The 144,179-nt window shown below is 44.1% G+C and overlaps 2 protein-coding genes and 1 long non-coding RNA gene across 5 annotated transcripts in view; 1 reads left to right on the forward strand and 2 right to left on the reverse strand.

The window, feature by feature from the left end:
* Positions 1 to 7,243: 7,243 nt before the first annotated feature.
* On the reverse strand, positions 7,244 to 115,745 carry CAMK2A (calcium/calmodulin dependent protein kinase II alpha). Of its 3 annotated transcripts, XR_003705248.2 has the most exons (20): positions 115,409 to 115,745; positions 95,984 to 96,078; positions 65,355 to 65,414; positions 48,558 to 48,612; positions 46,581 to 46,646; positions 44,807 to 44,879; positions 41,862 to 41,964; positions 37,650 to 37,733; positions 35,017 to 35,111; positions 33,282 to 33,404; positions 31,894 to 31,977; positions 29,398 to 29,440; positions 24,731 to 24,771; positions 20,085 to 20,117; positions 18,982 to 19,030; positions 14,558 to 14,633; positions 12,425 to 12,519; positions 11,127 to 11,355; positions 9,679 to 9,774; positions 7,244 to 7,417 (listed from the first exon to the last, which is right to left on the reverse strand). XR_003705248.2 is itself a non-coding variant. In XM_077924613.1 (19 exons), the coding sequence occupies exons 1-19, from the start codon at positions 115,468 to 115,470 to the stop codon at positions 7,414 to 7,416; spliced, it is 1,470 nt and encodes a 489-aa protein (XP_077780739.1). In that variant the 5' UTR covers positions 115,471 to 115,744; the 3' UTR covers positions 7,244 to 7,413. The 3 variants fall into 3 exon arrangements, 1 of the variants encoding a protein (XP_077780739.1); XR_003705250.2 differs by lacking the exon at positions 20,085 to 20,117 and having other exon boundaries at positions 115,409 to 115,742; XM_077924613.1 differs by lacking the exon at positions 9,679 to 9,774 and having other exon boundaries at positions 115,409 to 115,744.
* On the forward strand, positions 18,989 to 24,772 carry LOC114591349 (uncharacterized). The gene is made up of 2 exons (XR_013391921.1): positions 18,989 to 19,161; positions 24,554 to 24,772. It is a non-coding gene; the product is annotated as an uncharacterized LOC114591349 (long non-coding RNA).
* A 25,179-nt stretch (positions 115,746 to 140,924) lies between the features above and the next one.
* ARSI (arylsulfatase family member I) overlaps positions 140,925 to 144,179 on the reverse strand; it is a 7,429-nt gene continuing 4,174 nt past the window's right edge. Inside the window, exon 2 of the mRNA XM_028718280.2 lies at positions 140,925 to 142,868. Within this exon, the coding sequence (XP_028574113.2) occupies positions 141,470 to 142,868 (1,399 nt within the window). The 3' untranslated portion in view covers positions 140,925 to 141,469. The remainder of the gene's footprint in view (positions 142,869 to 144,179) is intronic.

Here is a 144,179-nt window from a genome sequence, read left to right on the forward strand (position 1 = left end):
TTCTAAAGGCTATGGTATTGATTATGCTGGCACAGGGATGGGAAACCTGTTCCCCTCCATAGGTTGCTGCTTATGGGCTATGGTGGCTATTGCCCATTGAGACTGGTAGTGCAGAAGGCAGGGAGACCCACAGGAGGCAGAGCCAAGGATATGCCATTCTAATTTTGTCTCCATCCTCCTTTCTCAGATATGCAAGGGACAACATTGAGGCTAAGGAAGAGGCTGATGAGGCAATGTCACCCCTTGGAATGAATGTAAGTAAGAAGTCAGGTAGGGCCCCATTCACACTACTGGACCAGCCTCCATTGCTCCCTTTTCTTAAAGGATCCCTATCAGATTCCTGGGAGTAGGGATTTCAGTGTGGAATGAAGAAAGACACGGCCAGCAGGTCAGCTGATGAATATTGCATTTTAGATTTTTGTTTTAATGTTGTGGCTTTTAGATTTTGTTAGACACCCCGTGCTCTGTGTGAGAAAGGGGAGGATGTAAGACAGTAGTCGTAGCAGCAGCAGCAGAGGTGGTGTAGTATTGCTGTTATTTTTATTATTCCCTCCTCAGAAGTGAGAGAGGGCAAGCTAGATCTCTGTGTGAAAAGAAAACAAGGGTCAGAATTTTAGTGGACACCCAACTTGTGTATATTTTAAAGGCACAAGCCTCCAAGGGACCTCCTTACAATAAACCTCCAGAGGTTTCTAAACCACCACCCCTCTTTCCATCCAAGTATATCAAGAAGCATAATCACAATTGAAGGAAACATCCCAACCAGGAAAAAGCACCTGAGGAGTAGAAGACAGGCCCTAAATCACCAAAGAGGAAGAGAACTTTCAGCCCTCCTTTCTGCTCTGTCCCTGAGTGTTGCATTCCAGATATGATACCCCTTAAAGACAGAAGCATCACAATAGAAAGTAAAACAGAGTCTGGGAGTCATTTAGTGACAATCAGCATTTTCCATACTCAAGAGTTTGTAGCTATTTTATTGCACTTGAAACACCAAGAATAAAACTGACAATCCCCATCTCCCCCACCCCAAAAATATAGCATAAAATTTTAGCAGTGATCATTTTGTTCACAGCCACAGCTTCAAAAAACTGGAACAATGAATCCAACACAGTCACACCGCTTTACAGGTCTGATTCACTTACAAAATATACTGAAGGATTTTGGAATATTCCAGTCACATCAAGTTAACAAACATTAGAGGGACGCTCCCTGACTATTTTGTTTGTTTACATTACAAAGCTGCTTTTTTTTCCTTCCCTTCTTTTTTGTGATTTTTTTTTTTTTGCATTCATGTGAAATAAATATTTCCATAGAGATTTCATATATTTATATGCATATATATTTATATCTTTATATATATCTTCTTATATACATTTATACTTTCTTCTCAAACCACTTTTCCAGCTTCTCCCCTTCTCCCCACAAATGTTACAAAAGCCAAAAAATTGTGCAACAGTTAGAAAAAAAAAACAAAAAATACCAAACTTTGCCTTCTCGTGGATTTTCCCTTACCAAAAAGGGGCAGGGAGCAGGACAAAAAGTGGCTGATTTGCAGCCATGCAAGAACTAAGGAGGAGGAAGGGAAGCCATCTTAACAAAAAGGAGAACATGTGGCATAACTGAACGAGAAAAGACAACTGGTATTCTCAGTTAGGTAGGAAGCAAAGTCTGAGCATATAAAGCTTTGCTCCAGGTTCCATCTATCTGAGTATATTTGAATATATTTATTTTTTCGTTCCACCAGCACAGTGGCAGCTGTAATGTACAGTGGAAAGGGTTTCCTAGGAACCATTCTGTCACACATAGGAACCTAGGAAGCTGCCTCTTACTGAGTCAGATCCTTGCTCCATCTAACTTCACTTATACTGACTGCCAGCTGCTCTCCAGGGTTCCAGGCAGGAATCATTCCAACCCCTACCTGGAAATGCTGGGGATCAAACCTGAGAACTCCTGCAGGCAAAGCAGATGCTCTGCTACTAAGCCACGGTCCTTCCCTACTGCTAACTTCATCTCTAGCTGGAAATTAATTTCTGGGATCAGTTGTGAAGTAGGTAAGATGACTAGACTTCAACAAGGAGCAGGCTAACTTTGCAGTTGTTTTCACATCAGTGGTAGAATGCTAGGTGAGGTAGCCCAGTTTCCCCCCACCTTGTCCAATTCAACAGGCATAAACTGTCCCTGATACAGGTATATCCCGATTCATCTTGAAAGTAACGAAATATGGAGATTACTCCTGTGCAGCTGTAGAAAATGCCAATAAATGCAGCACACCTTAATCCTGGTTCTAGACTGTTATGAGGAGTCAGGTAACCTCTTGTTGCTGTTTGTTAGATTTTCTTTCAGATTAGTTTGTCCCTCCTTATCCCTCTCCTTCCTGGTTATTGTGCCTTTTATTGCTCTTCACTGCTTTCCTATACATCCATGGTTTCTTTCTGTTCAAGACCGTAGACGAGGGATATTTTTATTTTATAAAATAAGCACAAATATAGATGTGCAGCCCTTCATGCACCAATAACTGATGTGGGATGCCAAAGTGGGTGAGGGGTTGAAATACTTTTGTGGGCTTGTGTAGAAGCTGAGGTTGTGCCATGGGAAAGCCCCTCTATTGCACTTCCACAAAGAATAGCAGGAGGTGTTTGTGAGGTTTCTACGGGGAATGGGTTGAAATGCACGAAAGCTTGTAGTTGTGGTTAAAAAGATAAGGCTACGCTAATGCAAGAGGAGGTCCAGGACAATACTCTGGATAAGGGAAATAGCAAGATGTTTGAATAAACATTAGCAAAGGGCATTGTGGTGGGAAAGGTTAGCACGGGTACCAGCAAAACCCAGTGTCACATTACTGGGACAGATTGTAAGATAAAAGTGTGAGTCATTTGCAGCACTTCCTCCCCAGGACAAACTATAACAAAATAGGCCTGTCCAGGCACAACTTCAGGATTTTTAACTGGTGTTTCCTCTTGGATCCTATCACTAGGCTGTGAAAGGGAAGATGTCACTGAACATTTGACTCGGCTGATAATGACAATGATGGTGATGAATAGTCAAAGCACATTTTCCAACAGCATCCCTTCTTGTTGGACTCCATAAAGCTCATATGGAGCCATGATATTGTTTTTTGTGCTCAAATAGATGCTGCTAACAGCCTACCGCATACTAGAGAGGAAATTCCAATTACATTTGTACCTTTCACCATCTGAAATCTGCCCCACTGCCTAAAACCGAGGGGCAAACTACATATTGTCCTGCAGGGGGTTAGAATAGGTGACCCTCGAGGTCCCTTCCAACTCTCTGGTTCTCTGATTCTGTGTTACATTACACACAAATGCACGCAGTGAAGCTCTGCTAATGTTTATAATGAAAAGCAGCTTCAAGAGTCTACAGTTTTGAGTGTTGTACTAAGAGGAGGAATGGAATGCTTAACCCATGCCCTGCCAGGTGTTTTGTTGGGTTCCACCCACCAACACTACACACAAAACTGTTTCACCTTTGTGGGAATTCCAGGAGCGTTTACCCTCCTAAAGCACTTCAACCCTATTGTGGGGAGGACGGGGAGGTGGGGTGGCTTTGGGGCAGAAAGATGTAAAGCATTCCTTTCCCTTTACCATGCCTTCAAAATCCCAGCCCCTTGATGCTGCTCGTGGGTTTGCTACATGCATTTCTGTGGAACATGTACTGCCTTACTGGCATCTGTAGCCTATGGAACCAGAATTGCACTTGGAAGAGGTACCCAAGTTATGTGCTCCAGAAGTGATTAGGATTCATAAGCCAGTGGGCCTCCATGATGGTGGAGAAAATGCAAGCGTCCTTTATTGTGGAAGCCAGGAAAGGTGAACTGGTTTGTCTCTAGGTATTATGCCACTGATACGGAAGAGTTTGGGGAGGTACAGACTATGGATCAAAATCTGGGTAAATTGCTTTCACGGTCAAAACAGGGTTTCAGAAATGCCAGTGGCAATCAGGGCGAAGAATACATGAGAGGGCCTTGAAAAGAACTTCATGGTAGAAGGCCCCTCCTTAAAGTGCAGGTGCTTAATCAGATGTTTTGGGCTAAACTTTAATGGGATGGATTGGATGCCTTGTCACCTGTCAGGTTCCCCTCTTTACTGGAAGACTTGAGAGAAGTCAGGCTCTGCTAGGACAGACTCCCCCTTCTCTTTGAAATGTTGAGGTTTGTGTTTGGAAAGGATGCCAGAAATCACGAAATATAAATTCAATGCAGGAGATAGTATTAATGTTGCCCAAAGAAACACAGTCAAAGCAGCTAATGCTTGACAGAATGTGTGCTTGGGAAACAGGAAGGAAGGGCCTCCTCATTCCTGAAGTACTCATCATAATACAGTGGAAGCAAAAGCCGGGTGCAATGGGTACAGCCCAGACAAGCCAGGCTATCAAGGTTTATCAGATTCATCACCTGAGCAGAGGTTTTCACAGAGAAATGGGTCAAAAATAGTTCAGTGGTCAGGAAATTTCAGTGCTGCTCAACTCAAAAGGAGAGAACTTCGTTGAAGTCCAATGTAAAATCAAGACATGTGAACACTGGCAGCTGAAAATTAGGCCTGTAGTTATAGATATGTAAAGATGAGCTGCCATGTATGTTCTAAATGCTACTAGTAGGTGAGGATAATGAAACAAAAATGAAACAAATTGACTGAAATCCAAGTAATTTGAGTGGGGAAATGCAAACAGGTCCTCAGGTCTATGTTTTTATGGCAAGCCCCCCTGATATGAAAGCCCTTCTCACCTCAGTATAATTTTTTGTATTCAGTTGAGCATCAAAAAAACTCCAATGATTCAATCACGTTATACTTTTTCTGTTAGAAATTGGAAAATGGTACACTGACAGCCCCTTCTGAGTAAAAAGCAAACTCCTGTTTAGGCAAATCAGATCCTGTCAAACGGCCCTCCTTTCCCCTTAGTCACTTTCCCCCCTCATCTCCAATGGGAAGTTATTCTTGCACTTTGCAAAACTTGGCTTTATATTGACAGATGTCTGCCCTGCCTTACAAGATGGAAAGCTAAGCACTTCAAACCACGGAAAAGGCAAAATCACACCATTCAAAATTTACACAGAGAGTTTCCCCCACTGTTGTTGTTGTTGTTGTTGTTGTTACTGTCCCCAAACAAGCATGTTTGTTTGCTTTGAAGTACACGTAGCTGTCTATAAAGTTAAATGTCATGCAAATGAAGAAAGTGCCATTTATAAGTTCCCTTGGTAGTAGAAGTGCACGGTAGTTAATCTCACATCAAAGAGTAAAGACTTGTAAAGTTTCAAAAAAATAAAAGATAACAAGAAACGGAAAGACTGCCAAAAAATTAACAACCATCACACTTCCCATACCTGTACTAGAAGGCAAGAAGGTGATGCCAAAAATAGAAGATCTTTCAGCCCCTCCATATGCCATCAAAACAACAATGGTGTCAGGGACATTCTGGCTTGTGAAGAACCCATTCCTGCATTCCTTGAAGATGACTCCAGTGTTTTTAAAAGCAGATGCTGTCGTTTGACCCCAGTTTGGAAGTTTCCTCAGTCTCTCCATTGGGTTCCTTTCATTAGGATGTGCGATTCTGATTGCCAAACCTTTCTCATGGCATATAGAGAGTACATGACCACAAGGAGTCCTATTATGGCGTAAAGCACTCTGAGATTTGCCAGAAGCCCACATCAGAAATCCTGCCCACATGTCCAGCTTATTGTGCCCTTCTGCACTTTCAAGAACAATTTGCCACAAAGTCAACTCCAAATGTAAACAATAACATATTAAGCCCCACCCACCCCATCCCAACTTCATTAAAAACCAGCCACAAACCCAAACAATTGATATTTCTAGGTATTACATAAAGATCCATTTTAGCAAATACTCAAAATCCATTTACGAAATAGCACGGAAGGGTTTTGTTTGTTTGTTTTTCATATAAAAAGGCATGCGCTCAAAGTACAAGAGATAGCGAAAGGTTTCATTTTGTTTGTTGAAAGCATAATCAAAACGCCTCAAAGTGTCATTAGTAAAGCTTGCATTCTCTGTCTTTGCTGGAAAGTGTTGGCCTCTATTTTTATGTCAAATTGAAGGGGCAGTTCTGTTTCCATAGTGCCCGCATCTTCAATGCTGTCAAATTGCCTGAAGTGTGTATGTGGGAAATTGTGGGATTAAAAAGGTTCAGCCTCCCCTCTTCCTCTTAATGGTGAATCTAAGTCTTGAAGGGACAGAGGGAAAAAGCATGACTCAAAATCCTGCCAGAAAGGAGCAAAAGGCCAGTTCAAAGAAAACTGAATTCTAAAATGAAACATCTAGGAGAGCCTTACTAAGATGAATAAAGGAAGTTCCTGTGGTGTGCTGGATAGTGGCAGAAACTGCCTCAACTATATCACTGTATTACAAATAAGGTGAAAAATACCCTGCTGCCATGCTGAATTTCCAACCTCTCATTTCATTTATGTGCTCTTAGACACATTATAATGCCAATATAGTGTTAACAGTTTCATTTCATGCACGTTCTGAAAAGAGAAAGGAATTGTCATGAACCTCAATTGGTCCAGGCACACAAAAAGGTACGTTCTCTGGGAAGAGAAATGGATTCTGCATTTTATGCGCCATAAAGCCATATTCATCCCAGCAGAATTTTACTAGGCTTTAATGAATATAGGCTGATACTTGTAAGATTTTAACTTCACACAGAACAGAAGATGTAGATGTAGATGAGTGACAGCGGTGCAGTGTGAACTGCTCCAGATTTAGATAATGAAAGGCGGCATAGAAATATTTAAAAATAAATAAAATGATTGGTCATGATCAAGCAAGAGTCTTGCGTTGCATGTATGCTTATCGATCTGGAATTTAGGTAACGCAGGGCAGTATAAAAGTATTTTTGATTTTGGCTGAGATCATAATCGAGCAAGAACTTTGCATTGTGTGGATGGGCATCAATCTGCCATTGCAAGGAGGTGGCTTCTGATTCTGCACTGGAACATGCTCCCTTTTCTCTCAGGCCCCTTAAGACTTAGTGGAAAACAGCAAAGAGACCAAAATAAACCATGTCCTTGTGAGGAACACAGTTAATTTTAAGTACTGAACCAGGGTGGTTCCATGAGATCTGTGGGCAGTAGTGGCTGAAGGCTACCCCCCACATTGGGTTTCTCCTGTTAACCACAGAAAAGCTTTTTCATGCAATAGGGTGTCTTGCCCTGTTCTACTACAATGGCACAAAGTGGCAAAATGCAGAGCGTGTGAAACAGAAGGAGAAAAAGTCTATTAAATTCTTGGTTTATTTTGGTGAGGAGCTCTGTGTGTGAAAGGAATTCCAGCAAGAACCAAGGAGGAGAGTCAGCAGCAGCAGCCAAGTTCCCTAGGTAAAGGATAGCAGGGATCTTCCCTTTGTAGTGAGGCAGTGAGAAACCTGGCCTGAGGGGCTGATGCTTCAGCTGAAAAACACAAAAGGAAACAGCTTTTTACTCCACCAAAATGGTGACCTTCCCATCTGGTTCTCCCCCCAACCCCAGCCACCCCCACCCCAAATAATTACTCTTTTCTATTTGTGAAGCCTTGTCCTCCAGCTGGCATCCACCTCTCAAGCTTTGTGGCGGGGCAGGGGTGAAGGAGTGAAGAGCACGAGAGGACAAGAGATGTCCAGGAGAATGTAAAACATTCGGTCACACCCACACTGTACACTGAAAGCATTCTTTGGTGTCATGGCTTCGCCCCAGAGAATCCTGGGAACTGTCATTTATTAAGGGTGTTGAGAGTTGGGTAGGAGACCCCTCGCAGAGCTACAGTGACCAGGACCCTTAACTAACCACAGTTCCCAGGATCCTTTGGGGGAAGACATGCCTGCTAAAGTGGTACAGGAGTGCTTTCAATGTGTTGGGTGGATGTGACTCATGTTGAGGGGGCCCACCTTCTTTCTGCAACTATCACCACTAGACTACTTTTGAACAGCCTTGCCCTGAAAAGAGAGCAGCAGCAGGAGGAGGAGAATAAGAGAAGAGCTGCACCATCCCGGTAGCTGCTTGCACCTCAAACTACTAAGTGCCACCATCTCTCAAGCGGAGAACAGAGCATTCAGGGAACCCAAATGAAAAGAACAGGCAGGAGCATACACCTAGATTGTCAATTAGCCTCAGAGAAGCATAAGAAGCAGTATGCCTCTTTAGTGCTGCTGAGACATCACTCTTGCACAGCGAGCTGGATGGGGAATTAAAATAGCGGTTCCGTGTAGCACAGATCTTCCCCATTAGCATCCTGCAATGCCTATACACATGATGAAGGAGGAACAGGGCATGGCAGCTATTGAAAAAAATGGGGGAGGGGAATTAATTTTGTTTTAAAATATTGAGGAAAGGGTTCCTCCACCCCTTTATGAATGCACATTCACTCTAGAGCACCAGTTAACTTTTTTTCTTAAAGTCCCACATGCCAGGGAAATGACACAAGGCATCTCTGACAAGCAGGGGACAGAGGAAGGATTAGGCCTGCATTGCCTGACATACCATTTTAGGTGCTTTTAAAAAATGGTCCTTCCTTGTTATGCTGAAGTGCAAGTGCAGCAAGGCATTTTCATTAGAATTCCAAGCTCTACAGCTGAGAGAAACCAGAAAATGATGGGAGGGAATCTCCTTGCTTGCACTGAGCCCCAGAAAGGCTTGTAAAATAGTGAGAAGTCTCCCTAGCCCTCTCTGGCTTGAAACTGTAAGGAGCATCACAATGTTGTTGTGGTTCCCCACCCCAAATTTGTGCATGCATCTATTGCTCTACATGCAGCAGTGCAATAAGGAAGTGTCAAAAATATTTTTAAACCCTAAAAGTCTAACAGTGGCTGCACATGGGCAGAAGTGAAAGCCAGTTGAATCAATAGCTCTCTGCATAAACATGCTGAACAAGCTAGTGGGTTGTCGCCCCCCCCCCCCCGGTTCAACTGGAAAAATTGCCACAAATTAGATATGGGATGGGGGGATATGGCAAGGTGACACAGAAAACACCAGAATGCAACCATCTGTCAAAAATTTCATCTGGATTCTCTATGGTACCTAAATGAGGGAAGGATGGCAATTCCTCAGAAAACAGTTAGTGTGGAGGCAAACAGGAAAAGCAGCTACCACAAATAGGGTAGATGATTCTGTCAGTTTCACTTTTTCTCTGTCCCCAACCTTAATTTAAGTTAGTCACATTTGTATCAGTCTGTGATTTTTCTTTTTAAAAAGTCCTCATTAAAATTTGCTTGCATTTTAGTGCACATTTCTCCTAATATACACATTTTTGCAAGTAAATTATCTAATGCAATGCATTTTAGCATGTTGCTTTCACTAATATATATGTATTTTATGCACACTTTCCCCTAACAGTCATATTTTTGTTCACATTTTCTGAACATTTTCTGAATTTCACAAGTGGGAATTACACAGGTTTGCATGGCATTTTTCCTCCATCCCTAACTGCAAATAAATTTGTTTAATCCCCAGCGGGGTGTGTTCTTGTACATCACCTTGAACACTTTTTTATTTAAGCAGAGAGGCAATTCATAAAAGCAATGAATGAATGACTCTAACTTCAGTAGTAGTTTTCAACAGAGTGAGTAACCACTATCACGCTGGCCGCTAAGGGCTAGCCGTGGAGTCTCATCAAACCTGGACAAAAGATACTCTTCTCTGCTATCAGGGATGCCCATATGGAATCTTCTTGCACTCACATCAGAAACAGATGATCAGACACACGTGAAGTATCTGATGCTGGACTGTATCATTCCAGAGTGCAGGTGGGGGCTTGTGTGTTTGAATGTTCCCGCCTATTAAAAAACAAACAGTGTATACCCTTAACTTCATTTCTGCACCTTCACACCTTGTTATCAAGAAGTTTAGAGAGTGATAAAATAACACAGTTTTTCCCTCTTCACTTTCAACTCCACTTTATGGATAATAAAGTTATTTTCATTTCTTTTGATGATTTAAACTGGCAGTGCATTAGTTAACATGAAATACGAGGATGCATCTTTCTTCACTGAGAAAACACCTATGACAGTCATAACATCACAGTAAGAAAATGAATGGGGATGGGGAAAAGAACGTGGGAGCCCCAATTCTGAATGACATCACTAAAAGTTGAAACTTCTAAACCAATATAAACTGGGGTGGGTTGGTATTTTGCAATTAATTTGGCTTGCTCTGGCATAATAAATATCTCCTGTCACGTGACCAGATTCAAACATCATGTTCACAAATAATTTGACGTGGTAAAATTACCATGTGAAAAAGTGACCTGTGAACTGGGTCTGAGAGAGAGAGAGAATGTTAAACTTGCTCTAACTCCAAGAACCAGTCATTAGACACTTCTATTCCATGCATGTCATTGCCACCAATAAAATACCATTCTGAGTCTACCACATGGGGGGCGGAGTATTCTCCATTCTGGTAGCATGCATGTGGATCTTAGCAAATCATCAAACAATAATGTGTGACTGTAACTGGTGGGAGGTTAAACTAAATATGCATGAATTGCCTTTGAATCTCTTGTAATTTAATGCCATGAATGCACCCTTGCATAAAGGCAAATGAATAATCCCCGTCTGGGGTTCCCAATGTGGTGCCTGCAGGCACTACAGCACTCTCAGGCATCTGTCAAGGCCACCTCCAATTTTAAGTTTTGTTTTCAAAATTGTGGTTTGGGGCTTTTCATTGTTTGAGGGAGAGGCACCCTAACCCTAACCTGTTGCATTTTTAAAAAAAAATTATTTGTTGGGAGTGGTGTGTAGGTATTTGATTTTGAGAGACCGGGGGGGGGGGGGCGGTCCTGAGCACTGTCAGTTTTTCTTCTGGGAAATTTATTTTATTTTGTGGTGCCCACAACAGTTACTTAGATTTCCAAAAGCGCCCCCAGGCCCAACAAGGTGGGGGACCACTGACATAGATAAAAGTTCTTTCAGGAAGGTTTTGACCTAGCTACAAATATTGTTAAGCCATGCATATGTGTGTTACATTTGGCCTTCGCTGCTGTTCTTTCCTTCTACTGCCTTGCTTATACTCTCGCCTTTAATTTACACTTCTCTATTCCCGTTTACACTGTGGAAACGGAATATTCAGTTTTCAATGGTATGATAAGGGTGGCTTTGAGAGGGATCACCAAGGCCTGGGGATGACTTACTGTGGTAAGACAGAAGGTGCTCCAGATCTGTGGAAGTGAACAATTTGCCATTTGCCATCCCGGCGGTGCCAGATTCGGGTCTCCTCCGACTGTGCAGTGCGAGGGATCCCACTGGTGTCGACGTACTGCGTGATGCGGATGTAGGCAATGCAGGCAGATTCATCTCCCATTAAGTGGATGTGAGGGTTCAGGATGGTAGTGTGGACCGGCTTGCTGTTTCTAGACCACACTGGGGGTTGAGAGGAAAGCCAGTGAGATCAATGCTGCCTCCGTCTCCCCATAACTAGGACGGACATCTTTCTCTAATCTTTATAAAATCATTGTAGCAACAAGGAAAAAGAAGGCGTATGCACAATATTTCTAGGCTTGTTTCAGTTTATGTCCCAATCATAGGGAGATTATTCTCTTAAAAATTCATTAAATTGCATTCACTGACCAGTCCACAATCTAAAAACTAAAAACATTGTTTGGGATTTCAACATTGTCAGCAAAAGTACTGTAGCTTGCCAGGTGGAACAATCCCCCCTCCCCTCCTGTGTTGTTCTGGGGGGTTCTCCTGACCCCCACCCCAGCCATTGGGGATGGGGCACTGTGCAAGCAGAAACCCTCAAATAGGGCTGGTGCTAACAGGGTTCATTAGGTGAATCCTGCTCATCCACTCTACATTCAACCATTTATGATTTGGTTTGAAACTTTGGAAATGAGTGAGAGATTAAGAGCACAAGCCTAACCAAGTCTACTCAGAACTAAACCTTCAAATGCATACCTATGAACTTACAAAGCTGACACATACTATTGGTCCATCCAGCCCAACATGGTCTATTCAGACTGGGAATGACTTTCCAGGGCCTCAGCCAGAGGTCTTTCTTAGCCTTGATACAGATATGCTTTTTAACAGGAGGTGTTAGCAATTAAATCTGAGTTTGTGCTGTATCTCTGATATACTGTCCTGCCCTTAAATGCATGTGCTAGTTCAGCCAAGTTGTCCTTATCTTTTCAGAAAGCTCAAAAAGAGATAAGACAAATTTAAGGCATGTTAGGTCTATCTATTGCTGTGAACCAAAATGTTCAAAGGATGAAATTTCTACTCTGACAAGCAGAATCTTGGCGGGTAACAGGATAGAAGATTCCATCTATATGCCTTCAAATCTCTTAGCATACTTTATTTTAAAACAAACTGGTTGTAGTTAAGAGGCTGGTCCCTGGGCTAGAAGGCTGATGAAGTGACCCAATATTGCAAATATTTCCATTCTGATAAGAGAGTCAAAGGGCCTTTTGACAAGGCAGAGGGTGCTTACAGTTTTCAAAGTAGAATCTATGGAAATCCAGCCCTTCCACCAGGTTCCCTAGAGCTTCTGGTTCAAAAGCTGTCATCCCAGGGTCACACATTTTCCTGGAAGAGCCCATGAAAGGACCAGGGTCAGGGTGGAGAGAGAAAAGGAAGTGAAATAACCTCATTGTCTAGTCACATGTCTTCATTCCTATGGATTTAACACCAATGAAGTTAACCTGACTATGCAATACAAATACATAATTTATTTCTCATAATATATTTTAATTTATTTCTCTTAGCTCTTAAGCATACCACTGTGCTCAGTGACACACTTCAATAGCTTCTCTGCTTCTTGGCCTGTGACCTTAAAGGACATGTTCTCAGTTTTGAAGAGTGAGGGGCTGCAATAATTTCCTAATGGATTGAAGAAATTGTCATTTTGGTGGCAGGTTAAAGGAAGCATCTGTAAAATCCTCCCGCAGGATGGACAAGCTTCATGTCCTGAGTGCCCTTTATTTGCCCCAGAGCTTTCCCCGCAAAAACTCGCTCTTTAAAGCTCAATCGGAGTAAATGGCAATCCATGAAAAATCTGAATTGACATTTGCTCTGATTTTGATGTGTTGGCAGGTGGGCTCTTTCTAGGCCCAGGTAAGTGTGAATAAACTCAGAGCAGTGCTGGCTCCCAATGTCTTTCCAAGCACAATCTGCAAGGCTGGTGTTAATAGCTCTGAATGGTTATGGTGTGTTTCATATTAGAGAACACTCCCTGCTCCTGTATGAGACCACCCACCAATACATCAAAATCATCTGACAGGTCTCTGCTTTAACTTTCATCTTTGTCAGAGGCTAGAGGGAAAACAACAGTAAGTGGCGCCTTCATTATGGAACACTGTTTTCCTGAAGACTCACCACATCAGCTCATTTTTTATTTTTAGAAAGTTAGTTAAAAGACAAAAAAATCATTTTGTTCCAGTGGGATTTTGGGAGGGTCACTTTGTTGACTGTATGACCTGGCAGAGATTTTTATGTTTCATAAATCTACTAGGGAAGGTTCTCTGTCGACTCTTCCTTGCCACTGATTCGTTCTTGATTTGTTGTCTATTATCTGTAATCTAATTGCTTCATATTGTTTGTATTAATTCTTGTTTTATGCCACGCTGCCAACTGCGTGGGGGACTTTATGGAGCCATCCTTGGGCAGATTCAAAACAAATCAATAAAATATATCCAGCCTTATTGAAGTTAGCAGAACATGCATCAGTTCCAGTGTGCTGGCATCCTGCCTTAGTAAACAGATGGGTTTCAACTGAGGTTTCAAATAGTATATTTAAAAATAAATAAATAGGTGAAAGGCACTCATTTAACCCATTACCCACAATGGAAATACTATTATAAATTATGGAGGTTAACTTTGGGTTCCTCATTATCTTGTTAAGCTTTAATGAGTTAGTGCTAACTATTTTGAAGTTATGCTGAGATGAGCGTAAAGTAAGATTCATTTAGGAATATGGGAAGCTGCCTTATACTGAGTCAGCCTATTGGTTTCTCTCTCAGCTCTCCCTGGGAAGGCCAGGGATTGAGCATGGAACTTTCTGCACAAAATGCAGAAGCTCCAGCACTGACCTGTGCTCCTTCCCATAATATTACCGTGCTAACTGGTTGATTCATAAAGATAGAAAGGGGTTTTGTTTGCACGTTTGTTTTCAAACAGGCCCTTCTTGTAGACAGGAGAAAAACAAACTCAGCAGCCTCTACTCTTCATCAATAAACCCATGCTTCTTTGTTCTCTTAACCAGGAATCCAGGGCCTTTGCTTGCTCACTCAGCAGTAATAGCTGCGATTTATCCTTGGCCAGACTGCAAAATGAATCCATCCATTTTAATTTTGATGGGAGATAATAATGACAGAGTGGCTCGGTATGAACAGAAGAAACGGAAAACACAAGTTCTTGAAGTTCATTTCTAGCTGTGCTTTGAAAACCCATAAAAGAAAACCACTAATTTGCTTGCCTTCAGAGCAACCTGACATTTCAAAACTGTTTTTTCACAGTTAAGGCCATTTGAAGGATTTCCTGCTAACCCTCTTCCTCCATACTGGGCCAGCTCAGGAATATACTTCGCTCTCTTGTTAAAGTCAAGACACCCACTGGGCACACTCACGTGTAGGACTCAAAGTCCCCATTGCTTATTGCTTCAATCAGCTGCTCCGTCACCTTAATGATTTCCTGTTTTCGTACTGTTGGTTTAAAGGGGGGGGGGGAGAAGGGAGAGAAAATATTGAATGTAAATTAAGACAGTGAGAAAGGGCATTGTTAGAGCTGTGTGGATGTCACAGTGCTGTGAACCGCAGAAAGTGGTAGTGCACGTAGAACTCGACTTTCTAAAAATGCCTGCTTTCATTTTAAAAAGCACCTCAAGTTTCTAGTCCTTATTGCTGTGAAGATGTATTTGAAAATCTTTGGGGCAATGCCTTTCAAAATCTCAGCAGGCGGCCAAGAAGATCAGAGGTTGAGGATAGGGCTTCTTTGCTTCTGCCCTTCTCAGAACTACCAAAACTAGAAAACTGAATTGCTTGCATACAGAATTTAAATATTTTTATTTTTATTACATATAGACAGCCCTGAATAGTCTGGCAGAAGGGGAGGAATTTAAAGAAAGACTTACTAGATGGAGAGATTATAAAAACAGCTGGGAAAAGATACTCCTCCAGAATGAGGAAGATTTAGAAATCTTTGGTTCTGTTTCTACTTTTCAGTGGAAGGGCTGAGGGAAAGGCCAGCTCAGTATTTAGTGATTGCCTAGGCGGGGGTGAGGTCCATGCAGCCCTCCTGATGTCGCTGGACTAGAACGCCTGTCCATTTAGCCATGCAGGCTGGAGGTGGCAGATTAGTTCCCAGCCTCGGAAGAATCAACTACAGGGCAAGCCTTACCATAAACACCTCAGCTGTGGTGGTGCTTGGCAGGTGACACACAAGCAGCCTTCAGAGGCATTTACAGACATGGCTGGTGCTTTCCTGCCAGTCTGCACAGCTCTTTCAACACAGTGGTTGAAGCACAGAGAAGCAATTACACCAGGCTTAGGGAGGCAAGCTTTTGTTGCTCAGCTACATTACACCCCAGTAGGGAGAGGAACTGGCAGAGGAAACAAATGGAGCAGCAAAGAGACCCTGGCAGCGGGGGAAGGATAGTAAGAGGGGGTAGAATGAGAACAAAAGGCATCAGTGCAGACTAAGGACTGAGAAGAGGCGGAGGAGAGCGTTGTTACAAAATGGCACCTTTCTTGGCCAAAGAGCAGCTTGTTTTCACTTTTGGCCATGAGTGAGTGACTGCCACTTCATTTAAAAACAAACCTTGGCAGGGCAGGCTGCTTTCCTGGCACTCTGAGCAGCACTGTTAGAATAGCCGTGGTGGTATCTCCTTTTGCATGTGCAACTTTTTGCACCGTGGAGAGCACAGTCTTAGACTATGGCCAGGGGGTGCGACAATCACATATGCAAACACGGCTTGCCAGTTTGTGGGAGCTTCCCACACCAGTAGCAGCATCTTCACTGGAGAGATGGCTCTGGTCACACCAGCCAGGAGACCCACACAGGTGCCAAGAGGGACCTGTTTTATTCAGAGGCCTGAGACTCTTAGTGGCCTAAAGCACAGCGAGGTTGTCCCCTTCTGCTGTGTTTCAAGTTGCAGTTGCACACTGTACAAGCCAGAAAGGGCACCGGGATGCCTTCACCTGATGTGTGTTACCTGTTTGGTTTCCCTGCCAAACTCCTATGCGTTAAGTTGTCATCTGAGCATGTGCAATGGTGGTCTCAAATGTACACACCTCAACTTAACGGTGATTGTGGCTTATGTTTTCAAATCAGATGGAAGCTGTTGTGAGGGAAAACACACCCAACAGCAGGATTTCTTTAGAAACTACTGGTTGTTGTTGTTTTGTTATTATTAGTAGTAGGATTAGTATTAATTGATATCAAGCATAAAATGTGTAAATGAATGACATGTTACAAGGTGCTCCCTTCTTCGGGCTTCAAGATATGTGAGGAGGCAACTTTTTCCTTCCTTTAAATTTCCAAAGGTTCAAAACATTGGTAAATATGTGATTTTGATATCTGCATAGGGAAGCTGTTGTGGGGATGGCAGCTTGATGAGCTGAGAAATGCCAGATAGGGAAAGAATTAAGCACACAGTATCCCAAGTCACTGGCTTCTCTGCCGAAAGCCTTCCTCGCACAAAAAAAGCCTTGCTCACAAATCTTTTCTTTTAAAAAATGGTGCTGGGACTCGTTACAGGTACTTGCATCTCACGTGCTGTTAGCCCCTACACCCTTGTGAACAAATGACTTGTCATGGGAGGCTGTGTGCCCCGATTATATGGGATTATTATTCCTGAAAGGCAGGCTTGAAGTAGTGGCTGTGAGGTTTACCTGGATCCCTGTGTCAGAATCTGTGTGGGTTGCTTGCAGCAACAAAATATGAACAGCCTCTTTGTGCCTCCCCCCCCCCCCAAGGAATGAGAAAATGTGCCAAGTCAAGTTCCTCAGGTTTCTTTCACTGCCCTTCAAAAGATAGATGCTTTAAAGTTTGGAACAACAAACTTCTTTCAAAAACAAACACAGAGACCTCACCATTACCCTCCTTTTCACTTTAAAGAAGCCTTGAAGACAATACAAATTTTAGGATGATTCTTTTCTGCCCTCCTTCCTTACCTCTGCTTTTTGTTGGATCTGCAAGAGGGCTGAAATCTCTTAGAAATCCAGCAACACATTCAAGGAACTGGATCTTCCAAAAGACTGTGCCAAAGCATTCCAATGTGCTTATTAATAAGGCTAAAATATGGGTGTCCTGTGGGTAGATCTAATTCCCTATACTAAAGAGACAAAGTGGTTAATGATAAAATGCGCAGGGAAGCCTTTCCTCATCAGCAGTGTTTCTATCATTTCATATTAATTTGCCACACACACACACTCCTGCCTTTCCTGCGGGAGTTATTCCCAGAGAGACAAATTTTCAATTAACTTTAATGTCAGGCCAAAGTCCATCTCCACAGCAGATGAGTTCCCTTCATTTGGGGAGACTTTACAAATTAACACTGATTTCCCAAGCTATTATGGGAACGCTGTGGCCTTGTCAGGCAGGCAGTAAGAAAGAGGCCTCACTAAGGTTCTTCCCAAAGACTGGTTTAAAATGGTGACAGTGAAACTACTTCCATAGAGACTCGGTGGAGAAGAGGAATGAAAAAGTCAGTGTTTGCCAAGTTGTTAGAAAAATCACAACACCCTGCAAGCTGAACCGAGGGAGAGCAAGGGATTTAAGTATCTAGGGCAGCCTTTTGCAAACTCGAGTCTCCAGATATTGCTGAACTTCAACTCTCATTAGCCCCTGCATGCATAGCAAATGGCCAAAGACAATGGCAAAGGCGAGGCTGGGACTGAAAGGTGCATGACTGTTGAGTCCTTCGCATGCTGCCCTGCTAGCCCTACGCCACTTCGCGAGGCTGGAATCTGATCTGAATGATTCACCCGGCAAATCATTCAGATCTGATCCCAGCCTTGCCATGTGGTGCAGGGCTGGCAGGAGGCGTGAAGAGCCAAATGCGCAGTGCTCCCCAGAAAAATGTGCCCAGGGCATCGCCCCAGCAGCGCCCCCTCCAATGCTATGTCCCTGAGTAGGTGTGGTGCAGTGGTATGTACAAATGAGGTCTAATTGCCTTGCTAATTCACAAATGGTAGTCACAACAGCGGTATTATTCTGTAGGAGAATTTTGCGCATTGCACATAAATTGATACAGGACCACTTATCATGAAATTTGAGTCTTTTAGATGCATCACAGTAAATTTCTGCACACAGTTGATTTTTCTTTTACTTCACAAAATAAGTTTTAGATTGCAAATTCACGACAGAATAGTTTTGTGACAGCTGAACAGTTTTACTGACCAATCCTGGTCAGTGGGCTATAGAGTAAGGCTGAAGTTTTCATTCATTGAAAAATGGATGAAAAATAAAACTCTAAGCTTCAAATTTCATTTTACAGTGGTGCCCCGCAAGACGAAATTAATTCGTTCCGCAATTTTTGTCGTCTAGCGAATTTTTCGTCTTGCGAAGCACGAAATCCCATAGGAATGCATTGAAAATCAATTAATGCGTTCCTATGGTCAAAAAAAAGTCCAAACAAAGCCAAATTTGGTACAACAACAGTTTATTAACTGCTCTTTAAAGTCACACATACTGTAAAGAGCAGTTCAAAAATTGAAGGGAAAATAAATTAACTTTATAAACAAAACATGTCTTTGTTTTTAGACAAAGAAAACAAAGTCGCGAGACGTTTTCGTCTTGCGAAGCAAGCCCATAGGGGAAATTCGTCTTGCGAGGCAAATCGAAAACGGAAAAACCTTTCGTCTAGCGAGTTTTTTGTCTTGCGAGGCATTCGTCTTGCGAGGTACCACTGTAGTATTTGAACAGCTCTATCTATATAGGCTGACAGCGAGAATTGCCTAGGGGTCCATAGTCTCACAACTCATGTTTACTGGAAGTCATTGACTAAAAAGGGTTTCCTTTTACCCCTTCCGCCACAGTCTTATACTATACCTTTGGTGTCTTCATCCTCAATGGTGGTGTTTGTGCTCTCTGAAGATTCCTGGAGAAAGAACGGAGAGGACAGAAGCAAAATAAGATGCACCCAAATGGTTTTCCCCCCCAGAAAACCGGTAACCCATCACCCAGGTTCTACCTCAACAGAACCAAACACTGCAAAGGGACGAAAACCAGGTAAGCATCAGATAAAAGCACTTGTCAGTAACCACAGATTTTGCTTTGTGACTGTAATACTTGTCTTGACTTTGAAACCACAACTGAGCCGGAGGTCCGATTGTGAAGAATCTTGCAGGAGTGAATTCACTAGTATTCCACTGCACTAATATCAGGAGTGAGAGGCTTGACATCTCCTACAGCTACAGCTAGCAGGGGGCAAGAAGGGCTGTGTAGGAGTGAAAGACACCATGTTGACTACAGTTGGGAGAGGAATGTACAAATTAACAAAGAGAGGGAGCTAGGATGAGAGAGTGAGGGAGATTGTGCAGGAGTGAAAGAGACCACATTGACCGCATAGTAAAGAAAGAAATGTACACTCAAACAGAGAGGGCTGCCAAGAACCACATGGACCGCCAAAGGCTGACACACACCTCTTTCCATAAACAGCCAACTGGTACACAGATTAACACAGAGAAAGGGAACCATTTGCTTCTCATCAAGACAACTCTGGTAGCTGGACTGCAACCACCAGTTCATCCCACCAGAGACATATTGCAAACAATATTAAACAGCAGATTGACCAAGGCCGTGCCAGCCATTTGGTCTCCTGTGACCGAACAGTTCCAGCAAAGCCATATAAGATGGCCTTTCCTTCACGGCTGCTTGGACTGGTGCAGCTTGCAGATCTGCTAGAGGAGAAGTTCCATGGAGAACCTTTCGCTAGAAAATGGAATTAGGTTCTCAGTGCTCTTGGGCTTCAACTATCCTTCTGCTCCAGCCGTTCCTGTTTAGAAGGATCCCCATAGGGGAGGATGCTGCTCTGAAGGAATTACTTTCAGCCCTGCTCTCCACACCTCAGAGTGATTCCCCAAAACAGGGAGGGCTGGAACATGTTGAGAGGCCCAACATTATCAGCATTGAGGAAGACAAAGGACACTCACCATTAACTGAACGCTGGAACTGGACTTTCTTTTCTGGAAAAACAAGGAGAAGAGATAGGACAAGAAGAGACACAGAGTGAGAAAGAAGGAAGAGAGCAGAACATGGGACGCAGTGGGTCCTAGGACACCTTTTTGCGATCCTACTAGAAAGGTGAAGAGTTTGTGAATAAATCTGATGCTTAATGCCAAAGAGAAGTCAAAACTCTCACAATGCAAACCATGCCAATCTAACTTTCCAGCACAATTAACAAATCCATCAGCCTTGTCCACTATTCTATGTTTGGACCCGCAGATGTCTGCATCCCTATGAACCTTAACATCCTGACCCAGGGCAGGGCTCCACCTTAACATCTTTCCTGCCATTTTCTAATCCAATCCAACAAAAGATTTCCAAGCTGAAGAGGAATCATGTTTTGAGATCTGTAAATACTAGTCACCAAGCTAAAACTGCCACACCAACTTAACTTGTGGACACAACAATATCTGAATACAGCCCTCCGCAAATGAAATGCTATACTTTTCCAACCCTCCTTGCCACTGTGATTTTGCATCATTCTACTTGTGGCAGCAAAAAGCTGGAGACATTAAATACTGGAATTGTTCACTTTGAATCCTAAAAGAATAAAGCCAGAAGAAATCCAAATGATCCTCTACTGCACCGAATGAGGATGGGCATTTTACATCTATAGCATCTCTGAAAGCCTTCATAGACAGTTACACTACTGCTGAACAGTCTTGTTATTCACTAATCTAAATCTGCATTCTCACTGTGATCGAAATTTGTTGCTTCTCATCCTGTCTTCAGTGATCACTCTTCTAAGGTCATGTCTGCACATCATTTTGGCATGATAATTCAGGTACCAGTAAAGCACTTAAAAGTCTTCACTATCCACACTAAGATGCAAGCATCTTGCCATTTGCAATGGTTATGAGATAATATCAGTGTTTGTTTGGAGTAGCCCAGTTATAATGCTGTAAAGGTAAAGGTAAAGGTACCCCTGCCCGTACGGGCCAGTCTTGACAGACTCTGGGGTTGTGCGCCCATCTCACTCAAGAGGCCAGGGGCCAGCGCTGTCCGGAGACACTTCCGGGTCACGTGGCCAGCGTGACATCACTGCTCTGGTGAGCCAGAGCCGCACACGGAGACGCCGTTTACCTTCCCGCTAGAAAGCGGTCCCTATTTATCTACTTGCACCCAGGGGTGCTTTCAAACTGCTAGGTTGGCAGGCGCTGGGACCGAGCAACGGGAGCGCACCCCGCCGCGGGGATTCGAACCGCCGACCTTTCGATCGGCAAGCCCTAGGCGCTGAGGCTTTTACCCACAGCGCCACCCGCGTCCCTTTGCACCAAATCAGAGTGGGGGTTGTTTAGGTGGGATGTGAATACCGATATCAGAGCTAGGAGAGGCTTGCTAGGGCATGAAAAATACAAATGAAGTAGATGATGGTCAAACTTTGAGCCAAGTGACGCCCTTTTTCTAGATTTGTTCAAGTGCAGCAACAAGTATCTGGGTGAGAAGAAACAGAACAGTGTGCAGGAATGTGCTATCACATAGCTTTCACCAGGGATTTCTTTTAAAAGTGTGATAAAACCTTGAGAGAATGACTGAAACCACAGGCAAACTGCAATGTTTACATGGACTACGACTGCAGTTTTTAGGAGTGGAAAGTCTGATTCATATAATCCCAGCATTGTACCAAAGGTGGTAAATCAACACAATGCCAAATGGTGGAAGTGAGTTTATTTGCATTGCAGACATGACCTAAGAAGCTCCTTCTACACCTCAAAGTAGTACTGAACAGCTCACAGAAGAAATCCTGCAAATAATTCAAGATTTAAGACTTTTGTCTTTTGATTCTTGATGAGCTTCTCTCAACACAGCGCTTTAATGTACATCAAAAGAGAGGCACATCATGTCATATTCCTAATTATCACTCAAAAGAGTCTTGAATAAGTTCTCTATCTGCTACCCCACAAATCCATTCTTGGCTTCTTCTTGCCTTCTCCACACTACTTCTTTCTGTCCTGTAGATGAAACTTGGAAAATGGATCTAGATGAAATCCAGAAAATGCAGCATCTAAACAGGCTCACCATAGGCATAGTGTAGAAGCCTCCATCCTAACCTTCTTCACTATTATTTATTTAAAAAGGTATCAAAACTGCATATATCTGGTGAGATGAAATGCGTTCTATGAGCTACAGTAGAAAGAGCCCATTGGCACTTGGTGATTCTGACTGCTTTATTTCATCATATGATATCCTCAGCTAGCCCTCTACAGCTTCTTCTCCAAAGCCAACCAAAAGACAGACTCTACTACAACTCTTAGATTTGGTACTTAAGCTATATATGATGAAGGTAGCTAGGCTCAGATGCGTGGTGGCTCCAATGAGAACATACCAAGAACCAAGAACTGTCTAGGAAACCTTACTGGACGGTAACTGTAGAAGCAATTGACGCAACATGACGCAACACAAAAGTGGTGACCTTATTAAAGTAGGACGTACATACAATAAAAGGATGCAACACAGGGCAGTGACTTTATTAATTTAGGATGTAACAGGATGTGACATGGGGCAGTGATTGCATTAATTAACAATGTAACAGGATGTGACACAGGGCAGTGAACTTGTTGAGTATCCACTGGTTACAAGAGGGGCAAAGCCTCTTCTCTCAATAAACTATTGGTGAAAGGGGTCCGTCGTCCTTTCTACTCTCCATGGATAGCATGTTTGCAGAGGTGGCACATAAATATCTACTTTTTCACTAAAAGGTGTAGCCAAAGTAGAGGGTAATATCCTTTCTGCAATGGGGGGTGTTGCCATTACCATGTTACTTCAAACACAGTAGGTAGGTTCTTTCTGTTAGCATGAACTGGTTAAACCAGAGAGTTTCATCAGAAAGGCAAGCTAACCATGAGATCGTGAACTAGACCCCACAATTTGTGGTGCCAACAGTCATCTCCTTCTACAGAGGGGGATATCAAAACCAAACAAGGTGAGGGGGAAGGAGAATCTGCAGCCAAGCCAATTTGACAATTAAGCTAAGTGGGATTCCACTGCTGGAATTGAGGTCTGTCCATCTGGGGTATTTCTGCAAGGAAATGGGGGTGAGATGACAGTGCCAGGAGTGGCTGTTAGCATAGGAAATAGGCAGATGGGCAAGCGTAAGTGTATCTCTTGGCCAAGGAACACTGTTGTCAGAATCTTCTTCATTCTTTGAAGAAACCTTTGCCACATCCTCAGATAGCCACCGAGTCTCAATTTGGCACCGTGGAAAGAGATGCCAGGCACCTGTCCAGAATACTCCAGTTTGGTTTCCAGAAAAGAAAATCATTATAATATCAGCACAAAGCCATTCTTTCAAACGCTAGCATTCAAACTTCACAAATATTTCAGAGCTGGAATGGGTGATGTCACTGGAATGAGCAAACCTGTTCATCCATTAATCTGCATCTCTGCCAAATCAATGAACCAGGTTTCAAGGCATGACATGAGTGCTGCAAACCCAAAGGGACCAATGTAGAATCAAAAACCTGGAGGAGGCGTGTGTGTGTGTGTGTGTGCGCGCGCGCTTTGGGGAGGATTTCTTGTGTCCCTAGTTCTGTTTTCAGTTTTAACCCCTTTCTCCCCTCCTTTTGGGTTGATGACAGAAACATCTATATTTTCTCATTCCTCCCAGGTTTTCAGTTCATCAGAAGATAGTTCATCAGGCCACCGTGGGAGACTCGGACTCAAATAAAACAGCAATGACCTATCTGAAAAGAAAAGGTGGCAGCTGGGCCCCTCCCCACTGCTCAGAGGCTCAGTCTAAACTGATGTCCACAGGAGCCAATCAAAGAAAGAGTCATCCTTGCTCCCACTCCCCATCCCATCTCCCTCTCTTCCATATTAAGTGTCTTTCAGTTTGTCTTACCTGCCCCCTTTACAGTATTAAGAAATGCCCTAGAGCCAATTCAAATTGTTGGGCAGGGGGATGTGGTAAAGCTCTCTTGGCCGATCCATAACATCTCCAAATTCACTCAGGTGTTGATTTGTTTGGAAGTGCTTCCGTGTCAAGATATTCCTTCACACAGAGATAACAACAAGCCAGGAAGAAGGCCTGCCTGATTTCTGAGGCACACTGTGGCATAATTCACTCCCACACAAGGACCAGAGGAGCATCAACCTCCAGATTTCTGAATCAGTTGGACTTGTGAGTTGCTGTCCTCTTGTGGGGCTGTTTCACCATGGCCTCCAAACATTTGGATTGGCTCTATTTCCCCGAAATGACCGTAGCATAGTAACAGTAAGACGGTAGGAGAAAGGCACAAGCTTTTTTCCTCCTCTTTATGAAAAGAAAGCAGGAATGGGAAGAGATTATGAGGATATGAGTTAGCCAAGCAAATTGAACATGAGTCAAGGCATCCATTACTCTAAGCAGCAAACTTTGCTTAGGTAAAGGTATTTGTTTTTCCTTTTTTGCTTTCAGAATGTGGAAATGTATTTCATGACGAGAAGAGGATGGTGCAAGAGATCCACTAATGCAAGGCCTTAACACAAAGGGCCTGGGCCACGCAGGGACCCATGACCACACAGTCCACCAGCCCAAACATTCCTGCCTTCTTGAGTACAGGCAAGCTGGTGGCTCTATGAGCCCAGGACTTACCTTGACGCCATCGTTCTTCTTGTTGCCACCACTTTTCCCTCCTGTGGAGAAAAAGTACCACGTCAAGAGGAACAGGCACGGTATCAGGGTCAGCACACTGAGAACCAGCAACATGGGGGGAGTTGTGTGAGAGCAGCAGAACGCAGGAACCGAAGATCACAGATTCAATTCCACCGCTTCCTCTGCTGGTAGCGAACTTGCTTTGCAATGATCCAGAGTTCTGGAGGAAGTCTCTTTCAGAAAACTATGCAGCCCACCAGCTGGATTACTGGGATCCTTCCCCGTGAAAAGCCACAGCCACTTGTACTCTCGGACTCCCAAATCTTTGAAGGAACCAGCAGAATGGCCAGCGACGGAGAGAGAAGGGAGCGGACAGAGCATTCTCTGACACTTGTTTCCTTCCTGAGAGGGCTCAAGGATCCTTCAACATGGCTTACAGGGATTCAGTCCTGCCCTGTGCCATCACCCTCACCTCCTGGGCTTGCCTGCCCTGTTTCGCGGTCTCAGATATGAACGCTAATGGCTCAACTATGATAAGATCAGCGTGCAATTGCCTGCCTGCCTGCCTTTCTCACACTCTGCCTCTTTCGCTAATTTTAGACCCCCATGCTGGTGGGGTCATGTGCTACAATTATGACATCCTGACAGCTGCAGCCCACATTTTGACAATGATGAAAAGCAGACATCTTCCCCCATGCCTCCCTCCCCCATGACTATCCCAGAGCCAGCCTCGTCTCCTGGGACTGCAGCCCACTCATAATCCCTCCCTCTTCCCTCTGTTGCCTTCAAATAGATTCTGAATGCATAAAACACACAGATATGAAGCATGGCATAAGCACGCTTGGCCTGACTGCAGCTTCTGAGCAAAAGATGACCCGGATAACCCTACCGTCAGTAGCAATCACTACTCTGGTTTTGGGCGGGGGGAACACACATCTGAACATGGAGGACAGAAAACTAAATAAAGGATCAAGATTTGAATTCCCTGATTTGAATTTCAGTGGTGAACCCTTATCACTTTTAGAGCAGTCTCAGCTGATTAGCTCTCCTCCACCTCCACATTTTTTCATTTTTTAAAGACAAACTTCCTAAGAGTGTCATGGTAGACAATCAACCCTAATTTCCTAGATTTTTCTTCAGTGATTTAATTATGTCCCCATTTGACCTTGTTTACTCCATTCAATAAGCAACCAGCCTGCATTAGCTAAGCATCTTATGTTATCTTTCCCTACAGTTTAGCATTTATTTATTTAAATTCTATCCAGCCCTTTCCCCCTTCGTCCAAGTGCTCATTGTGGCTAAGTGTTTCAGCTTATAGTATGCATAGTTTGTCACATGTGTATATTGCACAGGTGTACTTCACTACAGTGCATGCTGTAGGAAGTCACAACCAATTGTGGTTTCACACTGCATGTACTCCATGTTGGAACACCAAATATTTGTTTATTATCAGCTGTGATTGTGTACATACAGATGGCACATTATTTCCTACATGAAGCAGGAATGAGGAACCTTTTTCAGCTGGAGGGCCACATTTCCCTTTTGAACAAGTTTCTGGGGCCACATGCCACACTACTTCTAATAATTTGGCCACATATTAAATGTAATCACAAACAATTGTCCCCCTACATTTTCCAAGGAGCTAGTTTTTGCCATGTTTCAATAAAAATCTCAGCAGATGGAAGTCATCCTTGGAAGTTCCTCATAAAGTGCTTCTTGGAAAAGCCTCTTCAAATTCTGCCTACCTTAAATTAAAATTAAAAAAAAAAAACAGCTTAGAAGAGGCTTTTCCTGAACTCTGGCCTTTTGAGGACACTTGTAAGCAATTCCTGTGTGCTGGAAAGGAACCTTCAACCTATCTAGTTCCTGTGTCCCAAAGAGGCAATCACAATTTTGTAATCCTTCTCCCCTAATATCCCCCCTCTCCCCATACGGTATATTTCGGGTGGAGCTGCACGTCCACACAATAGCTGCCTCTCCAGAGTACAAGATTAAATCTTGCCCCCGCCTTTTTTGGGTCATCCATAATTTAAAGCAAATGTAAAATCCTGCCAAATCAAGGTGATGTTGCAAATCTTCTGTTGTGTGAAGGGAAGAGGATTGGCAGCTGCACTGATCCACTGACGGCAGCCTTTCCAGCAATGTGTCACAAAGCGTTTTAGGAATGATTAGTTGTGCTTTGTCACTTCTTTGTGATCTTTGGGTAAACGATTAATAACTATTTACGAATGTGACGTGAGAAAAGCCACAAGTCAGTGCCTGAGTTAAGGACTGACATCAGCTTTCTGCCGTAGACAACTAAGCCACAATCCAGCACAGAGTCGGGCACACTTAAGCCTCTTGAAAGAAGTAAGTTGTTAGGTGCACTTAAGCTGCAATCCTATACACAGATATCTGGGGAGGTGGGGAGTAAGTCCTATTGAGACATGTATGGTTGTACATGTCTCAATAGGACTTACTCCCCACCTCCCCAGATATCTGTGTATAGGATTGCAGCTTAAGTGCACCTAACTGCGATCAATTGTAGTCCTGGTTGTGTATAATTACCTCCAAACTGTGAGCTTTTCACTTTGAGTAGTTATCACAGCGTGGAACCAGGGGAGGGAAGGAAAGAGGGGAAGCTTAGTGGAGGTGTGGGTGTGTGTGTGTGTGTGTGTGTGTGTGTGTGTGTGTAAAAAGCTGAACTGTAGAGTGGGAGGTCCTATGCATAAGAAGAAGTTTTCTTTCTCTTTCAAAATTACGAAGTGCTCACTTTTAAGTAGTAAACACACCTCAATACCTCCCACCCGTGGAGTGGAAGAATGCATGAATCTTATTAAGCCATATAGTAAATCCTTGTCAACTCTGTAGCATCTCTAACATACATTCTTTCCACGTTCAAACTGTGCTGCTTGGAGACCTTTGGAAATAGGCCTGGGGTGGGAAGCCTGTGATTTTCCAGATCTTGTTGGACCCCAGGTTTCATCAGCTGCAGCCAACATGGCCAATGATCGGAGGTCCAGCAACATCTGAGGGCCACAAGTTCCTGAAATAAGTAATATGTGAGCTATGTCTGGACACCAAACGTTTGAGTCATACTCCAGGAATAGGTCTACAAGACATCGAGTGCTTTCTTTCCAGGCTGCCACGACAAGGAAAGCCTTGCTGAGCTAGATGCCTAGTGAAATGAAAGGAGGCTGTGCACAGAAACAAATCTTGGACGAAGTTCCTGACATAGCAGACAGCGACAATGCATGTCGTGAATATTTAGGGAATTTAAAAATGATCGTTTATACATCAGTACTCCCCGCCACTAGCAAACTAAATTATTTTACCAAGGCACTTGATCTATGCTGCAAATCTATGCATGCTTTCTTCTAAGTGAGTAAGCACCATTAAACCCCGTTTACTTCTGAGAAGCAATGCATAGGAACACACAGATAGTTATTCTGTGCCACTTTCCCAAGCATAACCGATAACAGGGCTGGAGCCCAAACTTAGAGGCAGGCTACTGGTGCATTTATCAAGTCCATTTGTCAAGCTTCTTTTCCTAAAATGTAAAACCAATAGGATGGTGAAATCTGGGGAATGTTATAGAATAGGAACATGGTGCAAACAGACCAACCCAAATATCCAAAAGGTTTTGGTGTATTGGGGGGGGACCTTAAGTTGTGCTGGTTTATACCAGGGATGAGAAACCCTGCCTACTGCCCCCAGGGACTCATGTGGTGGTGTGGGTAAGTGGTCAGGTGCTGCATGCCAGTTGGCATGGCTGGCACAAGCAGTGAGGGCACATGTGATTGACAAGCTGCAGGTTGGCTGCCTGTGATTTACCTAGTAATAAACCCCCTGAGTATTAGCAGTGTGTCAGTATGAAAATGAGAGTACAGTATCAGTTCAACCACATCCAGTCTTTGCAATGCCCTATTCCCCTGACTGCACCGCAACCAGGAAGACCCAAACATCATATTAAAATGCAAGCTATCTCCAAAGCATGTGATCTTCATTAGTAAATCCAAAGTCAACAACCCTGGATTTTTAAGCATAAGTCAAAACATCCTTATAGGATTCCACTGCAGTCCCAGTATCTTGCTTTCCAAATTGTATCTGCTTGTACAGTGCTGAAAGTAGCAACCTGCAGGGAAGCTGCAGAAATGCTAGAATTTCAAGACAACCAATAGCCTTGTCTACTGAGTAAAATCCAGCAAATGGATTTATGCATTGAGCAAGTCTGGGACATACAAATTGACCTTCATTAATGCCAAACCAACAAGGGTCAGAATGTAAATTTAAAATGCTTCTCCGCTTTTCTTTCTTTCCTGCATTAATGTTTAGCCACAGGTAGAAATGGCAGAAGAATTCCAAAATGCTATCATAGCAGGGGTGGGGAACCTCTGACGATGCAGTTGCTGTTGGACCACAACTCCCATCATCCCTGACGATTGGCCATGCTGTTTGGGGGCTGATGGAAACTGGAGTCCTGTCCAACAACATCTTCAGGATCGGAGGTTCCCCACCCCTGCTTTAGAGCCATGCATGAAAATGCCCTGTGCCCAGTCTTTTCCAACGAGAGCCAGGGTTTAGGGAGCCTGTCACACTGGTCAGTCATATTAAGCACATATGACTAGCATCCAACATATGAAGAGGCAGCAAGTCAATACTGTCCTGGAGAGAGTTGGGTTACCTACCAGAAAAATTCCGGGTTGCTAGCATTGTAGTGAGGATTGCACCCTGAAATACACAAAAGACAAAAAGAAAACGGGGAAGCAAGAAACATCACTGTGTTCAGAATCAGACCCATCCCTTCCCCCAACCCTAGTCTCCTTCCTCTTAAAGGCATCTAGTGGAAAATGGAGCTGCTGGGGCTCCAAGAGGGATGGCTCTTTGGCATGGTTCCAGGGGTATGATGAATATACTTCGGAGGTGGTATTAATAGATATAGCTAACTGTTTGCAGAAAACAAGTCACTGGATAGTGGCTCAGGGATTTTTAACTACTCTGCAAGTTTCTCAATGATGGCAGCAGGGGTTTATTATAGCCACCTTATAGAGACTCGGTATCCTTTCTTGCAGTGTTAATGGGATTTCATCCTCGGATGAACAAGCAACCTCCATGCTCTGATGAGACCAGGACAACTGACAAGTTTCTAGCAGTCACTGATGAGGAATTCCCATTGCGTCTCGAGGGGAACTCCCCATATCTCATCTCCCCATAGAAGCTGCAGTAGCAGCTACACTCTACTAGACACATCAGCGATAGAAGCCCCCTGCCCTGCCCGAGAATAACCTGCTTTCCTATTGTTCAGAGCTGTGCCCAAGCCCCAGAATGCTACATGGTACTCCCAAACTTGATATATTGTGAAATTAAAAAATACTGGACATTTAGAGACAGATCTATATATGTGGCATGGTTTGTTTGTTTTAAAAAAGCAATTCAATTTTAGCACCTGATAATAAAATCTACCACAGCTACCACTATTTCTACTACTATTACTACACATATCTGTTCTCACATAGCATATTGTCCCATAGAAGTCAAAGAGCAGATTGGTCTCCTCACATCCATTTTATAGATGGGAAGACTATGGTACAGTACTGAAGTAACATCTTCAGAGCCATTCTCTGCAAGTTAATAAAAGAACTGGTTATAGATCCCTGCTCTCCTTTGCCAAGCATTTAACACCGACTATCTGTCAGTTACGACTGCCTGTTTTCTTACTGGAAAAGAAAACACCTCACAAAAGGAAGGGGCAGTACTGTGCATAAAACTGTTTCTACTTTGTCAAAGAAAAACAGGATGTAGACACACATATTGCCGCTGGATAAAGATGCCGAGCTGTACCCGGACATTCTCTGTCCGCTAGCACAAGAGCTCTTGTTGTACTAAGGTGCAGGTGAGTTTTAATGTTGCGAACAGTTAAATCCTGTGCAACAGCTGAGCTAGTGAAAACTTGTTGTGCAGCGGATTGTTCAACCTGTGCAACAAAGTTACAAGCAACCTGCTAATGCCTTCTCTTCCACAACAACGTTCTGCAGTTGGAAAACATTTCACCAGTGGAACAGGTGTACCACTAGGGGACTAGAAAGCACCACGTTAGATACACCCTGCGAGATGGAACTTAGCATTTACTCCCACTGGTTGCACAGGACTCAAAACTTCCATCCAAATATAACTTTCCAAGAGGGGAAGTGAAAAAGGTCAACTGGGCTATGCCTCTTTGATACTCTTGGTCTCTCTCCTCATTTTTGTGGGTGCGTGCGGACACACAGAGCATTTCTCAATTTCCCAATCAATTTCATGAGCTAGTAAGAGGACATGTATAATAGGATTACATTAACATAATTGAAGCAGTAACAGATTACTGGAGGAAAAGTAAACACAAATTATTATCTGTTTCCTTGCTCAGTAATCTTATTAGCCTCCAGCCCTGAGGCTGGAAATTTGCACAGCATTCAAAGGAAGAATAACAGCATGTGGAGATATCCAACAAGGCCTCAGAGGAAGGTGCTGATGATAGCACTGGTGGCAATAAACTTCTTAGCCGATACTGAACTTTCCCCCTGGGCATAGGGCTGGCGGACAGTGATTTGAAAATGGTGAATTTGGACACTGATCCCAATTTCATTGTCGAAGGACGTTCCATGGAAATCAATGGAAATGCCCTTAAGGAATTCAGATTCAGTGATTCCTAGGAAGCAACTTCAGTTTGTCCTAGAATCCTCTAAAAAAAGGATTTAGTCTAATCATTGTTCACTTTTCAGGAATTATTTTAGTGGACTTTATCAAAGAGCAGAGTCCTTGATATGCCAAGAAATGGTTACACTGCAGGCACTGCAGGCTCAAGTGAGCCTGAAATGGGTTGTCCCTTCTGCAGACACTAGCATCTAGTTATACAACAACAATCAATGGGGGCAGCGGGGAGCCACTGCTCTACTTTATCCTTTGTCATTTAGTGCATACGACCCAAAGACTTAATTAAGATATCTAGGAAGGCCTTTCCTTTCTCAGCACAAAGGTGGCCATTCTGAAAGCCAATTTCTTGGAAGCCTCACAGCTTTCTTGGAAAGTCAATTCTTTGGAAACCTTTATGAACATGGGAAGGCAGATGAAATGGAAAACAGTCTGGTGATGTACACCCATTTCCTAGAAGACCACCTACAAGTCAGAGAAGAGGCATGGATTACCTTTAGCTTCCTTCTGGCATTGAACTTCTTCAAGCAGTCCACAGTCTCCTGCCTGTGCATGCAAGATGCCACGGTGGAACGGTGCTGTAAGGCAAAAAGAAAGTTGCTCAGAAATGGAAGGGAATAGAAAATAGAGAGCCCCCCCCCACACACACACCCTGCCTTTTTTTTTTAAAGCAACTTGGCATCTTTTACTTGTGATATTCCTTGGTTTGCATGAACCCATGAGTCCTAATCAGAACTTGTTCCCTGCCCACTGTAACCAGGTAAGATCAGCAAAATCTTTTGGGGAGCCTGTATTTGGAGACTTCAGCCTTTGTGCAGTGGGTTAGCCTAAATAACTCTCAGCTTCTTGCACCTTTGTGCAGGATGGTTATTTCATGGCTACACATACAAGTCTGAACTCTGCACCATCTCTGTGTCTCTTGAATGTGCACTCATATATTAGGCATATGTTTGAATTCTCCAAGCAGTAGCAAATAAAACTTTAATGGTTTGTGCAAACTAGTTTTCCTGCTTATTCATTTGTTCCTTCTTTTGCTACACCAGAGATTCTGGAGATGGTCCATTAGGTTGATGGTGGCTTAGGTAACCCTCCCCAGTTTGATTCTCTTATGCACTGATGGCTCAGACTATTGTCCTTTTTGAGCACAAGGGACATTCAAAGCAAAGACCTGAATATAAATGTTCCAGCCCCTTGGGAAGGAAACCCATAGTTTACCAATCTATGTAGTTGTGGCAGCAACACTTGCTAGACAGAAGTACACAAGTAAAAAATGTTCCAGGAAATAAACTGAGGATATTGCTTTAATGATAAGCAGTGGGGTTTGGGGAAATCATCCTATATAGGCTCCCTGGTTCTGAGTGGATGAGACCTAGAGTTATTTCTTTTTATTAAAAATAAACTTGTCAAAGTCCTCTGTAACAGTTTTATTCCAAGAGCACAGCTGAGTTACAATACGGGCTGTGGAAATAGTGAAAGTGCATCTCAAACTGTTATTTCTATAGATCAGAATGACTAGGTCTGGTGGAAAACAGGAAAAGTGATTTTAAAAATTATGTGCTTTGCGCTCCTCTGAAGCTGTTTTTTCCCCCTGGGAGCCCGTCTTGATTGCTATAAATGGACTGCATGAACACAGACACTTAATAAGTGCAATAAGCAAATGGTTCAGTGTTTTTTTGGAGCCACATAACCAGTTGCCCATAATAAGCATATATCTATGGCATGTACCTCATGTGATACAATGCTTATTAATCAGCATGCAAACAAATGATTACTCTGCTGTGCGTGTGCTACATAACTGAAATGTATTTTGTCCCACTGAGACCCTCTAAAAAAACCTGCTTTTCATCCAGACAATCCTCAGGATCTGGGCAGTTGCACTTACTGATATCCATGGGTGCTTCAGAGCTTCAGCCGCTGTGATACGTTTGGATGGGTTGATCGTCAACATTTTATTGATGAGATCTTTTGCTTCAGGAGTGACAGTATCCCACTCGGGAGAAGGAAACTGTAAGAGCAAAGGGACAGCACTACTCATAACAATATGATCAGGAGCTCCCCCTCCTTTTTGCATGATGCAGTTTGGCCTATTTGCACACTCTCTTTTTCACACTATACAGTAATGCGGATTTGAGATAAGGAAGGGATAAAAGCATCCATTTTTGTAGGAAATGGTCTCTGACATGCACAGGATACTGTAAGAGTTTGTTAATATTTTTACCACTGATTTCCACCCAGCAGCTTTTCTTAAAACAAAACAAAAAAACCCGTTTCACATGGCCAACATTAAGGCTGGATGCATTTCTTGCTAATCACAGTCAATACAAGGCAGTAAACATAGCACAGAATGACCACTGGGTGGGGGCCAGGTGCTGAAAATGCTCTGCCAAACCCTGTTCTCTGCTGAATTGCCATCCAGCTGCAGGTCTGCCAGTTTGTTAACACACACACAGAAAAAATAAAAACATCCACGGAGCAGCCCTGTTGCATGGCCCATTTGGCCTTTGTGTGCACTGAGGGGAAGCCATAAGGCCTTGCCCTTGAACTGTCACAGAGTGGGGTGGAAGAGGTTGGCAGCTAGAAACTATCAGTACCTTGACCAGTATCTTTTTGGTGTGGATTTTCACAACTGAACTTTGTAAACTTTTATTTCCTACGTTCATCCACTTGGTGGGTAAAGCTGGAGGAGAGCCAGGTGCATGGCTGCAATTTGCATGTTCATTCTAGGTCGCCCCATTTGCCACCTGGCCCAGATCCACTTTCTTTGTTCCCTTAATGGCCCGTCACCCAGGCGATTGCCTCACCTGGAAGCTAGCCTGACTATTCCAAGAATTAGAAGGAGGGGGGCAGGTATTAGAAAGGGCTAGGCATACAGCCTACTCCCCCTACAAAACTCACAACACTATCAAAAGCCCTGCATGCCTTGGGATCAGGTACCTGAGGAAAACCTGTTCCTACATAAGCTTGCCTGCGCATTGAGGTCAGCAAGGGTGTTCCTGAAGTGAGGGAAGTTGCAACCAAAAAAGGGATATTTTAATTGTCACTTAGTTATGGAAATCCTTTCCCCAGAAACTCTCACCTGGCTATCTTTTCAACAACAGGAAAATACCTTTTTATTCTCCCAAGCTTTTTAAGCTTTGAGTTTTAACCATTTAAACCTCTGCTTTTATTTATTAGGGGGGCCTGTGCTTTAATTGGCCTTTTTTGATTTCTTTCTTTCTTTTACTGTTGTAAACCAGTTGCTTAAAGGGTCATATACAAACCCATGAAATAAATAGATACAAATTATTTCCTTTAAAAAAAGAAAAAGAAATATCCCCACTTAGCTCACTATATTTTTTTCCTCACAACAATCTTGTGAGGTAGGTTAGGCCAAGAGACTGAGACTGGCCCAAGTTCACTCAGGGAGCATCACAGGTGAATAGGGATTTGAGTCCAGGTCTCAGAGTCCAACCTACTAACCACTTCACCACACTGGTTCTCAAATAAGCTTTCAGACCTGGTGCTCTGTCTCTCTGTGTGTACAAAACAAAGTGGGAGTTGAGAACTATTCAAAGAAATGATGGCATGTGAGAAAGGAAGAGAAAACAATGAAGGGATTTGGGGGTGGGATCACTTACATCATAGGCTCCAGCTTTGATCTGCTGGTATAGTCGATGTTGATCCTCATCCCAGAAAGGAGGATAGCCAACCAGCAGAATATACAGAATAACTCCTGTGTGAGACAGGGACAGGCATCGTTATGTAAGCTCCAGCCACACACAGGTGGGAAAAGGGGTTAGTTCAGTGACTCAGAAGCCTGGAGCAGCAGGCCTACACTGTCTGTGAGACTCAAAACTGAAGAGGATGTGAAAAGGCTCCTTCTTGTCTAAATTGTCAATGATAAGTAGGAGCATTTTTATAGTTCAGGCTGAGTCGTCAGTTAGCATCAGAACCTGCCTGACAGGGGGCACTAACAAATGACCAACTCATTGAGCAATTGGCTATTTAATTAGCATTCACTCATTAACTTGTGAGTAGGTTAGAGTCAAAGCAAGTGTTAACACACATTTTTCAGTGTGTTTCCCCGTCACTTTCCTTACTGCAAAAAATCCTATGCTTTGAGGAAGCTGTTTCTTGTCCAGTTGTTATCTGAGGGAAGCACCCTCTGTCACAAACAAAGAAATCACTTGCCACTTAATTGTCAGATACCCTGAATCCAGTTAGTAAAAAGTATCTTGTCAAGTGTCCAGAACAGCATCCATCCTAGCTAAGTAACAACATCCAGGAACCGCAACACTGCAGTCTGCTCTGTGGGCTTGTTTAAGCCCAGTCTTTCCTCCATATCAGTTCATAGAGCTGAACTTGGGTGGGAGAAGGAAGAATTCCTATTTCTCACCTACCATTTCTACCTGTTCTCTTAAACACTATCAGGTCCCTATGTCTGATCTCAGACACCCAAAACACTGTCTGAGGTTTATTATTTTGAATAAATTTCTTTATCAACAACACACATCACAACTCCCCCTCTCTTTCTGTACGGCATATATGCTGCCCAGGAAATTTTCTTCCACTCTAATAGGTTTTTTGTATATAGGAATTGAACTTTGAACATCTGGGAATGCCTTGGCAAACTTTTGCAAGGATTGGCACCGTTATGCATGCTAGCAGCAGTAATGCAACATTCAGACACATCAGACCCTGCTCAAAGATTCTTTTGGAATGAAAATGTAACATCAGGTGTATGTTCCTCATCTGTTTCCTACAACATTCTGCAACCCAACACAGGAAAAACTGTTCCTTCCATGTGTGTGCTGTGAAAATGAGGCTGAAGGTAAAATGTTTAATTAAGTGAGTCACTGATGCATCAACATGCCAAATAGGCAACATACACATACAATCTGGCCTCATGAGAAGGCTTGTCCTTTTTTGAAAGCACTATCTGATTAAAAAAAAAAACCACTGAACTTGTGTGATGAGCAACATATTACTGTTGAGACTCATAGAAACTGCCTGAGACTCCACTTAAGACTTATTCTTCAGAAGTGGCGCTGCTGAGGGGATGACTGCATGTTAAGTCATTGCACCAGGACACAGTTTCAGTTCCTACCATTCAGAAGATCTTTGTTGTTCATTATTCACATCAATTTTTTTAAAAAACAACAACACATGCCATAGGAAGCCAGGTGTTTTGCCAGAAAGGAACACATTCCATCTGAAATAGCACCCATTCATAAAGTTTAATTCAGGCCACCTGCGTTCGCTTTCTGGTCTACTGTAACTACTTGTTTGGGTTACACAAGTGATTTAGGCTTACTATGTTTCCTTTTCTCATTGTACAATATGGATAAGAGCTCCTCCCTGAGTCCCAAAAGAATGATGAGGATAAATAGATTAATGAATGAGAGACTCCTTGATGCTATGGTGATGGGGGAATATAATGGACTCTCCAAGTTAACAAACATCCAGAAACACAATTTTTAATCTCCAAATTGCTCTTGTGGAAGTTACTCTCTGGTGAATGCTAATCCCATAAATCCATAAACTTTGTAGCATAATGCTTCCTGGCTGCTAAAAGCTCATTCAGCTAGCTAGCCATTCCTCCCATAGGTCATAGGAGTAGGGTTTTGGTTGTAAGATTTTCAGCCCATCGCTTACAAAACATTTATATGGTTTCCTCTAGTACACATGATTGTGGAGTCACAGATTCATACATGAGTTTGTCATATTGACCAGAACAACTTTGCTATTTTTACTAAGGGCTTTAAGGACAACAACCCATCAGAGTGAGTGCTGAAGTGGGGAGGGAGCCATGCCAGTGCTTTTACAACTGCATTCAAATATGCAGCATAAAATATTTCCCTTCAAAGAGCTTCCCTTATTTTATCATCACAACAATCCTGTGAGCTAGGCTATGTGGAGAGACGGTGACTGCTCTAAGGTCACACAGCACTCTAGCCATTGAACCACACTGGCTCACATGGGGGTAAAGAATTCTGGCTTTCCATTTGAGCCACGGCAGAGGATGACAATGAATGCTCACATCCTCTTTCATGATGTGCTACAAAAATTCTGTTTCCTGTAGAGTTTATCAGTCCACTGACACTAGTTCACACAGCAGCACTGACATATCTCAGAGGTAACCAAGCCCTGTGAACAAGCTAGGGACTGCACACAGTATGAAAGATGGTGAGAGAATCACAGCGGCCTCCATCTCATTCCTTAAAGTTTTATTTTGCCTGTTTAGTCACTTTCGAAACATAACCTCACTTACCACATGCCCACAAGTCCACAGCTTTGCCATAGGGGTCCTTTCGGAGCACCTCGGGCGAAAGGTAGCCTGGAGTACCTGCAAAACCTAGTAAGGCAAAGAGTTACAATATGCAGTTAGTTACACATCATGGGGTCCAGCGAAGTCTGCAGCAAAAAGCACAAGGCAGCTATCAGTCGAATGGGAAAAGAGAATTGCTCTCTAATATTCCCACCAAACCTAGTGTTTGTTCTGCACTGGATACATGCTATCCTGGAGCAGCTTTGCTGAAAATCACTCCTAACATCTGTGATTCAAGTCTTCCTGTGCTTGTAGAGCTAGTGCCACAACCTCACTGCCCATCCACAAGAGAAAAGTGTAGGTAGTCTTGTGGTAACCTGATATTGGTTTCCGGGCCCAATTCAAAGTGCTGGTTTTGACCTCTAAAGACTTAAATGGCTCAGGACTGCAATACCTCAAGGACCACCTCTTTCCATATGAACCTACTCAGACCCTGAGACCCTCTTCTCAGGCCCTTCTTCATGTGCCCCCTCCTTGAGAGGTTCGGAGGGTGGCAACACGAGAACGGGCCTTTTCTGCAGTGGCTCCCCATCTGTGGAATGCTCTCCCCAGGGAGGTTCAACTGCCGCCTTCATTATATTAGGCACCAGGCAAAAACATTCCTCTTTAACCAGGCATTTGGCTGATCCGATTTACATCCTAGGCCCTTTTAAAATGTGCTTTCTTTGGGGGGGGGGATTAGGTTGCTGTATTTATTTTCATTAGGTATTTTGTGGTTTTATATCTTGATTTTATTCTGTGAACCGCCCTGAGACCCCCGGGTATAGGGCGGTATATAAATTCAAGAAATAATAATTATAATAATAATCTTTAGAAAATAGTCCAAAGGGAAGGAGCCCCCAAACCAGCCCCATAAGAACTCAATGGCCAGCTTCACAGCTATCTCTGACACCTCCGCAATGCCTTTCACTATGTTGGATAGACCCCTGCCTGTCCAGAGGGGGCAGAGACACTCCCTCCCTCACCTAGCTCCTGGAGGTACCAAGGGAGGTGTGAACAGATGGGAGAGATCTTGCCTTCAAGGCAGAATGTTAGGTTGCTTGCTAAGGAGCCGAACCACTCACTGCACTAAGTTAAGCCTGCCCCATATAAAAATGTGTATAATAGAAGCCATACTAAAAGGTTGAGGAATGTTTGTGAGGATTAAAAAATAATAATAATCGTAAACTGATGTAGAAAAGTGGAGCATTGAATTTAACACTGTAAAATGAGAAATCAAAATGGACATGTTTTTTTCCCCCTGAGTGTCTATGCAGTCCTAGTTTGCCCCTCAGAAAATAGGCTGCTACCCCATCTAGGACAGCATTTTCTGAGCTAACAGAAAGATCTCTTCTAGCCTTGTTGCTGAGATCCATTTGGGACTTTCTGCATGCAAAGGTTTGTGCTGTGCTACTGAGTTATGCCCCCGCCCCTAACAAATTGCATCTGCCAAAATGTATTTTTGGTTTGAGAAATTATAAATGGATTCCCTTAACAGCCTATGTCTACAGCTCAAAGATACAATAGCAATGTAAGTTATGATGACCTTAGTAAGTTACATTTATAGCTGCAAGTTATCGTGAGTTCATTAAACCACATCTAGTACCCAAGTAGACTTATTAGAAAATGCAATTAAATGGCTAAACAAATTGAAGATATGCCACTAGCTCAGTAAAAGAAAGCTCAGGGGAGAAGAACTAATATAGTTTGGTTAAACATATTGGCCATCGTAACTCAGTTAAGTCAGGGGACTCTACGTAGTCAAAACCAGGGTGGGTGGCATTTTTAGAACTGAAGACTATATTGGAGCAACTGGATCTAAAAATGCTTTGTATATTTCAGCTACACAAAATCCTCACACCTTTTACACAAAAGGCAGCAAACCACAAATGGTTGGTGTGTTCCGTTTCTTTCAGTAATACATTTACTCAGCCTCTTACAAAGCATGACAGATTGCCGTTTGGGGGGTTTGCTTTCTCAGCCTTTAGTTTCCAAAAGCTTATTTATGGAACTAAGGTGGCTAGAACGTTTCTCAGTGTTTTTTTTAACCAAGCCTGCCTGTCGGTCATATAGGAGTTCCAAAGGGACCAGATATATGGAAACATGGGTCTTTTGTTTACCGCTGAATCGAAACAAACGTCAATTCATGGAAAACACAATTGGTGTCTGTTCTTCCCCACACCTTGACCTCACACACATGGCAAGGGATTCCTTAACCCAAGCCAGAAAAAAGGTGGGATTTTGAATGCCACATCACCATACTTCTCAGACCCTTCCTTCTCCTAGCCTAGCAGTTCTTAAATTCTTAGTTATGATTGGCCAAGATTATAATCAAATGCATCAACCACATCAAATGTGCTCCCACGCCTAATTAGTAATAAAATTGTACTGTAATTGATATGCCTGGATTCTTCAGTTGCAGTTAATGAAGGCTTCCTGGTCCAAGTGAACTTCATGATTACACCCATACTCAGGCACAGATAGGCTGGTGCCTGTTGCTTTCTAGCAAAACATTTTGCTCCTTTCTGGGAGCAGGTGTTCCGGGAAGATGGAGTGTGAAGTGGATCCCACAGGAGTCCCCCTCAGACATTTGTAACACTGCTGCAGGTTATCATGTTCCTATCTAATATGTATTTACACTGCATTCATTATGGTGCATTATCCCATTTAGAAGTGCAGCAATCCTGTTCTATATTTTGATTATCAAACTGAAGCTTAATAAGCTGAGATATGAAAGAGCCTCATCCACTTCCATGCAGCCCCTTCACTCCTGCTGTACAAGGAAAGAAGCCGGGAAGCTGCAGTTAACCATAGCTTCCCTTTACAACACAAAAGTCTTCTAAGCAAGCTAGTATATGAAGCCAAGGTTTAAAGGTGGCTACCAGATCAATTTGGCTTTCATGGGAACCATTAATCATAGCTTTATGCTTCTAATGCCATATTTGCACAGAATGTAAAGCCATGGTTTATTTAAACTGTGCTTTGTTTTAAAAAAACTACAAGTTAAGCACAAGTTGTCCCACAGACAAATCAAACAAACCATGACTTGCTTCTCCCAAGCTCTCACCCTGTGCCTTTGTATTTTGGTGAGTGCCCTGGGTGGGGCAGGCAAGCAAACCATGGTTAAGGAAAGGTGTTGGGTTTACACACAATGCCAAGCCATAGTTAAAGTTTTGTAAGTCAATGACAAATCATGGCTTCAGATCATGGTTTGTTGGTAGTAAACAAACCAAGGCTAAGATACTGGGCAAGGTTCACACATAATACTAAGACATAGTTTAATAAACTTTGGCTTAACATCACATGTGAACCAGGTCACAGGGAAGCAGTAGTTAACTATGGCTTCATGGCTTGTTTGCCCATTTGTGTGAAGAGAAGAACAAATGTGCAGATGTAGGAAGCTCATTTATATACTGTACTTCATTGGAAGTTTTTAAGTAGAGGTTGGGTGGCCATCTGTCATGGGTGCTTTAGCTGAGATTCCTGCATTTCAGGGGGTTGGATCCTTGGGTCCCTTCCAACTCTAAGATTCTATTATCTAATTGTGTGAATGTGGTCCATGCATTATATTTTTATTGACAAATAGGATGATACATGAACAGGCAGCTGTGCTACTTTGAACCCCTCTCTGTTCTACATATTGTACATGACTACCTACAACAGAGATTATCAAATCTCACCTAGCAGATTTACAGGATAGTGCAATTATATAGCTTTCCAGATCTTTAATGGAAAGCAACACATATCAGGTATACCTTTAATGTGATCCAAACCAGAGTGACCCATAGAAGAAAAATAACACAGACATGCTTAAGGCAAGTGTGGCTAACTTGTGGTCCTACAGACGTTGTTGTACTACAACTCCTAGCATCTGTGACCCCCCACCTCTCTGTGTAGTGATAGTTCTAAAATATTCAAAAAAAGGAGAATATGTTTTGGTTGGTGGTTATTTGGGAGTTTTTCCCTGAGGTACTAACCACTGTCATACACCTACTCTGAGCAGAATAATCACCATGTTTATGGTTTCTAAAGCTTATACAACAGATATGTACAACGTACTGGGCTTAAGGTCCGAAGATCCTTAAAATATTCACAGCAATTGAGTCCCTTGTTACATGAGCGTAACTAGATCCACAGAAGTGTTACACCCATGACACCCAACTTTCCCCCACTCACCAAACCAAGCCTGCTGCTCCCCTTCCACTTCAATGGCAAGCCCAAAGTCAGCCAGTTTTACAGCAGCTCCCTTCAGTTTGGATGCCAGCAGGAGGTTCTCCGGCTATGGGAGGAATCGGTTAGAGGATAAACATACAGAAGCACAACTCTGAAGTACCCGTCAAATCTGCTTAGCCCCCTTTTAATTTCTGGGTCTTTAAAAAAAAACACCTTATAATTTTCAATTATAAGCATGCTGGTTAGAAAGCATGGCTATGGTGCAGCCCTCCTCTCTCTGCCCCATGCTCAGCAGAAATGTGGATACTTATGTACCCCACTCCCCTCACCGCGGGAAGGTGTGGGATACACAGCGCAAGTGGCGCTGTGATCTAAACCACTGAGCCTCTTGGGCTTGCCGATCAGAAGGTCAGCAGTTCGAATCCCTGAGACAGGGTGAGCTCCCATTGCTTGGTCCCTGCTCCTGCCAACCTAGCAGTTCGAAAGAACATCAAAGTGCAAGTAGATAAATAGGTACCGCTCCGGTGGGAAGGTAAATGGCGTTTCCGTGCGCTGCTCTGGTTTGCCAGAAGCGGCTTAGTCATGCTGGCCACATGACCCAGAAGCTGTATGCCGGCTCCCTGGGCCAGTAAAGAGATGAGCGCCGCAACCCCAGAGTCGTCTGCGACTGGACCTAACGGTCAGGGGTCCCTTTACCTTTACCTTTATGTACCCCGCTCCCCTCACAATGGGAAGGCGCGGTATACAACATTATTTATTTCCCTCAAGACTGCTTCCTGAACTTCCACTTGTACGTTCAAGCACTAAACATCAAGCCCAGGGTGTTTCAGTGTGAATGAAAACAAAACTGGAATGCTCAGAGCTCTCCAAACCAAGTGAATGGGTGACCGAGCGGCAACTGCAGTGCCAAGCGAGTATAAAGTGATGCAACATAGGGCAAAAAAATCCCCCTAGAAGCCTATCGTCACCAATGGCTACTAGTTATGCTTGCTATATATGCTGCTTCCAGGATCAGAAGCAGTAGTATCTGTCTGAACCCTAATTGGTGGGGAACAACCAGAGGAGGGGCCTGTGTCCTATTTATAGGTTTAGCACTGTGGGAAACAGGATGTTGAGCTATGGATGCCTTTGGTTCATCTTATGTACCAGCTTCTGTTCTCTCCTGGCCACTTAGCGGGAGCCCTGTCACATGGCTGCGTGGGCCATTTTTCTTGGTAATGAGTGTGAGCAGGGAGTTTAGCAGCACTTCAGTAGGTGGGAGAAATATAGAGGGTGACGTGTATTCTGGAGGAGGGAGAAGAAGGAGCGAAATACCAGAAATGAAGCGTGTGTTTCTTAAAGCAACAGGCAAAAGAATCGCTTATGGTGGTGATTGCAGGTGGGGACAAGGATTTGGAAAGAAGACATTCAGGAAGGGCTGTCTCTAGGGGCAACTGCCCCAGGTACTGCATGTTGGATGCCCTGTACTTGATGGTGGCAGTCACAGTCAGCATGCTTGCTGCCTGGCCAGCCCAGCTACCTTCCACCCAGCTGGGAAGATTCTCCACCTCCTCCCTTCCTAGAGCAAGGGAGGGAGGGAGGTGGTGGAGGGGGTGGCAGAGGCAAAAGGGAGATGAAGGCAATGGGGAGAGCCAAAGGGTGTGATTTTTCCTGGGCCCCGCATCCCCTAGAATGGGTCCAACATTCACTTGTCACAAATGGGTTTTTAAAAACTTACTGGATTTTCCCTGGAAAGGATTAAACTGTGGGTGGGATTTGATGCCAACAACATGGCATGCATGCTGTGAAAATTTTGCATGCATGGTGAGCTCCCATCCCATAATAAGCCAGCCCACAGATAGAACAACTCCCTAATTAGGGAAGAGGTAGCTCATATGGCTGGCTGTTTTGGCAGACAACAGCGTACTAACAGGGCTGTCAGCTGCACCTCAAGACTTAGGATTGCCAACAGCACTGATTGAAGAAACATAGATCAGGTTTTCTTCTCTGCTGGGCTGCCTGACTCCCAGATCACAATCAGCAACCATGTTATTAGTGCATCCACTATAGAGAATTATGGTCAAGTTGCATGCTTACAATTGCAGTCGCCAGCAAGGAAGCAGCTGGCTGGCTCAGCAATCCCAAGGCAAACAGCAAAAAAAACGCCCCTTGGTTTCTTATTGAGTCCCAGGTACAAGCTACTTGCAGTTTGTTTGGTTTTTCCCAGTGAGACACAAAACAGACTGTGAATCCTCTGACTGCTGCTTATGTCCAGATGAGAAAACATCTTATTTGGAGTAGGAGGTGGAATACTAGGATGGCGATATGCCTCAGCTAGCATCTTTTGGCCAGATTCTGACCATGCCACGTGGTACTCATTTGGCTCATGAGCTACTGCAGAAATGTGGGAAACTGAATTTAAGATTGAGAAAATGAGAAACGGAGAAAACAAAAACCGACAGATCTTTCCAACCCTACCTTTGGCTTGAAGTATTCTTGGATACACTTACATTTTACAGCTGGCTTAATTAGGAAGGTAGATTTAAACCTGGAGGTGGCCACCTGTATCATTTCAGGCTGAGGGGAGGGCTCACATGATTGAATGTTCCTTCATAGTACAAAAAAAAGTCCCTCCTTGCAGAAAGCTAGGTATCAGCAAGAAGGATTTTAATCAAGCTTTCTCCCTGATATGCTAGTTTTCTATGGACGGGGATTATTTTCGGAGGAGGAACATTCAGTCCAATGCAATCAGAAGTTCGTACAGCTCCGACAGTTTACTACTGTACGTCTGTGAAAACTAGAACCTATGAAATCTACAGACTTCAACCACTTAACAATTCTATTTCTATCGAAGCTATGCTATCATCTACTTTCTATCAAAGTAAATCAACCAGGGTATGTTATGTTGGGTGTAGGAGTTGGCTGCAGAAGGGATACACTTTTAGTCTTACAGTTTATAAATATTTTACCTTTAAATCCCGGTGCACTACACCCATCTGGTGGCAATGTAAGACAGCTTCCAGGATCTGTTGAATGCAGTGACTAGAGAGAGGAAACACAGTCACATTACCTTGGAAGGGGTCAGGAGATGGCTTGAGGCAAGGTTTCCCAGCAGAGTCCTGTCTGCTCTGCTATCTTTTTGCCATTTCCTATTTTCCCATTCCCCTTTCCTGCTAGCAGCCATGAAGAATGGCTCGGTGCCTTTCTCTGCAGAGCCAGGCTTACCAACAGGACGGGAAATGAAAGAACCATTGTAATCTGATTGCCATTGAAACTCTATTACAGGAGGGCATTATTGGAGGCCTTCGGGTTCTTCCGTGAGAGGAAAAAAGAGCAAAGCTGGTTGCTTTATGAGCATGCAGTGTTGCAGAAGCTAATGAGCAAAAACCACTGGATCGGTTTCTCACAGAAATTATGGCAGTAGATGGGGTGGCAAGTTCATGATCACTTTTCTCATGTTGGTAGGTCTCACTACGACAGCTTGATGAGACACACACATCATGTTGCAGGCATGTGGAAAACAGAAAATGAAGGCCCAGGTGCCAGAACAGCTGTCTGCAAAATGAAATGGCTCTGTTTACGTTTTTGGCAGATGCTAATAAAGCAATCGTTTATAATGTTCTGGGCATACAGGAAGCTTAATAAAAGCTGTTTGCTAAGAAGCACACCAAGCTGATAGTCAAATATGCCAGGCGATTGTAAGCGTGTGTGTGGTGTTAAGGTTGCACTTCTATGCTTACTTGGTGTGACCTATTTTCAAGTAAGCATCTTTGCACGGCAATCATCATCTTACTAGTTTAATTCATTGTCCCACAAAGCCAAAGAATCACCCTCTCCACCCCAGCCCAAGAGTCACTGTCCAAATTAAAAGCTGGCAAAATTTCAATTAAGGGCATTTCAGGGCAACCTGCTTGTTGAGCATGCATCCTGATTTATTTGCAGAGCAATCACACAATGCTGGTTATTTGATGAGCATTTGTCCTGATACATTTGTGCAGAGGTTAGATGGCATTGCATCAAAGCAAGAGCCATTTTACAAAGCAAGTACACATTTTACACAAGCACTGGGAAAGGACCAGGGAAAGACAGAGGCTGCCAGTGCTGAGAAGGGAGCAGATTTGTCTGAGATCAGGGTGAAAAGGGAAGACGGAAGTGGGCACTGCAGTTGCAGTGTCTGTTTTTGTAGCTGCTCCCACCGCAGCTGCCCATATCAAGAAGGAAGGAGCAGGGCTAAGAAGGGCTGGTTAAGGAGGTTTCATGGGCCAGATGCAGTCCGTGAGCCATCAGTTCCCAGTTTCTCACCTAGATTGTGCCTATATTGTGTATGAGCAGCTGCAATGGCTCCACTCCCACCCCAAAACAAGGCACACACCAGTACTTTTTCATTTACCCTGGTCTTTGCTGGCCCTTGATGTCATCATGAATCTTACTTTTATTTGGACTACTGACTGTCTTTGGATTTTAATTTTATTGTATCCATATTGCATATATGTACACACACACACACACACACACGTGCGCGCGCGCGCACACCCCCCCCGAATATGCACTGTATTTTGTATTGTTGTTGGACACTGCCTGCTTACATGACAAGAAGCATAGTGTAGCAATACAAAAAGATTGAAGGCCAAACTAATCAGTGATAGAGATAAGCAGCAGGTTCTCAGCCTTGTTGCCTGCCAGCCTCAGAGATGCAGTGTTGTACAGTTTTTCCTAGGCACTTATTCTTTCCCCCATACCCACCTGGCATCTGCTTCACTATAGTATTCTCTAGCAACGATGTCCTCAAACAGTTCTCCGCCTGTCACCCTGTGAAGAAATTAAAGAGGAATCAGTCCCAGCTCCAGACATCCTCCTGCTGCAAGGGATGGAGGCGAAAGTCAAGGCAGTTCACATTTAAAGGGAAGAGTGTGCTAAACCCGCACTTTCCCAAGTAACACACCAAACAAAAAACAACCATCCTTTGAAATGCACACTTCTCTGAATTTTGCAATGAAGTTCTGCAGCCAAGTAATGTATACATTATTTTTTTAAAGCATATACTGGGGTAAATTAGGGACGCGGGTGGCGCTGTGGGTTAAAGCCTCAGCGCCTAGGACTTGCCGATCGAAAGGTCGGCGGTTCGAATCCCCACGGCGGGGTGAGCTCCTGTTGCTCGGTCCCAGCGCCTGCCAACCTAGCAGTTCGAAAGCACATCAAAGTGCAAGTAGATAAATAGGGACCGCTTACTAGCGGGAAGGTAAACGGCGTTCCATGTGCTGCGCTGGCTCGCCAGATGCAGCTTGTCACGCTGGCCACGTGACCCGGAAGTGTCTGCGGACAGCGCTGGCCCCCAGCCTATAGAGTGAGATGGGCGCACAACACTAGAGTCTGTCAAGACTGGCCCGTACGGGCAGGGGTACCTTTACCTTTTTACTGGGGTAAAGCACCCATATGAATGCCTGTAATAGTGGCAAGGACATACAAAATGTATTTTATTAGTGAAAACAGTTCTGAGCACACACTTCGTATGCAGAAGGTTGGAGGAAGAACTTTCTGATGGTAAGAGCTGTGGAAAAATGGTGGGAAAATGGTGGATTCTTCTTCCTTTGGGATTTTTAAGCAGAGATTGGATGGACATCTGCAATGGATGCTTTAGTTGAGATTTCTGCATTGTAGAGGGTTGGATTAGGATGACCCTCAAGGTCCCTTGCAATTCTATAATTCTATTATTCTACCATAGCTAGCAGTGCTATTCATCCTATCAGATTTTTTTGCCTCATTCCGCAAACTGTAGGACTGTAATTCTGGAGGAAATGATGAAATGGGCTATCACCATTTCCCCTTTGTCATCTTAATATCTTGCCTCATGTGGGCCATATGCTAAGCATGCAGAACAGCAATCCCCTCTCAAGTGACCTTGCCAACCTCACTACTTCCTCACCAGCCTAGAATTTCTAGTGGAGCATTCCTACTGTGATTTTGCTTGCTGGATAGGAAGGAGAAATTAAGAGCCGCCTAAGAAGGAACAGGTTGGAACGGGAGATGTATCAGCGCCGTCTTGGATGCCAGACCCCTCTGTCTCAAAGGAGTAACAAAGAAAAACTGCAGCGCCAGGCAGGATCTCTTAAAGGATTTGGAGAACAGTGCAAGAGCAGCTGGTCCTCCAGGGACTTCACATTCAATATGCTAATTGTTGCTCTAAGAAGCTTGAAGGGCTGATCTGCATAAAGAGCAGTGCTAATTCTCTTAAAGCTGGATGCTGCAAAACGCTTTGTGAAATCCAAGCCACTTAGCTGCTCTGCTTTCTAAAAGGGTTGGACACAAGCTACCCAACACTGATATCCAACTGTGATAGGGCACCAACTTAACCTGGAGACAGCTTTTAAGGAAGTTGAAGGTTGTTTGGCAGAGCCATTGTAGTCTGTGATGCACTACATACCAATTTATTTGTCTCTTGTCAAATGGGTTTTGCAGGGTTTTGACTCATTCCAAAGTATCTGTTTGCCTCGTGATGGTAGAGAGAGACAGAAAATGTGTGCATGAGGCATGTGGAAAAATGGCTCCATCACACCACGTTCACTTTTCAGTAGGTGGGTGGAGAAACTCTATGATCTAAGTCCACTTTGGACTGAGTAGCTCTCAAACTGTGTGTGTGTCCTGAGAGGTAATGCTCCCATAGTGATTCACAGAGTACTTAACATGCATATGAAGATTTATTCATGTCCCGCCATTACTTACAGGTCAAATATCAGGTAGTGGTGTGCCTCCTCTGATATGCTGTCATGAAGCCTCACTGCAGAGACGAAAATGGAACAGGTTACCAGCCAGAATAAACTTATTATATTCAGAGGTAAATCTACTGGTCTTTCACCTTGGTCCACTGAGCTGAAATACTTCCCTAGTGCAATGCAGGCTGCAAGTGTATGAAGTGGAACCACACCTCACCTCACCTATATTCATGTATGTATTTATTTTCTGACATTGATAGCCTTTCCTCCATCACTGAACCCAAGGTGAGATCCATGTGGTTCCCAGAGGGCCACCGATCGACGCACTTACCAGACCCAGGCCCACTTAGCTTTATCAAAGTAGCGGCCTCATATACCTTCAGAACATGTCCTGGGAACCTTCCCCATCTTGCCATATATTCAATGCTTCAAAATGTTGAAAAGGAGGTAAACCTTCTGCAACATACATGCATCCAGGGAGTATTTTCTGATCACTGAAGTCGACTTTACTGACCTTGGCAAACACTGCCGTTTTTCTGCCGAAGGTCTTTATGACTGCAGACCGTCAAGTAACAGAAACAATGGTTTCGATATAACACGGAAGAGGGAGAAAAGAAACAGTGGATTTCAATGGAAAGAAGGCAGACTGCAGGCCAATTCATGGGACCTATTGTGTGTGCGCCCAGGTGTGGGTTGAATGGATTTGCTTTTCAGCTGAGGATGTGCTAAAGTGCTCGTTTGTTTGCTTATAATGTGCCTAGATTACTTGTCAGCCTTACACAGTGGAGCCAAGTACATTTGTTTCTCCATTCAGCTCACTGATGGCTAACTGGATAGTTGGACACGTGATGAAATGATCGGGCAGATTTGCCAGGGACTCTGCTGCAGTTTGAATCCACCATTCCCCATATCTCATCCATGTTCAGGGAAACAACAGGTGTTTATTGTGGGATCGGTGCATCTCATGCATACAAGGTTGGTTGGGTTTTTTTACTGCATTCATATGAAATCATTGTCATCAAAATGCCAGTCTGTGTTGTTTTCTCCCTTTAATTCTGATTTACCCTTTCCATGTAAGTTAGATGCATTTTTTAGAAAAAATCTTGCCAATGCCTTATGTGTATGATATTTCAACAAGAGCTTTGTGATCTTACCACTACCACCCCACAAAAAACCCACATCATTTACCTCTAGCTGCTAGATCGTGCAGACTCACAACAGGGAATGGATGACGGCATCTCACTCCGACAATAAACTTCCCTGAGGCTTTGGGCCAGCCATTGTTAGAATGAGTCAGGCCTAGCTTGGGAATTCCAAGTTTATATTCTTTTGAGAACTGGGCTGCAATTCTATGCAGCCTAAAACACTAACATCCGACAGATTTCCATTTTAGGATTAGGGTGAAAGCTGAAATTCTTCAAAGGGGAAAAACAAATCATACGGTTGACCAAGGTGGCTCTTCCCACTATTCAGGGTTGTACAGTTAGAACCCAGCAGCTAATCACAGCCAGTAGATGCCCCAGCCCAGGTGACAGCAACCTCTCTATATCTCCCTTCCCCCAGCTCTCAATGCCTAATATCTTCTCCATATCCCCATATCCCAAAGATTGCTGCCATTTGCTTGGCTTGATAAACACAGCTTCAAAGGCAGTCTTGCTAAGACAGTACTCTGACAGGCAGGGCAGGGTTTCTCTAGCAGCTTGGCTTGGTGATGGCATTCCCTCTGACCTTTTCCCTCCTTATTGGGTGCCAAATATCAAATTATCCTGGCATCCTCCAAGGATAGCTTCCATAGCCGAGGGAACACTCCTCCTCCATCATCCACAACTCAAGGCAAAAGACCGGGAATGGAATGAGAAACATGCTGCAACAGCCTTGATGTTCTCTCTGTAAGACTTCACACATACAACTTCCAGGGAATCCATTCTATATTTTTCACAATGTGGGGGCTGTGCTTAAATTTAACAATTATATTTTTTTCTGAAGGCTTGAAAGGAATATTGCTGCACCTTTAAGGGTTGCCTAGAAGAGACAATTTCACCAGGTTTGCTTTTTCTCATCAGGGAAAATACTGTGATGAAAAAAATAGCCCTTAGAAGAAAAATTGACAAGAATTATTACAGTCGATTTCCACAGATGTAAACTTGACAGAAATGGTTATTATCCTCTGCAGTACAGAGTTTGCACTACTGCAGCCTGGTTTAGCTGCTGAAAATGTGATTAGTCAATCGTTTGGGATGTCACAATGCCATTTAGATAAATGCACATTATCAAAATATCCCTTGACCCATGCATATTTAAATATTACTATTTAATCTAATCTCAGTATGTTCTAGAATGATGGGATTTTTCTGAAAAGTGTGTGTGTGTAAATGCATATTCCCAATGGCGGGCAAAAAAATGGAGGGAGAAACGAAAGAGGGGGAAAATGGGTTTATATGTATTTATGAAAAATCTAAGCTGAGCAATTTCAGCTACTGAAATTTTAATCACAACTTCTGCATAACCTTTGGAAAATATCCAGTTATCTGATTCCTGCTATCACCAGAAAATTATTTTGTGCTAAGATACATTTCCAAATGTAAGAACAATCTAACAATCAGCTGCAAGAAGGCTGGGAAGACACCCAAAGAATCCTTAACAAGAAGAATATGAGTTGTTTCATATAATAACAGAAATGGTTATTATGAACAGTCAGAGGAAGGGATCCACATAATTGGCATGCATGTCATTCTTGATTTTGAAGGAGGTAGCCTCTCTACTTCCCATATTTCTTTAAACATTTAATATTACCCACTAGAACATAATTCCAAAAAAGGCCAGGATAAAGAGGATGCTGATGTTGCTTAATGAAAAAATATTTTTTAAAAATAAAATTTAAAAATCCACAAGTCATCTTCTTACCGCAAAATTATTCCATTTACAATATAGGGGATTGTTTTAAGGAACACTGAAATAATACATGTGAAGTGCCAGTCTAAAATGATCTATAAATGCCCCAAATACAAGTTTCTGGGAATCAGAAGTGGGGCAAGTGCCACAGGAGCCAACTCCTAGTGACCAAGGTCCCTTTGCCCCTCCTATAAAATATTTGAGGGGGCCGGGAGCTCCAAAGTTGATGGAAAGTGCCATTTAAATGGTGTGCATGTGCCACGTATTGTGAGTGATTATGTGAGGCAGGGCTGTTAGAATGTTGTTTATGCTGTACTTTTGTACTGTTTTATTGTTGTTAGCCGCCCTGAGCCCGGCTTCGGCTGGGGAGGGCGGGATATAAATAAAATTTATTATTATTATTATTATTATTATTATTATTATTATTATTATTATTATTACTGGAACCCCAAATACTTTATTCAAGTTGGCACCCTAGGTGAGTGCCATTGCACTCAAGTCCTGCATGCGGGCTTCCTATAGGTATCTGGTGAGAACAGGATGCTGGACTAGTCGGGCCACTGGCCTGATCCAGCATGGCTCTTATTTTGTCCTTATGTCTTGTGTTCTTAATAGATTACATGATGAGGAACAATGACATATGAGCAGAATGCAGGACAAAGAAGAAACAAAGTGCCAGTACCTGAAAGACAGGTAGGTAGGGCAGAGATGAGAGAAGAATAAATATCTGCCCTCTTGTTGCTCTGGCAAGGAGTCTTTCTTGTAACACTTTATGCTTCTCCTTGCAACACTTCATCTTTGCCCCCTTGCAAGTTTGACATGAAATTTATTTTTCAAAGTTATCATAAATACATCACAACCTTTGTTAAAAAGTTGCCATCTAATTTTGATTTGCCCTGAACTTGCTGTGAGATTTATTATGGCATTTTCATTCAAAATTATCACATCATTATTTCAGAGAATGATGGGTTTTGCTATGCTTGAATGAATCTTTCTTTCTTTCTTTCCACCTCTGTGTATTTGAAGATTTGAGGCATGGCCATTACTCCTATCTATTTGTTTTATTTTTCATCTTTGGCTTCTGCATTTTGCTGCTAACTTTTAGAGATATGTGCTTACCCAATTTCCCTCATTTGTGCTAAGAGTTATTACTTCCTCTTTTTTGTTGGTATTTTAATAGAAATGTTAATAAATTGATGTAATCATAATGTTTCCCCACCACACCAATCATTTGTTGTTGCTGTTTTCTAAACAAAACAAACAAACCTATATGAGGCCAAACAATGGGAACCATGCCTCATGTCCCTTCTGTCTACTTTGGTCTTCAGTCATAGTCTTCCTCTATATACCTCCACCGAAAGGTAAGTCTTGATCAGTACAGCTGAGCTAATGGGTTTAGAATTGTCCTGCTAGCACCAGTATACACTTAATTCTGGGGCACAGTGAGGCAGTTGCTTCTGGCAGTGAATGCTGAATGGCAGGGAACAGTGAAGAGGTACAGAAGAACAGGTAAGAAGACACCAGGAATCACAAGACAGAGAAACCAGTAGGAGAACACTTCAATCTCCCAGGACATTCTATACAAGATCTCAAAGTAGCTGTCATATTGCAAAAGAATTTCAGAAACAGACTGGAAAGAGAAGTTGCTGAATTACAACTGATTACCAAACTTAAAACCATGGAGAGACCTGGTCTGAATAGAGACATTGGATTCTTATCTCATTATACATGATAAAGCTATTTTTAGCCATCTCACCCCTTGCTTTTTCCTGTAAGACCAATTGCAGTCGTTAACAGGTCAACAGGTTAACCATACCTATCAGCCAATCACCCATTCCCACCACCCTCCTGAGTAATACCCCTCCCCACCCTCTCACTATATATAAGGGTCTGGTGACTTCTGTTTCAGTGTATCTGAAGAAGTGTGCATGCCATGCACACGAAAGCTCATACCAATGACAAACTTACTTAGTCTCTTAAGGTGCTACTGGAAGGAATTTTTTTATTTTGTTTCGCCTACGGCAGACCAAAATGGCTACCTACCTTTATCTAGATAAGAAGAAGGGCCCTGTTGGACCTGCCTAAAGGCCTACCCAGCCCAAAACTCTGTTCTCACATTGTGGTAAACCACTGAAAGCAGAACAACGCTCCCCAAACAGTATTTAGAGGCATACTGCCTCTGGCAGTGGTCATAGAACATAGGCATTGTTGACTAGTGGCTATTGGTAGCTTTACCCACCATGTGTTTGTCAAATCCTCTTTTTAAAGCCTCCCAAATTGGTGGTCAACACTACCTCTTGTGGGAGCAAATTCCATAGTTTATGCTCTGTGCATGTCAGGTGCCCCCTTAGGTGGCCTGCTGCTTTCAGTTGCGGTGGACCATGCTGTGCCAGTCCAGTTGACTTCTGTATGTGGAAGGGGGTGGCATCATCTTGTGCTGTGCCTCACACGGCAAAATGTATTGAACTGGCCCTAGTTACTTCCTTACTTTTGGCTCAAGGGCTGCGGAATTATATCCGTGAAATGAAGTATGCTCTGCGAGTGCTTGGCCTGGGATAAGGGTCCTTTCGGGCCCCAAGCAAAGAGGCTGAGCTGTTCCTTCATGCTAACAGCAATGTACCCTACAAGCAGCTGCTTACTCACCAGGCAATGTCAAAGTCCTCCCTCCTCCTCCATCCCAATTTGCCACAAGAATTAGAAAGGAAACAGTGGGAGGGGGGGTTGACAGAGAGAGAGAAGGGCACCAGAAGCTGTCTCTACATAGATTCAGTTTGTTATGCTCTCTTGAAGGACCAAATGGTTCCATAATTGGATTTCACACCTCAATAAATTAATGCCAGCTATTCCATTCAAGTGATGTTGGTTAAATCAGATTGGTTAATTGAACACTAAAGGAAGAGAAGGATTTCCCCCCCCCCTAAAAATGACCAAGTTGGGTGTTCTAAGCACATCAGGATGAGCTGAGACAGCATACACATATCTGTACACAAGACACGGTAAAGGTAAAGGTACACCTGACCATTAGGTCCAGTCGCAGACAACTCTGGGGTTGCGCACTCATCTTGCTCTAGAGGCCGAGGGAGCCAGCGTTTGTCCGCAGACAGCTTCTGGGTCATGTGGCCAGCATGACTAAGCCGCTTCTGGCGAACCAGAGCAGCGCACAGAAACGCCGTTTACCTTCCCACCGGAGTGGTACCTATTTATCTACTTGCACTTTGAACTGCTAGGTGGGCAGGAGCTGGGACCGAACAACAGGAGCTCACCACCGTGACACAGAGATGCCTGCTATTATACATGTATAGTTTTTCAGGTAAGGAAGTTGCAGAAGAGCTATCATGGCTTTGATTAATTGACTAGTCAGTTGCTGGTTTTAAGAGTGTGCTGTGCAGGAGGGTTTAGGGACAAAATTTACCTGGGCAGGCCCTATTCACACGTGCAGCAATTATGTGCTTGTAAATGAGGACTACATGGGCAGAGCCACCACCATTAATTATCCCCACCCACTTTACAACCTTAAGTGGCATCCTTTGTAGAAACCAGACTTTGTTCCACCAGGTGGCTTTGACTCCTGACCTCTCTCTAATTCTAGGCTATCTATTCCACCCATTCAGCCCTGCAGAACTTCTTCCCCTAAATTTATCTGTCTCTTGATAATGCCTTACCTGCTCACTCTGATGATAACCTCTCTCCTGACTGCACTTATTAAAATTCAGCCCTCCATCCAAAGACATGAATGTTCCTATATATGTGTCTATAGAAGAGGAGCAAGCAACTCTCACACTGTTACTTAATTGCCACCTAAGATCTCCTTTGGTTCACCTGGTGAAGTCTACCATCTTAGTCTTTCTCTTAATTGTATCCTCTCTAATCTCTCTGTCTGATTTCTCTCTCCAGTTTTTGAGTTGGGCTAGGAGAAAAGTGATAGCTGGGATAGAGCACCGCTGGGAAAAAGTGAGGGAGGGTTGGATCCTTTAATTAAAATGTCTCCTAAGCCAGTTTACAAAAACAATGAACCAGTTGAGCACCATAAAACATCAGGCAATGGCACAGTGTCCTCCAATAGATTTCAGAAGGCAAAGCCAAAGGCCAGCTTACAAGGTACCAGTGGCTTGTGGTGAAATTTTTCATAGAGGCTCCAGCTTGTGAGGACAATGGGGGGTGGTGTTGCAAGCATGAGCATTGCGCCTCCCTCCCTAAGCCAGGCAAATGCTTCCCAGGCTTTGGGAAGGAGGAGCCAGTTCTCTGACATGATGCTGGGGCCCTCCTGCTTCCTTCCCAAAGCTGGGTGGGTTTTGGGAGGGCTCTTGGACCCATCAGAGCATCACACCTCCTTCCCTGAGCTGGGCAGAAGCTTCCTGGGCTTTGGGAGGGAGGCACCAGGGGAACATTTAGGGCACTCGCCTAGTCCCCCTGGTCCACTGATTGCATGCCAGTGAGTCCAACCATGGTTGTTCTGAGGGGGTTCCCAGCAACAGAACGGACCTGCCTGCCTTTTGCTTTGCTCTTTGTTCCTTGTTTTGTTTTCTCATCCTGCCTGTAAATAAAATCTGTTTCTCAAGGAACAACCTGTGTGTTCTTTGCCTTGTCTGAACCCTAAAAGAACCTCTGCTCTTGGCAGAACATTCACATGCAGAAGGTTCCATTTTTGATCCCTGAAATCTCCAGGTTGGGCTGTATGCATAGGAAGCTGCCTAGTACGGAGTCAGACAATTGGTCTACCTAGCTGTCACACAGGCAGCGGCTTTCCTGTGTTTCAGGCAGGAGACCTTCCCAGCCCTCCCTGGAAATGCTGTAGTCCAGAACGGGCAGCTGAAAGATTGCATGGGCCATGGAGGCTTTGTTTCAGAAAGTGCAGACTTATGGGGATTTAATACTGCATAGCCTCTGTTAAGAGATTATTCAGACTCGTCCACCAACAGGCCCTGGGATCATGAGACTCCTTGAAGAGCTGTTCCAGTCAATAAAGAGTCGTTCTGGGGAAGAAAAACAAGGACTCTCTGCTTCTTGCTCTGCTCAGCCAGAACCTCCCACTCAATTCCATCAGGAAGGGTCCAAACTGCTCGCCTGCTTTCAGCTCTCCATCTTTCTAGAAGTCACAACATAAATGCAGTTGCATAAAAGGCATGCCTCTTTTATGAATAGCGAGCAACTGAATTATTCAATGAGCATGAAAAGGTTTGAATAGATGGATTGGAAAAGGCACACCAGACCTTCACTGTTATAATTAGAGGCAGAGCAGAATAGAACGACTCCTTAACACGCAACACCACCGAAGCATAAAGGAGACCACTTTAGAGCGATGCCTTTTGACTCTAGAACTGACCACCTGGATTAAAGCAGAGCCGCTTTAAAGTGGGGGGGGGAGAGAGAGAGATGCTAGGGGACCCATTCATCAATGACTACAGTAGATATTCAACCATAAATCCAAAACTAGGCTTAACTATAAGTGCAGGTGATGCTATACAAAATGCCTCTCTGAGCATTCAGAATCCAGCATCTGAACCAAGACTACGGTACTTTTTTTTCCCTCCCCTCAGCAACACTGTAAGGAAGATTAGCTAATTATGTGTTGAGTGAAGGAATTCAGCTGCAGGGAGGGAATAAGCCACCATGGTAAAGCTAGTTACAGACCTAGATGCAACAGGCTAGGACAGGCTTCCTCAACCTTGGCCCTCCAGATGTTTTTTGGCCTACAACTCCCATGATCCCTAGCTAGCAAGACCAGAGGTCAGAGATGATGGGAATTGTAGTCTCAAAACATCTGGAGGGCCGAGGTTGAGGAAGCCTGGGCTAGGACCTAGTCCTTCCTTCCACCCAAGACTGCTGCTTACCAACTTACAGCCTTGGGCAAGGAAGCTCTCCAGCATTCCTGTAGCAGGGAATTGTGAAAACACATAGGCTACTGGGGTAAGCTTTGCAGGACGCAAGGGATGTTGGGCCACAGTTAGGGCCCTATAAGCCAAAACACTGCCCCACACTGACCAGGATGCATGAACATTACACAAGCATAAGATAGCAAACTGATTGATAACATTAATCTATTTTGCTATTATCATTTTATGTTTACTTATTTATGTAGTTTGAAAGGGACAAATCCCTTCATAGAGTACCCCTCTTTTTGTTATGTTTCAGACAGGGTGGAGTCAAAGGAATTGCCTTCCTCACAATTTTCAATAAAGTGAAGATTCAACACAGAGGACGTCTCTCGTAAACTAGGCGTCAACCCAGCCCCAGAAGCCAGGGGTCCAGCCCTTTGCACATGGCTCTGTGCCACCACAGATATCACTCTGCTCCTCCTGGCAGCATCAATTCTCCTCTTTAATTCCAGCCTGCAGCATTTTGGTTCATTTTAGATCATCAGTAGATAATTACCCTGTTTGTGCTGCTTTCATTGGGAACTGTACTCCTGAGTTTCCAGGCAGCAGTGAACAGTGGGGGTGTGAGGGGAGGAGAGGAGAGAATGGCTTTCTGGGTATAAATAGCTACCAGATTGGTCTTGTTCAGTTATCTTGCTCTGTTAACACAATCCTGTCTGTTCCCACAGAGAAGCACTGCCACTCTATGCAGCTCACATCTGTGTCTCCAGGGAGAAGGGCAAAAAAGGAGCAGGGGGCAGAGTTGCCAGATGACCACAGGGAACCGTGGCACGGCCTGTTCTTGTGCCTTTAACAGCAGCTTTGAAAATCAGCAAGTGAAGCTTTTGCAATATGGAGATGAAATGTAGGTTGCAGCCCTTATTTCCATGGTGTGTGTGTGTGTGTGTATCTGTTAATTTCTGAAAATCAAGCTGCTGTTCAAAAGCAGCGTTACAGCAGCTCAGCTCGTTGAAAAGCTGGCAACCCTAATAGGGTATCAGATGGTCCAGTGAAAAGATTAGAGTTAATGATATACACCATACAACCCACCAAGAATCCTAAGAATTGTAGTTTACCCATTACAGAGCTACAATTCCCAGCACCCTTAACAACTATAATTCCCAGGTGTGTTTGTGGCTGTGCTTTAACTGTGTTCTAAATGTACATGCAGCCTGTGACATTTGCATAAAAATGGGAAATGCAGAAGTAGCTTTCTTCCAGCCCTGCAGAACAAGCAGCATCCCTCTTCTAACATAAAATATTAAAAGTATAGGGGACGACACAGGAGTCCTGTCACTCTCCTTTGCATCTGAGCACCCTAACAAAAGGGAAAGCTAATGCTGCGTGCAACAAAACAGACACAAAAATGAAAAACTGTGGTATTCAAAGCAGGCCCACTGAAATTAATGGGTCCATCTTTGCCACGTCCATTAACTTCTATGGGTCTACTATGAGTAAAAATGAAGAGGAATGACCTACAAAAGGGCAATTTGGTATCTAATGATATTGAACACTCACTCCAATTAATCTTGGTTTTCATTTGTAAAGGGGTGTGCAGGTGCGTGTGAAGGTTTTATGGCTGCAGAGAAAATGCACACAATAAGAGCTATGTAAAGCAACTGAATGAGTCTGCAGAGTGTCACTCTCAATTGTCTTCAGAGGCATAAACTGCCTGTTCCTCTTCAGTGTGGGATTAACTCAAATGCCAGAGATGTGAATTCAGATGTCAGCAATGTTAACTATTCCATCCCTTTGAGAAAATAGGAAAGCCATGGCTGCAGCACTCCACAATTTATTGCAAGCTCGATTACAAGCTGTGTGCAGCGATTCACACAGATGGAGTACATTTTGGAGTTGAAGAAAGGAAGGGAAAGTACCAACACTTTTTCTCCAGCCCCGTCATTGCCTACCTTAGGGTGGTTTTGTAGGGCTGGGGGGAGTTTTGATTCAGTTTGCATTTAAAGGGAAAGCAACTTAATTCACACCTTCCGAAACAATACGGGAGCTGAAACACAGCCATTCTCTGAAATTTGCACTTCTCCAAATGTTGCAGTGTCGTTCTCCAGTCAATGTTTACCCAACAATATGGACTATTTACAGAGATATTGTAAAATTAATGATTGCTAGAATGATGTTGGATTGAAATTAAGTGGTTTCTAGCTGTAATGGTATAAAAGAATATGAAAAAATGGTTTTTTATAAGTAAAAATTTAATGTTATAATAACTTAAGATTAAAGATCAGGGTAGAATAAAGAGGGAAAGAAACTGCTGAGCTAATAAATTGAATTGGAATACAAAAAAGGGAGGTATGAGGAGGTCCGGGAAACAAGTAAATGAAAAATAATGTGATGAAAAGATTGATTGTTTTTAACTATTTTTATTTAGTACTTTTTCTATTTCTATTTTGCAATGTAAAAACCCTAATAAAATTTTTATTAAAAAAAAAACAATATGCATGCTATTGAGGAAGGGAAACATGCATTAAAATTAATATATTGGTGAAAATAACGTTAAAAATGCCTCATATTAGGGGGAAACACTTGCATAAAAATGTTTTTTGTTAAGAGAAAGGATTCTAATGGGGATTTTTTATTATAAAAATCACAAATTGAAGAAATGTAGAGAACTGAATGTGAGATTGGAGAAATGAAAATCTGGGAGAACTGAAATTGACAGATCTTGGTCTATCCTTGGTTCCTATATCACAGATGTTGCAGCTGATGGTGTATACAGCACATTGGAGTGCAACTGGCATCATATCTTGGATGTATGGATATGATTCTTCTGTGTGCATTGCTTCCATGTCACCCATGTAAACCACACACAAAGACATTGGGTAGTTTGGGAGACAGAGGCAAGGTGATCAAAGACAAACAGCATCAGATGCTGAAACCAATGCATTTGGGGTGGGGTGGGGAAACCTATGGCCCTCTAGATATTGTTGGACTTACAATAGCTCCAGCCACCATGGCCAACAGGCAGGGATGATGGGAGTTGTAGTCCAGCAACATCCCCTACCCTTGCATTAGGGGTGACCCATTCCACCATTGTTTGGGGAACACCTTAGGGTTGCTTGTGATTTACACACACACACACACACACACACACACAAAAACACACAAATGTATTGTGTTATGCATGTAATGGTTTGAGTTCTAAAACTTTTGGCAAAAATACTTACCATCTGACCACAGGATAAAAGATCAGATATTGATATGTTGTTCTTTTAGAAGTTTGCATATTTTAATTGTGTGATAAGATCTATTTCGTGAATAGGGTTTCCACTTTTCTTCCTATCTCTACATCTCTGTTTTAACAGCCTTCCACTCAGAAATGTATACTGAGTTGCTGGGCAAATGAACAGCAGTATTGCTGGTAAAATAGGAGATGACCTTAAAAAACAAACCACCTGGTAGCACAATGTGTATTGAACAAACCAAAATAGCCTGGCAGAGATCTGAACTCGGTGCCAGATGGAGCCATGGCATTATTGTCAATGCTGTTTATTTTTAACTAATTTTATTGTATTGCTGAGATTTTTTAATGGTTGTTTTTAATTGCTGCTAGCTAGCCTGAGGCTTTTTATAAGCATGTGGTGACATATGCACTGAAGAAATAGACAAATTACATTTCTTTTCCATTAGAATGAGTTTTTCCACGCTGGCGTCTACATTCAATTTAAACAGCATTGGTCTTGTTAGTGGGTAACATTATGCTAATACTACTACTACTACTACTACTAATAATAATAATAATAATAATAATAATATCTTCAAAAAGAAAAGAAAATTGGGAGTAAAAGAGAAAAGAATCATTTCCTTTGTCGTTCCAGCACCTGATTCTTACCCCACATGCATCCCAAACTCCATTGTCTTCTTCTTATGTGGATTTTTATTTTTTAGCTCTAGAGAAGCCTCCCTTCAGTTGGGGCAAGGAAAAGAAAAGGAGGGGGAAAGAGGAAAGGCCTCTGTTGTCATAGTAACAGCTTGGTCCAGCTCAGTCTGTGGTTCTGCCTGATGTAAAAGAGACCTGACGCTGCTGTGCAGGCATTTGCCCAAGACAGATTGAACCTGACAGGCTCTTTATGATCTGAAACATTTATAAAGCAGGGGCCATGTGTGTGAGCATGTGTGTGTGTGTAGAGAGAGAGAGAGAAGGAAGGGTGAGATGGAAATCAGAGCAGTGGCAACAGACTACTGTTACAGACAGAAAGAGGGCAAGAGGACCAGCCAAGAATGTTCAGCACATTCCACCCAAACATATTCTGCACTCAAGCTTCTGGATGAAGGATGGATCCTGCAAACGACTGTGGTTCATAAACCAAGTACTGTGCTTTGAGGCTGTGTTAAGATTCTGTGGTTTTTATCAGCTTATTTGTAGATCTGGCAGTTTCAACTATTATTGTAAGCCACCCAGAGGACTTTTTTGTTCTTGGGTGGCCTAAAGTTGTAAGAAGTCAGTTTGTCAGTGATCTGAAAAGTAAAGATGGGAAGCCTTAATGCACACAGCACATGGGGTTGCCAACTTTTTAAAACTAGCCCTGGTTCTATGCACTTGATCTGTAGACATTAGCAAGTGCTAGTGATTCCTTGCCATGAAAGCTTCAAAAGCTTGTTGCTTATTAAATTGCTGTTAAAGGCACAAGAGGAGCCAGTCGCACAAATAAAAATGATCGAGTGGGAAATATGGGACAAGGTGATCCTGAAAATAAATTGGAGGGAATGGCTCGTTTTAGTTATATGCACTAATGCACAGATTATGGGAAACAAGCAAGGAGAATTTGAGCTCCTAATAAAGGACAGTATTACTGAAACACAGTGGGAGGTGAACCTGAAGCATTTCCTACTATAAAAAAAGTACGGTAAGTAACCCGAAAAGCTTCCCCTTTTATGTCAGACACCTGGAGGAGAAAGCATTTTTAAAAGTGGATGATTTTAGTAGCAACTGGAAGTGAATATGCATGCCTCCATTTGTGGACTACAACCAACAATCTTTTTTGTTCTCATTGGATGTTAGGATGCAGTCCAGGGTTGAAGAATCAGACTACTATGCAGTCCAAGGCATATGTCTTGGGAGACAGTCTCATTGGGAATTATTCACAAGCAGTTGCACATAGAATAAACTGCAGCTTTGTCTAAAATTCAGCAGCCATTGAAAAATATTTAAAGGTGAGACTTACAGCTTGTGCCTCACTTGCTTTCATCCCCAGACCCTAACTGACTGGGAGCAAGCCATGCTTTCAAGGACAGACCAACATCATCATCATCATTATGTGAAAGAGCCAGGTAAATCAGCATGATAAAGAGGTCCCATTCCTTCACCCCAAATCTTCATTTTGCTAATATCCATCTTATAAGTTAATTCTGGTCTATGTGTGGATTATCATCCTACAGCGCCAAAGCTTGCTGCTAAGTGTGTTTAGCTTTTATGCAGCGTACAAAAGCCCGGCAGGTTCTCTGCAGCTGATACTGCTGCTTTGACTAATAGCCATCTTATAATGGAAAGGTCTGTTAGCCAGGCCCAAATACTCCCATTAGGTAGGTAGCTAATGTCAAGTCATGAACAACTCCAGCTCTAGGAGCACAAGAACATGACAGAGCAAATCAGCATCATGGCTTTAGCTTTCTGAGGCTAATTCTCCCACCCTCTCCTCTAGCCTGCTTCTTTCATATGACACATATTCATCCAATTACTTCTCAGTGCTATGGATCAATGCATCGAGAATAACTACTACTACCCACCTTCATCACTATTCTGTTCTGTGAGTGAGATTGGTTGGTTAAAGGAGAAGCTAGCCCCTATGTGTTAGGAATCTGAACTTAATGCTTCTGAGAGTTGTCTGTTTATTTTTTAACATATATGCAATTTATTATAAAAACACAACCTGGAAAAAAATCATGCATAGAAGAAAATAAAACTCAACCAACACAGAAAAGTCATAGAAAACAAAACTGAAATCAATATTAGCCCCATTTAGGTATTATTCCAAACTGTACAGATTATTTAAAAAATATATCATTTCAGTAGCACCTTAGAGACCAACTAAGTTTGTTATTGGTATGAGCTTTCGTGTGCATGTGTGTGTGTATCAGAAGAAGTGTGCGTGCACACGAAAGCTCATACCAATAACAAACTTAGTTGGTCTCTAAGGTGCTACTGGAAGGATTTAGTTTGTTTGTTTGTTTCGACTACGGCAGACCAAAACGGCTACCTACCTGTGCAGATTATTATTACTTTGTACATTTTTACCCTCTTTTTTTGCCCAGCTATTTGATTTGATCCAATGCTAATTAAAGTCATTGGTTGGTTTTTCTTGCTTTTAGCAGCATCATAATCCAGCTCTTTGAGGTTTTCTGAGGGCAGAGGGTAGCTTAATAAATATGCAGTTTTTATTAATTAATGGCAAAGGAACTAGATTCTTTTAAAGATACAGGAAGGTATTCAGCTACAGTATTTCATGAGCATAAGGATTTCTGCTTGCACAACAGAATTTCTTCCCTTCTCCTCTCCCCATGCATTTGCCTCCCCAGATCTGCTCCAGAGGGTTAGAACATATTTAGGGGAAGCAGAGGGAAAGAACATTTCATTGCACAAGCAGGAATCCTTGCACTGGTGGAACAATCCCCTTAGCGCTACACTGAATACAACCCACACCTTCTGAGATTCTATATTTATTCAGAGCTTAAACCAGAATATCTTGTCATTAAGAAATACAATCCCCCCCCCCCACCTCCAGGTAGTGCTTTATTACTATTGGGTCTGCTATGTAGAACATGGCTGTATACATGGGATGCGCAGCTATTGAATACAGTATCTTTGGCATTGTTCGTAGCAAGCAACATTGATCCCACAAGTCCAACATATGTTTGTTTCTTTTCCCCTCCTAATTTTCAATATGACACATTTTTTTCTATGTCCCCTGTGTCTGTGGACTTCTTTGGTGTACTACTGCAGTGCTTTAGCAATCATCAAGTTATGGGAGGGGGAGAAGAGTTTAAAATCAGCATTCTTATTATTCTTTTTCTTCTACTTCTTTTAATGGTTTTGTTGATTCCCCCCCCCCCCTTGATGTCTTTGGCAACTCCCATCATTCGTAGTCCAACAACCTACGGGGACCCAAGGTTAAAGAACACGGCATAACATGAAGTAGTTGCTGCCAACATCATACTTAGGTCACCACAAGCATAACACTAAGTGGGGAAATCTGGATTGTATCCAATGCTGATCAGAGCAGACCCCTTGAAATCAATAGAAATGACAAACTTAGGTTCGTTAATTTCAGTGGTCTACTCTGATTAGAACTTAGTTGGCTACACCCCTCTGGATAGGAGCCAACTCCTAGGGGCTGTGGGGGCTTCAGCCCCGCAATAAAATATTTGAGGGGGCTGGAGCCCCCCAAAGATGATGGTCATTGCCATTCAAATGGTGTGCATGCACTGCATCACGTGATTGATTGTGTGGGGCAGGGCATACCTGGGCCACTGCAATATTTTATTCAAGTTGGTACCCCCACCCCTCTGAACTGATGTTTGAAAGAAAGTCCCATAAACAGGAAAACAGTTCATACAGGCAGGGCTAGCATCCTTGGGGATACAGGCAGGTATCCTTGATCACCTTCATAGGGCCCACTGCTGATGCTTACCACATCCCCAAGACCAAAAATCTTGGCCACTGCAAACCGTATCTAGTCGCTCTTTTACTTTACCGCAATACCCAGACCTGCCATTGATCTGGGGTTTTGTGGGACATCAAAAGGGGTTCTCGACCCAGCTGCACTGAGATGGTACTAGAAACAGGCATGTCTGTTTACAGAGGAAGGGCCCACCAAATGACACTTTGCTCAGGGACCCCTCAAACCTAGAGTGAGGCCTAGTCATCATCTTTCAGGACTGTACCACATCAGACTGAGAAGGGAGGTTCACATGATGGAATGCTGTTCCATACCAAAAAGTAAAATACAGGTGACCCTCAACTTTCATGGAACAAACGCTGGAGTTGACACATTCCCATCAGATGAATGGACTCATTATCCCAAAGAGAGGTGAGGATTCTTCCCTACCTATATTAGGATGCTTCAGGAGACGGCAGATCCGAGCCTCTCGTTCCAGCTTCTGATGATCTGTAGGGAAAGATGCCAACAAATCAGTGTGTCTGAAAGAGCAGCATGCATGCTATCCTCAGCTGATTGTAGGCTAGCCATTAGCTCTCCATATTATTCCTCTGGGATTTATAGCATGCAAATCCAAGCAGCAATAAGAACTTGGGATAATTTAACAAAAGTTATCTAAATATTCAGCTAAGGGGCACGTACCTATAGAATTGTTGAGGCAAACTTTTCCAGCCTCTGTCAGAATTGTCAACCTTTAATGTCCTTAAGAAATCTAAATCACCCACCCATCCACTTAGTGGCTATTCACCCAAAAGCCCTTCTATGACCAACTTGGAAATGATTATTTTGTATGAAAATAAAATTACTTCCTTGAACTCTAGGAAAAAATGATATAGGAATGATATCTTGGCAATATCCACAAGTACCTTGAAACTAAGCTAGAGCTGACAAGTGTTACATTCCACTGTTAAAAATTAATGCTAATTTATAATACGCTTCTGCTTGTGCCACTTCCCCAAGGGACAAGAAGTTCCAGGGACAGTGTCATAGTGCTTACTTCCTTTCAATGAGATTACACCTTTTGTAATATATGTTTATCTGCAACACACACAAAAAATGCAAGTAAGCAGTCAGGACAATGAGAATTGATAGTCATCAAAAAACAAATTATCCTCTGATTCTGCAGGTAGCTGTAACCCCTGGCACCTCACAGAATTGTACAGCTGGAGGGGGCCCACAGAGTCACCTAGTCCAACCCCCTAAAAAGCAGAAATCACAACCTCAAAGGTAAAGGGTAAACAACCTCAAAGGCACGTCTTTAAAACACAAGTCAAACCAGTACTGGCTACTTTCAACTCATTCAGGATCAAGCCACACAAAACTGTGGAGTTATTTTGCATTATAGCAGGCAGGGCTCGCATCAATAGCAACAAGATTTTTAACAAAGGAGGGTGAGTGAGTGGAAATACCCACTGCACAACTTCATTTGCAGATAGTGGGAGTGGGGAAACCTTTTCTTTTGGCATTTACATTTAAAAATAAGGGTCTCTTGGCCAAGACTGATTTTACAAATGTGAGTTCTTCCCTAGCAAGCTCACTGACTGCTGGTTGAATATAGCGTCCTGCAAACAAACAGCCTAAATGTCTAGCTCAGTTTTGTTCTGATGTAGCAGCCATGTGCCTCTCTATATCCCCACCTCCCATTTTCCTTGCTCACCTTCCTAGTACAAAGCACCACTTGTCCCCTTTCTCTCAGCCTCTTTCTTGAGATAAACACACACAATTAGGTTTGTGTTGAAGTAAGATATGAGGAATCCAGCAGTGTGAACTTTCTGCTGCCTGTTCCCCATTGTGTTGCAAATGTGCCTCGGAGCTTGGGGACAACAGTCTCACACTCCGCCAGAGGTGCCAAACATCAAAAGCTTAACAAGCTCCAGCAGACCATGAATGGCTATGTATGTGCGAGCACAGCACAGATCTCTCACTGCTGTTTTCTTTTAGCCTGCCTATCCCAACAGGCATATGGCAATAAGAAAAGCAAGCTTAATTCTTCCTTGGTGTTCTTTTGCCTCGTGGCAGCTTCTGAATTGTCAGATTCCCTCCCCACAGAGGGGCATCTAGCGTACCTGTTGTATACATTCCCCTGTACTCTGAACACACACACAGGCCTCTGGCCTCTGACAATTCATATATTTTTGTAGGACGGGCCTCTTCTGTTTTTGTTTAACCTACACTGTGCTGCTTTTGTTTGGAATTACTTCCTTTGTTTTAAATAATACATACCCTCCAACATTTCTCTGATGAAAATAAGGGTGTCCCATTCCATCATCACCCTCATTTTATTATTTACACCCCACCCATCTGACTGGGTTGCCCCAGCTACTCTGGCCTTCTTTCAACGTATATAAAAACATACTAGAAATTAAACATTTAAAAACTTCCCTATACAGAGCTGCCTTCAGATGTCTTGTAATCAGCATTCAAAACTCCCATTGTTCTAGGCGCATTTTGCTACAGGGAATTTCATAAATGCAAGCAGTTTCTGAGCTCTGGGCGCAGTACTGCACCTAAAATTTCAGATTAAAATTGCCACTGTTACTAGGAAGTAAATCCCAACCAAGTTCAATGGGCCTTCCTCCCAAGTAAAACATGCATGGATTGGGGACCTGTAAACTTTCTTTTCTTTTCAACCCAACATATTTTGTTTAGGTGTTAGTTGCCTTGTTAAATGTACTTTTAATGTATGATGTGCTTTGAATTTGAAATATATAAGCCAGTTAGTTATGATGGCTTAAGCAGCGCATGTTAAAGTGTTATCTACCTCAGACTGTCACAGTGATGCTTAAAATCAAAACAAACTTTGGAGTGGGATCACTGAACAACGCTTAAGTCTTAAGTTTGCGAACTGGACACTCAAGGTGCATGTCTCTGCCATCAGTTGTATAGGCCTTTAATATGTGTTAATTGTGGTGCCCAAAAGATATATTTATATGAAGGTAAGGGGGTGGATAGAGGGACGCGGGTGGCGCTGTGGGTTAAAGCCTCAGCAACTAGGACTTGCCGATCGAAAGGTCGGCAGTTCGAATCCCTGCAGCGGGGTGCGCTCCCGTTGCTCGGTCCCAGCGCCTGCCAACCTAGCAGTTCGAAAGCACCCCTGGGTGCAAGTAGATAAATAGGGACCGCTTACTAGCGGGAAGGTAAACGGCGTTCCGTGTGCTGCGCTGGCTCGCCAGATGCAGCTTGTCACGCTGGCCACGTGACCCGGAAGTGTCTGCGGACAGCGCTGGCCCCCCGGCCTATAGAGTGAGATGGGCGCACAACCCCAGAGTCTGGCAAGACTGGCCCGTACGGGCAGGGGTACCTTTACCTTTACCTTTAAGGGGGTGGAGGGAGAATCCAGGGCTTGTCCACAGAGTGGAAGGAAAGGAGGACCTTTTTCTGCCTCCCCAATTCCAGCCACACTCTGAAGACTGGATAAGAGATCCTCTTAAGAATATTAGAGGGGTGGGCAGGGAAAAGACTAGACCACGTGAAAAACGAGCATAAGATTTGAGCTGCAGTTCATTCATTTTCAGCTTTGTATTCTTGTTATTAAAAAAGTGCACCTAGACATTCCATTGTCGCGCCCATATCCTAGGTTTAAGGTGCCATTTAGCTCCTAGCTTTCATATCTCAGTTTCTAACGCTGCTTCTAATGGCTGTGTAGTTACTTATCTCCTTGGCTTGGGGGTCACATAACTCAATAAATCCCAACATTTCTGAAATGAAACTAGGGACATTCCTAAGAAAAAGCAGGACATTCTGGGATCAAACCAGAAACTGGGACATCTTCTGTAAATCCAGGACTGTCCCTGGAAAATAGGGACACTTGGTAGGGTCTAATCATATGGTATTGTTGGAACCTGCCCTGGGGCCTTATGGTTGAAGGGCGGGTAAGAAATCTTATACAGTGGTACCTCTAGTTATGAACTTAATTCATTCCGGAGGTCTGTTCTTAACCTGAAACTGTTCTTAACTAGAGGAGTGCTTTCGCTAATGGGGGCTCTTGCTGCCGCTGCGCCGCTGGCACACGATTTCCGTTCTCATCCTGGGGCAAAGTTCTCAACTTGAGGTAACTCTTCCAGGTTAGCAGAGTTTGTAACCTGAAGCGTTTGGAACCTGAGGCGTTTGTAACTCGAGGTACCACTGTAAATAAATCCACAAAACCGCCACACTCTTGAGTATGCAGGAATCACTGTGCTTGCACAAACACATCTGAAAGAACATGAAGTCGTAGAACTTCACCGTTTTGCCTATGCTCACCCTCGCGACACACCTCAGGAGCAAAAACATATTGGCCTCACATCAGTAGTAAAAAGGATTGTGAGCAATCACCTTTCTGGCGGGAACTTGATGTTCCACAGAATTTGCTCCTTGAGCTTTGTGGCAGTCCCAGATTTGTCTGTCATAGGGCCCTCCCTACAAGGCACCTGTGCTTTTACCTTCCTCAGGAACAGTTTCCATTTATGACTATAGAAAGTTGCTTTATACTGCAGAAAACCTAATTGTTGGTTCTCCTGGTTCTGTAGTAAACAGCAGGTTTTCCCAGAGAAAGCGGCAGGACAACAACAACAGCCTCTTGGACCTATGACTTGAAATCACTTGAAATCAAGGGGCAAATGGGAGTGTGGATGGGCCCTAAGTTTCAATAGGGGATGAGGTCTAAGGGATTGAGCCAAAGGCTTGTTCTGAATCAAGAGAGAAGAGAGGTATCACAGTTGTTCTGGAGGACATTCCCTGCATAAGGAGGAAAGAGAAGAACTGAACAAGTTTGGATGATAGGCATCCTTTAATTGTAGGTGCTGAAGCTTGAACCTTGAACTTTTATGGATGCAGATCATAAGCCCTACCACAAAGCTGTGGCTTTTACCGACAAGGCTCACCCTCTGCATTGTGAAGGCGTTGTGAAAATGAAAAACAGCAGGGTATAAAATGTGGTTCTTCACACAGAATTGACTTCGATCCTCTCCCTGGCACTGGCAATGATACTCCTAATTTGATTAAAGATTATATATCAGCCATGGGATCTCAGCACCAGCGTGAACCTTGCAATCTCAACAAAAAAAGTGTTAAAAGAGTTGCGCACAGATTCTCAGATATCTTCAACACTCTTGAGCCTTGTTAGCTGAACTAGCAATGGTTGTTTTCTAGAACATTGAAATATAGAATCGTGTATTTGTTACTCTCCATTTTACAGTGTAGTGCTTTGTGCCCATCGCTCTACATTTTATTGGCTTCTTAGTACATAGAATGAATATCCTGGGAGCAGAGTGCTCCCCTTGCTAGCATTTATGAAAGTGTTTTATTGCACCAGGCACCAACAACTGAAGCAAGTGTTTCATCATCATTATTGGAACACAGCACAGCTCAGCCATTGCATTTAGCGGCTATTGAGAATGGAGCAGACCTTTTGCACTGGCCTCCCTGGCCACAGAGGGATTCCAGGATGCTGTAGCTTCTGGTACTTTGAATGCAAGAAGGATTCCGCAGGCTAATGTCACTGAGTCTGACAGGCAGCTCTTCCTAATACAAAGCTAACATTTCCCCTAATTCGGCTCCACTGCATTTCTACTCATGCACCTGCCATGTAAAGCTTTGAATAATCCTTTTCATTCCTTGGCGTTTACATCTAGAGACTCATCATTGCGGCATTTTCTTGCTAAGCTATGCAGACATAGACACAGCTCTTAATCTTTCCCACCTAAATCACCTCCTCCTCATTGAATTCATTGTTGTCCCCGCTTACAATTCCCTCCCATTGCTTTGTCTCTGATGCTTGCAGTGAGTGCGGGTGTGTGTGTGTGCAAGAAACAAAGGAGGCAAACCAACAAAAATGAACCAACAACAACAGTTTTCTTCTTCTCATGGGCACACTACACCTCTTCTTCTAATCTGCTTTCTGGAAAAACCACACCGACTCTTAAGTTTTCAATATGTCCATACCATTGGTGCCACTAGCTGGCAAAGACTGCAGAGCCATCAATGGTCTAAGCCATTATAAGGCAGTCTTGTTCTCTGTGCTATAGTTCTGGCTGCAATTCCATCAACAGCAGCCAATTATGTGGAACAAGAGCGAGGAAACGCACACTGTAACGATGTCAAAATGTCGGGTTAACTGGACTAGACATTGCAGAGGGAAGCGGGGAGCTCCACACAGGCTTCCCATTTCCAGCAAGAGCTCCTTGTTCCTTGCAAAGGGAAATAATCTTGACTTCATTGACTTCAATGGGATTTACCGTATTTTTTCCTCTATAAGACTCACTTTTTCCCTCCTAAAAAGTAAGGGGAAGTGTGTGTGCGTCTTATGGAGCGAATGCAGGCTGCGCAGCTATCCCAGAAGCCAGAACAGCAAGAGGGATTGCTGCTTTCACTGCGCAGCGATCCCTCTTGCTGTTCTGGCTTCTGAGATTCAGAATATTTTTTTCTTGTCTTCCTCCTCCAAAAACTAGGTGCGCCTTGTGGTCTGGTGTGTCTTATAGAGCGAAAAATACGGGTAAGCAGTTGAGGTGTCGCCACCATTCTCTGCATACTTCTGTCAGAGGAGGTACCATGAGTTGAGTAAACATGCATATGACTATGCTGTATGCGTAGGATTGCAGCCTCAATCTAGAGGGGTAATAAACCTTTAATTCTAAGATAAACTGGTTGAGGAGGCGCAGTGTCTATTTCTGCATACTTAATGGTACTGATTCAGTACTGAATTTGTTCCGAAGATGCAACTGTACCAATTTGACAGGTCAAATGATATCTACCTTGGATTCCCTCCTCCCACACACATCTAATGATCTTGCTGATGCACAACTCAATGTTTTATTTGATCAGTGTGCAACAGCCCAAGGACTAAACACCTCGCCCTCCTCACCCAGCTCCCCTACTGTACTTGACCTTCGACACTCTTCACAATCCACAAACCCCGATCCTGGCTACCAAGGGCCCTGCTCTGCATTCTCCTCAAATGCTTTTTCCTGGCTGGAATGCCTAATCTTAAACTGGGATAATTCATCTGGTTTGCCTTGATGGAGGATAAAAGATGTGAGTGCTGGGTAGTGGGTGAGCGTATGTAGAAACATCTGGCTTTTAGTGTTTCAAGGCAAAAGAGTGCCACCTGTTGCTCCACCCATTTTTGCCTCTGGTCCCGCCCACCACTGGCACGAAGTCCTTGGAAGGTTGCCCCGTGATGAAATGCCATCCCTGAGACTGAAAGGACCCATGCATGTAGCACTAGGTCAACCTTGTAAATAAGTCCATTCAATCCCGCAGAAATTCCTACTAGCCTGCTTAGTGCTGTCAAAGGAACACAGAAGGGCTCCTGTACCCACTGCAATTTCTACACTGAGTGTGGAGAAGAGGGGCTTTCCCCTCCTTTGGCAACCCACTTGTTTTTTATGCAGGGCACAGAGGGGAGGCTAGGCTCTCTACTCACCCTCTGCCGACCCTCCATGCAATTCCTTGTTGCCAGCAGTGAGTGCTTAAATACAAGGTCGCATTCGATGCACATTTGTAGTACTTTTTAAAAAAAGAAATGAATAATCCCTAAGTGGTACATAAATACAAATTAAGTGTAGGTTCCTAAAATTCTCAAGTGGGTTCTGTCAGCTGCCAAGGAGGGAATCAGCTTGCTTATACCACTCACAGTGTCCTAAGGAGTACACCTCTCACCTAGCATAGGAACAAATGTTCCTCTTTTGGCTGACAAAACGTCGCAAAGAATGGTTGAGCATCACAAGAGAAAGCTTTCTTCCCTGTGACGTCTGTCCATGTATTTCCAATTGCGTCAGAGTTATTGGCGTGTGCCAACCATATCCTTCTCAAGGAATGAAGGAAAAATAGGAAACAGACTTATACTGAGTAGAAGCACTGGTTGGTCCAGCTCACAACTGTCTACACTAATAGGGGAGGCTCCTGCCATGGCTGCATACCGTCCAGCTTTTCTGGAGCCAAAACTGGGACACACACCTTCTGGGATGAGCTCTCAGGTGAGTCACATGACGTGTGCCGCAGTTTTTTCAGTGTGAGATCTCACACGGTGCCCAAAAATGAACGTTTTTGGGCGCCACACAGCCTGAAAATGTGCTTTTGGGAGGAAGTCAAGTGCTTTAAATGTTTGGTGTGGTTGTATTCAGCTTAAACTCTGCCCAAGGCCTGGTCTGAAAGCATGGTAGTTGCTAGTCCTACCTGGAAATGCCAGGAACTGGTTGTGTTCATATTTCCTGTTCAGGCATATAATGCCTGAATAGGCTTATCTTGGGGTAAACCCAATGTTGTGGACTTGGCTCAGGTTTACATGCGGTTGTTAGGTGGCTTTAGGCACCTAATAACTCTCTCAGCTACCCCACCTACAATGTGCAAATAACAATGTGATACTACCCAGGGCTGTCATAAAGGAGTTATGGGAAACCTTTGGCCCACCAATTTTGGCTGAACTATAACTCCCATCAGTCCCAGCAGGCATGACAAATAGCTATGGATGATGGGACCTGTGGTTCAGCAACCGTTGGCAGGCCAACCATTTCCCACGCCGATTATAAATGTGTGAATTGCTTTGAATCCTTTAAAATGCTTTTTATTTCTAGAGAGGGATGTTTCTTCAAGCCCCCTGACCAAGCGGCACGGCAGAACAATATGTTTTGTTCTGCTGTTGCCATGTCATTTCCAACAAGTTGGATGGCTGTTTGCTGTACAGTATTTAACTCCAGTTGCCATCCTGTGTGGGTTTGCTGCAAACTCCACTTGTTCTATTGTGAAAGAAGAAAGTATCCTCCTTCAGTTTCTGAGAGAGCCAACAGGAAATAATGATCACTGTGTGAACGGAATGTGTGTGGATGCTCAGATGTAGCAAGGAGCAGTGCAGAGCAGCAAGAGGAGCCTTTTTCCTTTTCAGAAAGGACATAGTGTGTGTTTGGTTGTACATGGTAATATTGATTCTATTCATGCTTTTAAAAAAAGCCCAAGAGGTGCTATGATATCAAACACATGACATGGCATGAATTTGCATTGGGTCCTGTAGTAGTACTGTACTGTTATGTGAAATCTGTAGTTCTTCCAGAAGGTTTGGAAATTGTCACTCACTTATCAACATCAGCAAGATTGTCTATGTTTAAATAAAAGTAATAGTAGTAGCAGTAGTAGATCCATCTTCTGTATCAGAATGTCTGAGAATTTGGGACAAAGAGTGTTTGGGTGGGTTGACAGATAATGGCATCATTTAGATAACACACCAAACCAGGGTTCGGTGTAATATGAATGAGCACAGCTCTTTGGGAAGTCCTCCTTCCTTTGCCTTCCTCCAGCAAGGAGGATTTTTAGGCCTTTTCTCTTTGTCTTATTTAACAATAGCACCCCATTTTGTGTAAGCACACATCATGGTTTAATACAAACCATGATTAGTTTCAACAAGTCAGCCTAATAATCCATGGTTAGAAATTGGCTTGTCTGGAAACTAATTTGTCTCAAATTTCAGCCTTCTGGTTTGGACAATACGGGAAGCCACCATTGACTAAAACCAAAAGCAAATGCTTCCGTTTAATAAAACCAGGAAAAAAATGTATTTTGTTTATGCTACGCATGATGGGGATAAAATCCCAGAGCCCATGCAAGTAGGAGTGATTCCGCAGACCGCAGCTCACTCCTCCGCTTTGACCCTGACTCTCCCCCTGAACAAACCCTCCTGCCTCACACTGAGGATGCTATAACTATGCATTTTGCAGAGATTCCAGAGGGTCACTCCAGCCTGGTTTGTTGGGGTTCGTAGTTAATAAGCCTGGTCATTCTCCTAGTTGGAAACCATCCTTCAAGGAATCAGTGGTCCCCAGCATCCTGCCTGAAGCAGTCACAGGCCAATAAAATTTGCTGGTGGACAAAGCACAGCAAGCTCCCTGCCTTAAGTACAAAAGCTGCAAACAGCAGGGTGTTACTGCCATTGTAGATAGCTGGGGGTGGGGGGGGGAGGTGCACCTGTTCTTTTAACTGTGACTGGCAGGTGAGATCTCACTCTCCTGTTTTGCAAAGAAGTGATCGCTAAGCATTTCATTTTACCTTCACAGCCAGGGAACAAAGAGGCAGGGAATTTTATCCTCCCACTCTGCCCTTTTATACAGAGGTATTTCCTTCCTTCCCTTAATACTGAAAGCGATGTGAGAAATGTAACCCTTCTATACAATCGCAAGCTGGAAGCTGGGGCAGGGGGGGGGGGGAATAGCCAGGAGGCTCTACAGGATATCTCTTGAAACACAGGCCTAGTTTCAACTGCAAACAGTTGATTCATGTGTGGCAGATGTCTGGCTCGAAGGGCAATCCAGCCAGATGGGTGGGGTATAAATAATAAAATGGTTATTCTTATTCTTATTCTTAATTCTTACTCAAGAGGGGGCAATGGCATTCATGAAAGGCAGAAGAATGTCTACCCTTCTGCTTAGACTGCCCTTAAACCTTAGGCTGCTAAAAGATTGTCCTAACACATGCAGGGAATCAAGAACTCTGCTTCTTCCTTTTGCACCTGCTGTTGGAGGTCTATACTCTGTTGGACTAGAGCCACTGGCAGGGAACCAGGAGCTCCCGTGTTAACATGTGAGAAGGTACCCAAGGTGGTCAGATAGATGGAGGGAAAGATGGCTCTGCAAAACTGCAGTCCTGTAAATGTCACACACTTTGGGTTCTGGCATGCATCCCCTGACAGGTTACAGCCAAGTGAAGGTAGCACTCAGCAAAGAGAAGTCCTCCCACTACTGAACCAGACATACCTTTTCTCTGACATACTGAGTAAGTTCCAAGTTCTCTGGGCTCACTTTAGAACAGGTCTATCACTAGGGGGTTTGCACTGGTAAGTGGGGCGCAGGCTTTATCTCAACGGGAACTAATGGGATTATCTCTCTTGAGTGTTTGCTATCAGAACTTTGAGAAGTGAACCCTCTCCCTGGATAAAGTGTGAGTGGATGAAGATGAGTCTAGCTGAAAAGCTGAGAGCATCTTGGATGCCTCTGTCTGAAAACCTGAAGTGAGGTAACAGATCTGCTGGTGGGAGTGCACATGCTGCTAACTTGCATTTTTGCTATACTTGTGTGGTAGTGAAATAAACAAAATGTAACATAACCACAGTAAGTGTTCACAGCTTTCTCCTCCAAAGCAAGCCAACTCTGCCTCTGGAACTTCTCACTGTTTGGGGAAGTAGAGCGTGCAGAACACAATGAACTTTTTTGGGGGGGTATTGTTATTGTTGGTTATTATGGTATGCATTTTTTGTGTTTTTATACTGTAAACCTCTTTTTGATCTTCACATGAAGGGTGGTTTAAAAATGTAATAAGTAATTGCATACATAAATAACACTATGTGTCCTGTTTCTAACCTTAAGCACCAATACCGTCCTAAGTAGACATCATTGTCTCTTGGGAACATCAGAAACAATCTGAGACAAGCTGGTGCTTAACAAATATGAATTTATTTGTTTTATTTTTTCTTTTATTGCAAAAAATCTATTTATTTGTGACAACCTATCTCAGAAACATGGACCCACACCAGAGGAGAAAAAGTCCCATTACACTAGCAGCAGTCCTTCCATGAGTGCAATTATTTAGTTGAATACCACCCCCAGTCCGCATGTATGTCTACCCAAGGTACATGTGGGAGAGAAGTATATGGAGTCTCTACATCACTGTCTGCAGAATACTTTGAGCTCATCAGCCCCATATAAGGGATCTGGAAAGAGCCAGAACCAGACAGTTATAAACCTTTCCCTTGCTTTTACCCATCTCCTGTCATATGGACTGAAATGCTAAATGAATGTCTCCTTCTTCCTCAAAGCAACCTCTCCTTCTGTTTGTGCTATTGCAATCTGTCACTATGAAATGAGAGAAAAGAAGGAGCAGCAGTTAGTGTGGAGGAGACGGCCAGAACAGATCCAGCTCTTCTTAAAACTGAAAAGGTACAAAGGGAAATTAGGAGACACTCAGTAAAATGGTTTGACCAAACTGTGGGAGGCAGTGGAAGACAGAAGTGCCTGGTGTGCTCTGGTTCATGGGGTCACGAAGAGTCGGACACGACTATACGACTAAACAACAACAAAGTAAAATGGAACACGAATTTAAGAAAGGAGGAGGTACAATAACTCTGGAGACTAAAGCTACAATCCTACGCACACTTCCCTAGGAGTAATGGGACTCAATGGGGCTTACTTCTCAGTAGGCATGTACAGACTAGCAGCTGTTCAGCACAAACCTCACATACACAAAAGTAAGTCCTACCCTGTTCAATGTGGCGTATTCCCATATAAGTGGATATAGATGCAGCCTTAGTGGTCCAACTAGAATAGATCTGGCCGTCACATTGGGCCCCAGAATCCACACCAGACTGATGCAGAATGGATTATATTTGGTGATAATAATATGTTGTTATGGGTTTGATTTGCTTACCTTTTCAGGGCCAACTCCATACATTACATCTCTAGGTATTGTAAGCAATGCCTACAAACACAATGCCACACAAGCATACTGATCAAGGACCTTCGTATGACTGCTTCTCCCTCCTAATGTTGTTGTTGTGATTATTAATTTTTGCCCTCCTCTTCACTGCTGCGCACACAAGCAGTTTACAACACATAGGTATAAAGCATGATACAAAAGCTCTCTGAAATTAAAATGGGATGGTTTTAAATGACTAGATTTGAAGCTTTCAGTAAAACCAACATCTGAGACATTTTCATTTTCTTATTTTGATTCAGAATATGTATGCAGCATCTGGGCAACATTATGAGAAAGGTTGCCTGGATAAAATTTGACCCTGAAAGCATGCTCTCAGTAGCAACCTTGGTTTACCTCTGTGTGAAACAGCCCTAAAATATATAGAAAAGCTGTTGGGTGGATACTGAAAACTATTTCCAACATGGTTGCCAGGATACAGAAATCCACGTGACCAGGTTTTCTGTAGCATCTATCTACTTGTGGAGCAAGTTTTAGCACACAACCCACTATCATGCATCTGTGCTAAGAGCTCACATGCAGAGAAATTGCAAGGGAAGAGATCTGTGGAGGAACTTTCCTTTGCATTCCTTAGCATTCATGTCTACTCAGTCTGGCATCCTCTCCAGGCATTGGTACAGGTTTCAGGGCAGCTTCATTTATACCTATTCCTATTCAGCTGGAGTTGCACCTACAGTTAAACTACAGCAACAATCAGGCATTGGCAAACTTAGTTGTGTTAAATATCCCGAAGGAAAAGGAAGAGGAAGCTGTTCGATTTTCCCCCACCATTTCCAGTGCAGAGTCCTGTCAGTGGCTATAGCACAGAAGAATTCTTCCTTCCTCATCCTCAGGAAAGAAAGGTACCCATACGCAGCACAAAAATGTGGTTTGTATTAGTCTGGAACCATTCATGCTCATCCTTAACATGCTGCTTTCAGTCTAGATTTATTGCATAGATCCTGCCATCCAGACAGGTGGGTGTGCTTACTTGGCATGTGTTTGTGATCTTGTGATCTTGATATATGCCTACCCACAATGTCACTGGGCAGGTGTGGATACACACACACACCCCATTGCTGGGACCGCCTGCATCTGTTTTCAGATGGGCAAATACAAAATCAATCCGCTATGAGCTTTTATTTTTGGAATGAATCCAGCTTGTCAAGAAGCATTTTCCAAGGGCAAAACAAAAAGTGCAACACAGCTAGGTAGGAAAACCAAGTGCTTGGTCGCTCTTCATTCCAGAATGATGCATGTATAAAGCCTGTCTTAAGTAAAAGAGATGTGGAGGGTAAGCTTCTAGGGAATATTGTTTGTAAAGTCCAGAGCCATGCTTTTGTGCAGGAGCATCCAGGGGACTTCTCACACACCTACTGTTCATGCCTCTGGGCGGGGGGAGTACTTCTAGGGAACCCATCTATTTCAGTTTCTCTCAGTTTCCCATTTCTCCAATCTTAAAATACATTTCTGCATCAGTTTTTGATTTTTTAAAAAAGCGTTACATCCCCATGAGAATTTGTCAGCATTTTTTGTTGTTGATTTCTCCTAATACACACAGTTTTGCAAGTAACTTTCAACATTTTTGTGTTATCTTCACTAATATATTCACTTTCCCCTGATAAAACACATTTTTGTAGGCATTTTTTTTGGTTGGGGAACTGCACTGCAAAATTTGGAAGAATAGCTGTGTTAAGCCCAAATACTGTACTGGGAAATAAGAACCAGATTGATTTTTTCGCCCTCGCATCCCAAAGTGCTTCCTGCATCTTTGGGGAATCATGACTTTAAGATAGATACCTCTTCCCCTATCTGTTGTGTGCTATAGTAATGCCTCCCCCCCCCTTTTTTTTTTTTACAACATAGACAAGGCACCACTTTTCTGATCTCTTCTGTTCTCTTCTCTTTTTGCAATTCCACATACAGGGTTCGGCAACCTAGCAATTATTCAATCACTCTTCTTTGCAATTGTTCCCATTTAAGTTTCTCTATTTTGACTAAAACCAGATTCTAAATGAGGCCAGAGCTTCTTTGTATAGTGGTATTTAATATATTCTTATTCCCTACTTGAATTGCCACCTTAAGAGTTATAAAATGGCTTATTTTGCTTTAGGGTCTACGTACAGCATATGGCAAGCTGAAACACCCTTCCTTACAGGTACCTGCCCACATCCACCTGCTCAGATAAACACCTGGCACAGTGCTGGCAGTAAACACACTTGCACTTGTGTATAAATACTCCTCCCAGCGTTTCTGCAATGACACACTGTGCCGCAAAGTTGTGCTCACACATATCTATGCAATAAAAAATGCACAACAACAATTTGAGCAGAATCATTCAATCCAGTTCATACATCGCTTGATTATGCAACAGAATTTCTACAGTTCTCCCACACCTGGCTCACACACTGCATCCATAATGTATGCTTTGATCATACAGGTAAGCACAGATCAAGTACTTCTTGAGGAGGTGTTGATGTGGAAAGCACCCAGTGTGATCCAAGCTGAGGCTACTCTTCTGATGCTGATGAGTGCGACGTGGAAGTGGCCTCATGGCACCAACCATGTTGCCAAGCAGGGTTAGAAACTGGGGTAGAAAAGCTAGGAGCCAAATGGCTCCTGGGACCTGGGTTCTGGGCGCCAAAACAGAATGTCTAGTCGCCACTGGCGGGCGGAGTGTCAGCAACACTTTTTATTTATTATTTTGATAAGCAATTCACATAAGAGACATATTGTTAATATCACATTTTTATCAGAAATTGTAGATACGTGTTTAATTTGATGTTTATAATAAAAAATATTTGTACCTTACTTCAGTTTCCAAAGTACTCTACTCTTTATTGTTAAACTCCTTAACATACTGTTTATCCTTAACATCTACGTCGAGGTTTCAAAGCACATACATTTCAGTAATGCTTGAGTGTCAGCCAGGCACAAAAAATGGCACCCAGACTTTTTGAAGTACTCGCAAATGGAGAATCTTTAGGTGCAAAATGCACCTGGCGCCCTGCTAATTTCGAACCATGTTGCCAAGATACTATATTAATTGGGCCTAAGACACACACACACACACACACACACACACACACACACACACACACACACACTACAGTCTTTCCTACATCCAATGTCAGTCTCTAACATCAATTGAGACCAGCTACTTGAATGAACTACCGTACTCTTCATACCACACAGGGACTGTGAGCAGGATTTGCTAGCGATGACATGTTGTAATTAACCCTAAACCCTTCAGATAAGGCAGAAAAGAAATAAAAACAAAGTAAATGATGAACCCCCTTTCTCAGAAGACTCACCAAATCCCAGCCCAAACATCTGAAATCATTGGAAGGCATGGCCACATTCACTGCAAAATATGTTTGTGTTCGCATACGCATATTCACAAGTACCTATGGATGATAGTTCCCTCTTGCTACCAGTCCCTGGACGCGTTAAGAATTTTTAAAAAAACAGATTAAAATCCATACATTAAAAAAAAACCAATCCAAACACAAACTGCAGAAGGAAATGGGAAAGGGAGTTTCTAAGTACAGCATGTCACCATGTCCTTTGGCAGGATCTGCACTGGGGGTGGGAGGCGGGAAGAGGCAGGGGGAATCCCTCTTTATTCAAACAAAAGCTGGTGTCACCGTGAAGCATGGCAGGGCAGCAGGGAACCTTCTGCTTATGAATATGTAAAGCTACTGATTTCTGGGTACTGCACATGTCGCTTGAAACAATGGTCTCCGCGTTTGATGGCAAATGAATAATGGAAATATGTGGGGGAGTTTAGTTTTTAAACTAGTCGGCTAATTGAAAAGCCTCCTTTGTTCCTTTACTCAAAACACCCTTTTGACCTGAAAGAAAGGCAAATCCTGCATTTTCCACCTCTCTCCCACTACTTTACTTATCTAAAGCAACACACCTAACCACTCGCTTTCGGCCTTCCTCTCAGCACATCTCTGTCTATGCAGCAACCTATTCACCAGGATGCCTGTTGAAGGTCCAGCACCTCAAAAATAATATTCTAGAGCTGCCCAGAAAGGTGCAAAAAAGAGCAGCCAAAATGATCAAGGAGCTGCAGCAACTCCCAGAATGGTTGCAACATTTGGGGGCTTTTCAGTTTAGGAAGAAACTTTACGAAAAAGAAACTTTATTAATTTTTAAAATAAAGACAAAATGCAAACAACATTGAATATACAGATACAAATGTGTGGGGGGGGGGAGAAGTAGAAAAGGAAAAATAATACCCTACATTAATTCATGTGATGCATCTTTTATAATCACAATCCAAGGCATCGAGAAAAAGATGTGTTGGGGTATAAAATTATGTATATTATGGAGACAGTGGACAGAGCACCTTTCCCCCCGCCCTCTTTCCTAATGCTGAAATCCAGGCTCATTCAATGAAGCTGAATGGTGGGAGAATCAGGAGAAAAGGAAGTACTGTACTTCTTGACATCAATCAGCTAGATAGTTCAGTTAGTTAGATAGTGGTGCTGATATACTAAGGTTGTAGGTTTGCTCCCCATATGAAACAGCTGCATATTCCTGCACTGCAGGGGGTTAGATTAAATCAGGGGTCTGCAACCTTTAAGACAAAAAGAGCCACTTGGACCCGTTTCCGAAGGGGAAAAAACCTGGGAGATGCAAAACCATTGCGACATTTAAAGCATGCGCGCCGCTGCCCTCCGATCTGACAGCGGGCGGGAAGGTGACGTCGGGACGGTGTGTGACTAACGCACGCACCGCCCCCATGCGACGTCACAGCCAGTACAGCGCCCGCCACAGTGGGGAGTGTCGGGGCGCACAATGTGCCTCCTCCCCTTGCTAGTATCCGCCCCGGAGCCACGGCAAAGGTGTAAAAGAGCCACATGCGGCTCCGGAGCCGCGGGTTGCAGACCCCTGGATTAAATGATCCTCAGCACATAGCTGCACATAGCTAGAATGCACTGCCACAAGACATGGTGCTAGCCACCAATTTAGGTGGCTTCAACATGAGCTTAGAAAAACTTGTGGGTGATAAGATGACCAATGGCTGCTCGTCATGATATACTAATCCCAGGATCAGAAGCAGCATGCCTTTGAACACCAGTCACTGAGGAACATGAATGGGAGAACACCATTGCATTCACGTTCTGCTTTTATGGACTTTCCATAAGCATTTGGTTAGCCATGGTGGGAAGCAGAACAGTGTACCAGATGAGTCTTCTGGTCTGATTCAGCACAAATTTTCATGCATTCATATATGCAAATGTCTTGACCAGTTGAAAGAGGATTGCTCTGAAGAACAGCAGGGTACTGTACAGGATCAGTGAGCAGAATATTCTTATTTTTGTACCCTGCCTTATGCAGGGTTCTGTGGGTGAAATAGGTGTGCCAGGCTATGCTTAAGACAGCACACGCTATGCATTATAAGGTAGAGTCCATTCCACTGCCTGTCAGATTGCAGCGAGGGAGAGGGTGCTTTGCAGTCTAATTGTGCTGTTAATGGGGCAAGTAAAAAGCAAGGATTTCTTGCTTTCAGGCTTCCCATAGGCACCTGGTTGGCCACTGTGAGAACAGGATGCTGGACTAGATGAGCCATTGGCATGAACTAGCAGGACTTTTTCTTACACTGTAATCAGCTACCTTTGAAGCTTGCAATTTACTTGGCTGACTGCTGGACCCTAATGAGAGGAAAGCTGCAGCTGGTGAACCTGGCCTGCATCCCACTCTCTCCCTGACAGCCAAAGTGCCTCTAATGATGCTGTCCCCTTACCTAGTTTCCCAGGTAGCATGCAGAGGCACAGCAATAGCGTAGTAGCGGCCTTGGAGCAGGCTATCCAGGAATATTGTCCTGCCGACTTTAAAAGGATTGCCATGCGTCAATAGCTATTTATCCAAGGTCATTTGCAAAGTACACTTAAGGCTTGATTCAGACAGTGTTTAGCAGTGTATTTTTCTGCTATGCAAATGAACCACAGCAAACTTCAGGTTCTTATTTCCCACCACCTCCCTCCCTCACACAGAGAAGGAGATTGGGAACATCCAGTTACAAGTTTAAACTAATCATAGTTCATTGAAATAGGAAACTGTAGTTTGTAAACTATGAGTAGTGAAAGCAAGTCTGTATCTGAAACCTAAACCTGTTCTGGGTCGGTCCCCCCCAAAACCCAAAGAGTATATTTAGGAGGTGCATGAGACGAGGAGATGGAGGGGGAAAGTCCAGTTGCATGAGCCAACTCTGTTCCATGCATGCAACAACTTAGTTCAATCCCAGCCCAGTTAGATCCTGGCAATTCTCACTAATCCTGAAGCAAAGTTCTTAACCCGAGGTAATATTTCTGGGTTAGCTTAGTCTGTAACCTGAAGCATATGTAACCCGAGGTACCACTGTAATTATATTTTAAACTACAGTTCCTTGAGTTTGGACATCACCGATAACTGGGGAAATATTTGTTTTCTGCAAATATAATTTCCTGCAGCAATTTTCTAATCCAGTGCATGAAACAGGAGTTGAACGGGAAGTCAAGGCTCACCATGCCTTGTTCACATAGTGAGAAACCATGGTTGCCTGTTTCATCTGAATTGCACCTAAGGCAGCAATCTGAAACAAACTTGCTTGGGGCTAAGCCCCGTTGAGCACAGCAGAATTTGCTCTTGAGTAAATGCACAGAGGACTGTAGATGTTTCTTGCTATAAGGATGTACTCCTGTGAGTCTGAGAAAAGGAAAAGGGGGGGGGATTTTAAAAATAACAGGGGATAGATTAAGGTGGAGAGGAAAGAAATAATGTAACTCAATCTGTGCTTCCTGAAAGATCTGGAGACTGCTGTGTTTCCTTCCCTTGCCTGCTGCCAACTTGCATTCACATGGAGCATCGAAGCACTCAGTCCAGGAGGGCGCACCCTTCAGAAGAATCACACCATCTGCTCTCAGTAGCAGCAAGTTATCTAAGTCCTGCGCCATAACATTTTGGAAGAAGTTGAGTTAGAAATGAAAAGGACTCGATATGCCAGAGTCTACACACAATATTTTATCAGCCAATAATACTAATAAACCTGTGAAATACAGTGGTGCCTTGCAAGACGAAAAGAATCCGTTCCGCGATTCTCTTCGTCTAGCGGTTTTTTCGTCTTGCGAAGCAACCCCAATCGCGGCTAAGCGGATTAGCGCTATTAGCGGTTTAGCGGCTATTAAAGGCTTAGCGGCTTGGCTGCTAAAAGGCTATTAGGGGCTTAGCGACTTAGAAAAAGGGGGGGAAGCGGGGGGGGAATGGCGAGACTTGCAAGACATTTTCGTCTTGCGAAGCAAGCCCATAGGGAAATTCGTCTTGCGAAGCGCATCACAAATGGAAAACCCTTTCGTCTAGCGGGTTTTCCGTCTTGCGAGGCATTCGTCTTGCGGGGCACCACTGTATGTCGGGAGTGAATGTATCTGCAGGATGTGCAATGCCCAGGTCTAAGTGGCTCCTTCAGCCTTCCAGGTCACCAGAACAACCCGGACAAGTGAATCTCTTATGAGTCTAGTGCACCTTGTGGCTGGATATGATGAATGTGATACATCATGCAGCAGACACCTGCATCTGTTTTGCATGCAGAAGGTCCCAGTTCAATCCCCGGCATCTCCAGGTACAGCAGGGAACGTTCCCACTCTGAAACCCTGCAGAGCTGCCGCCAGCCAGTGTAGACAATACTGAGTCAGATAGATCAATGGTCTGATTTTTATGTCAATGACCACATACCCCATGACAGCAGTGAATACACCAACCTCCTCTCTCCCCCTCTCTGCCACCCCTCCACCACCCACATACACTCTTTCTCCTCTTCTTCTGCCACGCCCTCATCCTTTCCAGAAATCTAAACTAATTGCCAGCAGAGGTTTCTCCCTCTTCCAGTGCTCCATCATGCCTGCATTTTTCTCACTTCATTCTCAACATAATCCTGTGTGGCAGTCGGTTTAAGTCTAAGAGTGAGCAACTGGACCAAGGTCACTCAGTGAAGTTCATGGATTTGAACACAGGTCTCTTTGGTTGCAGTCTAACATACTTGTCCACTTCACCCCACTGGTTGAAGCTACTTGGGAGGTGGGAGGACCAGGTCGGTCTCTCCAGCAGACTGCAATGAACCAAGGCTGGAAGATCTGCAATGCTGTGGTTTCTGGGGATTGTGTTACACTGGCAGGGCTGTGTGTGGGAAGCCTGCAAAGTACTGTTCTATTTTGGGGGCCTGAAAGTAGCTCCTTTATTTCATTCTTTTTTACCTTTTGGAGAGATGAATAATGGTGTCATGAAGAAACAAAGGGAAAGCTTTGCCCATTTCCAGGCTTCTTATTCACACTAATTAAGTACTAGCAGCTCTGCTGAAGGGAACGCCCCCACTTTGAATTTTCAGAAAACAAAGTCAAAATGAATCCCAAAAGAAGCAGCAGCACACAGGCACCAGCCACTCCTTCCCCATTAACGCTGCCTCTTCATGTGCAATGGGCAGAACTCAAGATGCTTCTCTTTTGACAGAGAGAAGCCCGGTCACTTTTTGGCAGCTGAGGTCTGCTATGCATGGTGCAGCTCACCTGTGGAGGTGCCCTCGCATTGGCCATCCACAAGGGTGTCACTATCATGTACTGAGTCGTGAGCTACCTTGCCACATAGATCAGGGATTTTCCCCATGCCACTACAAATAGCTCCCTGGCCCCAATAGATCTGAAATCCAGCTGCACACCAGTGTTTCACTGTGGAGCGGCATCCTCTGTAGTGAAGAAATTTAAAATTCAAAATGGCTTCCATGGGGCAGCCGTGAGATGTAAATGAGTCATCTGATAATCTCGTAAAGTGATATGTAACAGTTGACCAAAAAAATGACATCCCTATACAGTCTCTCCAAAATGATTGACATGGTGTTCATCTAGGCCTGCTCCGAGTTTGAGTGGGGCCTGGGCAAAGGACCCTCCAGTAGGTCCCCTTCTCTTAAGAGAGGCCCTGGCAGATTTCATGGCAATGATGGTTGCCAGAATCAGTGCTTCAAGCAATGTCAGCCATCTGACACCGTTTAAATTCCCCACAGTTCCCCAGAGCAACACTATGGCAGGGGCATTGTGGGAAATAAAAAATGGCAGCTAGACTCAGTTGCTGGTCTGCTTAGAGCACTCTGACAAGGGGGGCAGAATGAAAGGGAGTCTAGGAAAGGTTTCAGTGGTGGCGCCTGTCAAGCTCCAGTTTGGGCACCTAGCTATTACGTTGTATTTACTGAGAGGACAGCCTGTTGCTGTGATGGAGGAACTCCTACTCCTTCCTTTCTGAAGCTCTTTTTATTCCTAGGGCACTTTGATGACCTACCATTGGTTCCTTTTCAGATGTATCACAGGATTATAGGAAGGTGCCTTCTACGGAATCCGACCATTGGTCCATTTAGCTCAGTGTTGTCTTCACTAACTACTAGCAGCCTCTCTCCAGGGTTTCAGGCAGGAGTCTCTCTCTCAGCCCTACCTGCAGATGCCAGGGATTGAACCTGGGATATTCTGCATGCAAAGCCATCCCACTAAGCCACTGCCCTTCCCCATCTTTCCGCATCTCCCTACTTTCTCCCTTTAAAACATGTATAGAAAGGATTTATGTGCTTTCATTTTGTTGTATGTCATACCAGCGGGCCTGGTGTAAACTGCATTGCATTTCACTGTTTTAATCAAAACAGCACAAGACAATTAAAATCATTAGTTTAATTTGGAGTGGTGGTAGCCATCTCCCAGCTATTTGCTTGACTTCCCCCAACCCAGTGTAATGTATTTCTTTGGTAACGATGCTAAATCTAATTTTACTTTCAGAGTCATGGGCATGCCCTTATGCCCATGTCATGTTCCATTGATATTCATTTATGTGTGGTAACTAAGGCCACCATATTTCAAAAAGTGAACCTCTGGACACAGAAGTTGCTGGAAGTTTTTGAGCTATTTTTAAGGAAATTTGCCAAAATCTACACTTGCGTCATGACACTTACATATGGCAACCCTAGTGGTGACCCTTCTGTCGTTGCTTTAATCTAGTAGTATCTTGGTGATGATGAAATTTCTAGGCAGCCCTGAGAATGTTTCCAGGTACACCAGAAAGATCTGTTGCCCCAGGACTATAACAAGTACAGGCAGCTAGATGTTTTGGCAAATTATCCTCCCGTGCATTGCCACAGAGGAAACCAGAAGTGGGAAATGGGACAAAATCTCTGCAGAGGAACATGCCACAGATATTTTGAAGCATAAGTTCCATCACACTAGGCTGAAACATAAATATTGCAGCATTATATAAATGTCAGGTTTATATCATGACTGGCTGGCAACCATATACAGTAAATAGGATGTCAGAAAACCCCTCAGTATGTTTCTCTGATTGTTCAGGTGGGAGTTGAGGAACTTGTGAAAATTATTGGGAGGAAAATAATTGACGGTGCCTTGGGCCAGTCCTTCCATTTGCAAGAAGGAAAGTTTAAAAGCTGCATTTGAGTGACAGCTGCGCACATACAGGCTCCTCTTGTTTGCTTGCACACTTGCTGCTCCTACTCACTGCCTTATAAAGTGTATTGGCACCTCGGGTATGAAATGCATTATATAAAGCTCAATTCAGTTTCATATGCTCTACATTGAATGCCATCCAGTTATGAAACACAATGCAGTTCCTCCCAGCTTAGAGCTCCAACCAATAAATCTTCCATAGCTGGAAGGCTTTTGTCCTCTGACTCTCAAACTCCCCCCAAGTTGCATTTAGAGGCATTTCCTTTCTGACACGCAGCCTGCCTGATATTGACAGAAAACATCAAACTAAGCTGCCACAAGAAATGGGTATTGATGGAGTGCTGCTGGGATAACTCCCAAGAGAAATGACTAGCAGCTTAAGCCTGCGGCTCTCAAGTATGCAGAGGTGGAAATCATGAATCTAAACTCCTGGGAATGGCAATGAAAAAGCCAACTTACGGACTGCTATGCTGTCATTTATATAGCTCTATAGGGAGTATAGGGCATAACAGTAGTGATACACGCCACCCCAGTTTCTACGAGCAGTGCGAGATTCCTGGGGCTCCAGGCGCTTACCCAGGGTTTGTGCTTTCTTTTGAGAATAAGGCACAGCGGAGACTATGTAGCAGTCGAGATCCCGATGCAGATCTTTATTTCCCCCTTGTTCCTGATGCAGATCTTCACTCCTCTTTTTTCTCTGGAGGGGAGGGGGATGCCATTTTGTGGTTCACCTCAAGTGCCAAAATGTATTGGACCTGGCCAGATTCCGAGCACCCTTAACAGACCACAATACCCAGGATTCTTTGGATGGGATGTGTTTAAATGTACAGTCGTACCTTGGTTCTCGAAAGGAATCTGTTCCGGAAGTCCGTTCGACTTCCGAAAACGTTCAAAAACCAAGGTGCGGCTTCCAATTGGCTGCAGGAGCTTCCTGCACTGAATCAGAATCCGCGGAAGCAGCGTCGGACGTTCAGGTTTCAAAGAACGTTTGCAAACCAGAACACTCACTTCTGGGTTTGCGGTGTTTGGGAGCCAAAACGTACAAGTACCAAAGAGTTCGACAACCAAGGTACCACTGTAATTTAAATGTATTGCACGCATACAATGCAAAAGGAATTAAGCCTACAGTCCTCTCTAAACATTCCAAAAGAAGAAGAAAAGTTTCGCCAAATGCTAATAACAAGTATCGTAATATGCAGCATTTGTAAAGCACTTCCAAGTGTTGAAAGAGCACCACGTGCATTATCATGTTGTAACCTTCACGACAACAACGTAAGGTGAAGGAGTGTTATTATCCCCATATAGGTACACTGAAGCTTAGAGAGAATGCCTTGCTAAGGCCACCAAGAAACAGCTGAATGGGCAGCTTCCTGATTCATAGCACAAAAGGAATAAAAGTCACAAGACTGTTGAATGGTGAGTGGATTGAGGAGTGAAACAGCTGTTTTGCTAGCTGAGCAAGTGGAGAGTCCCTGAATTCAGTGCTGACAAATACATACTTGTGCTATTCCCTGAAAACAATCAAGTTAACGTTATAGAGTCTTCTGTTAATTTTTCTGATCCAGGTAGAGTGATATGTGTGAAGTGGAAGCCACTGGAATGCTATACTTGATTTTAAACAGAAATAGCATTGGATTCCATTTGGAGGTGGGGGGGTGCTTCGTGACCCATACCTCCATTGGCTTTGTCCTGCCCTTGTATGCTACCAAGACAAGATAGGCCCATTGTACTGGGAACCCATCAGCCTTGAACGCTTTGCGTGGAAACTGTGTATATAACCACAAATGCTTTATGCAAAATCTTTCATTTGCCTTTTCAGAAGCATGAGCTTTTGAAGTGGGACAGGGTGGATTCTGCAACATAACAGGAATGCAATAATAATACACTAGTGGGGGACATATACTGGACCAACCACACATAATTCTGCTTTATTGGTTGTTGCAATGCTTCCTCAATTTTGTCATCTAAGAGAAGCACTCTCACGCCGCTATAACACAACAAAAGCAGGACACACACCTCAAAAAACAACAACCCTGAAACATTTCTGGTATGAAAAATTACAGGATCTTAGCAGGAAGTTATGAGACATGCACTGGTTGGAAATGAAGCATTATGTCTGCCCTGAAACTTTTGCAAATGCAAACAGTGTTGAAAGTGAGATCTCGTATAAATGCCCCAATACCATCATGAGCATAAATAATCATAAATGCACAATAAAAATGACACCTGGGCATGCCGAAAGTCTCTCTGCTCAAACCCATTCACAAGGATAAAAGGGAAAACCCAGCAATATAAACCATTGGATGTTTATTTCTCTATCCTGCTTTTGATATGTGTTTGTCAAGTGTCAATCCTGGATAGACTGAGCAACCTATTGGCCTGAATGCCCAAGCCATTGAATTCGGAGATTTCTTTCTAATATTACTGTGCCTTTCATCTCCACTCAGTTTGTTGAGAAAGAGAGATTTTTTATGTTAGAAATGTAAAATATACAGCCATCCCAAGAAAACAGGTATGAGATTAGTTAGAAATGATATCACTCCATCATCCTGGTTTTTTGTTGTTGTTGTTGTTAATTCCCCCCCCCCCCCATTCATCTCTTCATATTGGCCTATGTCGCCAACTAGTCCTGTAACCAAATGCATGTACTCTGTGCTTCTGAAACTCAATCCAGAAAATCCAGAAAAAATGCATGATTTGGGGAGGATGAAAGTCATACGCAAAGTAAATTCTTAGAAATAACATCTGGAACCAACAATGGTGAGGTCCAAATCCAGAGCGTTTCCACTGAAGGCCTGGAGCTATCCCCACATTGGTGAGAAATAGTTCCACACATTTGCATGGTTCCTGATCAAAGATGGCATATTTTGATGTTGAGAACACAAATTCACATAATTATGTCAAAAACTATGTGAGAGGAAGCTCTGTGTAACAGACTGTCATGGCTTTGTTGGTACAGGTTGATGGGGTTTTAAGATCAAAAAAGGCCACTGTAGGCTTGCTAACCTTGCTTCATAACACAGACTGATAATGTTCCTTTGGTAATTATCACTTTGTCAAGCCCACTCATTTTTCCCCCTGAAGAGAGCTAGAGAGAGTAGTAAATGCAAATTAAAAGGAAAGGCAGAACAAAGGGAGAGTTTATTAGGGTTTCCATTTTCCTTACTATCCATTGATGTAAAACAAGCTTCAACAGAAGAAAAATAAAATAAAATCTATAACATACGGCTTTTTAAACCTTTGATCAAGCAATGATATTAGCACTATTCAGTGAAGTAATATTCCTCTTTTTGCCTATGCATACATTCTGCTCCTGACATGTATAGTTATTATAAGGAACACTTCACAAAATCACCTTAAGCAGGAGCAGACACCTGTAATAGGCTTATTATCCCCTGGCTTGCCTCTCATTAGTTCATTGACTGGAGATACGAGAGAAAGCTCTATAGTCTACAGCAGTTTTGCAAGTAAACAAGCAATAACTGTGGTTACCAAATGAAAACGATTCCTCAGCATTAACTCAATGCTAAACAGCCAAAGGTAGGTGCAGTACACTATGATATGAGTAGTTCTGGCATATTTTAGAATGAGACCATTTCTGTCTACCTGAACTCCAGTTTAGATTAGATGATTTGGAATGGGTTCTATAATCAGCATATGTACAAAGACACCTAAGACACGGCTAAGGACGTCCCTGGCCACCCTTGGCCTCCAGCACATGCCTAAAGGTCTCAGTGCATTAGAAGTCTCAGTTATATCATGCACCCTCAATGAATTGGAGAACTGTTGGAACAGGCACAGACCTGAAATAGTAGTGGGCGGCAACTCCTCAACTTGTTACAAGAGCATCTAATATTTCCAATAGGAGCCAGTCCGTCTGGTCTAGCTAGGGTGGCCACTTACCTATCACTAAAAAAGAGGAAATGCATCACCAAAACAGAAGAGACAGATTTGCATGAAATTTGCATGTGCTAATATATACACATTTTTCACGTAATATACCACCAGATACAGTGGTGGTGGCGGCGGCAGCAGCAGATTACCAGAGGGGCTGGGTACTGGCCACCTTCCTCCTTCCTGCACTGCTGCTCCTGACAGCCCAACTTGTCACCCTTAACGGTGGTGGCAGAAGCAGCAGAGCCCCAAGTGGGCTGAGGAGGACGAAGCTGGCCAGCAGCGGTGCCAGTTAGCCTACAGGTGTGGATCCTGGAGGCAGGGGCCCCAGGAGTGGCAGGCGAAGGAGCCTGTGGATTGGGGCGGGGGGCGGGAGCTGCTGCAGCCTGTTCTGGCTGTCCCTCCATGACTCATCTCAGCTGCCCATCCACCGCCTTTCATCATACTGTGATTCGCAGTGCCACCTTTCTGTGGCTAAGCAAACTGCAGCATGACAGCACTCTTACATTTTTATTATATAATATACAAATTTAGAAATAGGTGCTACAGTTCAAATAGAAATACAATACATCCAGTTGGGAAGACTGACCAGGTGACCTGTGTGTCTGCTAAAACTACTGTCCAGCTGCCAACTGTTGATGAACAACTTTCAGGCCCCTGCTGCTTCCCCTTCTTATGGCTCCTTATCTTTAGACTGGACTTGTCTGTACACCTTACAAACAGAGGGCTCCTTCAAATAGAGTACTGTCAGAGTGGGTGTTCAGTTAGAATACAGTCTTCTGCAAATCAGAGTGCCAAAATTGAAATTTGGGGATCTAATTCCATATGAACTTATTTGGGGCATTGGTCCATCTTGCCCAGCATATTCTCTTACAAGCAGTGGCTCCAACAGCCTCAATAAGCCGTCTTTCCCAGTCCTGCAACATGAGATCCTTCCCACCAGAGATGCAGGAAACCGAACACGGGGCTTTCTGAGCACAGAGCGTGTCCTCTAACCATTGAACTACGAGCCCCACCACCTGGGTGCAAATGGCATTTCCTTTTCCCAGTTATCCTTCAGAGTAACCTATTGTACTCCTACAGGTAAAAACTATGACAAGCATGCTTTCTTCAACTTGCACTAAGCATACAAGGCATTGTTTGCACCACTGTTAACTCAGAGTCTCAAATTATGCTTCTCTCACAGGTACAGGGCCCCCAGGTTGTCTCTGCCCTCTGAAGCAAACTCTGCAACTCTTACAGCTGACCTGCCTGCCCTCCACACCCTCTGGTGATCTCTGTCACAGAAACCCCAGAGACCCGGCCTCAGACGGTTTGTCACCCAGCTTCCTCTGACTTCCTCAGTTGCCTTTTGCAGTTCATTGCACACAATCTGGTTCCCTCTCTTTGGCTCCTCTGTCACCTAATTGGCTGGCTGCTGTCCCTGGACTACGCTCTGTGACACAGCTTAAGCCCAGGGCACTGCATCTTTGGCCGAGGAATCTCTTGCAGAAGGATGTTTAGCAATATCTCTCTCCCTGCTTTTCTTCCCCCTAAAGACTGAGGGAAATCTGCTCCATTGCTGCTGAACACTTGCCTGTGCAGAGGTTTATAACCACCACATTAATTAATCTGTTATGACCTTTTTAAAATATGAGGTTAATGCTGATTGACTGTGTCTTTTCTAGAGTCAATGCCACACCACTTTAATAGGTTTAAAAGGAAGGTGGTATTTTGAATCCCCTTGACAGCAGGCATGTTTGGGGGAATACATATTAATTAACTGACTAAATAAGTCCTTCCAGATTCCCTCTCTCTGCATGGGGAGTGCAAGGAGCCTGCAGGACGCACAGCCCGTCCCTCTTCTCCAGGTCAGCACAGAGAGGTAAATGGAGAGGCTTATGACGCTCCCTTACACTGGGCCTTGTTTGGACAAAGCCTTAATGAGCTTTGTTGTTATTTTTATATTTATTACCTACCCTTCACTAGCAGGTCCTATGGGTGGTTATAAAAATTTAAAATTCCTATATTAAAAACATCTCAGGTGTCAAAGGCAAGGGCAAAAAAGTATACACGCAACTCCCGGTTTGCATACATTCAAAGATTGCATCGCTGCAACCAGAAATAGACAGAAAAGGGGGTGTCACAGGGTTGGGGGCAGGCTTACATGCCAATGTGGGGGGGGCGGTTTCAGGAATGCAACCCCTGTGCAAAATGCTTGTTGCCTGTATATTAATGAGCTTCATGCATCCATGTCAAACTGCTTTGAGGCTCCTTTTATCTGAATGAGCAAACAAGCCACATTTAACCCTAGCTTCCAGTCAGATCTGAACCAGAAAACTATGGTTAATAGCATCCAAACAAGCCAAAATATGAAGCTGGTTTCCAGATCTTGGCTTGTTTGGAAGCCATTAACCATAATTCTAATTCAGATGTAATGGGAAACCATGGTTGAATGTGACTTCCTGGGTTCTTTGCCCACTCAGACAAAAGGAGAAACAAAGGGGCTATGCGCAGGTGCAGAGGCATAATATTTTGAGTGTGGCTGCTGAATCAGCCTATCGATCAATATTATTCTATTACTCTGACTGGCAGGGGTCTTTCTCAACATGAGTTTGAACCTCAGACCTCCTGCATGCAAAGTATGATTGACAGATACAGAAACTGTGGTGGCAACTTCCTTCAAGTCCCATTAGGAAGCATGAGGGAAAACATCATGCTATGCAAATTTATGAGTCCTGTCCTGGGGATTGAATTAGGAAGGGCATGAGGGTGAGCCACCAGCAAGCATTTAGAGCTTGACCATTCAAAGGGTGGGTTTGAAGACAGGAGCTCTGACTGGCCCTGGAGCATGGCTTTTCTACTGGGAGGCAGGCAGATCAGGACATTAACCATCACCAAGGCTGAGATGGTTGACATTCTCCAAAGCCTCTGCTTACTGACACCCATCCAAGTGGTGATTTCACCATGTAATGCTACTCTGATGCGGCTTGTCTGTATGTTTGCTGTTTTATAAGACAATGTGCTCTTCAAAAATGCCTGGAGGAAAGATGACTTGCTTCTTGTGAGTGTTTTCATACACAAAACCTAAAGCAGCTCTTAAAGCAGGCTTTATGATTATGAATGTAAAACTTATATTCACCAGAATGCCTATTTGCATTGCAAATGCTGTCCCTCTGCTCTCTCTGCCACTTAGCAACAATAGCGAGACAGAGGCTCAAAAGTGATGTGCGAAAACACTCTTGATTTTACCTAGTTTAAAAGTAATTGGAGAAACCAATAAAAGTTGGATTTTAGCTACAAGAAGCAATAAGGGCTATTGATTGTAAAATTTTAGAGTTGTTTCACCACAGTAATAGAATCAATAGTTTTGCAAAGTTCCTGTAATTCAGAAACCCTGAACTGATTGTTATAACTGAAGAAAGAATCTCTTTGGGAACTGGGTGCTGGCTGCTCTTTCTTGTGTCTGTCTCTTGTGTTGACAGCACAAAATCCCAAACCTCAAAAGCCTTAAAGGGGCAGTGTGGCCACTAGTTACTGTGCACAGGCCAAAGCTATGAGTTTAAACCTAGCCTCAGAACAAGAAACTATCTGAGCCTCAGTTCTCCATCCATAGAATGGGAAAAGCAACCACCTAGTTGTGGGAAGGCTGGAAAACCAGCCACGTAGCATTCTTTGCAGTTCAAATGTTAGATCAGGGATTGTAAGGGATAGTAACCATATATATCGCTCTAGCAGTTCAAGAAGGCCATTCCCTCTGTCCTATTCTCATTCCATTTCTCCTCTTCACTGTGTGTCAGTTTCAAGGAGGTGGGAACGTACAATATCCAAAGGTGGGGTTTTTGCTTTAAATGTTGTCCTGTGGGCTGGGCCTAAGGGACTGAAAGAAGGGTGCAAAGGGGTTGTTGGAGATGGAGCAGCAGTGTTGATGTTTAGTATGGCTTTCAGTCACATGCAGGGTTTTGCATGTGACCACTCTAGTTCTACAGCTGGGCGGGGGGGGGGGGGATTACCTTCCTAGTTGCCAGCTGATCCTACACTAAACGGATGGATGAATGGGTAAAAGTAATGGTTCTAGCATGTATGAAGATGTGTGCCTAGACTTGCTCCTTTAAACATGTGCTTGTAGCAATTGTCACCACATCAGTTCCCAAAGCATGTAAAAATATATAGGCCATTCACTGCAGCACACAGGTCTGAGGAATCCCTTTCCAACATGTAGTAAGATCAGGCAGCACCTACCACGAGCTGAGAGCTTCTTGGTGTTTATGATCTTGGCAGCATATTCTTGTCCTGACAACACCTTCACACACCTCCTGACAATTGAGAAAGCACCTCTGTGGGAGAGAAGAAGAGAAGAGAGGGAGAAACCCCCAATACATGAGATGTTTGCCGAATAAAGTCATGTACCCCACATGCCTACATGTTTAAAAGTGGGAATGTTCAAAAGAAGAGCCAGGCTGGTGGAGGCAAAAGGCCCGTGCACAGTCTAGCATCCTGTTTCCCACAGTGGCCCTCTGGAAAGCCCACAAGCAAGACAAAAAGGTAACAGATGTGTCCTCTGATCCTGGAGGTAGTATAAAGCCATCATGATCAGTAGTCATTGATGCTCCTTTTTTATTAACGGCACATCAAAACCTAGAGCAGAGGTTTTCAAGCTTTTTGGGTCCACGGCTCCCTTGACCAACTACATTCTTTCTGTGGTACCCTTGTGGGGCTCAGGAGCCCAGTTAGGTCACCCCTTGTCTGCAGAGCTGGCAGCCCCTCACTCCTTTTTGCACACCTTCCCTTGTGGGGAAGCCTCCTCTTTTCTCCCCTCTCCTTGCAGCAGCTGCTGCCCCTGGTCTCTGAGCTGCACCCCACCCTGCCCCAAAGAGAGGTGCCTCCTCCCACTACCCCACTGGGGTAGCACCCCAGTGGCCAGCCCCAGAAGCACCATTCGCCCTGGGAGCTTGTTGCCAGGGCTACTACAACAAACAGCTGTGCAAGCCTTTGGGAGGCAGAGATGTGAGAGGGCATCAGAGGAGGGAGGGGAGGGAAGAGGGACAGATGCCAAGGTTGCCTGCAGCACCCCAACCATTATTCAAGGCACCCCAGCACACTGTTCTAGAGAATGGTCAGGTGTTTAGAAGGTAAGTTGCAGCAGTTCATCCTTTCCTTATGATAACCCCTAATCTTAACCCCTACCCCCTCCAATCCCCTTCACCAAAGCACTCTTCCCTTTTCTCTGGTCCCCACTTTCTCCCTCTTTGCCACAGCTGCCAAATCTTAGCTCTGCCTCTATCTTAAACACATTGCCAACCCCAAATGAGTGCCATTTCCTATCTCTCTGACACATTCTGAATGTGACAGGGGGGGGAAAGGGAAGAACTGGCTGTTTTACATATGTATCACATTAGTTTCATGACATTCATAGAATCATAGAATTGTAGAGCCCTCTGCAACCCTCTTTTGCCCAAGGTGGGGTTCAAACCCACAACCATGAAATTAAGAGTCTTATGCTCTACCAGCTGAGCTATCCCAAGCAGATTCCTACAGCAACCCTGTAGGGTAGTTTAGGGCAAAAATGAATGGCTTGCTCAAGGCCACCCATTCAACTTCACGGCTGTGTGGGGGATTTGATTTTGGGTTCCTCACATTCTGGCTCAATACTCTAAGGCTGACGTGGAAATTGCTAACTAGCTTGAGTAGAAACACTGGGGTGAGGTGAGGGGTGGGGATTTTCCTAACAGAGAGGTTCAATGTGTATTAGATCCACTTAGGGAAACTTTCCCATTCAAATGGCATTTGAAAGAAAAATCAGCAATGTGGATGTCATAAAGGAAAAAAAAATCCCCGTTATAAAAAGTGACAAATTGTCTCCTTCATTCAAGCATTTGGCATGTTTCGCCTTCCAATTTTTCACATTGTCTTCTCCCCCCTCCCCCTGAATAGTGACTTTTTCCATTGGTGGAAAGCATTAAGCACCTTCTGTCTTATCAAATGTCTCTTGGTACAAATGGCAGTCAGTGCCTGCCAATAATAATGCATTTTAATGAAGGAAAAGATTGACACCAATGCAGTTTTTGTGCAAAAGACCCAACTTGAATCTGATGTTGCTGAAATTTTAAAAACATGACCTGGTGGCAAAGATTATAGTGACAGCAGCTACAAGGGCTAAAATATTCTCATGTTAAAGAAATAGAAACTTGCATTCTGCAGTCTATATAAATTGTGCCAGGTTAAGAAAATTTGAATAGTCTTGCTTATTTCATATAATTTGTTTTGTGCCTGTCAGTCAAGCAGGCCTGGCTGATATATTTTTCTGTCAGAGGCAAAGATGGTGGTGTCCTCCACTCCATGTATGGAATCCAATTGGGCTGACAGCTGAATCCTACTTCAGCACTGGGGATTAGGCAACATCCTCCTCTGTACCTGGGGACAGATATCTAGTTTAAGGTGTGCAAGGAAGGCTTGTCTAGGGGACTCGGGGAGTGGGGGTGGCATATTTCTGTAATTCCCAAATTTGTGGATATTGGGGGTTTGTACTACCTTCCAGCTTAAAGCACACACAAGTTCAAGCTTTGGAAATAAAACTTGTACCCCACACCATAACCCTAACCACAGGTATACAAAACTTGCTTTACTTTTTGCATCCCTTTGGGATCCTAATTGTTGTGACAACTTCAGTGCACCACAGTCTTTTATGGGACTGGTCGTTTTCATTTATTAGGCTAGTACATCCACAGTGGCTGGAGAAGGAATGCTCCATAGAGAAGCAAGAGCTCTGCTAAGAAGATGATGATTTGTGATGCCACCAGGCTTCCCACAAGTGAAACTGTATTATGAAACATGCTTCCTACAGGATGCTTCCACACCAGGCATGCAGTTCATATCCTGGTGGATTTGTAGATGCCAAGACTTCATTGACCCCTGATGGTAAACATTAAAGCAGAGGTGAAGAAGACTGAAGATGCGTGTCCTTTTCTCCTCTTCATGGGCAGCTACTTTTCAACCAGAAAGCAAAGCTTTGACTTTTTCAACCTTGACCTGACCAGTGCCATCTACCTACAGGGAGAAGTGGCCTGCTAGTTTCTAAAACAGCTTGGCTTCTGTTAATCTGAGCCTCCTCTGCAGAAATAGAAGAATCACCTTACCGAGTAGAGTTAACTACCTCTTGCTAATACTTAGTAGAGGCAAAGGAGGAAATGAGACATGCTGTGAAGGTACGCTTATATTCATTGCCTGGGAAATAAGATTTGCAGCGGGAATCTTGTCATTTCTTGGCTCTGTGGTGCTAAAATTGAATGGTAAGGTGTTTCCGGATGTGAGGTTTAAACTGGCGCTTGCATTTCCCACACAAATATCACTCCTGGAAAACCCTACAGCGACCTGTGGGTAAATTCAGGCTAACCTTCACTCTATTCCTCTTTATACTTTGCATTAACAATATTCACATGAGCACAAATGGTATGGGAGAGGCCCACAGAGACAGGTGTGAGAATGCTCTTAAGGGAAAGAAGACTTTGTGCCTAATTAGATACTTAGCCCTTCTTGTTTTTTATTATGCCTTTCACCACTTAATAATAAACAACTTGTTTCAGGCCCTAGCCACTCAGGTGGCAGATATGACATTGGGTTGGATCCTTAGTTTAATTGGATGGGGGGGGTCCCCCCCACAAGGGATCAGCATATCCCCTTAAGGAGATTCTGGGGAGATGCTTCTGTCTGGATGCCCAGACAGGGGCTGATGGGCCACAACCGCTGCCTTGCAAGCCCTCCTCCCTAAGCTGAGGTGGCTAGATGTTAGTGCTGTGAAAATGCACCCTTTGCAGAATAAACAAAAACCAAAACCACTCATGGGTCCAGCAACTCATAATGGTGTCACAGAATGAGCCTTGGTGATCCCTGGCTTAGATTAAGCAGTGATGGTACCACAAGAGTATCCTACTTGCCATTCACAATGTCTAGGGATCTGCATCCAGGGGGCAATGGAAGGTGGAAGTTGGGGGGTGTTCACAGTGCCACTTACTACACTTCCATTGCGCTCCCATGGCTGATTTTTGAAGCCACATCCACACAATCTGTATTGAACCTGTAGTTTGTTGACGAACACTGTTGTCTGATGTGTCGTCCCCCCCCCCCCATCTCAAACCAGGTTCAATCCAATTAAAAAAGTGAATGTGGAGTAAGCGGTAATGTGAAATTACCCTAACAGTTGCTGCACTGGCCCAGATGAGCGCAGGCGACAGCTTAATGAACGGCAGAGCTGGAGGGGTGGGGGAACTTAAAAGGTTTGTCTCTTACACAAACAACTCTGTGCAAATGTGGCTTGAAATGCAGTGCAGGGTGCAGGAATGACCTCACTGCGTTTCATGTGGGGGTCTCTCAAGTGGGGCCTTTATGATGCAGAGGTCTCATTCTTCACTCTGGGGGCTGGAGACAGAAATAACTAAAATGGGAGAAGGAGTAAGTCGCTTTTTTAGACATCGTACGCTGTAGGTATAAATCATGGGTCCCCTATTTGAAATACCCCAAGTGTGATGTCTGTGCGTCTTGTCTCCCTAATAGGCCCACATATCAGAGGCACCCTTCTCCCCCCACCCTTCTCCCCCCACCCTGCACCCAGTTTCCATTTAGTCGGGAAATAATCATGCTCCTTTGTATCTAGTGCTATTTCTGCCAAATCTATTCCGCCTGGAGGGGGTGGGCATAGGAATTACAAATATCAAGAGCAATCTCTCCCCACAGCAAAACATATATAGAGAAGGAAAAGAATAAACACAGGAAAGGGGGCTCCAGAGCCTCTGAGGAGAATGGAGAGTAACTGATTTTCCCGGTGGGGTGGAAGGATGAGGGCAATTTGGGCATGAATATGAATCTTTAGTCAAATAGGAAAGCGGCGGGGTGTGAGGAACAGAAGCAAAATGTTCATTGAAATTCACGTAGCAAAGCAAACCCACACACAAAGGGCCCCTGCTGGAAACCATCGTTCTGGGTCACATGGCAGTCAGGCCTGGCAGTGAGCGGGGTTTGGAAAAAGGAGACCCTTCTGGAAGAATTAAGGTAGCTGTACTAACTATACAGAGGGGACTGGGGCTGAATACTTGCCGGCTGCCTTTGCTGTAGGAGCCTGAGAATTATTCTTTGCCTGTGTATGAAGTGGACTATTAATATCTCATTCACCCAGAGGGCCAAGGGCTTAATTTGGACGAAGGGAAATAAATGTTGCATTTCTTCTCCACAGAGGGGCCCACCAATCCATTCTCGGTCCTGAAGATTTTACTTCTATGTTTCCCTTCCCTGCGCTTTTGTCTTAATCGCATCTGCTTTCCCAGCAGCAGGAGAGGGGGATGTGAGAACAATTCCCTGACAATTTCTCCACAACGGGCTCCAGTACCTGGCTAGGGTAGGAGGGCAAGTGGGCGGAAGGAAAGATGGCAATCTTTTAATACCCGCAGAGCCTTTGCAAGTATAATAAGCTGTGCATGAGACTGCAAGTTGCCTGCCTCCGTGTTCTTGTCATAGCTGCTTTGCTCCAGTGTAACGCAGCGCTAGGCTTGGCCATGTGAAATTCAGATTCAAATTCCCTCTCGGTTCTAAAGCTCATTGTGGCTGTATACACGTGATAGCCTTAAAGCACATGGGAAGCACATTATTTCCCTCAAAGAACTCTGGGTCCTGCAGTTAACCTCTCACCGAGTTGCAATTCCAAGCGACCCTTAACAAACTACAGCGGCTGCAAAGCTTTGAGCTTCTCACAAGTATACACACTCTTTCTCTTGGTATCTTCCATGTGTTATATACACAGTGACTGACCCAGAACTACTGCCCTCCACATCCTGGTGCCCTCCAGATATTTTGGACTACAATTCCCATCCCATCAGCCCCAGCCAGCCTGACCTGAATATAGCAGTTCCAAGTCTCCCCTCCCTCTTCTCTCGCTCAGAATGTTTACAACTGGGGATGCAATGATGCAAAATGATGTTATCATCATGGCACAAGTTCCCCCCACCCGCCCCACTTTACTGGGGAAGTTCGCAGAGCTCTAGAGCTATTCTACCTCCCACCTCCCCCCATCTCCCAATAGGGTATTTGGCCCAGATATCTAGAACACTGTTAACAAACAATGCAGATAGGATTTCAACAAAAGAAAGCAAATAAAGCTGCATTTACAGAACTGGGGGTGGGGTGGGAGGGGAGCCCCCAACAGCCCATCTGCCACAGGTTTCTCAAACTTGCAGAGAGTCCCCTAGATAGCTGGAGACTAGTTGCTATGGCAATGCAAATTATCACTAAGAAAGAAGCTCTGGTGGAAAAGAATAGTCTTCACCTCTGCTATACAGGATGCTTCCAGGCGGGAGTTTATTGTGGACTCGCTGTTGCTCAACCACATGACATCATTGTCATCAAAATGCCAGCCCCCCTCCCCCCTCTCTCTCTATATAAATGATCTGGATTTTCCCTTACCATGGAAAACCCGTTAAGCAAAAACAATTCATTATATATATATGTCTGCAGCCACTGCAGACTCCACCCCCACAGGTGTGAATGAAATTCAGCACGACAGGCTGAATTTTGCTCAAAAAGACACCGTTCCCTAACACAACAGGTACTGCAGTCTGGAAGGAATGTTAGAAAATGGGACAGAAGCACTAGCATTATAACCAGGAAAGCCAAGACAATATTCCCCACATCGAAATTCATCTGTAGTCTAACCACCATGTATGATTTATGCAAGCAAATCAGGATGGATTCTGAATAAACAGGTCACCCGAAGGTCTCTAGCTCACTCACACTGTGTGATCTCCCAGGCCCTGACACTGCATGCTCCTCACCATTTCCTCCCACCAAGCTCAGCAACCCATCCATGCTCAAGCCTGCAAACCCTGCCCTGCCTCTAAGCAATGGATCCTTTCCAGGTTTCTGGTATATTTTAAAACATGGGTCTGCACCATGCATTTAAAATACATTAGTGGTTCAACCCCACCCAGGGACAGCTGTGGGTGGGATTCCTGCATTGCAGGGAGTTGGACTAGATGACCCTCGAGGTCCCTCCCAACTGTACAGTTCTGTGATTCTATGATCTGATGCACATTTAAAGCACATGGCTTCCCCCAAAGAACTATAGTTCATAGACAGAGCTACAATTTCCAACATCCTTAACAAACTACAGTTCCCATGAATCTTTAGGGGGAGTCATGTGCTTTATATGTGCATTGGGTGTACTCTAAATGTATGCTGTAAATCTGTCAATAATACAAACTGTTAAGGGTGTGAATACTACTACAGTGGTACCTCGGGTTAAGTACTTAATTCATTCCGGAGGTCCGTTCTTAGCCTAAAACTGTTCTTAACCTGAAGCACCACTTTAGCTAATGGGGCCTCCTTCTGCTGCCACGCCGCCGGAGCACGATTTCTGTTCTCATCCTGAAGCAAAGTTCTTAACCCAAGGTACTATTTCTGGGTTAGCAGAGTCTGTAACCTGAAGCGTATGTAACCCGAGGTACCACTGTATATTTGAAGATTATTGAAAATTGCTGATGGGGAAACTCCCATACCCTTTAGATCTGTCACGTAGTCACACCTATGCCTACCATTATCCAATTTGTTTAGGTGGGGAGTCACACTGAAAGCTGCTCCTTACTCAAGTAGCTTGAAATCAGAGGTGGCAGGTGAAAGGTAGATGTTTGGATGAAGTGTGCACATAGCAATCTGAGCACTGCAGGTGCCTGTTAACAAAGGAACGTGCATGGGTGTATGTGAGGGAGGAGGAAGTGGCTGGCTTAGGAAGCATTCTCTGAGTATTCTGTGTATTTCAGGGGAACCAGTGTCTCATATGGATTAGACAAGACCATGATGTGCAGTACAACTGTGTAACCTTGTTCTATTAAAATTGAGACACACCCCCATGAACAGGTCAGATATAATGAAAGCGATAGGCAAGCTTCATGGAAACTGTAGTTTGTTTTTTGCATTTCCCCTTCTCTCTGGCTTAACTGATCTCATTATCACTAAGCATTCAATGCATGCTACACGTGCAGCACACACACACACACACACACACACACACACACACACACACACTGGACTTCTTGTGAGCAATATTCAGCTTGCCCTTTTTGTACTGCATGCAGGACCACCTCACAACTTCACAAGTTGCTCAGGAGCAAATGCTTGAGACATCAATGTTCTCAAGGGGCACCAACAAAGGAACCTGTGGCCCAGGCATTCTCCGTGTGCTACCTGTAAAAAGGTAAAGGTACCCCCGCCCATACGGGCCAGTCTTGACAGACTGTAGGGTTGTGCGCTCATCTCACTCTAGAGGCCGGGAGCCAGCGCTGTCCGCAGACACTTCCGGGTCACGTGGCCAGCGTGACAAAGCTGCATCTGGCGAGCCAGCGCAGCACACGGAACGCCGTTTACCTTCCCGCTGGTAAGCGGTCCCTATTTATCTACTTGCACCCGGGGGTGCTTTTGAACTGCTAGGTTGGCAGGCGCTGGGACCGAACGACGGGAGCACACCCCGCCGCGGGGATTCGAACCGCCGACCATGCGATCAGCAAGTCCTAGGCGCTGAGGTTTTACCCACAGCACCACCCGCATCCCCTGTGCTACCTGTAGGCACACATATATCCACGAAGGCCTTCTGTATTGCCTGGAGGGTCCCCTTCCCCCACTCCTTCTCCCCAATTACTTCCGAAAGACAACTAATTAGTCTTCTGTTCCACAGCCCTGCTTTACACTTCACCATCAAGCCAATGGACTAGGACCTGGGAGAGCAGTGTTTGAATCCCCACTCAGCCATGAAGCTCACTGGGGGACCTTGAGCCAGTCACCATCTCTTAAGCTAAACTACCACACAGGGTTGTTGCAAGGATGAAATGGGGAGGAGGAGAACCATGTACATCACCTTGAGATCCGTGGAAGACAAATGTGGTATGTAAATGCAATAAATAAATAAACAAAATTTTGGTTCAGTTGATCGATGTTGCACATATTACGGGTGTTTGCTTGTTAATAAAAGATCTGTTCTACATTGAATCTGGAACTTCATGCTGAAGACAACACGTAGTACAAGGAATGATATACACTGTGTGAAAGTGCTGTAGAATATTTGAGGGCTCTGCATGCTTTATCTCTCTCATGTAAGGCAGCTGAACAAAGGAGGAGGAAGATATTTGAGTATGAAGAATGGAGGAAGAGCGGAATGACATTGAGAGGAAAATGGCAGCTTTAAACTTTGTCAGAGGTTTGAGCAATTTAAAACAAGGTTTCAGTACAGCAAGAAAGGAACTGGGAAAGAGTCTACAGTATTACGTTAGCTACTTGATGTTAGTTTCTGTGTTGCATCCATTTCTGCGATTTCTTCTTGTTAAAACTTAAAAAAACCCTAAAATTCCATATCCATTCAGACCTCTCCCGCCACTTCCCATTCTCAGTGACCTTCCCTTCTAGCTCCCATGCCATGGCCACTACGGCTGGGCAATCTGCCTTCTCTTATGCTCCTCTGCCACACCCTGACTTCACGCAAATCCAGGATTTTGATGTAGCATTACAAATCCTTCAAGGGGAGCCATGTGGCGACACTCTTACATTTTTATTATATAGTAAGATTGGAACTGTCTCTCTCTTTTCTTTCAAAGGTTGTGTGCGCACATGTTCAGGAAGGAACCAGAAGGACATGTGTGCAAGAGCATATTGCGTAGAGTTCTGTGTACCGTGGCTGGGATTCACTGTGTCCATATTTCAGTTTGCATGTAGGTGGTTGAGTGGGTGATGTATCCCTGCTGGCATTCAGACACGCATAAAGTTCGACAGCAAGTAGTGCTCACATGAGGGCCCCCCCCCCCCCCGCAAATATATCCCTTCATTCAGCCTTCACTACGATCATGCACATTGTACAAAGGCGGTCTGTAGAAGAGAGCAGAGATGAAAGACCAAAGTAGATTTGCCGTTAAATACAACTTTGGTTTTGTTCTTTAAAAAAATGCATATGACATCCACTAGGGTGGCTGATAATTATTGGGATCACTGCAAGACTATGATTCTATGATAAGTGGAGAGGAGGAGTTTAACAATTTCCTCCCCAGCTGCAGCCCTGAGGAAAATCCTTTCTGAACCTGCTATTTGCATTGGGAGGAAATCCCCAGTTGGCACCAAATTTGGCTGGTCCAGAGTTATCCATAAAATCCCCTTCACTCCTATTACACCCACACTTTCCTTCCTCAATATGATTTGGTATGATTCAATGTGAACTAGTTGCCACCACTGCATATAGAGAAAGCATCTTTTCACAGCTGATGTAAATGAGCATCTTGGAAGTGCCTCTTCCCCATAAGTCCAATGGGGAAAATATGTCCATTCTCTCTCTCTCTCTCTCTCTCTCTCTCTCTCTCTCTCTCTCACACACACACACACACACACAGTAGCATCTGGTTTGCCACTGTTGGAAACTGAATGTTGAACTACATGCAGCTTTGGTTTAATTTGGCAAGCGCAGCTTTAGTCATAGTATTGAAAGATAACGGTGGTAATAATCAGCAGTGTTGATCCACTCATACGGTTACGGCTCATGGCTCTACAGGAAAACAGCTCTCTACGACTATTCAAAATAGACACACACACAAACACACACACACACACACATTCAGCCAATGCTATAAATGCCTTGCTGTTGATGGTGTCATGAATATAAGCCTGCTGTCTGAAAGCAAAAAATGCTTGAAATATATTATCTATACAAGGTCAGGATACCTGCATTTGACACTCATGGTTGAATTTCCATGTGGTGTGGGAGACCTCAGGCCTGTGGCCCTCCAAGCCTCTCTATCTGGTCCTCAGTACTCTTCCCCACACCCTCCCCAGAGTCACACACCCTCTTCTCTCCAGGGCACCAACACTGCTTTGCACCCTCCTGGACTGGAATGTGTCATTGAACTGCCTTTTGCCTGCCTGGGTGCAGAATAGAGGGTGTGTGTGATGAAACCAGCCGGCCTACTGTACAAAGATAAATTTTACTTCCTTTTTTTGTTCTGCCTAATTTTGCCTCTGGCCCTGCCCCCCCCCCCCCCCCCCCCGTATGTGGCCTTCAGGTCCAAAAGGCAATGTGGCTGTTTGGCTAAAAAAAGTTCTCTGCTCGTGAAGCAGAAGTTTCTAAGGCGTTTGGAAAGTGCTGTTTTTGTACTGGTACCTCTTTGTTCAGGATCAGCAATGCCCATGCAGCCTGCACCGCCAACTTCTCATTCCTGAAACAGGGGAGGTGAGGATGTAAGTGTACCAGCGAGGCCTGAGAGGCTCTTCGCAGCTGGGTTACACGTTTCCAGGAGATTTATTAACCAGAATGCCTACATGCTTTGAAGGATGTGCAATATATTTCCCTCTGCTACAGTGTAATTTATATTCATATTTACATCTGTGTGATATTTTTATATTGCCCATCCACCATATTCCTGGGGTGCTTTACTAAAGCAGGGGTAGCCAACTCATTGTTGGACTCCGATTCCCATCAGCCCCAGTCAAGAATGATGGGCACTGTAGTCTAACAACACCTGGGAGGAACTACCATGGCTCCCCCAGACAAAAAAGAACAAGGCAATGAAAATACTAAATAAATAAATAACAACAATGCCATGCAGGACACCTGTTGAAGAACCATACCTGAGAACTGCACCCTCTCATCATCATGGCGCAACTTGAGCAAACCCAGGGGACCAGTTACGGGTGCCTTTCTAAAGTATATAACTGAAGAACCACTGTGGTCTGGTGGTAGACTAGGGATGGATCTATACTCACTCTTTAAACATTCTTAGAACGATGTTGTTGATATCATTCTAACATAAAAGGAATCTTGATTTCTTATTTGCCTCCTTTTCTACAAAGCCTACCCACTTATTTCATGGGGAGAACTCTACAGCGCTCTCTGGTGTCACATTTTAATAATGCATTATTGACGTTTTAAAAGAACGTCATTATTATAAACCTTTAAAAACTCATTTTTAGTGTTAGATTAGTGTAGATGAGTCCTATGTCCAGTGGGGACCAGATTCAGGTTTCCACTCAGCTATGAAGCTCACTAGATGAGCTTGGGCCAGCCACTATGTCTCAGTCTGCCCAGCCTCGAAGCCTCTTGTAAATATATTATAATGCCAGGGGACAGAAGTCCACCATGTTGAGCCCCTTCGAAGACAAACAGGAAATAAATGCAAAGAACATGGACTCTGGCTACTGCAAACAATATAACTGAGCTCCCTTTGTCTGAAAAGTGGCAAAGGAGGTTTTAGTACACCCAATAAACTTACATATCAGAAGAGGGCGAGGGGGGGGGGGGAGTAGCCAACTGTCAGTGGGAGGAGAGCAGCTTCTGCCTTAATTTTAATTTCTGAGTGCATGCAGGTCCCTGCCACACAGGCAGCAGCATCCCTGAGGCAAAAAGAGCTTCCTTCCCCACAGTTCTTCACACTTGTGAGCCTGTGAGGCCACCTGCCTGCCTCCCACTCCTCCTCCAAACCATTTTCAGGGTTTATCTCCTAGAAAGAAAAGTGTGGGTTGGGAAATTTCTCTCCTTCTTATTTGTTCAGCAAATCCTTTCTTTTCCCCCTGCAGCTCTGGGAATGAAGGGCCTGATTATATATTGTCACATGATAATTCTACTCAGCCACTTCTTTTGCCTGCTCATGGCGGGGGGGGGGGGTGAACTCAAAGAACTCAGACAGAGGCGTTCTGCTCTTTTCCTTTGCCTCTCTCTGATCCCCCCCCCCAGCCCTGCCCTCTTCATTTCTATGCCCCTTCTCCATCTTCTTTGCCCCTCCCCAACCCTCTTTGGGACTGAGGATTGTTACAATTCCATGACAAACATTAGGGTGGGAAACATCTGCTTCCATCAGGTATCAGCTCGTGCATTCAGAGCGATCGATCAATGGCATTTTCCCCCAAGAGAAGCTACTTTTCTCTGCCTCACTAATGATAAGAGCTGCCTCTCCCAACCTGCTGCACTCTGAATGTTTGGGACTACAACTCCCTGGCCCAAATCATTCAAAGGTCACCAGGTCAGGGAACTACTGGGGTTTAGACCATACTATCAAATTTTCAAGTGATGCAAGAAAACTGAATTCTAGAAATTCTGCCTTCACATTCCTGGGATTGGGGGCCGGGGGGCAGTTTAACTAGACCCACTCAGTAATGCTAGCATTGAGAAGGATATTCCTGGTGTGCAGTGGCGTAGCGTGGGGGGTGCAGGGGGGGCCGGCCGCACCGGGCGCAACATCTGGGGTTAGGGCAAATCCACGGGTTAGGGGGCGCAAATCCACGGGTTAGGGGGCGCAAATTACTTGCCTTGCCCCGGGTGCTGACAACCCATGCTACGCCACTGCTGGTGTGGTGTCAGCTCTTCCCTGCATATTAATTATCACCATTCCCCATGCCCCAAAGGAAAAAGAAAGTCTTATCTTCTAGTTTTGTTCTAGGGATGGGAGCAGTGTGACCTTGCGCAATCAAAGGCTCTAGTAAGTGTCAAGATGTATAATAAAAAGTAGTGGCCATCGAAAAGATAATGCTGCCAAGCACACCAGTGGATTATTGTAACAGGAATAATTCATTCCAAGTGAATTTCTGTAAACAGGGATTCAGATTGATGTAAAAAAATAATAATAATCCTGCTGTAAAGCACCAAGCAGTTGTATAACACTTTACGCAATGAAAAACTCCTTGCTGAACAGCGCAAGTCATGGTCTCCCCCCCCCCCCCCAGTTATTTCTTAACATAGAGGATATTTGATACAAAAAGGTCATAGATGACATTACATTTTCCATAGATGACATTAAGTCAGACCTTACAACCATCCCCCCCCCACATCACAAGTGTAATTTACTGAAACTTATCATTTGAATTTTTAAAAAACTGCATTGAAGACATAGTTTGTAAAAAAAAAATTTAAACTCTATCATGCAGTTTTCAAAAACTAAGAAATAAAAAATGATATTACAAATAAAAATGTAACCTCTCCCCGGAATATTGTGTTTTAAAGAATCTAAAAGATACTAGATCGTGTGTGTGAGAGAGAGAGAACAAAACCAAATTATAAGGAGCTTTTTCAGGCTCATATTTTATATGTTCTCCGGTTCCTGTCTGAGGCTTCAGTAAATGTTCAATATTACAACGGTAAGTTCTGTTTCAGAGTTTTTCGAGAGTGCCAACAAGTGTGCCAATGGGGTGATCTAGTGCACATTGTTCACTTAGGTTTTCGAAATCTTTTGGACGACGTCCCTCTCCAAAAAGCTCCTGAGAAGGCTTAGCAGTCCTGGGACAGGAGGAGAGGCTCTCCTATGCTTCAGTAAAGAACCAGAAGCAAAAAGTAGGAATAAATGGACAGTTCCATGCTAGAGATCATTAGGAAAAGGATCAACGAATAAAAACATCAAGATTGCAATGCCTTTAAATAAACCTATGGTGTGATTGCACCTTGGAATACTGTGTACTACTGTTTCCTGCATCTCACAAAAGTGCATTGTAGAGCTGGAAAAGGCATAGGAAAGGGCATGCAAAATGATCATGAGAAAGGGTTACAACTTGGGGGGCTCTATAGATTGGGGGGAGGGCAGGAGAGTAATGGAGCAACGTGATAGTTGTGTATAAAGTATGTACAGTATAGAAAAATTATTGTTATTATTATAGAGATATTCCCCACTCCCTTTCATAATACTAGAACTTGAGGTCATGCAAATGAATCTGAATGTCGGGAGATTCAGGGCAGACAAAAGGAGCTTCTTCTTCACACAGCTCATAGCTGAACTACAAAATTCACTTGCACAATATGTGCTGATGGACACTGATTTAGATAGCTCTAAAAGTGGATCAGAGAAATGCATGGAGGAAATGGGGATCAATGGCTATTGTTGTCATGATGGCCATATACCACCTCCAGGTGCCGGTTGCCGAGGAAGAACAGCTGGGGAGCGCTATTGCTCTTAGGTTCTGCTTTTGGGTTTTCTATAGTCCTCTGGTTGGCTACTGTGGGAAAGAGGATGCTGAAGAGGCCCTTGAACATAAGGGTGCTCTTGTGTTTTTACAGTAATTTTAATATTGATTTACTGGATAAAAGGTGTGCATTTCTGCTGGTGACAACAACTGGGAGCTAATGATATGGAATTCCATGCTCTTTAATTATCCTGTGCTTTCGTACAGTGCATGTGGACCATTTGGAGCTGGGCCATATGAGCATCTAGAAGATGCATGATGCTGGTCTTAACCATATATTGATATTATTGCAAACTGGAACTACAGAGCTTGAAGGGACCGAAGGGTAGTTTCACCACTGCTGGTATAACCAAAGAGGAAGGGATACAAATCTTAAGAAGAGGTATCAACCTGTAGGAGAATTGGGCGCTGCTGGCACATTTTAGTTTGTGAGCTATCTGTGTTTACTACTCTCTTTGCACCAGCAATGATCAAGGAGGACACATGGCACAATCCCCTTGGGGGGGGGTGATGATTCAGATGTGCTGATTCAGCATTCTGAAGACTTGCAGCTCACTATGACCAAAAGCTCTGTGGCAGAACATCATATGTTCAAAGTGTCCCTTACGCCTTTCTAATCTCTCACTGAAAACACCACTGTATACAAATTACTGTTTTCCTAGGAAGTTCACTCCATTACTGATCAGCTCTTAATTTAGAACAATGTTCTGATTGGTTAACTTAAAATGACTTTCAAACCATTTAACACAGCCAGGTAAAGATAGATAGATGGTAGATAGAACGTAATGTTTCTCTACCAACAGTTCTGTTTCATATGGCACTGGAAAAGCTGCCCTCAGAAGTTGACGAAGTTATTGTGTGTCTCAATATACTGGAAGCCTCTCCAATGAGTAAGACTGAATTCAAATTTGGATGTTCCTTACCAATGAAAGCTCTACACTTTGGCTACCTTTACTTGATATCAATTCTGAAAATTGTTCTTTCCATGGCCAAACAGTAGGGTTGCTTGGTTCCAACTACTACTACTACTACTACTACCACCACCACTAATAATAATAATATTATGTTGGATTGGTGGGATTTTTCTTTTGCTTTGATTTTGGACAAAAAAAATTACTTTAACCAAGGGTGCTTCCATACAACCTGTTTACTACACATTCAGCCTGATTTGTTTACGGGGAGGTTAAATGATGTTGCATCAAAGTGTTATTCTGAACTTTCCTTAACACAAAAGGTCTGATCCTTTGGGGAAGTGGTTTTGCAGTGCAAGAGCTCCCAATCAACTCTCACTGTGGAACCTGAATTTGCCAGTGTGCAATTGAATCCCACCTGGAGACAGTGATGTTCCAAGAATGATTTTTCAGTCCAATTTAAGACAAACATAAATATCAAACGACAGTATTTTATATGCTGAATATATTTCCTTTCTCAAGTCACTTTGTTCCCCACAGGACCCTGGAAAGGTACGTAATCGGAGGTATTTCACTCCGTCTCCATCAGGGGCAGCATACTCACAAGTTCCTTTTCATTGCTTGCAGTCTGCCAAAATGTACTTTGCTTTCTCATCCTGGAGTGCCTTTGTCTTATATAACACAAATAGCAACCTCCACACACCACATCTTCCAACTAACATACACTCCATATAGCCAGTGGTGTGTTAGATCTTTCAAACAGCCATGTTTTAGGAGCGCTGTGGGGAGAATGAGAAATGCCAAGTCTACTCCCTTGGTGCTGCCATCTTTATCCTGGTGGGATTTGCAAGCCCATTATTTCTTTGCTGTGTGAATCTAGAATATAATAAGCAGGGGGATGGGGGACGTGTTCCCTAAAAGAGCTATATTACACATTTACTCAATATGAGAAGGGTGTGACATTAGGCATTTCCACAAAAACATAATGCATGTTAATAATGCTAACGACGATGTAGCCAAAATTTATTGATAGTAGCCCAGTACTCAAAATAATCTCTTGAAACCAATAATTTGCATACCAGTGGATCCTCTGTGAGTAGTTCAGTTTGAGGACTAGGACATGAGTTGCCTCAGTAAATGCATGGATAAGCTTTTAAGATGCAAATAACATTCTTTGGGGTTTGCTTGTGTTTGGAAGAAGGTGCCCGCCAAACAAGCCCCTTCATGTCTAGTAAAAACAATCTCTGACAGTGTCCCACATAAGAGTACGCTCTGAAATATCTTAAGATGAAAATATGCATAACCTCGTGCCTCAAGTTAAACAAAACCTCTCCAGCAAATCCCACTTGTCTTGGCTTTCTTCCTGAGGAAGTGGCCATCTTGCAACCGTGTTGAGTAACATGTAATGCAATATCCCGAAAACATTTTAACAACGTGGCTCACTGCCCAAAGGACTGTGGAAAACAGTGGGTGAAGTGTGCTTTGGGCAGATCCGCCAGACAGAGACATGTTCCATGCAACACTTATCCTTTCCTTCCTGCGTCACAGTCAATAACATTTCACAACCAAAGGCACATGCAGCCTTCTATGGGATACTGTGTGACACCAACAATCTCCTCCTAAGCTGTAACAGAGGAAAAATGGAAGTTCTGCCACACCCTTCTGACCATAGGAATGTTTGAGTGAAGTGCTGGTGAAGTGACAGGGAACGAGCCAGGGCGGGGGGGGGGAGTCAGTAATGGATGCTGACCATACCAAACTGTTGTGAGGTAACCAAAGATAGCCAGCTTTTTTTTTATTTTTAACCTGAATTCTCACACTGTTAGAACACTGTGCCCTCTCTTTCTGAGCCAGGTACCATCTAAACGCTGCTCCTTATAAGCTCTCCATCCAATTCAGTGGCTCTTGTGAACACTTCACAGACTCACGGCCATTAGCACCCCTCAAAATAGCGCCTGCATGAGGGCTGGGGGGTGATGTTAGAAAGCTTCCCGAAGAAACAGGTTTGAGTCTTTCCCAGGTGTCAATTAAGAAGGAATCGCACTCATCTTCTGGACTGAAATAAAGCTTTGCAGAGATCTGGCCACTGACTCATCATTCCGCCACCTATGCATGATTCAACAGCCCAAATGTTTGTGAAAATAAATGCAATGTCTGGTGAACCACATCTAAATATGTTCCCTGCACAAATGCATATGTGCACACACATCAGAGGGGTACATGTACCCTGCTAGTTTAATCGGGTTCAACTTCTGTGGAGTTGACCCTTACTGAATTTATCCCACTTTGTCCTGTTCTCCGCTTTAAATTGCATGTGCTAAACCACATGTGTTAACACATGAGTCTAATTTCCTCTACCACCCCTTCTCAAATCTTGTTTGCTGTGAAGATATCCCCCCGTGCAACTAAATGCACCCAAAATTCCAGGTACTTGCATGCAAACATTTATACGTATGCAAAGTACCACTGTGTGGACTTGGAGAAACACGAATGCCAGCAAATAGACACACCTACATATTCAAATCAGGGGCACATATTCACACTATGTTGCAAAGACAGAAAAATGCCAGCACAAACAAGAGGGTCTCCAACAAAGGATTATTTATACAGACACTTAGGATTGTCAACGTGTGTGGAGAAAAAGCACATAAACACACAAAAATCCATAAATGCTCACTATTCGAGGATCATTTATAGGCGATATCCTTCCAGTCTTGAACATCTAAATGTGCTCTTATGAACAAGTTACATATCTATAGATATAGATATACAGACACACATATACAAGGCACACTACTGACACATGAAAGATATATGCATTGCCTGATATGCATCTAAGATACTTGATCATGTAAAGTGAATTCTCCCATTCTTTAAAGTGAAGTGCATATGCAAAGTGAAACAGATATATAAATTCACACATGTGGTCATATGCACACAAACATACTCGGAACAAGAGATATGCAAGCTGACTGCAAAAAAGAGGTGCAAACCTAGCTGTCCATGCAAAGATGTGGTTTAATATGCAAAACTATACACTGTCACATCTGTTCATTACAGTCTCAAAAACCCAACTGGCATTCTCTCATTCTGTTTCTATTGCATACCTGTGAGTGTTTTTACACACAGGTTTCAGGGTTCTCTCTAAAACTGTCTCACCTGAAAAGAGGGTTAAGGGAATATAAGCAATGGGGCAACTGCAATCCAGGGCTGCTTTATAAATCACCAGTCCTTCGTTCCCTGGGAAGACAGCGACTTCCCCGGAAAGTTGTGCTTTGCGAGGCAAATCAAGCACATCAACTTCCCCAAAAAGAAAGTGGCACTTGGCGTAATTATTTTAACCTGGATCCTAGTGCCCTTGCCCTCTTCCGCTGGGTCATCTCAGAACTACAGATAGCAACACAAGTACAGTATATACACACACAGCAAGCGCGAACGATGTTAGCAAGCGATTTTAACACTTCCCACACTGATCTCATTGCTTTACAAAAGTGGAGGAATATGGAACCCTTATTTTATCAGCAGATTGAAAAAATGTTTTGCCAGCTCCAAGACTGGCTCTCCTTTCCTGGAAGCCCCCCTCCTGCCCTCTTTAAAGCCTACATTTCCCTGCTCTCCTGTGAGTTTGTTTTATTGTTCACTCCGTTGCCTTTTCTCCCCCCGCTCCCCCCGGGATGCCAGCTGTTCCCATTCTGGCTGATGCCTCCATCCCCCCCTCCGACTCCTCAGTCCAGTACTCTCATTCATTTCCAGTACAATCCCTGCCCCCAAAACACACACACTGTATCTGTCTTAAACTTACTTCCCCAGCTCTTCAAAGAGCTGGTATTCTTCCGTGAACCGGGTGCAGGTGATGGTTGCCATCCTGGATGGTGACTGCCTCCCCTGGCGTGAAGTTTTACACAAACACCTCTCCTCTCTTGAGCACGCACTTTCTCCTTTTCCTCTTCGCTCCTAGCACTCTCGCCTTCTCAGAGGTAAATAAGCGAATATGTATGATTGACAAGCCTGGAGATAATGATGAGGGCAATTTGTCTTCTCAGCCTCACAAGCCTTCGTCAGCATCCAGTTCTCCATAGCAACCACCTCTGGAACGCCCTGGTTTTGTTGCCTGGGTAACTGCTTCCCAAACACCTGCTTCGCCCGCTACTTTGCAGCTCTCTAACGCCCTGACTCTGTCACTGTGAAAACTGCATCCTTAGCCAGAAAACAGAAGATGACTTGAAGGAGAAGACCATATATATATATATATATATATATAGGCAAATTAAGTCAAGCAACTGAGAATTAACTGGGGCAAAAAGGTTACTATGGAAACTGCAGTTTCCACATTACAGGATGGTCTCTGGAAAGACAGGATGCTGTTGCCCTGGCAACTGCATCTTATTCTCCAGAAAGACAGGTATTGCTGCGTTGCCCAGGCAACTGCAATACTTTCAAGGTTTAAAGGAACATTATGCTTCCTTCAGCCACAGCTACTTTTGGGGGAGATATAAGGGGCTGCTTCTGAAGGCACTTGTGAGTCTTACTTAAGACCATTAGAATGGGGTGCCTTTAAAGGGATACACCATGGTTTTTGAATAAATAAAGTATAAAGCAGTCTGAATTTTTCCAATTCCTGTAGGGGGAGCAGCTAAAACTAATTCAGAATCTGCAAAACCTTCTGGAAAGCAGCAACAGAGCTTTATTCCCAGTAGGGTGTCTGGCCCAGATTTCATGCACTTTCTGTTTCTGCCATTGGAACTTAGGAAAAGGAAAAGGGGGGGAAAAACATTTCCTGAGGAGGGGGGGAGGAGAAAGAGAGAGAGAGAAAACAAGAACAGCATGATACAGTAGTTAGTTATATGCAGCTGCTGATGAGGAAAAGCATCCTGATGGAAGGACAGGTTGCCTAGCAGACATCAGTCCTTGTGTGGATGTGATTATGGAGTGTGGGCTGAGTTAAGGATGCCGGAAAAGTATGCCTACATTTTGAGAGCCATATCTTCTGCCAATAACCCCGAAATCCTCCCTCTCTAGCAGTTGGGAATGCAATGAGCCAGCCTTTTCGCATATTAAAAGGTCGCCCACACAGGAACAAACATATTAAATATGTTTAGGCTTTTCCACATTTTTGTAATGCTTGTGAGGACTATTTTATATTAACTATCCTGAGTTGTGTGGCAAGTGCTTGCTTATTTCTAGTTTTCATATTATTATTTTTCAGCATTTCCATCCATGAAGGTGTGTAATCAAAGGATGTGCACACATGGCATTTTATTTTAGAGTCCATGGAAACTGAGCATCCCCCCCCCAACTAGTCCACACAAAACCTAGACCTGTTGCTTGTTTTCCCCTCCTAAAAAACACTTCTTGACAAACTGGTTTCATTGCAAAAATAAAAGCTTATTGCAGATTGCTTCTGCATCACAACCCACAGCATAATTGGTAGTCTTCAGCAATGGGGAGTGTATCCTCACCTGCCCAATGATATGGTTGGCGGTCATATACCAAGATTACAAGGGGATAATTTTCAAACAGGGTTTTTTCCATAGTACCCACACCCAACTGTCTGCATAGCAGGATCTCCAGTACAGTCAATCTATACTGAAAGCAGCATGTTGAGAATGAGCATGAATGATTGCATAGCAAGAAAAATGACATTTCTGTGCTACAAATTGGTGTGTACACAGCCAAAGAGCAACCAATGTGGAATTATTTCCTTTTCCTTCAGATACTAAATTCTACTACTGGGCTTCTCATTCTTATACAATGTTGTATTTTAAAATCAAAGTGCCCCCATTTCCCAGCAAGTTATCTTATTGGCAGGCTTTGAAAGAGACAAGCATTCATCATGCTCAGTGGTAGCCATGCTCCAGCAGAGACTACAGGCATTAAATGTTCCAGATGCTGTACTGCCTACATTAGATCCATTCATTGATCCAGATCAGGATTCCAAAATGCTCTGATCTAAGCAGCATAGACTTGTCCATGCCAGGACTTGCAGAGAATTCTGGAAGGAAGAACACCAGTCTGTATAGGTATGAGCAAGCAAAGCACTGTACTAAAAAATAAACCTCTTCATTGAACAATCAAGGTTTCAGTTTGTGTTCTGATTTCTAAGAGTTCCAGGCCTCTTAACTCAACAGATGCTTGCACATTAAGAAATATTTCTTTCGTAAAACAGTGACAACAAACTCAGAGATTTATACTCAGAGCTTTGTGGTGTTCACAAGTACCGGAAATGATGGAAAGCATTGTACTGGCTGCAGAAATCAACATTCTGACCTTTAATATTGAAAGAATTTTTCTAGACCTCATGATGTCACAAGTTGAGCTTGAAAATGTGTGGGCAATGTCTGGCGTAATCTTTGAACCCATAAAGGGAACAGTAGAGGTTCTATTATTAGACAGCTTTCCTTGAATAACACCACATTACTATGACGAACAGATACATTATACCTAGTGTGAAGGAGTGCCCTTGCTAGAGGCAATGGAAGTAATCACCCTCTCCTGTTGTCGCTGTCCTGCAACTGCTATTAATGGTGCAATCCTGTACATGTGTAGTCAAAAGGATCTGTCACTGAATGCAATGGAACTTATTCCTAGGTAAGTGTGTACATGATTGCAGCCTTTGAACTTGCACTGGTAGCTATTAATAATCTTATCTTCCAACCAGATAGCTCAGGTAGAGCATGAGACTCTTAATCTCAGGGTTGTGGGTTTGACCCCACGCAAAATGATTCCTGCATTGCAGGGGGTTGAACTAGATGACCCTTGTGGCCCCTTCCAATGCCATAATTCTGTGATTCCATGAATTTGCCCAATTCTCTTTTGAAACCATGTAACCTAGCTAGTGGTCATTAATAGACCTTGCAGCAGCAAATTCCACAAAATAAGCATGTATTGTGTGAGGAAGTACTTCTTTTTGCCTGTCCTGGATCTATTGCCAATCTATTTCATTGGATGATCCTGGTTTCTAGTATCATGTTTTTCTCCACACCATACATACTTTTATAAACTTCCATCCTGTCCCATGCATGAATCATGGAAAATCAGCAAATAGATGCACATAGACATGTTTCATGCTACTTACAGAATTCACCTTTCCTTGGCACGGAATTTTGATCCAAGTTATTTCTTCAAGTGAAGACACACAGAGAGACCTAAAACTAGGGTGAAAGGCAGACAGGCCATTGCAGTTGCAGCCTGATCCAAAATGATTTCATCACTAAGGAAGCATGCCGCTCACATTCCATTCTCAAACATCTGCAGGTGTCATAGTGACCGGAGCAGTTCTGGACAATTTGTTAGCAGCCAGCATTATTCTCAGTAATGCTAAGAAGCAAACTACTGCTAGTGTGGACTTGTTGCAGAGATTCCTCTCCACCCCCACCCCCATTTTAGAGGTTTTGCACCCCATTCTGTAGGTATGGTAAAGAACTGGGGAAAGGTGCAAAACTAACCAGGCTGAAATCAAGTCCCAAGCCTCAGTGCTTTTCTGCAGCAGGGAGAAAAGGAGGTAGAGAGAGTGGACCAGAGTGGGGTGGGGTGCTAAGGTGGATGGAGAAGGATAGTCAGAAAGAATAAGATGGGGGAGAAGGCAATCCTGAATGGCTTTCCATTTAATTGCACTTTTGCCATCTTCGTGAAAACACCTGCTTTTTATTCCTCCACACAATACACTTCAACTCCATCCACCAGCAGATTTCAGTCAGATGACATGTTCCATAGAAGAATCAAGCTCCTGTCCACCAGCATGGGGGGAGAGCATTTGAATGAAAAGTGGAGAACTACGGTAATTATTCTTTTTAATTGCAAAAGAAGAAGCTGGGGGCGAGATGGGCCGGGCTGCATCAAAACTGCATATATCTAAAGCCAAAAGCAGATTCTGTTTCTCTGCATTCCTGACATTGTTACCTCAGCAGTGACTAACGAATGGTGTTTGTTTAAATGGCATAGAGTAGTGTTGAGAACAATTTGTCAGCAAATGGCAGGAGGCCCAGCTTGGAACACAGGTCTTAGAACGTCTAGGAATCTATGAATGTCAGACTTCCTGCTTTAGGTCAGAGCGATGGATCCAGGAGCCCAGCATTCTGTCTACCAACAGTGATTAGGCAGATGCCTCACAAACATGGCATGATGTCTTGGCCCCTCCTGGAAGAGTTTGTACAGATGACTGTTTTGGCCAGTGACTTTTCCCTTTCTGCTTTGCTCTCTCTCTCTAGCCCTTCTAGAAACAGTAGAAGACCCTTACAAATATAATGGCTAGTTAATTGCTTTGCTTCCAGGAGGAAAGTGCTCTAAGGAGACAACTTCCACATTGTCCAGGAAGAGAAAACACATCACCATGGCACAGGTTTGCATAAAATTTGCATGTGCTAATTTATATGAACAGATGCAGAATTAAAATAATTACTATAATTTAAATAGAAATACATCTCACTATATTGGGAAGGCTCTGTTTGCTGTCCAGCTGCTAATGATGGTCTCCACTCTTTCTTTCTTTTTACCAAGGACTTGGATAGGACAACAGAGGGTTCCTTGAAAACAGAGGACTCTACTCTGATAGCCTTTCAAATACAGGACTGTCCTCTGTCAAATAAGACACGTGGCCACCCTAATTTACATCCAACTTGTAAAAAATGAATGGGAGGCATATACTCCACTAATAATAATAATAATAATAATAATAATAATAATAATTAATTTTATTTATATCCCGCCCTCCCCAGCCAAAGCTGGGCTCAGGGCGGCTAACAACAATAAAAGTCAGGAGCACAAATCTTTCTAGGGAGGGAAACTGGTGAAACCACAAGGGGATGGAAAAGAACAGTCTTGCTCCCTCCACCCTTTTAAAGGGATGCAAGAGGCCTTGTGATCCACCCAGAAATGTATGAATCAAGAAGAACTTCTTGAAAAAAAGTCAGGCACATTGGACTGGAGAACAGTGTCTCTTCTTGCCATCAACTTATTTATTTTTATTTGTTTATAACATTGAGATCTTGCTAAATAGCCAAAAAACATGGCTCTCATGAAGACTGCAGTGCCAACAATGTAAAAATACCACATATATCCTAATTGGGTAAAAGCAGATTATAACTGCAAACAAGACAACAAATCAGTCATCAACCGCCCCACATAACAAAAATAGAGCAGCAACCACATGCAAGACCAAAGGTGTTTCTAAATAAAGATGTTTAGGGCTGCAGTCCTAAACCCTGGTCCTTCCAGCTGGAGGGAATGATTATGTAGCAGACATCCCCATCCACTGGCCTCTGCTAGAGGGAGGGAGGTCCACCAACGCAGAGACTCCTGTTTGGACTGCAGAAACCGCAACACATTGGACACGTCAACCAACATAACCGACACAGGACCCGAAAATGGGGGGCTGCAGAGGAAGAATAGGTGAAGTTACTCAATTCCTAGGACAGACCCCATTCCTTTCAACACAAGCTAGCAGGGCAGTTGAGCTGTCACTCCACTCTGGCCAGCTCTTCTTCTGCAAACCACCTTTTCTTTGTAAGAGGGCTAGAGACATGCTGTACTCTGCTTTTTAAATGAAAGCTCAGAGACTGGGAACCCTGCCTGGGGCTGCCAATGGAAGCCTTTGCATCTGAGGCTGCCGTGTTGGTGATCCATACCCACATTGCTGAGGAGAGGGTCTAAAGTAGGGTAGTGCGTGAGAACCCTGCAATATAGACTGCAGGGTTGCTCTTCAGCAGGCATAGGCAAACTCCGGCCCTCCAGATGTTTTGAGACTACAGTTTCCATCATCCCTGACCACTGGTCCTGTTAGCTAGGGATGATGGGAATTGTAGTTCCAAAACATCTGGAGGGCCTATGCCTGCTCTTCAGTCTCTTGACAGTTGTCGTGTGTGGTGGTGGTTGTTTAAGTGAAAAGCTGTAGGTGATGGATGTGAATTCGTTGACTGTGGCGTCAGTCTGGAGCAAAGAGGGCTTTCCACCAATCAGGAGGGGGAATAGGGGGACTCTTGGTGGGAGAGGAAGGTTGATTATAGTAAATCCAGAGGTAAAGTGTTAATCAGGCCTCCCACGCTCCTGCTGCTGCAATCAACTTACACACACACACACACACACACCCCAAATGCATTTTTCTAACCAGCCCATCCCCCACAACTATATGAACATCCGGAGTTAGTGAACAGTGGCTTTAATAGAGCCAGTGCGGTGTGCTTTAAAGGTATTTTATTTATTAATTTATAAAATATTTATAAGTCAATGAAAACATCAAAGCAGCTTGGAATAGTATCTATGTACAACAAAAACAAATAAAAAACTAGATTTAGAGACCACCAACGAACCATGGTGAATGTATAGCTAAAGCTGTTTCAGATAGGATCACGTGCCTTCAATCTCTTTTTCAACATTTTCACTTTCACAATTAGACAAAAAAACCCAAACCTTGGGGGAGTGAAAGCAAACCACTGCAATTCTGGTCTGCAGACACCTGCCAGAACTAGGCCAGGCTCCTCTGCTGTCCCCTTCCACCAAATTGCCGTGTGAAACTTGTAAGGCAGAGCCAGGCAAGCTGATGGATGGAGGCTAGGGAAGTGATTTTAATCATCTTGGGAGAGAGTTTGCCTCCGTCTATACTTTTCTGCTTATACCTTGCCAGATAATTGCAGCCCCTTGCAGAGACACATTATGTCTAATGCCATCAGCGCTAAATCTGAACTAAAGAAGTATGCCATTGCCAGCAGCAAGAGACTGATGGCTGAGCACCTATTGAGGTAGCACAATGGAAATCTAATTGAATCCAGGAGATTGTCCCTTATAAAATGAGGTATGCCCACATTTACACAGGCGCACACATTACAACAGGACACTGGGTCACACACCCCTGCACGCTGATCTGCAAGAGGGAGTCTCTTCCTTCCCTCTTCAAGGCCAGCTAAATATTTGCTCTATACTAATGCTTCTTTTTTTGTAGTAAGGGCATATGTACAGAGACCTTTCTGCTTTTAGAGTTACCAAGGCTGGCAATTTAAGAACTTGCTATGTATTGTAAGGGCACATAAGACTATGGACATATTAACTTTTCTAGAGATCCCTAGTCACACAATTCTCAAGGGGCCCCTGGAAGGAAGGAAAAGACTACTGCATCAGTTCAAGTCCGTGCTGTCTGCCTGGAGCTAATCTGGTTTCAGGATACTTTCAAAGGCGGGGTTAGAGCATTGCCCAAAGTGAGAAATATTTCTTTACAGCTGGGGTGGGGAATCTGTGGCCCCTCACGATGTGGTTGAACTCCAATTCCCATTAGCCCTAGCATAGACAATGGTCAGGGATGATGGGAGTTGCAGTCGGACAATATCCAGAGAACCACAGATTCCCCTTCTTTACCGTTTCCACATTTTGAACCAGTAAAAAAACAGGATGCTGAGTGACCTATGTTTGCTTTAGGAAAAAAAGAGCAGCTGTGATTATCCTCCAACCACCTGATTACACAATTGCCTCCATGTTTGTTGTTTCTTGCTTTTGCAATACCAACCCCAGGAGCCTCTAACAGACAGGCCTGATTTCATGAAACATAAATGAACACATAATTAGAAAGATGCTTTGAAGGCTGTTTTTCATTGTAAAAGGAGTAAAACTAAGTTATGTAAGCAGCTTCTTGGTATGGGGGAGGGGGTGGGATTTTCAATTCGGCACATTGCCTGCAAAAACTGGCTATGGAGAGACCGGTTGAGGTGAGCGAATGACAGCATGTCTTGTTTCTGATTGAGTGAGTGATGACATGTGTCATGAGAACGCAAGGCAGCGAGGCTCTTCCTGCAGTGCTGGGGAGGGAACGGAGAAGCATTTCTTGGAAACGGGACTGAAAATGAGAGAGCCTCAGCCATTGAGAAAAATTAGGCTAATGAAGAAGTAATGATGGGGAGAATTATTTGATTAATCACACTCAGCAGGCCCAATGAAGCACTGTGAAATGTGAGCGAGATTAGAATACAGAAGATGGGGGGGGGGGGTTGTGTTTTTTAAAAGGAGATTAAAGCTCTTTGGTTTTGCTTTAATTTGCAGAAGGTGCTGACAAGGAGGTATGGTCCAGATAGATTCTGGAATATACATAGATATATTCAGATTAAGTTAACCTGAAAGGGGTTCAGTAACAGCACGTGACATCACACTTGGGAGGTGACCATCTCCAGACAGAAGAAAAAACGCCTTTATTTAAGCTCCCAGGTGCAGGAGATTTTCAGGACCAAATTTTGAATACAAGGTATTCAACAAAAGAAAAAGAACACACAGAATTTTCTGTGTACAATCCAGGAATAGGAGTCATGCGACTATTGAGTTAAAAAAGCATTACACTTAGCCCACTTCTTCAGGTGGAAAGAAGCTCCTGGGGTGCAAGTACTAACCAAGTACACAGGTTGAGTGTGAGTAGGGGCACAGTTCAAATATTCCAGCACCCAGCCCAAGTCCACTGTTTCCACATCAGGTCTCTAGGGAGATAGTCCGCACCCCAAATCACTGTTGGTTTACAATGTCCTAAACTCAGCTCTCTGTCTGTCTGCCTCAAATTCCAAATTCCTGTCAGGCGCAGATTACATAATTCGCACCATGGGTGTGGGAAACATGCCCGTTTTCCAAAATGCTTCCCATCTTCTCCTGCCTTTTCCTAGACACATTAAAGAAAGTAATCAGCCAACTTCCTACTGAAAGGCAGTTACAGTGGTACCTCGGTTTACAAACTTAATCCATTCCGAAAGTCTGTTCTTAAACCAAAGCCATTCTTAAACCGAGGCATGCTTTCCCTAATGAGGCCTTCCGCTGCCGGTGCCCTTCCACTGTTTGGATTCCGTTCTTAGACCAAGGTAAAGTTCTCAAACCAAGACACTACTTCCAGTTTTGCAGAGTTTGTAAACCAAATCTTTCTTGAACCGGACTGTTCTTAAACTGAGGTACCACTGTACTTGATAACCTTGCTAGGCCTACTGAGGCAGTCACCAGCTGTAAGAACCTAAGAAGAGGCTGCTGGATCAGGCCAATGGCCCATCTAGTCCAGCCTCCTGTTCTCACAGTGGCCTGCCCAGTGCCTAAGGCAGGGGTCTGCAACCTTTAAGACAAAAAGAGCCACTTGGACCAGTTTCCGAAGGGGGGAAAAACTGGGAGCCGCAAAACCGGGAAGGTGACGTCAGGACGGTGCGTGACTAACGCATGCACCGCCCCCATGCGACGTCACAGCCAGTACAGTGCCCGCCACAGTGGGGAGTGTCAGGGCGCACAATGTGCCTCCTCCCCTCGCTAGTATCCGCCCCGGAGCCGCGGCAAAGGTGTAAAAGAGCCACATGCGGCTCCGGAGCCGCGGGTTGCTGACCCCTGGCCTAAGGGAAGCCAGCAAGCAGGAACCAGCACAGGAGCGCTCTCCACTCCTATGGGTTCCAGCAACTGGCATCTAGAAGCATCCTGCTTCCAACCTACCGCAGGTACGAGCAATCCACACATGGCTGTACACGCATAGCCTATCTTCAGACTTTTAGCTTGCCACTTGGAGGCTGGGAGTAGGGACAGCAGGCATGACACTAATTCTCTCTCACACACATGCGCATGCAAACACACACACACAACCCACTCGCTAAATGCCTTCGCAGGGCTAAAAATCACTCTCTCTCACTTCCTGTAAAGCTGGCTTTATGGAACCATTGCTGAGAATTCATAATGGTTTTTTGTGTTTGCCTACAAAATCCTTACGCCATCTGGATCTTACTCATTGCTGCGCTGAAAGTGAGAAGCACTATGAGAATGATGAAGCTATAGATAACCAAACTCTTTGGGGAGGTTGAAAGTGCAGCGGATGACTTGGTGGAAATTATGCCAGCCTTCGGAACCCATCGCTAGTCTCTCCACTCAACAGAGAAATATTCCATTCTGTATCTTTGTATGAGAGGAAGATGACAGGATTGTGCATTGTGTATTTCTCAGAATATTAACTTCTGGCCTGGGCTTCTTCTACTTGGAATATAAACAAACAATGAATTTTTAGTATTGGTGCTGTGGATGGGGAACAGTCTCCCAGAGGTGCTTGCCAAGCCACCTCTTAACAAAACATCTGAGGCCCTTCTTCGTGTGCCATGAGAGGTTTGGAAGGTGACAACAAGAGAACAGGCCTTTCTGCGGTGGCTCCCATTTGTGGAATGCTTTCCCCGGGGAGGTTCGGCTGGAGCCAGGCAAAACATTCCTCTGCAACCAGCCCTTGAGCTGATTAGCATCCTATACCCTTTTAAACTGCATGTCGTGGGGTTATTGTTTTTGTTCATTACTATGATATGCATTTTTGTGTTTTTATATTGTAAACCGTCCTGTGATGAAGGGTGGTATAGAAATTTAATAAATCAAGCAAATAAATAAATTAAGACCACCCTCACCTCCAGGTCATATTCTTCCATTTAATGCCCCCTTCTCACTGCCCAGACAGTTAGTTGGAGCCTGCACCGCCTGCACACAAGATCATTATGCTAATAAGAAGCCTGATCCTTCCTTCACATCACAGCCCTGCTGGTTTTTTGTTTTGTTTTATTAGCTACCAGCTTTGTTCTAGCTTGTACCTTCTGTTCTCTTCTGTCTGTCACTGCAGAGCAGATCTCCATCTATGTGTTGAGAATCACTGGTCCTCCGTGTGCCTTGCAAAGCTCATCCACAATGTACGAGGGCTTCCTTTGCTTTCTGGCTAGTCAGGTTTCCATTACCTCACATGGTGTTTTGCTGCTCACACTCTGCTCTGCCAGTTGTGCTCGAGGCAGATTTCACTGCCTTCGGTAGCGCCTGCATGCTGAGTGAGGCGTTTGAAATAGCTCCTGTGGTGTTACAGCTTATGCCCTAAAGACTTGCTGTCTTTGGTTCATGTGCCCCGGAATTTTGAGGGTTCCCCCTCCACTAGCCATTCATCCTGCTTTTTGATTTATTGCATCTTAATTAAATGTCTTGCTTAAACAGCGCACAGCATATGGCATTGCTTGCTGCTTTCCAAATACAAAATGGCCATTGCAGAAGCCGTCTCATTTGCTACACATCTTTCCAGGGTGCCAAGGAATGTATGTCTACGCTTGAAATTGCAGACATTCAGAAAGGAAACAAGGGTATTCTGGTCCCCCTTTGTGGATATATGTGTCTATGCGAGAGAGAAAGAGAAAATGTGGCACTTCAAGGGCCTCAAATGATGAATTTCAGTCTGGATTGGTTTATATGGGGAGAGGCAGTTCTTGAGGTATTGTGGTGCTGAGCTGTTTAAGGCTTTATAGGTCAAAACCAGCACTTTGAATTAGGTCCAGAAACTAATTGGCAGCTGGTACATGGGTGGCACTGTGGGTTAAACCACAGAGCCTAGGACTTGCCGATCAGAAGGTCGGTGGTTCGAATCCCCATGACGGGGTGAGCTCCCGTTGCTCAGTCCCAGCTCCTGCCAACCTAGCAGTTCAAAAGCACGTCATGTGCAAGTAGATAAATAGGTACCGCTCCGGCGGGAAGGTAAACTGCGTTTCCGTGCACTGCTCTGGTTCACCAGATGCGGCTTAGTCATGCTGGCCATATGGCCCGGAAGCTGTACCATATGGCCAATAAAGTGAGATGAGCGCCGCAACCCCAGAGTCTGCCACGACTGGACCTAATGGTCAGGGGTCCCTTTACCTTTACAGTCAGTCCAGGATTGGTGTTATATGCTAAAACTGTCTTGCCCCGGTGAGCAACATGGCTGCTGAATTTTGCACCAGCTGAAATTTCCAAACCGTCTTCAGAGGCAGCCCCACGTATAACACATTGCGGTAATCTAATGTAGAGGTTACCAGTGCTACTTTCATTGTTGGAGAAGGGCACTGACAAGCAAAGATTTTATGGCTGTGCAAAGTGAGGGCATTTTCTCAAGACTTTCAAGTCTAGCTAACAGCTAAAGATGTGCCTTTAACAGGCACAAGGGGGTTTCCAGAAATGAGCTTGGATGGCATTGGGTTGCTGGTGGCTACAGCTACTTAATGTTGGCGGCTGGTTAGAATCGGGTAACATTCCCACCATTCATAAGTCTTCAAGCACATAGCTTCCTCCCCCACCCCTACAAAAAAAAGGCCTGGGAACTGCAGCTCTGTGAGGGGAAAACTACAGTTCTCAGGATCCCTGGGGAGAAGAAAGGTGCTTTAAACGTAAGGTGTGGGTGTGACCTCAGTTTGGAATGAGGTCAGCAAATCAGAAAGAGGTTTGACACTTGTGGGCGACAGGCAAAAAGGAGACTGCAAGGAGGTTTGAAGAGTCAGCGGTTTGCAGCTGAGGCCACTTTACAGACCAGCACTCTTTGGAGAGGGCTTGCCTGCTCTCCCATCTCCCCTTGTATATCTCAAAGCATGCTCCAAAGGCCACCTTCCCTTCTCACTGACATCCTCTGTATCTGCAAGGAAACTGACCTAAGAATGTCCTCAGAGAAGTGCACCAACCAGTTCATTCTCATTTTGTTAGGAACTCTTCGAAACTCAGAGCCACAAAAGCACAAGAGAGTAAGCTGCGCCAATGCCTTTATCGATATGCATATTCTAGATACCACTGCAGTTATTCAGCGGAGAGCCAGCACCACCACTTCTACAACTTTATGCAGTCCTGTGTCTCCAGCCTGCGGAGTGTCTCAACAGAAATTATGCACATGTGCAGATCATTAAACTACTGTTTTCCTTTGGTCTCTTAGGTCTGGTATTCTTTCACGGGAAATTTATAGTTACTCCAAAGCAGCATAATCCCAGGCCATTTTACTGAAATGTTAAATCATGGTTGCACTGACAGAATTATGCATTTGTCAAGCAGCTTGTGTATGCAGACTTGCAATCAACATTGCATAAATCCTTGTTTATCTGGATAGGTTGGTCAGAGATTATTCATCTTCACTCCCCTTATTTTTCCTTTTAAACTGTTTCCCAGGACTCCTTTGCTTCTGGCTCTCTCCTGTCTGAGATGATCCTTTATCTCCTTTGGGACTCCCCAGTCCCTTCACTGCATCCTCCACATGATGGAACATGGTTGGATTTAAATCTGCAGCTCAATCCTAACTATTCCTAACATAGGATATTACTTTGTGAATTATTTAATCATATGTCTATTGCTCTGGGATATTTTTAAAGTAGAAAAGAGATTTATAAATTATATACTTATAACAGTATATAAATACATAGGCCAAAAAGTCCAGTGGAGAATTAAGTGTGCTTAATGCCTTTGAAAGTAGAGGACTTAAACAGGTTTAACCCTTTGTTGGGTTTTGGCCAGTATTAATGTTTATTTAAAAGTCAATCCAAATAAGTACGTTTAGGACAATAACTTGTGCATATTTTAATTTTTACTAACCTAGATATGTTATCAGTCAGTAAAAGTGCTTAAGATAACAGCCCAGGAGTAAGACCTTTTGAAGTCAATGGGACTTGCCTCTGAATAGACATGTATAGCATTGCACTTTAATTTTGGTCACACTCTGACCTCAGTATTTTTCATCTTGCCTTATGCATGTTGTAAACAAAAACTGCTCCCTTTCCTTTATGGGGTACTCAAGAGCCCTTATAGAGTCCTTTGTAGGTTCTCCATCGGTAGGAGAAAATAACAGAGGCCAACCAGAGAATATTGAGTAGCAAAACAGCTAGTAAACCTGATCTTAATTAAAGTTTTTGCAACAGGGTGCTCCCCACACACACAGGAGAGAGGAGGAGGACCCAGGACAAAGGTGTGAAAGCCCTTATATAGACTTTTGAGCTGCCCACCCTGGAGCCCAAGACCACCTCCCAGTACATCATACGTACATCAGAGAAGGGGAAGACTACAACAGAAATCTGAGTGTGTTGTTTTATCCTGTCTGCCAGGTTACCTGGTTGGATTACCTGGGCATCCTGACCTCTCTTTTGTTATGATAACTACTCAGTTATTGAATCCAGATTACAGGCTCACCCTATTCATATCTTAACTGTGCCCTTGAGACAGGATTTGTGAGCAAAGAGACAATGGGGAGGCTTCCCATTTCCTTCGACCTTGCAGAGAAATATTTGAGGTCAATTTGGAAGAGACAAATGGTTTCAGGACTTTTTCTGTGGGTCTCAGACATGTGGTCCATACATTTATGTATGTGCTTGGTTGGTACATTTATGAACATTTACTTTATATATATAAGACCTTAAAATTCTTATAACATGCATGTGCTACCATACCTGCTCATATGCCTGTCTGATTTGCAGCTGTATTGAAATAGGTGTTATTGTAACAATGCCTTGTGCAAATGTTCAAAACAGAGAAAACTGTGGAATTGTAGAATTGGAAGGGACCCAGCAGTCATCTAGTCCAACCCCCTGCAATGCAGGAATCACAGCTAAAGAATCCCTGACAGATGGCCATACAGTCTCTGTTTAAAAACCTACAGTGAAAGGCAGTGCACCACCTTCTGAGGGAGTCCATTAAGGACAGCGTTTTGCAGTATTTTGCCCCTTCACAGTACCTGATTAATCTGAGTAAGTGAGGTTGTAAGGCACAACTCTATTTATTCCAGATTAATCCTGTTCCAATAAATGGGGCTGTTCTGGAGTAAGTAAATTTGGATTATGGCCTGAAAATTCAGAATAGGACACCAGCCAGTCTGGAAAACCATTTGTGATACCATTTTCTTTCCCAAGGAGAACATGGTTGGTACTCCTTTGTCAAAAGATGGGGGGGGGGGTGCAATATGTTCTAACAATGAGCTGCTGTCAGTTTCAGAAATGTTTGTAATATTAGTAGCCTGGCTGGCATGAGCAGCATTTCAGGGCAGAGGAATGCAGAGTTCCTGTACTATTTGCAAGTCATTTTATACTGGGTCAGAGCACTGGTCCATCCAGCTGCCACAGAAAGGCAATGGCTCCCCAGGTTTTCAGACAGGACTTGGAACCTTTTCCAGCCCACTCTGGGCATGCCAGGGATTGAACTTGGGAACATCTCCCTGCAAAGCATGCACTCAGCCACTGAGCTGCCAGCCTTCCCAAAAGCAAGAAAAGAAACCCACTTAGTGCTGAAATGATAAGGGGGACTTTGTGGGTCTGCGGGGAGCAGGGATGATTAGGAAGTTCCTCTCAAGGAAAAGAGCACAGAAACTTTTAAACAGTTTTTGAAAGCCACTTAGTTTGAGAAAGAGTTTTGAAGGCTTGGTGGGGGTGGGGCTGCACATATGGATAAATGGCCACAGCTGGAAGGCCAACTGCAAATCTTGCGCAAACCCCAACAAGAGACATCTTTTATCCCAGATGTCACTAGGGGGCGCTGCAACCCTCATTAAAGAGAGGCCGGGATATGGAATTTGTAAATAGGAAATGTCACTCTGATGTGTATGAGGAATGAGCTGACAGTTTCTTGAAGAGAGAAGGCGGTACAGCAATGTCAAATGTGAAGAATGTGCAGAATACCTGCTGCACCTGATCAAGCCAGGAAGGACCTGCTGAATAAACGCCCAGATCTTAAGTGGCTGCTCTTCCAACTTCAAGTGATGTGATTGAGGCTTATGCTTGCTATTGCTCAGACTTGATCAGAAGCAGGACAAACTGCACCAGCCCCCAGTGTGTTTTAAGTGGATGTATATATCTGTCACTAAAGAATACTGTGTCATTCTGCTGTACATTTTATTTATACACTTTTGGCATACACCCCCACCTCACTCCCGGCAAAGTTATAGGAGTACGGAGGAGTTTGTCATGGTAGCAGAGCAAAAGTACGGCTGAGCTGTTAAGAGATGATGTATATGCAGAGAGCATAAAATGGCAGGAGCATCTAAAGGCACACATATACCAGACATAAATTAACACCTGTCGGTTGCCTTGAAACCTATTTTGCACTCTCAAAATATGGAGTTAAAATTGTGGATTTCCTTCCTCACCAACACATACATTTCAGTCCATAGGAGGAGCAGTTAGAATCTGGATGAGAACAGCCATTTGCATGGAGACAGAAAGGGTAGTGAATCTGGATTAATTCATCCAGAGTAAAAGGTTGTGCCATCCTTTGTGGTTTCAATTTAAGTACTAGCCAGCATGCGATAAGTTTCTTCCTCTTCAACTCTCTCATCCTTGGGTAATTGACATAACTGATTGTGTTATACTAACTTGAAAAAAATGAGTGAATTCCCTGTGCACTGCATCCTGCAGCTTCCTGGCTTCACACCTCCTACGTGCAGTGACATTTTTCGTAGGGGAACAGTTAGGGCTAGTTGCCTTGGGAAATTATGCTGCTAGATAGTACCCAGTGTTTTTCAAGAATAGCTGCAGGCTCCGCCCAACTGTCGGCGTACATTGGAGTTGCATTCACACCATTCAGTGCATCCGATATTTGACAGGTAAAAGTATTAGAACAGAGCTAAGCTTCATACTAATTCCTTTGTTGTGCCAGCATCTTCCATGTCTCAGAAGTAGTGTGCTCTGAATGCCAGTTGCTGAGAGTCCCAAGTGGGGAGAGTATTGATGTCCTCTGGTTAGCCACTGTGAGAAGAGGATTCTGGACTAGACAGGCCTTTGGACTAACCCAGCAGGGCTCTCCTTTTGCTCATATACCAATTTATAGCATTTGAAGTTCACCTCAAAATACAGCACAGAATTAATTGCCTGTCAGCTCTAGCAGCAAATGATCCGATTCTTTGGTGCTGAAACTGCCAGAAGGACATTCGTATCCTACTCTCCTTCCTATATATTATCAGCTCCACTGCATCTAGATTTCTTAGAAGCTTGTGGAAATAATTCCTCACCAACAGGCATGAAAGAGGGTGATATTCCCTCTCTAGCCACACAGTCAGCCTCTGGTATAAGGAGAGCTTCCTCAGAGAAGCAGAAAGAATGGAGCAGGCTTGGAAACCAAACGTTTGAAAGATGGATGAGAAAGGATCAAACGAAAATGTGGAGGAAAGAGAAAAAAGAAGTCAATCACCCATTATCTTAAGACAAAACAACAATCAGAATGTCTTGTGTTAATTTCAGGAGGGGGGTTGGAATTGCTCACACAATGCACATTTGAGACAGAAATGAAGAAGGTGTAGAGTTGTTGGAAGGCAGAGTGATGATGCTGGTGCAGAATATTCCAGAAGGCAACAGCGACAGGGACAGGCAGGGATACGGCTGCAGTGCATCTTGGGTGATGGCTCTGCAGACTCAAAAGGAGCCATTTCACTTTGAAAACCTGTATTTCCACAAAGCTCCCTTGAAGTTAATTGTTTTTCTCATTTGCTCTGCCCTTTACTGATTGACACCAGGCAGGAAAGAAATCAGCCACTTTCAGAGACAGCTCCCTTAGGCAATTTCAGACTCTCTCCAAGTATTCAAAGCCTTCCAAGCTCACAGCAGTGATAGTCAGAACAGCTTGTCCAAGATGGGCCTTAATAGGACTATCAGAGACAGTGGCTTAGCCAAGGAGAGACAGCTGCAGTAACACCCATTATCCCACTTTCAGGTTTCCGTGCCAAAATCATGTTGCCAAGACCATATTGGCTGTGAGTCTGGAAAGACCTGCTCCCTGCTTTTTTCCACCTGGCCTGGGAGGACAGTGCCCTGACTATCTCCAGCTGCAAAAGCTGCACTGCTGAACACTCTTGGGCTGAGGTATTGTTTTTTGGGAGGGGGTTGTTGGCGGGGGATTGTTTCTGTTGATTTTTTGTATCTTTATTTTATATTTTGTAGTGATTTATGTTGAAATTGTTCAGTTCGGTTTTGCATTTTTAAAATTTTTTATTGTTTATGTCTACTTTTGTAGTTACGTATTTTACTCATGCTTTAAGCCGCCTGGAGCATGGTATGAACTGTGAAAAGGCAGCATACAAATAAAATGATGTATGTATGATCAGATGCTGCTCATTGGCCAGATTCCACCATAAGATTCCTCTGTGTGGCTGGGCTGCTTGGTAAATATTAACTCTTTTAAAATATACTTCTAAGTTCCCAGAGATTTAGCAAAAAAAGACTCAAACCTTTGTTGGATGCATAAGCCATCCAGAGTGGTTGGGGAAGGCCAGCCAGATGGGCAGGGTATAAATATTATTATTATTATTATTATTATTATTATTATTATTATTATTATTATTATCTCGGCCCTGAGTTTCTGATCAGCAGGGCCAGCACAAGACATTTTGGCACCTGAGGTGAACCACAAAATGGCGCCCCTTTCCCACTAGGGAAGAAGGCATGAGTGAAGATCTACACTGGGAACAATATGACTGGATCAAGAACTCTATCAGGATCTGCTGCCCCTATGAATCCTGCCACCTGAGGCCGTCGCCTAACCTTGCCTCATGAGTGGGCTGGCACTGCTGATCAGGTGCATATGTTGGGTCAGCACCACATCATTTATACGACTTTTCAGATGAGCAGTATACAACATGCTTACTGCAGAACAGGGTAAGTTGCCACTTAGTAAATGATGGACTCTGTTCACTGCCCCCTCTGAATCTGCATCATTGATTACCAAGGGCATTTATTCAGAACAACATCAAAAGAATCCACACTTTGCTCAAATGCTCAGACTTAAAGCCACAGAGTATAAATGCTGCCAACTATCACAGCTTTCAGTGACAGATTTTAAATCCATGTTATTTCATTATTATTATTTTTAAGGAAAGGAAAGAAAAAGACCCTCACACAACTCATCCAAGAGCTGACAAGTCATAAAAGGGCTTATTTTCCCAGTGACAAAAATATCTATTTTTCAAACTTCACAGCAGGGCTTTCGCCTACACACACTACACCATGTAAAACCTGTGGGGAGAAAATGTAAAATGCATTGTGTAAATGTAAATGCAGCTCACATGGGAAACTGCTTTTAAAGCCTACCCCTGTCTGTGGTGCACATACCGACACAGAACGTGGTCTCCAGACACACAAAAAGGCATACGTGAAAAGAAGCAGAATGGAGAGGCCATGCCAGCCAAGGTCGGTTTGCCCCATAAAGTTCCAGTGACGTCTGTCAGATGACGTATGCTACTGTCTTGTAAGTGAGGCTGAGTGAGAAAGCAAGTTCTCATTGCAGTGGTCCAGGAAGTCCCAGAATGATGCAGCCAGGATTACTTAAAGCACCTGCATTCCATAGTCCACTAACCAAAGAGGTGTTCTGAGCTCAGGAGACTCCTGAGCACAATTATTATAGGTTTCCTATCCCTGGAAGCAGTGGTGGAGTTTGGGCTTTCAAATTTCAGCAGCGCCCTGTGCGACACATCAAAATTTGGCACGCTCTATTCTAAGTCACTGCTGCGGCACCCTCTTGGCTCAGCCAACCAGTCGTGCTCCCCTAAATATGCCTCTACTGGAAGCTGCAGTCAAGTAATACTTGCACCTGCTATGTTAAAAGGAACCGATCGATAGCAATCCTCAAAACAGGATAGGACATTCAGCACCAGGCTTCGAAGGGCGATCTCTCATACTATGATTGTTTTCAGTGACACGACAAGGTGAATATCAAAAGCCTGTGTTTGAAAATGCAGCATCAGAAGGAGGGGTCCGCATTGCTAGTCAGGTGCAAGGCAACTTTCTTACGCTATGAAGATTAAAGGGTTTTCTCAAGATAACAATCCACAAATATAAAAAAGGAGTTTGTTCTCTCCATAGAGAAGGTAACAGATTCAGTCCCTGAGCTATCATGTTAGGAAAGACAGCAGCCTCAAATCCACTGTAGAGCTAGTTAGACCAGTGCAGTAACCTGGTTCACACATCACATTAAGCCATTGTTTAAATAAATTTTAAGGCAATACAGCCTTAACTATGGTTTGTTTGTGAAAAGCCATGGTTTGTTGCTGGCTTGCTGCCCTTAACCATGACTTAGCGTCTTGTATGAACATAGGCACCTCTCTATCTATGGCTTAAGTCTAGATTGTTTCATCACCCAACAAGCGAGAGCGGCTGTAAAGCTGCTCTCAATGCTCAGCTCCTCTAGCGAGCACTTTTCCTAAAGCTGATGCCGCTGCTAACTCCGCAGCACACCTGCATGTGACAAATACACACACACATTTCCTCCCCCGTTTATATCTCATGCAACATCTGCTCCTGATTAGTTTTTTGAAGCTACATTTGTCTCATGCAGTTTTCAAGTAAAGTCCTGGCAAAAAAAAAGAAAGACTTACTGCGTATGTTATATTTCTATGGTTAGGGTGGGGTGGGGTTCAAAAATGTGGACGCTCAGCACTGCAGGGTTGCACAGCTGGGATGAGGCTGGGATGTTACCAGACAGACATGTGCAGCTGGAAAATGTTTGCATTTTAACACAGAGAAAGAAATATAAACACCAAGGGTTGCCCATATGGGTTGCGGAGCAAAGGCACAGAGTGCAAAGTCCTGTTTTGAAGGGGGGGGCATTAACTTTCTGCTTCAATCATGAGGCACAAAACAAAACAGCAGGTGTTGATAATGGAGAGTGGTGCAAAATAAGGTTCCGATCCTGGCAGTCATTACAACAAATGGTTTAAACTACACCAGGGGTCTGCAACCTTTAAGACAAAAAGAGCCACTTGGACCTGTTTCCGAAGAAAAAACAACAACTGGGAGCCGCAAAACCATTGCAACATTTAAAACAAATATATCTCCGGAGCCGCGATCTGACAGCGGGCGGGAAGGTGACGTCGGGACGGTGCGTGACTAATGCACGCACCGCCCCCATGCGACATCACAGCCAGTACAGCGCCCGCCAAAGTGAGGAGTGTCAGGGTGCACAATGCGCCTCCTCCCCTCTCTAGTGCCCCGGAGCCGCGGCAAAGATGTAAAAGAGCCACATGCGGCTCCGGAGCCGCGGGTTGCAGACCCCTGAACTACACACACACACACCCCAGTAATAGAGGAATAGGGAACAGATAAGCGGTGGCTCCAACATAGGTGAGGGTTACTAAACTCAAAGCATGAATTTCCCGTAACAACCAATTCTTGGTTGGGCAAAGGAAAAAGCAAAACTAAACCATGTCTTTAGAACAGAGAAGTGGAAGAGAATAGCTTTTAAAAACCACAAACTCCAAAGGGCTGTGGGTGTTTCCTTCTTGGAGGAAGGGGAGAATAGCTGACAAAGATTGCAGAGAAGATTCCCACACCCTCGCTCTCAGGGCTTACCAGCGACAAGGGAAATGGTGATGTGATGAGACAATGCCATCAGTTTGGTGCCATGAAGACTTAAGAAATGTTGAGCGGAGGAACAGCTGAAGGGAGGAAGGAGGGCCAAGGATAATGAAACAGGCGAGAGTTACTCTGAATGTCTGTAAGAACAACCAGCTGAATGTCCTTTGCTTTAAGCATGGTTTATTCAATAAAGAGTGGTTTAAAGTGGGGGTGAGGGACCTGCTTCAGCCCAAAGCCACATTTCCTCATGGGCAGGAACCACTGGCCTGTGGTGGATGAGGGCAGAAGCAGAAGTGGGTGGAGCAAGAGAGAATGGCTCTTACCTCTGTATACTGAAAGTCAGGGGTTTCCACATACAGCTATTACCACACATACACTCCCCTTCCTCCACCGTCCTAGCAAGCTATATAAGCATTTTCCCAGTTCAAGGACACAGTCCAGCCAGACAAAGGCACTTGAGGAGGGTGCAGAGCAGGGCCATTGAAGCATGTAGCCTGGGCATAAAAGGTGTGGACTGGGAAGAGGGAGAAGCCTAGGAAGAGTCCAAAGGGCCAAAAAGAGAGGTCGGGGGGGCACATTCAAGACTGAAGTGTCCCCCCACCCACCCGCGTTAAAATGATGAGCAAACTAGGCAAGTATAAAGCAGACGTCCTATGTCTTAACTGCCAGTATAAATATCAAGGAGAATTTTCCTGGAAACCAAGAGCCAAGTTGGGGGCAAGTACTGTTTGGTGAAAGGAGCTTAGCAGAGATTTAAAGTCACAAAATATGCTGCAAAGTGTGGAAATATAGGCCGCTAGACGTTTAAAGCATGTGCCCTTTCAAAACATCCCCTTAAAAAGTTTCTTTCCAAAGTTTCCCTCTTCCCCTGGCATAAGAAAATACGTTTGCTAATACTGTAATAATAAAATATGCTCTACTTACGAACTCTTCAAAGGTCAGATTCATGTGCTTCAGAAAGTTGCCCAGGCAGTAAAACTTAGCTTCATTACAAAGTGGTGAAAGTTCCTAAATTATTGGTATGGGAACCCAAGAGTGGCTTGTGAGAGTCATGTGGAGCAACCAACTCCAGCCTCCTCACACGCTGATCTTCTCAGGCTGACTGGGAAGGCCTGATTGCTTAGTTCCTTCCAAGGTGAGGGGAAGGGAACATAGCTAAGCCTGGCAAAACAGGCTTAGCTATGGTATTATGGTATTAACCCCTTCATGTATAACATGGGGCTGGTTATCCCACATTAAAAATTCTGGTATTATTTACATTGGGATGACACACAGGCCTACATGTACATTCTGAGCCAAGCCAAAATCAGGGGCAAGTGTGTCTCAGGGGGGCCATTAGCAATCCCTGGTTTACATGCAAACAGATTCTTAGGTGAAAGAGCGGAACAGTTTAACCCCCCCCCCCCCCCCGGTGGTGATTGAATTCCTTTCAGCTGCTAGTGAAGGAAGTGAGGACAGGTGACCCCACCTAGGCCCAAAGTCACCCCCCTCAATAATCACCCCAGGCCTCAAAACTGTCCAAAATTCCTTTTGTCTTCTAAAAATCCACAGCTAAAGTTTTCCTCTGCTTTTCTCACAAGATGCTGTGCATATGTTACTTTTATCAGCACGAGAAGGCTTCAAAAAGCTAATGAATAGGCTCTGTTCAAAGCAGGCCTGAGAACTGACTTTTATCTCATTCAGTTGCAACATCTTGAACACTCTGAAACCCCTTGGCTTCTCACCCCCCCTTTCCCAAAGACAGGAGCTTTCTGTTCATGCTCAGGAACCTCAACATGGGGCAGGACTCTGGAGGAGGAGGAGAAAGGGGAGGGAACTGGAAGGGGAATATATGCTCTGTGCAAAGGACTGTGAACCCGTGCTTGTTTGTGAGTTATCACACCTGCTCCTTTTACCAGTTCATGGATGGTAGAAATAAAGCTTTTTCTCCGAAACTATTCCTTGAGTGTCTGTTGACTCCCATTTTCCCTTTCCCGGGCGCAATATTTTTTCCCACCTGAGGGCAAAGCCTCATAAGGCTTTGATGCCTTCTTTGAATGGGTCAGCGTTGCTCCTTCTGAAATGTTAAGATCAAAAGAATTGTCTTGTTGGAGTAAGCAAGTTCAATCCATGGTGTCTCCAGGCAGGGCTCAGAAAGGCTGCTGCCTTGAACCCTAAGACTCTAATGCCAGTACCAAACCAGTTGGACAAATGCTATTGGAAACAGGCAGCTTCCTGTATACCTGTGCAACAGACCAGCAGCCCATCTAGTAGAGCCCGTCTCCCACAATGGTCAAAAAAGCACTGCCGCTGGAAACTTGCAAGCAGGGACGGGGGAGAAATTCAAAGCCAAATCTATCCAATTCCCACTTTCTGAAAAAATATGGGCACTGAAGCATAGCCATCCTTCAAAATTTGCACTTATCTTAATTTTGTGATGCAGCTCTCCAACCAATCCATGTATACAAAAATGTATATATCAGAGGGAAATGTGAGGAGAAATTGCTTGCAAAAATATGTTCATAAATCAAAACTTCAGACAAAACTGTATTTATTAGAAGAAATTTGCATTAAAATGCTGAAGAATTTTCATCAGGATTTTAAAAAAAACAACCACCCTGCAAATTGTATGAACTGAATTTAAGATTGGAAAGAAATGGGCAGATCATTCCAACCCTACTTGCAAGTAATACATGATGGTCATTTCCTATTTGCCTTCAACGTCTGCTTGTCTGCTTTCAAATATAGGGGAGTTTATTTTGCTATCACAGCTAACATGCTAACAAGTCCATATTTTTAAAGCAGGCTATACTAGTAGGGATGCGGGTGGCGCTGTGGGTAAAAGCCTCAGCGCCTAGGGCTTGCCGATCGAAAGGCTGGCGGTTCGAATCCCCGCGGCGGGGTGCGCTCCCGTTGTTCGGTCCCAGCGCCTGCCAACCTAGCAGTTCGAAAGCACTCTCAGGTGCAAGTAGATAAATAGGGACTGCTTACTAGCGGGAAGGTAAACGGCGTTTCCGTGTGCGGCTCTGGCTCGCCAGAGCAGCGCTGTCACGCTGGCCACGTGACCCGGAAGTGTCTCCGGACAGCGCTGGCCCCCGGCCTCTTGAGTGAGATGGGCGCACAACCCTAGAGTCTGTCAAGACTGGCCCGTACGGGCAGGGGTACCTTTACCTTTATACTAGTAGGCATCACTACATTTGTAGCAGTACCGCAAGTTCATTGTGCACTGCAAGGGCATTTTTAAGCAGGGCATTTTTGCTGCCCACGGCACCCAATTTGTGCAGACACCCCAAGCACTGACTTCAAGCAACTGCTCCCAAAGTTTAGCAGCAACAGGCTTTGTTTAATGATTTTTGAACTAATTATATTTATACATCTTGCTCATGTTAAGTTTTTTAACACGAGTGGTTTATGTAAGCAGTTTTTGCTAACGCTCTTAAGCCCTTGAACTGAAGGATGCGGGAAGAGGAAGAAAATCCTGTGGCGTGCCCAAGAGAAAGAAAACCCAGGCAGTTAAAGGAGCACCTTAAGAGCTGTGGCTTCCTCTCAATCTCTTGTACTTGGTGGCTAAATAAATAGATGTGGAAACATCTCTCTCTCCATAAACGATGAGGTAGTTGGATAAGTATGTAAATATTGCTCAGTCATTTTACATTTTTTCTGCACACCGTATGCCTGCAGTGCTCACACACCCTTTACTGATGTCCCTGCCTACGAGATGTTAGGCATTATGTATATTTCGGGTAAAATGTTCACAAGGTTTGAGCTCTGCTTTCTCTCTCTCTCTCTGATAAAAATAACTGTCCTAGGTCTTCTGTATCACCGCCCACATACACTGAAGTGATCGGGGGCGGGGGCTGCAGCCTTGAGAGAGGGGAGAACCTGCAGACGCCTTCCCAGAGCAAAAACGTTACATAAGTTAAAATTATTTATGATATTTCATGATGCATTCACAGAGCAGCTGCAGACATTTTCAAACACCTTTCAGTGATTTTGAGTACAATTGGTTTGGTCCTTGGGTAGTGGATAAGACCTTGCTCAGCGTGACTACTGCTGGATAGCGGTACTGTATCTAACTATGAGACACACACCTTCATTAATCATGATGACACTTGACAACTATGGGTTCGGAACATTCTGAAATAAGGAAGGGAAGGGAAGGGACAGTCTCCAGAACCTGCTGAGGCTAAGCAGGCTCTCAAAGATTAGAGATTACAAGTGCTGGAGGGTTTCCCAGTAAAAATATTCATTGTTGTGGACAGTATCTAGAGTGGAAGAAAAAAGGAGGTGAGGTGGGTTAGGTCAAACTTTATTAAAGGCCCTTCCAGACCGGGATTTCTTCCTGTAACATGTCATTGATGCAATAATAGTACATCAGTGGTGGGTTTATACTGGACTGTTCACGCAACATTCTGCTTTATTAGTGCTTCCCCAATGTTAGCACATTATTGCCACCTAGAGGGACACTCTTGCACTCTAGCGCAAGAAAACCAAGACCCACACAAACAAAGAAAACAGAATATTTGTGGATAGAAAGTTGCAGGGTTTCAGCAGGGAGTTATGGGACATGCGCTAATTGGAAACAAAGTAGTCCGCCCACCCCAAAACTATTGCAGGTGCAAACCGTATTGAAAGCAGGATTGCATATAACTCCCCAGATACCACCATGAATGCTCAATAAAAAGGCCACCTCGAGGGGCCCTACTTCCACTGGAAAAGAAGCGGACTAGCATCCCAACCCATTTCACACACCAAGTATGGGGGGGGATTAAACTACCCCATGGATTCTATTTGGAACTGCACCCCTTGAGGCTGCGTCTGGCACCATCCCTACTCCCTCAGATACGGTTGGACATCAGCCTGGTGTTCAGCTTCCGGAAGAAGGAGCGCAGCTTGCAGATCTTGCACTTCTTCTTCCGGTTTTTATTTTTCAGTTTTCCATGTCCTCCCTCCCACACGTCCTCCTCTTCCGTTGCCCAAGGACCCCAGGCGCCACCGTTGAAGTCCGGATGGGCACGAGGGTTTTCTGCCGGGTATCTGACCGGAATGGCCGTCTGGTTGTAGCGGACGAGTCTAATGAGGAGAGCCCTCACCACGTCGGGCCGCTGGTCCGACAGATCATAGCGCTCGTACGGGTCAGCGGTGATGTTGAAGAGCCAGACAGATTTGCGTAGGCCGTCCGTCAGGCGCTCCAGGTTCCACCAGCTCCCTGGGAAGTTGGTCAGAGTCTGTGGCGGGATCCAGTCACTGTAACCGGGGTCTCCGGTAAGAAGCTTCCAGTCTCCTACCCGCACCGAGGCCTGCACTGCCGTATTCCATATGCCAAAGCCTCTCTCCAAAGAGCCATATTTAGCATGGTTATAAAGAGGGTCGATGTTATGCAGGATTTCCGTGCGGGGAGACTCTTTGCCCTCGCTGATCGCTGGCCACACGTTATAGCCGTCCAAGCTGTCTGCCTCGGACAAGTTGCCCCCGGCCAAGGTCACCAAAGTTGGGTACCAGTCCGTGATGTGAATCAGGGCCCTGCTGGTTCTCCGCTTGCGTTTAATCAGTGGGCTGTGCACAAAGCCAATTCCACGAACTCCTCCTTCCCAGTAAGTCCCTTTGCGGCCTCGCAGAGGCCAGTTGCTTCCCCCGGAGAAGGTCTGCCCACCATTGTCAGTGGAGAACACGACCACACTGTTTTCATAGTAGCCGTACTTCTTGAGGGCCCAGGTGATGTTCTTCACCGCTTCGTCCATGCACGTGACCATGGCAGCGTATTTACGCCTCGCAACGTTGCCCATGGAGCGGTAGCGGTAGATGTACTCCTTCGGGGACTGCAGTGGTGTGTGCACAGCTTGGAAGGCTACGTAGATAAAGATGGGCTCCTTGGGGTTGTGGGTGGCCAGGATTTTGTTGACTCGCTGGGCATAGAGGAAAGTGGAATATTTGCCACTTTGTTCCCAGGCCACGTTCTCGCCATCGTGAAGGTCGTAGCCGCAAACGCCCGGCCCGTCACAGTTGTCATAGGTGTAGTAATCCACATTCCCGGTCAGCGAGCCAAGGAAAGTGTCAAAGCCCCGGCGAGTGGGCAGGCACTCTTTCCTGTAGAAGCCCAAGTGCCACTTGCCCACCATGTGCGTGGAATAGCCAGCTTCCTGCAGCTTCTGGGGAAGAGTGACCTGGTTCAAGGGCAAGCAGTTGGGTTGCCGGGGACGGATGATGGAGTGCTGAAGGCCAGTGTGGATTTGGTACCTAGGAGGAGAGGAAAGAGCATCAGAAAGGGAAATTGTTAATGGCTACAGTTCAGTCCTTGACTCATTCTGCATTTGCAGAGAGCCTGAGGGAAAAATCTGCCCTTGCAGGGCATTAGGTGCACTTGAGAATGTTTATTGAAGGTCCCATGGCTGCATATTCAGGATTCTCAAATGGGAGGCACACCTAATGTATATATATTGGGTGCAGATTCAACTAAGTAGCCCTGTCAGTGGAAGCCCGCACAAGAACTTTTGCTAGTGCCATGGGGCCAAGCTTCCCTTAGCTCAGGGTTGCGGGTGGGAGAGCCCCAGAAGAGCACACAGGTGAGGGAGAAGGCAGAAATGTTTGCACTGGCAGAGCAATTTGCTTGGTGCTACATTGAATGATGATGATGATGATATTGTAGCCCTAATCAAATTGTTATCACACCATGTTATTCACCATGCTGTCCAGGACTAGAAATGCAGATTTGAAGCACCTCAAAGGCCAATAGATTTATTATACCATGACCTTTCATAGACTGGAATCCATCTCATCAGATGCATAAGCATAGTCTCCAGTCCATTTTGCATCATTCAATAGTTAAGGTGACACAGTACCCTTTGCCTGTTTTTGCTCCAATACCAAGCTTTTTGACCAGGCATTGGGGACCTCTGTCCTAGGTGCCAAATACATTGCTGCAGGCCTCTCTGTTGAGTCCTCAGGACTCTTTCTAGCCCACATTGTTCCCTCCAGGCCAAACCTTTCCCAGGCCCTTCTCTGCCCTAGTAGTGTCTAGTGAGGCAGCGTGGGTGGGGCTTGAATGCTCTCCCCTTTTCCCAACACTACAGGTTGCTGGTGGGGGCAGGGTGTAACACATTGCGAACTGGGAAACGGTACATGGCAGCAGGAGTCGGCTTAGATCTGACACCATGCGCCGCGCCGTGCCAAGCTTCCCACACCTCGTCTTTCCCCTTTGGGTAAGTGCCAGTGACTCACTGTGTTTACAGCAAGTGACCCTCCCCTGCATGGCCTCCCCAGTCACTAATGCTTTGCACCCTCCTTGAACGTTTTTGCCTGGCTGGAACATGTCCTTGAATAGTGATTGATTGAATGAAGAGATGTGGGATGAGGTGAGGAAGCCTCTGGCTTGTGCTTGGCCAGATTGTAGCCTCTTGTGCAAAGGTAAGAGCCACAGCTATTGATCATCTGACCACACCCACCACTATCACTGGTAGCCTTGATAGATAGGCTCAGCCAGAAGGGAGAAACTATTGTGCAATGCAATCCTATGCACTTCAAAGTAATTCCCACTGAATGCAATGGGAC

The sequence above is a fragment of the Podarcis muralis genome, chromosome 2 (assembly GCF_964188315.1).
Source record: "Podarcis muralis chromosome 2, rPodMur119.hap1.1, whole genome shotgun sequence".
Taxonomy (NCBI): Eukaryota; Metazoa; Chordata; class Lepidosauria; order Squamata; family Lacertidae; genus Podarcis; species Podarcis muralis.

Excerpts from the sequence above, each read along its gene's own strand:
- CAMK2A (XM_077924613.1), bottom strand. The coding sequence starts at position 115,470 with ATGGCAACCATCACCTGCACCCGGTTCACGGAAGAATACCAGCTCTTT. Across the intron at positions 44,880-46,580 it reads TATAGTGAAGCAGATGCCAG|TCACTGCATTCAACAGATCC; the intron begins GTGGGTATGGGG and ends TCCTCTCTCTAG. Across the intron at positions 19,031-20,084 it reads GTTCCAGCGTTCAGTTAATG|GAATCTTCAGAGAGCACAAA; the intron begins GTGAGTGTCCTT and ends TTCTTTCTCCAG.